At 40.0% G+C, this 133,717-nt stretch overlaps 10 protein-coding genes across 13 annotated transcripts; 4 read left to right on the top strand and 6 right to left on the bottom strand.

Moving 5' to 3' along the window:
* The first annotated feature begins 213 nt into the window (after positions 1-213).
* Positions 214-10,964, top strand: man2c1 (mannosidase, alpha, class 2C, member 1). The gene is made up of 26 exons (XM_085165673.1): positions 214-2,082; positions 2,589-2,714; positions 2,799-2,922; positions 3,010-3,080; positions 3,178-3,355; positions 3,444-3,633; positions 5,362-5,468; positions 5,562-5,672; positions 5,753-5,845; positions 5,955-6,071; positions 6,155-6,250; positions 6,341-6,486; positions 6,827-6,950; positions 7,407-7,528; positions 7,615-7,700; positions 7,982-8,128; positions 8,218-8,297; positions 8,379-8,473; positions 8,551-8,655; positions 8,754-8,910; positions 9,002-9,145; positions 9,269-9,378; positions 9,470-9,549; positions 9,653-9,795; positions 9,906-10,009; positions 10,089-10,964. The coding sequence occupies exons 1-26, from the start codon at positions 1,982-1,984 to the stop codon at positions 10,198-10,200; spliced, it is 3,069 nt and encodes a 1,022-aa protein (XP_085021799.1). The 5' UTR covers positions 214-1,981; the 3' UTR covers positions 10,201-10,964.
* Positions 10,411-15,002, bottom strand: neil1 (nei-like DNA glycosylase 1). Its single transcript, XM_085165682.1, is given in 11 exon segments — positions 10,411-10,535; positions 10,620-10,647; positions 10,649-10,822; positions 11,255-11,325; positions 11,411-11,438; positions 11,521-11,642; positions 11,716-11,809; positions 12,877-12,982; positions 13,462-13,581; positions 13,669-14,153; positions 14,543-15,002. Coding segments are annotated over 10 exon segments (1,233 nt in total). The 5' UTR covers positions 14,124-14,153; positions 14,543-15,002; the 3' UTR covers positions 10,411-10,500.
* Positions 15,003-15,102: 100 nt separating this feature from the next.
* On the bottom strand, positions 15,103-20,039 carry commd4 (COMM domain containing 4). The gene is made up of 8 exons (XM_085165684.1): positions 19,918-20,039; positions 19,590-19,661; positions 19,420-19,485; positions 19,283-19,322; positions 17,065-17,184; positions 15,843-15,923; positions 15,561-15,737; positions 15,103-15,466 (listed from the first exon to the last, which is right to left on the bottom strand). The coding sequence occupies exons 1-8, from the start codon at positions 19,918-19,920 to the stop codon at positions 15,426-15,428; spliced, it is 600 nt and encodes a 199-aa protein (XP_085021810.1). The 5' UTR covers positions 19,921-20,039; the 3' UTR covers positions 15,103-15,425.
* Positions 20,040-31,628: 11,589 nt separating this feature from the next.
* On the top strand, positions 31,629-42,208 carry sema7a (semaphorin 7A (JohnMiltonHagen blood group)). Its single transcript, XM_085165679.1, has 14 exons — positions 31,629-32,208; positions 32,397-32,536; positions 33,142-33,183; positions 33,268-33,363; positions 33,645-33,747; positions 33,880-33,990; positions 34,219-34,361; positions 35,670-35,848; positions 36,145-36,253; positions 36,772-36,955; positions 38,833-38,945; positions 39,284-39,429; positions 39,621-39,679; positions 39,794-42,208. Exons 1-14 carry the CDS (start codon positions 32,088-32,090, stop codon positions 40,195-40,197), a joined length of 1,950 nt encoding a protein of 649 aa, XP_085021805.1. The 5' UTR covers positions 31,629-32,087; the 3' UTR covers positions 40,198-42,208.
* A 7,555-nt stretch (positions 42,209-49,763) lies between these two features.
* Positions 49,764-53,958, top strand: islr2 (immunoglobulin superfamily containing leucine-rich repeat 2). Its single transcript, XM_085165674.1, has 2 exons — positions 49,764-49,995; positions 50,591-53,958. Exon 2 carries the CDS (start codon positions 50,600-50,602, stop codon positions 52,733-52,735), a length of 2,136 nt encoding a protein of 711 aa, XP_085021800.1. The 5' UTR covers positions 49,764-49,995; positions 50,591-50,599; the 3' UTR covers positions 52,736-53,958.
* A 919-nt stretch (positions 53,959-54,877) lies between these two features.
* On the bottom strand, positions 54,878-118,663 carry stra6 (signaling receptor and transporter of retinol STRA6). Of its 3 annotated transcripts, XM_085165676.1 has the most exons (19): positions 118,541-118,663; positions 118,344-118,440; positions 66,277-66,657; positions 65,093-65,159; positions 64,242-64,324; positions 63,446-63,579; positions 62,867-63,033; positions 61,924-62,049; positions 61,194-61,264; positions 60,601-60,680; positions 60,301-60,362; positions 59,868-60,030; positions 59,622-59,697; positions 59,101-59,234; positions 58,242-58,359; positions 57,859-57,960; positions 57,603-57,766; positions 56,898-57,035; positions 54,878-55,811 (listed from the first exon to the last, which is right to left on the bottom strand). In XM_085165676.1, exons 3-19 carry the CDS (start codon positions 66,327-66,329, stop codon positions 55,573-55,575), a joined length of 1,977 nt encoding a protein of 658 aa, XP_085021802.1. In that variant the 5' UTR covers positions 66,330-66,657; positions 118,344-118,440; positions 118,541-118,663; the 3' UTR covers positions 54,878-55,572. The 3 variants fall into 3 exon arrangements, with proteins under 3 accessions (XP_085021802.1, XP_085021803.1, XP_085021801.1); XM_085165677.1 differs by lacking the exons at positions 118,344-118,440; positions 118,541-118,663 and adding an exon at positions 69,776-69,910; XM_085165675.1 differs by lacking the exons at positions 118,344-118,440; positions 118,541-118,663 and having other exon boundaries at positions 66,277-66,739.
* ccdc33 (coiled-coil domain containing 33) lies at positions 108,592-121,652 on the top strand. The gene is made up of 11 exons (XM_085165685.1): positions 108,592-110,486; positions 115,702-115,907; positions 116,007-116,070; positions 118,964-119,159; positions 120,364-120,452; positions 120,555-120,686; positions 120,800-120,890; positions 120,974-121,092; positions 121,192-121,257; positions 121,345-121,461; positions 121,545-121,652. Exons 1-11 carry the CDS (start codon positions 110,436-110,438, stop codon positions 121,614-121,616), a joined length of 1,203 nt encoding a protein of 400 aa, XP_085021811.1. The 5' UTR covers positions 108,592-110,435; the 3' UTR covers positions 121,617-121,652.
* A 79-nt stretch (positions 121,653-121,731) lies between these two features.
* cyp11a1.2 (cytochrome P450 family 11 subfamily A member 1, tandem duplicate 2) lies at positions 121,732-124,518 on the bottom strand. The gene is made up of 9 exons (XM_085165680.1): positions 124,250-124,518; positions 123,955-124,110; positions 123,629-123,828; positions 123,317-123,520; positions 123,051-123,211; positions 122,802-122,968; positions 122,588-122,666; positions 122,284-122,475; positions 121,732-122,197 (listed from the first exon to the last, which is right to left on the bottom strand). Exons 1-9 carry the CDS (start codon positions 124,516-124,518, stop codon positions 122,075-122,077), a joined length of 1,551 nt encoding a protein of 516 aa, XP_085021806.1. The 3' UTR covers positions 121,732-122,074.
* A 419-nt stretch (positions 124,519-124,937) lies between these two features.
* Positions 124,938-127,760, bottom strand: stoml1 (stomatin (EPB72)-like 1). Its single transcript, XM_085165683.1, has 7 exons — positions 127,430-127,760; positions 126,945-127,051; positions 126,715-126,864; positions 125,805-126,008; positions 125,516-125,723; positions 125,240-125,440; positions 124,938-125,143 (listed from the first exon to the last, which is right to left on the bottom strand). The coding sequence occupies exons 1-7, from the start codon at positions 127,569-127,571 to the stop codon at positions 124,938-124,940; spliced, it is 1,218 nt and encodes a 405-aa protein (XP_085021809.1). The 5' UTR covers positions 127,572-127,760.
* Positions 127,761-128,367: 607 nt separating this feature from the next.
* Positions 128,368-133,236, bottom strand: LOC146515473 (photoreceptor-specific nuclear receptor-like). Of its 2 annotated transcripts, XM_085168211.1 has the most exons (9): positions 131,516-133,236; positions 131,305-131,397; positions 130,892-131,036; positions 130,685-130,788; positions 130,308-130,571; positions 129,963-130,147; positions 129,600-129,840; positions 129,411-129,516; positions 128,369-129,280 (listed from the first exon to the last, which is right to left on the bottom strand). In XM_085168211.1, the coding sequence occupies exons 2-9, from the start codon at positions 131,390-131,392 to the stop codon at positions 129,148-129,150; spliced, it is 1,266 nt and encodes a 421-aa protein (XP_085024337.1). In that variant the 5' UTR covers positions 131,393-131,397; positions 131,516-133,236; the 3' UTR covers positions 128,369-129,147. The 2 variants fall into 2 exon arrangements, with proteins under 2 accessions (XP_085024336.1, XP_085024337.1); XM_085168210.1 differs by lacking the exon at positions 131,516-133,236 and having other exon boundaries at positions 128,368-129,280; positions 131,305-131,504.
* Positions 133,237-133,717: the final 481 nt, after the last annotated feature.

Below are 133,717 nucleotides of genomic sequence, written 5' to 3'. Positions count from 1 at the left end.
CAAATTACATCCTGGAAGGGATTGAAAGGTGTTTAACGTTACATCTTTGTCTAAATGCTCCCCCCATCATTCCTTACACCTCACTGGTAACTATAACTGTTTCTTTAAAGCACAGTATCACCTGTTGTTGTTTTTAGAGCTGCTGCTGAACGAGACAAAGGCATGCATGTTGGATACAATACTGGAGACAAGGACGAGTATGGCTCAAGAGTATAACTCCTTGTTCTGAATCACACTTCAAAGGAGCTCAGAAACTTCAACATCCTTGAGACTTTTGTCCCTTTGCATCACTCACTTTATTTATTTTTTTGCCCCATGGGTCACTTTGGAGATTTATAAAGGCATGCAAGGTTTAATCACATCACATGATAAAGTTTGCATGTGGCTCTAGGGTTTTGGGAAGTACTTTTTTCTCTCAAGCCACAATCTGGAGTCCTTTTGCTGTGTTGTGGCAGGCAGAAGATGGTAGGCCTTCATGCTGGATGTTTTAAACTGCATGCAAGAGGAACAGCTGTCCTCTTTAATTCCACTTTATTTATCTGACGTGATGTGGTGTGTTTCCTAAGGAGAGCTTCACACAGAGTCTACCAGGCAAGAGCCAAGAGCTGAACTGGTGAAAATCTCAGGTCAAGTCAGATCATGGCACCCATTCCCTAGGGCTTGGTGAAAAGCCCAACCACAGTTCAAACAATAGGGGGATAGGATTTGACAGACATCTCTGATGATAGGATGGCCCTAGAGGGATGGGCTATACCACAATTCCAACAACCCTGTACTTACAGTTGCTTTATGGATTTCATAATAAAAGGGTGCTTAGCTTCATTCAAACACAGCTTCTTCATTGTGAAAAATGTTGAGGAAAAAAAGGCTTTTGTGTTTCCAGCCACTCGTGGGCTGACCCCTAACCCTCTGTCCGGCAGTCGGATCACAAGACTAACTCCCCAGCACTCCTGATAGCTTCTTAGTTGGCCTGTAGGCTGTACAGTTAACCACAGGACTGCTGGAAAGTTAACAAGTTATCCTCATCAGGTTTCCCTTAGCCTTTCTTCATGCCATTATTTTGTATAATTTGAGATGAGTTATTGCTTTGTTAGTTTTAAGGACGTAGTCAGTTCCATCTTCCTGCAGTAGTAATGACCACGTGGAGCTGTTAATGCCTGGTTAAAGCGTGTTTGTCTGGTGAAAGCTGTAATGTGTGGAGGTGATGGATGAACTGGAAATCATATCAGAATAATGGACTGGACCAAGCCTTTGTGTGAAAACTGTGGTCCCCCAAATCAAGCTATGAAATGAGCATTCTGGAGAATTGCTACAACCCCCTGTGCATTAACATACTTATTGCATAGAAGGTGACACATACTATAAAGCAAATAAGTACATTTTAGAATGTTTAGACTGATTAAAAAACCCGTGTAAATGAGAAGTACAATATTAAAGCAAAATAAGCATGAGGTGATTCGTTTTGTCACAATAAAATGCTCCCTCAGTGTGCCAGATCTTTAACACATTAACATATTTTTTCTTGTAATTGTTACTCATTTATTTATTTTGTCTGCTCATTACATTTTATTCTTGTTATACTGTTTTGTTTCGTTTGGGATTTAAAAAAAATAAATGCACCATTACATGTGTCAAGATGCATTGGCAGATGGTATGTCTGTCATAGTGAGCGATACAGTTTTTTGTGTACAACAGATGCAGACAAAACTCATCATTAAAAATGTTCAAATACAATCTGTCTTACATTTTTGAGTCAATCTGCCTTTCGTGATTTCTTAAAGAATAAAACGTGTTCGTTGTTGCCAGGATTTTTCTTTTTGGACAATAGTGACATCTAGCGGGTAATTTCTTCAAGTGCAATAATAAAACCTTATTACTTCCGGGGTCTCGTGTGAAGAATTGAGCTATTTTTTCACATCAAGTCTAGCTCTTCTCGGTGCTGCAGCTGCAAGTCTGCGAGCGTTTGGTTGCTTTTGTCGTCATGTATCGCCTGCCTGTGCTGAAGAACAGGCGCACTCTCCTCGAGAGAGCAGAGAAATTCATCTCGGATATTTACTTCACTGACTGCAATCTGAGAGGCCGGTAAGGTTTCTTTCATTCAGCTGGAGAATCCGAATTTAACGATGTAGTACAGCGGAGATAAAGTTGTTGCTTTCTGTTACCTTATACGTCAGCGTGAGTCTCCGTGACTGCAAAATACTACGAGGGAAAAATGCAATTTATTTAGCCCATTGCATTTATACAGAGAGTTGTTTTCTTAATAACTGTGGAAAGCATGTATGCAATACATATTGCAGGCAACATTGCGTTAAGTGTCCCAGTAGTTATGATGCATTAGAGTACAACCTCCTTTAAGTGAAATGCACTTTTTTCACTTTTCTCTATTATAAAAATTCAAAATGTGACTTTACCACAAAAAAGGCTGCTGTAGTTTAACTGATATTTTCATCAGTCACACAGCCAGTATGAAAGGACTTTCTGATTTTAGAGTCTCAGTATGAAGGTATTTTAAAGCTTCAACGTGGAAATGGAGATTATGATTTATGATTATGGATTTCTATGAATTTTAAATGGTTTGGTCTTCCCAGGCTTTATGGAGACTCTTGCCCCCTGGTATCACTTGCCTGTTTCCTCACCCCTAAGCGGATCACGTTCACAGAAGCTTCCAAACAGATCTTTGACCCATGTAAAGTTGGCGATACCTTTGGACCAACGTAAGCAAGATTAACAGATTTTTTATCACTCATTTATTATTCCCTCTGATCTTGGCACTAATTCAAGTATGATGATTGTTGAAGGTGGTGGACTTGCTGGTTTAAAGTCACTCTGAAAATCCCAGAGTCCTGGAGAGGAAAAGCGGTTCATCTTCTGTGGGAAAGTGATGGAGAAGCAATGGTTTGGAGAGACGAGCAGCCTGTTCAGGTAACGCAGCGGCAGATTTATTTAAAGGCAAAAGTGCAGAAATATTCTGCTTAACCTCCATTTTATCCATGCTGTTTGTATTTGTAGGGCCTGACTAAAGAGGGTGAAAAGACGAGCTACATCCTCTCGGAGTGTCTGCAGGATGAGGAGCCGCACAGGTGAGTTGATCTGATCTTATTTTTGCTGAATCAGCAGCAACCACATCTTTTAGACAGCTTTAACCCCAAATTTACGCATGTCTGCGTCTCTGTTTAGTCTCACCCTGTATGTGGAAATGGCCTGCAACGGGCTTTTTGGAGCTGGTCAGGGCTCTCAGATTGCACCTCCAGATCCAAACCGGAAGTTTTCTGTACAGAGAGCTGAGCTAGTTGTATTCAACGGGGATGTAAGAGAGCTGCTGACAGACTTTGAGATGCTTGTTGACATTGTAAAGGTACTATCAACCAAAAATAGTGCATGATGATACATTACTTAAAAAAACATTGTAAGCCAAACATGACATTCTGTACTCTTCTTCACAGGAGCTTGGAGAGGAAGAGCAGCGAGGCTACCAGGCGCTCTTCACTGTCAATGAGATGGTGAACCTCTGTGACCCCTCTGACCCCAGTTCTTTTGCTAAAGTACATAGTCTGGCAGGCACCTTCTTCAACCAGCGGAATGGAGAAAGCCAGCATACTGTCCATGCAATGGGTCACTGCCACATAGACTCGGGTAATGTTTTTATTTTAGGTTTGATTAAGTCCCAGTTGAGTCCACCTGGCCAGACAAAGTGCCGCTCTTTTCCCAAAGATGACCAGTTCCACCGCAGTCCAAAATGCAATGAAAATTGTAGGGTGAGCTTTGCCAAAGTAACAAACAAAACAATCCAGACTATGAGAAGAAAGAATTCAGGGGGGGTTGCAGCAATTCAGAAACTAGGGCTCTATTCCACAAAGCAGGTTTAACTAACAACTCGACGTAAGATGAGGGAAACTCAGGTTTTCTTTTCCAGAAAGAGAGGTCATTTCAACAATGAGTCAGTTACCAAGGTAACAGACTCAGAACCAGCTGACCCGGCTGGCTGACACTGATTCATTTCGTCATTCATGGTGCCAAACTGTGTAGCGGAGTGAATTAAACTGTAGAAGTTTACATTTTTACAAACACCTAAATGCTATTTCGTATACTTAACCATAGTGATTTTAAAGTCATTCAGTCTTCAGTATATGAGGTCGGATAGCTAATTATGTCACAGATTTATAATCAGCTCAGAATAAAATCTGTGTGTCTATGAGTCTAACTCTGTGGACATTAATGGTGTCAGATTGTCAGTCTCCTTGTACCGCAGACATTTACTGTATGTTACTGTAGCAGTCACAGTTTAACAATGATGTGCATAAAGCTTTAGAGGCACAACACACTGGTCAGTGACCAGTCATTTGTCGTGTTTGTAATCAGTCGCACTGACTGAAAATATGTATGACCGCTGGAATTTTAGAGATGATGTGAACATTTGATTGAAGATGAGCAATGCAGCCTGCAGAGAGTTTGATTGCACTCTGAGGATTTCATGTTGAAATTTTCTCACATGTTGAGATTCAGACATTAAATGGTGTTAACATTTTGAAAGGTATGGTGTCTGAAATTTAAGCCTTCAGGTGATTCCCAGGATTCATCTGAAGGTATCATTGGCTCTGTAACGGCTCTGAATCAGGCCTAGATCCACTTCGGCTCCGGTCATTTCCCAACTCATCTTGCCTGGAAATGTTATGGCTCACTATACTTTAACGTGGATGGAAAATGTCAATGCCACTTACAACATGCTGCTTAAAATGTGATGGCCGGTGTTGATGTGGATCTGCTGTAATAAAACAGTCAAAATACTGTTTAAATGTAGATAAAAACAGAATTCAATGGTTCGCAAATCTTGTAAACCTGTATTTTATTAATGACCTTTATAGTAGCAGCATGTCTCGAATAAATTAGGACTGGGGCCAGGAAAAGGCTGGAAAAGTAAGCGGTACTAAAAAGAAACGCCACGGTCTTGTTAGGAGCAAGTAAATATGGAAGAGGAAATTATTGTTTATCTGCTGATCTGGCTGCTTGTGAATAAGGAAGCAGCTGAAAAAATCTATGTAATCAGTTTTTTTGGCCAGTTATCAGTTGTCCTCTGAAACTCAGCACACTGGGGAAACTCACAAAGACAGGGTGAACAGCACCACCTTCGGGTAGAGACGGAGAATACCCACAGTCTGACCACATTTACAAATTATAATCCAGGTGGATAACAAGCATTTATACAACATCAGTAACAGTACTGTGAAATCGATGAAAAAAATGTAAGAAATAGATTTCCATAGGTAGTATAGATTTTGTATTATTTTTCAATATACAAAATGTGAAAATCTAATAGTCAGTTAAGTTCAAATGCTAACAATAATTATGATTCTTTACCCATAGCCTGGCTGTGGCCCTATGAGGAGACCATTAGAAAATGTGGCCGAAGTTGGGTGACAGTGATTCGTTTAATGGAGAAGAACCCAGAGTTCGTCTTTACCTGCTCTCAGGTAATTTCACACTAACATAGCTTTACATGTCTCGTAACGCTTCTGAATATCTGAGCAGTCCCCTCCAGTTTTGACTGTTTTGTTTTTGTGCAGGCCCAGCAGTTCCAGTGGGTAAAGAGCTGGTACCCTGGACTCTTCTCCTCAATTCAGCACTATGTGAAGAAAGGACAGTTCATTCCAGTTGGAGGCACGTGGGTGGAAATGGTAAACTTCATCTTAAAAGTAAAGGCAATACTATATATCATGTAAACTGCCTTGATGTATTTGACATATTTGCCTGTTAGGATGGAAATCTGCCTTCGGGTGAGTCCATGGTCCGGCAGTTCCTGGAGGGCCAGCGTTTCTTTAACAAAGAGTTTGGGAGGTATTGCAAAGAGGTATGAACTCATAAGAGTTAACCTTTCTGGCAGTTATCAGCTACATTTCTTGAGGCTTTTTGATTTTGTTTTGATTTGATTTAATGTGAATTTTTTTAATGTCCCACAGTTCTGGCTTCCTGATACGTTTGGCTACTCTGCTCAGCTTCCGCAAATAATGCAGGGCTGTGGCATTTCCAACTTTTTGACCCAGAAGCTAAGCTGGAATTTGGTCAACACCTTTCCTGTAAGTGCACGTCTCCCACAGTGCACGTCTGTAAAAACAGTTGAAGGTTTTCGTTTTTCAGTCTTTATTTCTCTTTCTCAAAGCACAACACGTTTTTCTGGGAAGGCCTGGATGGCTCGACAGTTTTAACTCACTTCCCACCTGGAAATTCCTACGAAATGAAAGGCAAGGTCGAAGATGTAAGTTAGATTAAAGTATCCAAAACACGGTGAATGCTGAGTCTGTTCTCATAAAAGATTTAATTCAGTGGGATCTTTCTCTGCCCACAGCTGGTAAAAACTCTGAAAAATAACAAAGACAAGGGCAGAGCCAATCACAGCGCAGCACTCTTTGGTTTTGGCGACGGTGGGGGCGGACCCACACAGCTCATGCTAGACAGACTGCACCTTGTTCAGGACACAAATGGGCTTCCTAAGTCAGTTCCTTTCTCTTACATTAACGTGTTAATCATTAATAACAATGACCAAGGCCCAGAAATGATCCAGAAACACTTCTCTTGATTGATTTAGTCATGACTCTTCGTTTGTCATTTCCAGGAGTTTTTAAAGGGAAGGGTGTGTAAATCAGGCTGATTCAAGCTTGTTTAAGTAAAAAAAAAAAAGGATGAGTTATGTCTAGCTATGTCATTGTGTTATTTTTACAAAATAGTACAGTAGATTAAATTTCAATAGAGTCATTGAGTCATTCAGTATTTGCGTCATAATAACTAACAAAGGTTTAACCAGAGATGTCATAGCTCGTGCTCATCTCTCCAGAGTCCAGATGTCCACTCCTGATGAGCTTTTCACTCGGCTGCAGGCTGACTCAGCTCTGCTGTGCACGTGGGCGGGGGAGCTCTTTCTGGAGCTACACAATGGAACATACACCACACAGGCACAGGTAGAATAATAGTTATAGTCGTCATTATATAGTCCACAACTTGTTCATCTGTGTGGAAAAAAAAACAGATGGAAAACAGAGAGTGACCACAGTAATACTATTTTTAATAAAAAAAATTATATGTATATATATTTTCTTACAGTAGGTTTACATATGATAGCGGCTTTGACAATTAGGTAGACTGTGTGGGATGTTGCTTAGCTCACTATACAGTCATGATTGTTTAATATATTTATAAGGAATAGTTAATTATTATGATAGAGAAGCTAGATAAGATACACAAGAGTATATAAAGGGATTTAAGAACTATTACCTGTAGAACAGAACATAATCCTGCTTAGTACAGTGATTCATGCAAAGTTTATACCTTACATCTATAAAATTATGCTTCAATTCAAAAATATTTCATGTGTTTGATTGCTGTATGTCATTTTAATTGCCTGCCTTTTTTTTAAGATAAAAAGAGGAAACCGCCAGTGTGAGACGCTGCTTCATGATATTGAGATAGCCAGCAGCTTGGCGCTGTACCGCAACAACACGTTTCCATACCCTGCTGAGAAACTGCAAGAGCTCTGGAGGTTCAAACACAATCTTTATCGGACTAAACACTGTGAGTCTTTGTGTCTGCAGGTTGAAAATTGTGTTGTTAATTTCCCCTTTGCAGGCTGCTTCTACTGAACCAGTTTCACGACGTGATTCCTGGCAGCTGTATAGAGATGGTGGTGGAGGATGCTCTGAAATATTATGAAGGTGAGTTTTTACAGCTTTTAATTGCAGCTTAAATCAGCGCAGTGCTTATTTACCGTTTCCAGAAAGTTTTCAATGTTAACTATTTAATTAGCATAATATGTTGGGAAATTTCTAATTTGAGCTATTTGTATTTATTAGAGCTTTTGTAACTTTGTAATATATTGTAATATTTAATTTCGTTTAGGTAGTTACTGTTCTTACTGACCTGGAGCGCTGTGCCCCCATCATTTCCTCTGGGATTAATAAAGTATTCACATTCTGATTCACACATCCTGTCTCAGATATCCGCAGTGGGGGTGCTGCACTTCTGCGTGACGCATGTGAAGCCCTGGTGGCAAAAGGCAGCTCCATGGCCGTGTTCAATTCTCTGCCTTGGGAACGTCTTGAAGTTGTCCAGATTCAAGAGGGAGCTGAAAAAAGTGGTCTAGGTTTGTTGTGTATTTCCAGTATATCTATATTGTGCTCCTCACACAATAAACTTCATATCTGACATTCACTGTTATGTGTGGCACTATAGCTCTGGTGAGAGCTTCCAGCATCGGTGTGTCTCCCGTGAAAGACACACCGCCAGTGACTCCGGTTTCTGTCACCGTTCAGGTGTGTGCTACATATAGAAAGATGATTGCATAAATTTAATCTATTTTGCCATTTGATTTAGTTAACTGTGTGAAATTGTAGGCTGATGGCACAGTCGTCATGGAGAATGGTCTTTTAAAGACAGCCATAAACAGAGATGGCACTTTGGCATCGCTGTGTTTGATCAGCGCAAACAGGTAAGACGTGTAAAAGGTGCATATTGTCTACTACTGCACTTGCAACAGTGAGTTTCTCACCACTGTGTTGATTTCAGGGAAAGCTTTTCTGATGGTTGCCTTGGGAACCAGTTTGTCATGTTTGATGATGTCCCTCTGTACTGGGACGCATGGGATGTAATGGACTACCATCTCCAGACAAGGTTTCAGCCATTGCTGTCAAATGCATTTAAGTTCAAATATTTCAGTACTGTTCAGTATATCAGTATCATAAAACTAACAGAAAAAACAAACTTAATAGGAAACCAGTGGCAGAGGTGGTGCAGCCAGTTCATGTGGTGTCACCAGGCGGACTGCGGGGCAGTGTCAGCTTCACCCTGAGGATCAGTGATAAGAGCACAATCACACAGGAGATTATCATGGATGCCATGTGTCCTTACATCAAGTTCAGCACAGAAGTAGGCTGTAATGTTTCGGAAATGTGGCATTAAGGCATGTAAGATTTATTTTTCAGCATACCAAAAAACATGATGCGTCTTCCAATTTCAGGTTCAGTGGGCAGAATCTCACAAGTTTCTCAAGGTTGAATTTCCTGTGCGAGTTCGCAGCCCCAATGCTACCTACGAGATCCAGTTTGGCCACTTGCAGAGACCCACTCATCGCAACACTTCGTGGGACTGGGCTAAATTTGAGGTACGACACTGTAAAGCTGTGTTCACCTTAAAATTCACAGATTTTCACTGTTATGTCACACTTCACTGCTGTAACAAAAGTGTTACTCGTGGATGTCATTGTGTCATCCGTTTCCTTTCTCAGGTTTGGGGCCACAAATGGGCCGACTTGTCAGAACACAATTTTGGAGTCTCACTGCTGAACGACTGCAAATACGGCTACTCTGTGCACAAGAACACAATGACTCTTTCCCTGTGAGGTTCCCATTGTTCATTTACAACACTCCTACAAGCAGTACAATTCAGGCATACAACATTTTAACTCCTGCATCTCACTTTATCTCAGACTGAGAGCACCCAAGGCCCCAGATGCCACTGCTGACATGGGGATTCATCACTTCACATATGCAATCATGCCACACACAAGTAAGTTATACTGTTTTTGTTTTCCTTTTGATGTGATCTTGGAAATAAAGCTTAAACCCAGTACGTTTGGTTATTTGTGTCCAATATTGTGCTGTTTGTATAGGATCCTTCCAAGAAGCCTCTGTCATCCAGTGTGCCTACAACCTCAATTTCCCTCTGAGGTTAATCCAGTGCAGCCCTGACACTGTGCCCTGGAGTGCCTTTTCTGTGACCTCTCAAGCTGTCGTACTGGAGACAATAAAGCAGGTATCAAAGTGAACAATCAGATCTGTATCGTCTTGCATGGGAACTTTAGACTGCCCTTCCTGAAAACAATGAGCTCATTTTATTCGCTTTTTAATCATTTACCACAACAGGCTGAGGACAGAGGTGGGGTGCTCGTAGTCCGCCTTTACGAGTCGCATGGGAGCAGCGTGACTGCAACTCTGAGAACCGCACTTCCAGTCAGGGAAGCTTGGGTGTAAGTGTTTCTATTTTAGTTTGGTGGTTTTTCTTTTTCCTGTGTTGTATGAGTAAAGCTTTGTCTTTTCCTCTTTTAGCTGTGACCTCCTGGAGAAGCAAGACCCCAACCAGCCAGTACCGGTTACATCAGAAGGAATCACTCTGGACTTCAACCCCTTTCAGATTGTCTCACTATTGCTGATCATGTGATAACATGTGGGATTTCATTAAGCCTTACGGAAATGGAATACGGATTAACACTTAGACATTACATGAAAGCTAAAGATTACATTGAATTGGCTGCTGTTTTACTAACAGTTTACGAGGACACTTCATGTGATTGGTACTGTTTATACGCCGTTTAAAAGTAATTTGATTTGATTATTTTGTATCAAATTAATAAACAATTTGTACAACAAGTTTTGAAGAAACTTTTTATTAATAAAAAAGGATTTTTAATAGTATAAAATCATAAGTGTCCAAAGTGGGGGTGCCTCTTCTTTTACCATCCTACCTGGTCGTTCTCATGGTTCGTCTCTGTGACCCTGCAACAAGGACAGCTATGAGATAAATCAGTTTTCATTCCTCCCCACTAAATAAAATATTTTCATTTTTACTCATGGCCGCACCTGCAGTCACTCCCACACTACTCTTTCTACGTCTTTCTCCTACGTGCATTTGACCTTGTTTCACGCTGGGGTGTATTTACTTCATGCGTCTCGCCAGGTTTCCTTCTCTTTGATTCAGCTTCCTCTAGACGTGCATCCTTTTCTTTCTTTGGCGTTTTCATCCCACCTTCCTGTTTGATCCTTGTTTTCCTTTCTCTGGCCCCCTGGTGAGATAAAACTGATGTTGGATACACACGACTGTGCAAATGTCTTGAGCTACCCCTTGTTTCTATTTTTTTATTTATTTTTTGCTAGGGAAATGGGTGCAGCGATTTACTGAGATGTACAAACATAAGGCAAAAATGGAGTTTGTACAATTTGTTTGAGTGTAAAAGTGAATATTTGGTATGACCGCCTTTTATTCTTCAACAGAGCCTGAACTCTCTTAGGCAAGCTTTCTTGTTGTTTCTTTAAGAAGTCTTCAGGAATAGTTCTTCAGACTTCCTGAAGAACATTCAAAGCTCTTCTTTGGATGTTTACTGTTGTTTGGGCTTGCTTTTAGCAAGCAAGTTAGAAAGAAAAAAATGAGGGTTGGCTCAAGACTCTTGCACAGTAACATGGAGCTCACTGTTGGTCAAAAGACAGTTCATGCTCACCTTTTTCTTGTTTGTGTAATCATGGTCATCATCTTTCTTTGCCCACTTTTTTGCCTTGGGTGACTTTGAATCTTAAAAAATAAATAAATAAAAGTTAGTTAATGGACATTCTCGTGTACATTTCACCTGAAGTGCTAAACTTCTTGAGAACATTACCTTTTGGTGCCATGGGCCCTGGATCCCCCTAAAATTATAAAGGTAGACACATAATTGTGTGATAAATAAAATCATCTGGCTTTGTTATGTTGCATTTCCTTTAAACTCACTCTGAACCATATCGTTCTCCCATTATGGTCCCGGAGTGTTTTCATCCCGTCCACATAGTAGCACTGCAGCCATGCCTCAAAGTCAGAGAAGTCCCGACTGGCTGGATCATATCCTTTCCCACCTAAAAACCACGAGTTGTTAAACACTGCGTTCATCTCATGAGCGACTCATACTGTAAACACTTGACTACCCACCAAGGTTCACCACTTCTAGAGGAACTGTATGACAAAGTCTGAGCAAGTCATCCATCTGGTGTTTCATCAGTTTATTTTTTGTTCTTACAGATGTCTTCTGAGAAGAATCAAACAAAGACACTGTGAAAAAGAGACTTGGTTTTATGGCGTTATTTTTGTCCCTCTATTCTGAGTGCACGGAAACAATTTTGCAAGTGCAAATGTTGCATTTTGAGGAGAAAATTATTTTGAGGGAAGAAAATTCATTGCTGTGTAAAAGAAATGCATTTCATTGTTTGCTATTATTCATATACACACACACACACACACACACACACAATAACAGCCCTTCTCACCCAGTTGTTGGCATTTGCTCCGGCTCAGATCTCTGCTCTGTGTGCTGACAGACATCTGCAGACCTGCTCTCAGTGTGTTGCTCCCTCCACACTCAACTCTTTCTCTACACCATTATAAATGTACCACAGAACCAACCAATCACAGACTTGGATGCAGAAATTCTGAATGGAGACCAAAATAGCCAATCAGCTCGCTAGCTACTGCATTCCGGAAACACTGTCCAAAGTGTAGCTAAACTCATTTTTGGTTAGTATGTTTAATTATATTATTTTAAAATATAATATAAAGACCATTTTTGTTTTTAATCTAGTTTAAACCAAACCACACTGGGTTTAGCTACACTTTGGACAGTGTTTCTGGAATGCAGTAGCTAGCGAGCTGATTGGAGACCAAAACAGCCTATCAGAATTTTTGCATCCAAGTCTGTGATTGGTTGATTTTGTGGCACATATATAAAGTGTAGAGAAAGAGTTGAGCATACAGGAGAGCAGAGATGTTGAGAGTGGGAGCGACACACTGAGAGCAGGTCTGCAGATGTCTGTCAGCACACAGAGCAGAGATCTGAGCAAGAGCAAATGCCAACAACTGGGCAACAGGGCTGTTATTGTGTGTGTGTATATGGATAATAGCAAACACTGAAATACATTTCTTTCACGCAGCAATGAATTTTCTTCGCTCAAATTAAACTTTTCTTTGCTCAAAATAATTTTCTCCTCAAAATGCAACATTTGTACTTGCAACATTTTTTTTATGTGAGCTCAGAATAGAGTCACAAAAATAACGCCATAGGGTTTGGGAAAGTTATGTAAAAATCACTTTTTTCACCTTCGCGTCTGACTCATTTTTCACAGGATTCTCATTTTGACATGAATCGTCCGGCCCAAGACCTTCCAGCACAGTTTTGGCAGCCACAAAGGGAGGGATGTTAGACCTAGAAAAAAAAAAGGAAAAGAACAGTACTGAAGGTCTTTTCTTTTAGGAAACAAAAACACTCTTGTTAGCTCTCTGATTCAACAAAACCTTGTGTAGTTAAGCCACTCATATCACTATTACTGTTTCTACCTTCAGTCATCACTAATGAAACAATCCATTTGCCATAGTTAAGGTCTTCAATTATCTGTATAATGGGTATTAGTAAAATTAAAATGTTTCAAAAATCCTGTATGATTTTTTTTTATGTATGTTTACACAATAATCACCTGCTATCAGTCAGAATAAAAATGGTAGAGCAGAGTAAATCTTTCGAGGGGTAGAGATATGCACCTTACTTCAGATTTGGTGATAAGATAACAATTTACCGGTCGAGTGCAAAGATCTTGCTGTACATCCTCATAAGGTGCTACTGTCTAATTAGGTCAGTATGAGTGCGGCCCTCATGCTAATCTATGTAATGTTGTCTTTGCGCATCACCTGAAAAGGATCTCAGCCCTCAGGTAGTTTCCAATACCGTTGAAGTACTTCTGATTGAGCAGGACTTCACAGATGGGTCTGTCAAAGGCTCGGTCAGACACGTGTGACACAACATTCTCCCTGAAAATGTTTTTTTACTGATCAGTGTGGCCGTGCTACTGTATTTTGTTGAGGCAGAAGACGCAAGTGACACTCGGCATCACTAACCTGAATTTTTTGTACTCAAACATAACGCAGGGACCTCTGCCAGGCTGCCAGGTCCCGTTAGGCTCCCAGCTCCCAAACCTGCGTGGATCCACAAAGCTAAGTACTCTGCAGGGCTTCTCTTTGGAATAAAAACGCAGGTGGGCATGTTTGGGCAGCTCATCCTCGCTGGTGAAGCGGAAATAGCCTGACATCCCAAAGCGAAAGACTACGTCCATGGGATGTTCCACTTGTCCTGCTTTCACTTGCTGTTTTGGTTCATCTGTCTTTATGGGCGTCAGCGTGAGCTTCACTTCCTTCCCTCTGGAAGCAGCTGTGATGCGATAGGCCTCAGAGGTGAAGGGCACATCAGGGTTCTTGCTGACCTCTGACTTTATGACGGGACCACTGAACAGCACTCCTTCACACATTCTGTTCACATACAGGCTGGCCAGGTGGAGCTCTGGTCCCTCAGGCATTTTGGCTGAACAAATAAGGCTGGGCTGAAACTTCCAGAAATAAAACTTGTCATCAAATATTGGGTCAAAGCTTATGTCAAAAAACGTCACTTCCAGGCTTATAACATTACTTCCACATAACGCATGTTTCAGAACCCTGTGTCCTCTATAGAGTGCAGGAGTATGCGTAAAACCTTCTCACTTGCAATCATGACTGTAAATGTTTACATACAGCTTTGGGGTCAAAAAAAAAAAAAATAACACAATGCACATCTAAAAAATCTCAAAGCTTTAACATTAAACTTCAAACCTGTGGTTCTCCTGAATATGCTCTTAATCCAATCACAGCAAAATACTGCTCTGTGTATTTGCATAAACCAAAACATGTTGTCAATAATGGCAATGCTGCATCTTTATCAAGTTACAAGTACATAACTCACCGAAACCAGGAAACGGAGCTCGGCGTTAAGTGCACTCAGCTTGTAGCGTTTACCGTCTGCACGGCAGCGGCTGCTGATATAAATTTACAGAGGATATGTCTTTGTGCTGAAACACCGTGCAGGTTAAAATTTGACCGATGCTTTTATCGCACGCGTAACCAGCAGTGTTACAAAACAAGTTGTACACTCACCACGCGCCAGTCATTAAAATGTCGCGAGACCTGCACAACTGTGACAAAACCCACAATTTCTCGTTTATTTTTGGTCTAATGTGTACGTGTGTTTGTTTGGTTTTCATTCTTAGCTGTTATTGTTCACTTAAAACGGCTAAAATAAATAAATCCCTAGCAAATAAACCGATGCATGATGGGAATTGTAGGCGCTGCAGAAACCAGGAAGTGATTTCCAACTTTTTTTAAATGTCTAATATCTTTGATCACATTGTTAAATTGGCTGTAATCAACATGATTTACGGTGGCGTTATATATTAAATAAATCATATGTGTCACAAGTATCTTATGGATTCGGTGTTATTGTACCTTCATTATAATCAATCCAGATACGTTTTACCTTGTTTTTATTTATAAGCATACAGAGGTAAAACACAAATAATTAACATAATTAAATGTGTTGAGTGATACAAGCAACATCTTTTTTAAACAATGATCATTATTTTTTACTTCAGTAACAAATATCACACAATCTGGACACATTTCTACTAATTTTTACTAAAATGGTAGAAAAATACAACTAAATATCAGTTGAGAGACACAAGGAATTACATTTTTTAGGAAGAATACATAACACTGTACAACTTGTAAGTATGGCACTTTAGGCAGTTAATCATCATTATCATCGGTTTTCAGAAAGTGACGTCTGTTGTTCATTGTAGTGAGTTCATTAGAACCTGGGCTTGTTTGAGCTCTGAAAAAGTACAGAGACAAAAAATAACATTACAGGTCTGGCAAATTAAAAGACAAAAAAAAAAGGAAAGTATTTTAAAAGAAGCTGAACTCACCAGCAAGCAACACTCTGAACTTGTCAGCAGAAACAGACACCACAGTTGTCTCTGGGGCACCTGATTCTGCTCCTTGCCTCTGCAGTTTAAGTTGAATTGTTGGTTGATTCACCTCCCTCAGTTCACTGGAGCTCAAAGTGTAGTCCACTCGCCAAGAAACAGAGTCCAGTCGACCCACTGATCACAAAGCAGAATGATGTCAGTGCTCAGTCATCAACTTCCCAGCAGCAGCCACCATTAATTTTCTCTTCTTTCTTGAATAGGAAAGGCGGAAACACTTACATCTCAGGCTTGTCTCTCTTAATTTCTCCCGCAGTGCAACGTGCTTGTCTTCGTAAGACTTGCACAGCCCTGTAGTGTGCTCTAAAGAAATATTGAGTAGAAAAAAATAATTTGAGTGTTTCAGCTGACGATTAGCTGAAGAACTAATTATTGTTACAAAGTCCTTAGAAGTATTTAATATTTATCAAATAAAATAAACCTTTTACTATTTCTGAAACATAACATACAATCCCAAAATCTCAGGCAGAAAGCCATCTGTCATTTTTATTTATAATGTAACAAACAAAAATCATGGTGAAACTTTGGGCTTCTTATTTTCCAAAGGGTGGACTGATGTGGCACAGATGGCCTTCCTGACTGTGGTTTATGCAGGGAGGGACCGCTGGAAGCGTGCTAGCTTGTGTCTCCACTCATCCTCAAAAGGGGGATTGTCCATGTGTAAGGCAAATGTGTTAACACCACTTTTATAGAGTTGTTGATACAGCAATGCACCACCCAGTCTGTAAATCAGCATTGCCTTTGTTGTCCATGATGTACTGCTTTTTTCTTTTATTGTCAATCCACATTCATAGAATGTAGTTAAAAAGGAAAGAACCAACACAACAGGCCATGAATAGGAAACAATAGAACAGAATAACTTTACTGTCCATGTTAGTGGAAAACTGTCTTTGGTTCACCAAGTCAAAAATCAATTCACAATATGAAAAACAATGATAATAATCAGCATGCATTCATACACATGCATACGTTAAAAAAAATTAATTACAGAAATACATTACAGCTTCTCATTTTTCAGTATACCAGTTTCACTTGGCAAAAATTATCCCATACACACCCATTTAATAGCTATAATATCCTCTAACATCATCCTGAGGACATTTGTTAAAGAACACAATAAATGATTTTGAACTAATGCAATACAGGAGTTTCTAAAAATCCTTCCTCTATTATACTTCTGTGCTCATACTCTAGAAATAAAATATTAAAATCCTGTAACATAAACTCTCCATTTAGCTGCTCTTGTTCCACATTATCCCCATGTGAGACATTTCCACAGGATATTAGATGTTAGATTAAACTAGTCACTTGTGTTTCTGTTAAAACGCTTGGCTGTCCTTGCTCTTGGCAAAGATTCAGGCATGAGAACAGATCGGTGCATATCAAGTTGTAGACTGTACATTTATTTTTATACCAATCTTTGGACACAAACACACGGACTTACCTTTAGGCAGACCAAGCTGTTGTAGCTCACTGGATAGAGATTCACTGTCAACGTCATGCTTCGCTGCACTGGAGAAAATAAAGCTGAGCACTGCCACACTAGCTTTGATGTCTCCGCTCTCTGCAAAATGGTTTATTGACACAAAACAGCTTATCTGACAGAAATTGTAAAAAAAAACAAAAAACAAAATTTAAGTTGAACATTGTTAAAGACTTATGTGTAAGGCAAATTAGATAGACCAGGAATGCCGCACAACTTAGTCCATTTACAATGTGTAATCACTAATTTCTGTTCTTCCATAAAAAAAGAATTTTAATGCTGCTCCCCTAAAGCCAATTCTTGTGCACTTATGAACCCCTTTGAGTGCTCTTGCTATGTTTTAATGACTTTCATGAAGTCCTGTTCTAACAACTCACCTGTCTGGCCACTCATTCATGATAAACTACCAAGTGGCACGGTGAGAAAACAGACTTTTGTGTCAAACCGACCCATTTGTTATCATCAAGATCATCACTTGTCATGCGATCTGGGTCTCTGGCTACTACCATGTGTCTAATCAGCGGTGTCAACAGGAAAAACATGCAGGCTCCAAGCTCAAAGGTCACACGTCAAGTCAGGAGCACAAACAACAGAATGAATGAGAATGAGGCCTGGCCACTGAATTCAACCCCTAAAGGTTTAAACTGTTAAGACACTATTCTACTGTAATGTTCTCAGGGCCCAGAAGAAGAAAACTCACCACAAATGATGTGAACTCAGGATTGTGCTATCATGCCTTTTGGCAACTACTAACAACACTATGAAAGCTCAGGACTTGATTTCCACACCAGCAAGATCAGCTTCAGGCCAGCAACCAGATTTGTTTGTTTTTTGTAGCTTTGTCCTCTTCTCTAATATGAAATTAAGGTTTAAGAAGATATTCAATATTTTAATATGCTGGACTTTGCTGCTTTTTTAGACACTGTTAGAAGCTGCACATCACTACTTCCAGAGAAATTAACCTGAAGAGGACAATGTTCACATTTAAATGAGGTAGGATTACTGCTTTTTAACAGGCATAGTCACAAAAACCTTTTTATCAAGGACCAAGCAGCCAAAGACTTAGAGCCACATGTGTAATTTACAAAATCTGGGTTACAATATCTCCCCCAAAAAGATTCAAAATAATATCAAAAATACACATTCATGGAAATAAGCTTGTACGGGCAGGGTGTGGTTTGTGACAGTTGCAGGGTAGGGGTGATGCAGCAACATCAGGGGGCAGTGCCACAGGCTGGCTGGCAGTGATCACCTAATTAGGTCTCTCCTGTATTTTATGCGTTAGCATCTTGGGAGGGTGTGTGGAGAGAGGAGTCTGAGTTAGTAGCTAGACCTGTCCAGGGAAGCTCAAACAATAGCTATAGGTCAAGATTGCTTTCCACAAACAATGGTTTATTGCACAAATACTGTGTCTGCTGTGTCGTTTTGGAGTTGCTTTAACACTATTTTAAGAAATAAGTGGGCTCATAAAAAAGTCAACTTAATGAAACGCTAGTTTCATTATTTTGTTAAATAGTGTTTAACAAAATAATAGAACTCAACAAGCTAACTGATTCAAATGAGAGACACCTCAACCTACATAGTAACTGCAGAGGCCATTTGGTTGGCCTCTGCAATCAAACCAGCTCCACCCTCAGCCATCATTCCCCCCTAACTACCACAACAGTTAAATGTTGCGTCATTAACAAAAATAAATAAATAAATAAATAATTTCCATCTCAAATCATCAAATATATGTAACATTTTGTAACATCGATCATGCCAGATTTGCCTAAAAATGTTGTGATCCATAGTTTGGAGATTTTATATACATATCTTTTTTATATATTTTCATACTTTAAGTACATATTTTCACATTTTAAGTACATTGTCTCACATAGTAATTGCACATATTTACAGTTAATACATAAATATAAATAATAATAATAATAACAATAATAAATAAAGTGAACAAATACTTGTATTCCCCCAGGGAGGGTTACTGGTCAGTTAGGACAGGCAGATGTTATGATTGATCAAATGCACGAAGATCAAATATTATAGAAATATAAAGTTGGAACTTCTAGAATCTTGAATCTAAATAGAAAGAGCCAGTCATATGTCTGCAGGCATAAATGTTAAGCGCCTTGAAATGTAATTGTTGCATCTCTCTCAGAGAAACAACACAAGAGACACTTACCAAACTTTGCATCTGCAGTAAGCTTTCCGACTTTTTCATACTGTAAATGAAGCGAGAGAGAAGACACCACAGATGTGTGTGTGTTTCAAAACTACAGTCTACATATGATGAGCCTGTAGAAATGTCCAACAACTTACATCAATGCCCTCTCCAAGCAAATCCTTCAGCACTTGAGCACAAAGTAGCTTCATCTTGACACTTGACTGTTATATTAATGGAATAGAAAATATACTCGTTATAAAAAAAAAATAAGATCAATAAACTGGTGCCAGTAACAACTTTATTTCTTATGGTTTCTTTTACTCACAATTTTTGCTAACGTGCTGATTTCGGCAAGTACCCAATCTGGGCAGTCCAAGTCTCCACAGAAACGGAACCGCTAGGACAAAGAGGGTCACTCATAAGTTCATACACTGTGCAAAAATTACAGTATTTACAGTCACAGAAGGCTCAAAAAATGGGCTACTGGCTTAGCCTGCTTGCTAACTAGCAGCAGCACTAAGGGTCGACGCCTTTGAGGTAAATTATCCGTCAATGCGTTTATACATAAAGCGACTATATAATCCGACAATTTCACAGAATTATCAATGAATTAGACCGCATTAAATAATGAGATAAAGAGCGAACGAGCTTACCATGGTTGTTGAAGAAGGAAGACAACCGGAAGACGAGTTTTTTTCTTTGCATCTAATTGGACGATGTCTTAGGTCACGTGACGGCCTGGCTGCAGCACCCTTGTTCCTCCTTTTTTTGCAGGTTGTTCTCACTCTCCCATTCTCTCTCTTTCAGAGTTAGACAGTTTAGTGTGGGTTAGATGTAAGGTCCGTATTTATTTTTTCATTTAACCAGATACCACAGTATTTCTGATTTCGCGCCATTACCCCGATTCATAGCGGAAGCCGGTTTTTTACTTCCGCTTGCGCTGTTATTGACAGTTGTGGGGTTACACCTTGACTGTTGATAAAGATTTCTCTCACTGCAGTTTCTTTTACCTGGAGTAAATGGCAACACATCGAAGGTGGATACACAGTAGAGATGTTTTAAAAAGAAGCGAGGACAGTTCAGTTGCAGTGCCTCACCCGTCACTTCTCACGGAGTGGGTAGATGACATGAAACTATGGCCCGATGTTAGCTACATCGACATTATTAATTACCTTGTATTTTCCGAAGGCGTTGATGGCGAGGAATTACGTAATTACAAGAGCACCGAGGCGTATAATTACCTGCACAGCAACAAAATTGATAAAGTACTGCTCAACAAACAAGGCGACTTTATTTTTCTTAAAGCAGCTGTAGAGCCGAGCCAGAGTATTAATCAAGCGAAACACTTAGCATGGGTAATGCTAAGAGAAAGTGGAGTAGTGGAGACAGTCGGCTGTTCCTGTATCGCCGGATTAGGAAGATCATGTAGTCATGCGGCTGCTATTCTGTGGAAGGTATATCACTTATCTGGATATCACAATGTTTAAATCACTGAAACAGAAACACTGGACTGGTCAAAGGCTGTGATTAAGGAGTCACGCTACTGCCATCTAGCCAAGTATTACGTGGAGCACTGTTTACATGTGAAAGCCACTCGTTAACTTTGTGTGGGCTGTATGCTGTACAATCACATGAAGATAAAATATAAAAAAATAAATAAAAGACTGCACATTAAGGGCAAATTTACAGGACAAGAAAAACTATAGTTATAAGAAGTGACACAGGGTAGTATAATACACGTTTGTTTATATATATGTATATTTGTACACACACACTACTTTGAAAAAAATTAGACTGTGGATGTATATTTCTGCATCAAAAAGTAACTGACTATTAATATGAAATGGATAATATGGGTGACTTTGCCAGTGTTTATATCTGTTTTGGATAGGATTCAGGTGTATTGACCCAGGGTCATATCTATAACATGCAGGACACCGACCGTGTACTGCTTTTGTTAGTGTAAACTTCCTCATTATGTTAAATCTAGAGTATTGACAGAAAAAACTATTAATGTTTGTTACAGGTGCAGAATGCTGCGATCAGTGGAAAGACAGGGCTTGCGTGTACAGACGAGCAGCACAGGTGGAATGCAGGGACAGCAAAGAACCTTGAACCTAAACGTCTAAGCCAGATAAACTTCAGACATCATAGGGCAGAGCAGCAGTACGATGTGAACTCCCGGACTGCAGTGACACAATCTCTCCCTAACACACCATATCACCTTACACACCAAGACTTTATTGACAGTGTTAGCAAAGCACCAGTGAAGCCACTTTTCCTCCTCAAGAACACATTAATTGGAAAGTGTTACAATGCCTCGCCATCTGCAGGTCCTCACCGCAACAGTAAAGTTGATGAGCAATTTTTTCAGCCACACCAAGCACACAGTTACAAACTAAGCTGTAATCCATGCAGGGCATTCTACCAGGCATACATTCAAGTTTCTGAAGAGCAAGCAGAACAATTACAAGAAGAAACAAAAGAGCAAAGTGCATCTGATTTGTGGCACAACTGCAGGAAAATCAGACTTACAGCAAGCTCCGCTAAAAAAGTTCCAGTACGTGCCACCACAAAAAATGATAAATTTTTATCTGAGCACATGTACCCTTCCTTTCGTGGGAATTATGCAACAAACCATGGTAAAGAAAATGAAGTTAGAGCTTGTCATCAGCTGAAAGAACAGGGTATGAACATCCTTCACATGGGTAGTGTTATCAGCATCCAGGAGCCATGGCTCTCTGCGAGTCCTGACGGGGTCATTGACTCAGATGTGCTTCTAGAAATAAAATGTCCTGTGCCGACTTATCCTTCACTCATGGAGCAGCTTACCCAGAAATGCAGCGATATCAAACTGGTAGATGGCGAACTGCAGCTGCAGAAAACTGGCAGCAGAGGCTATTACATGCAAGTCCAACTTACAATGTTTTGCACAGGGCTCAAGACTGCCACACTTGTGATCTGGACACCTACTGAGCATGTTTCATTTACAGTGCAATATGATGAAGCATTTGTAAAGGAACAAGTAAAGCGCTTGAGAGGGTTTTACTTCTCATATTTCTTACCTCGACTTGTAGAGGAGTATGCAGCAGGACGGTTTCAGTTAAATGAGAGATACTTGAAGATAATGAGCAAGGTTTAATGCTTGTTACAACTATAAATGGGACAGTCAGACACCAACATGTCTGCAGAGTTTGGTCTCTGTCTTGTGAATGAAAGGACACATTCAATATGAAATCTGTTAAATATTTCAATACAACTAAAATGTACATAGTTGTAACATATGGTGGGAAATGAATGACAAACTGACAACATTAAATGCTGTGAATAGTTCTGTATTTCTGTAATCTTCCAACACAAAAAAATGTCAAGAATGCACAACTAATTATTGTAGATTTGAGAAAAACATCTTTTTTTTTCATTTAAGAAATTTATCACATTGTGGTTGAATAAAAAGTGATAATTGTTCAATTGATTGCAATTGTTATATATATATATATATATATATATATATATATACATACATACATACACACACATACATATGTACTGTATCACATAACCTTTCTTCTAGAACAGAAGATAAAAAAGGGAGACCTGGAATTATTTACTCTCTACATATATGTACATCAAATTTTAACTTTAAAATAATTACATTACACTACACAACTTTATGTTCTGAGTAACCATCTTAATATCCCAGAGTCCACAATTGTTCATAACATACACATTTATTGTGTGTCACGAATGAGATCCTCTCTTAAGTTCACTAGAGCAGCACATATTCTCAGTATCTTGTCTACTTTAGGAGCCATGCTTATAGGAACAATTTGTGAAAGTATTTTGTAGACTTTCAAGCGTCTGATTGCTCTTTCAACATGGATTCTTACATTTGCAATCCGACGTGTGTATGTTACCTGTTCCTCAGTTAGCTGTCTACGTTTTTTTGTGAAAGCGGGTATTACTAATCTAACTTTTCTCTCAAAGAGTAAGTCTTTAATTGTAAAACCTCTATCTGCCATGACTTCATCACCAGGTTTTAGGTATGTTAATATTCCAGAGTCCATTGTGATAAATTTGTCACTACATCGGCCGCCATATGCCGCAGACACAAACATGATTAGTCCACATGGTGCAACAGCAACCAAATATTTGACTGTGTTGTGTGAATAATAATGGCTGTATGATTCCCCTCTTGAGCCCAGATTTCTGGGTTTCTGTAAAAGGGTCTCACTGCAGTCTATAATGCATGTAGTATTTGGAAAGTTCTTCTTGAAGGCTTCAGGCATAGTTGCTTGAATAGTTTCTTTTGGCAGCCATGGAATTAATGGTCGGAGAACTTCCTCCAGCTTGTCTAACCAGTGTGAGATGATCTTGCTGGCCATGCTTTGTGATATATGAAACTGGCGGCTTAGGTCACCCATTACTCGGTTACTCTTTAATTTCATAAGTGTCATAAGGACTTGATCTCGGACAGGCATGGTAAATTCATTGTTGTCATATCCTTCCAGTGTCGACACAAGTGTGTTAAATGTTTCTAAGGCTATCCCAGTGTACAGCAAAGCGTCTGCATCATTTTGAAGAATGAAATATGCAACTTCATCACACTGAGTCATCTTATCCTGCACATCTTTTCTGCGAGACCTGTTGCAGTATTGATGGTCTTGTTGCGAAGGATCCTCCCACTGTGTGTGGACTGAGTGCAGATGTGGCTCAGGGGGTTGTGTGGAGATGCTGGCCTGGTCTAATTCCACTGAACATAACACTGTGGAGTCTGAATAAGACAAAAATATGATCAGATGTACAGTCAAACTGTTAGCATAAGAGAAACTGTAAAGTGTCACTTAGCTTATTATATTTTTTGAGTGAAATTTCTCATTCTACATTTTTTCACACAAATGCAAAATCATAAATGTCAACATAAAATGTTCCTAAGTCCCCTAAAAATTTGTCACAATTTTATTCCATTACTGTGATTAGATTTTATTTTTCATTCTAAAAAAAAGTCACCAATGTTGGTATTTTTGCAAAGGTTGCTTTTAACGTTTTTACTTGAGTTTTCTCGACTTGAAAAAACATGTTCTTTATAAACACAAACCTAAGACTTTTACAGCCCTTGGAGCTAATCTTTTGGCAGCATGCGGCTGGTGTTAATTACTAACCACGGGTGTAAACTTTCGTTAAAATTGAGACTTGGCTGCTAATAACCAGCTAGTGCTGATACTAACTCCATTCACCATAGGCTATTATTTAGTAAAAGTAATTGCGTGATTAAAATGCGAAACGGTGGCAAACCACATTTACACTTTCACTTACCGGGTACAGATTCTGTGTTTTTGTTCGTATTACTGGAAGCTGTCACACTCAAAGTGGTCCGAGTGAGCTTTCTTCTTTTCTTCGGTGGGGGTCGGTCATAGCCAAGATAAAGCTCCGGGTCGGGGTGTAGCTCTGTGGGCTTTTTATCGATAAAATGAAAGGAGCAAACATAAACTCTCTTTGGAGGGTGTTTGAGTCTTAAAGCTGCCAGCCACGCTAGTTTCCGATCCTCCTTCCGCGGCATAGAGTGCAGTGCGTAGGGCGGTGGGCACGGACAGGCCTTTCTAAGTTGCTCATGTTCAAGGCAAAATGTTTCTAATGCGTTTTTCAGTTTTCTTGAATTATTGTGGCAGCCGACGACAGCACACGTTGAACCCGAGCTCATCTTCGAACAGGTAAAGCCACTTATTACCGCACAAAGTAACTAATTTTGTTGTTAGCAACGACTGAACGCTGGGTCTCGCTTTGAGTAACCGGAAGTATAAAACCGGACAACGGAAGTAGTGGTCTGTCATGGCAGCCTACGTACGCTCTTACAGAAACCTGTGGATATCATAAAGTACACGGAGGTGACGCTTATGCACGTGAGTGCGAATGGTAGAGCACGTAAGCATGCACAGTTAACATAAATTAGTCAGCTATAACTGATCACATATTCAGATATTACCAGCGGCGTATTTAGAGGGGTGGCATCATTTTGCATATGACGGTGCTGTTTATTGAGATAAGATAGCATTAACAGTTTGAAGATGGAATGAAGGTGAGTGTCATTATCACTCTGTGTGCCACGCCTCCAAATCACATGACCAGCATGTGATTAAGCTGACATAGCAACAAGCTGCACCCACGTTGATTCTGTATTTCAGCTTGTGTTGAGTGGACTTCAAGGTTTTAAAATTTTAATGACAGTTCAGTAAATTCGGAGTCATGATATCTATCTATCATTATCTATATATCTATACACATGTATACATACATATACGTACATATACATATATGTACGTATATGTATGTATAGGTACGTAGACAGACAGATAGATAGACAGATATGTCGTTTGTATTTATTTATTATGGAGGTTGTACATTACAGAAAATCAAAATGTATAGTGTAACTGAAAAGTTTAATTATGTGGGCAACAGAAAATAATTAACTTACAGACTATATTTATATGAAACATGTTTATACTTACTGCATTTGAATCAATTTAACCATATGTAACACCTGCACATGTGTTTAAAAAAGGCTTTGATCATGCCACCCTCATAAAGATATGATGCACACCTTCATGTTCATACCTGTCTGAACATCTTCATCAGCACAGTTCTTCTCCCTGGACAATTTCTCTGTCTTTCTTTTTCGTTCCAAGTTCATTAACCTCACAGCCTCATGGAAAAAGCTTGTTGTACAGGTGTGAGGCTACGCAGCCTTCTTTGGGGGGCAGATTAAACCACTCTTTGCAGCACTTTCTTATTGGCTTACGCAGTTTCTAATCATAGAGGAGTTTAGGATGCTTTCGACCACACAATGCGACAAAGAAAGTAGAGCTGCACCGATGACATCCTGCTTCAGCCTCATAAAAACAGCATTAAGCTGAGCTTAATAATATTGTCTGTATTTGTGAGTAATTGTTGGACATATGCGTACACAGGTAGTTGACTGTGGTCACCAACTCCACAGCTTCTGCTCTAAGGAGGGAATGAGGCATGTGAACCCCTCCTAAAATTTACCACCATCTCTTTTGTCTTCACCCCACTGATCGAGAACAAGTTCTTCCACTTCTCTCCTTTAGATAGACTCTGTACAGTACTTTGTTTTTGTTACTATTATCCATGATATAAATATTCTTTCTGTGAAAACTGTGTGTGTTTCGGTTCCGTGTCCTGTTCTGTTTGTATATGTGGTTTTTTGCTGCTGTTGCAGCCAAATTTCCCCTTGTGGGACAATTAAAGGACTATTCTATTCTATTCTATTCTATACTTGTTGGAGATAAGATAAGCAGCAGCTGTGTCATCTGCAAACCTCCTGAAATTAGAAATATCCTGTCTCAGAGTGATGCTGAAAAACTAGTTCACGCATTTATTACTTCTAGGCTGGACTACTGTAATTCATTATTATCAGGAAGTCCTAAAAACCGATGAATTCACAATCCTGCTCCTCACATAAGGTCTTAAATAATCAGGCCCCATCTTATCTTAATGACCTTGTAGTACCATATCACCCCATTAGAGCACTTTGCTCTCGCACTGCAGGCTTACTTGTTGTTCCTAGAGTATTTGAAAGCAGAATGGGAATCAGAGCTTTCAGTTTTCAGGCCCCTCTTCTGTGGAATCAGTCTTCCGTTTGGATTCATGAGACAGTCACTATCTCTACTTTTAAGATTAGGCTTAAAACTTTCCTTTTTGCTAAAGCGTATAGTTAGGGCTGGATCAGGTGACCCTGAATCCTCCCTTAGTTATGCTGCAATAGGCATAGGCTGCTGGGGGACTCCCATGATGCATTGAGTTTTTCCTTTTCCGTCACCTTCCTCACTCACTATGTGTTAACAGACCTCTCTGCATTGAATCATACTTGTTATTAATCTCTGTCTCTCTTCCACAGCATGTCTTTATCCTGTCTTCCCTCTCTCACCCCAACCGATCGCAGCAGATGGCCCCGCCCCTCCCTGAGCCTGGTTCTGCCGGAGGTTTCTTCCTGTTAAAAGGGAGTTTTTCCTTCCCACTGTCGCCAAAGTGCTTGCTCATAGGGGGTCATATGATTGTTGTTTTTTTCCTCTGTATGTATTATTGTAGGGTCTACTTTACAATATAAAGTGCATTGAGGCAACTGTTGTTGTGATTTGGCACTATATAAATAAAATTGAATTGAACTGAATTGATATGACTGTCCAGATACTTAGCCAGTGCTGAGTATGATGGTGGAGGACAAAGAACCATACATGTTTGCAGACTCTGGCCCGCCTGTCAAGAAGTCTAGAACCCAGTTTTGCATTGATTTTCTCAACCCCGACAATAACATTTATTAGCTAGTGTCTGTGAAATTATGATATGCTACTGTTATAACCCCAACTCTTTGATCTTTGGGCTGGAGGAAGAACAACACTCGGTGTTTAATGCTCAATCAACAATCACTTTATCAATACAATTCTTATAATTCCATACAAACACTTTAAGCATTACAGACGTCCGTACAGGAGACGTGCCCGGGAGGGTGTCCGGCAAAATCTCGAAGTGTCTAGACGCTTCTCACATTCTTATAGCTTCAGCCCCCCTCCAAACTAAGCATTCACATTCTTCCTCTCTCTCAGTGAGCCTAAGTTACAACCTTGGATTCCTGTGCAGTATGTTTTGTTCTTTCTAATCAGACAAATAAGGCCATGAGTAAATGAGTTAGAGCAGGGTTAATAACAGCTGATAGTGCATCAGAAAAAACTCTTTGTGTACTCATACTGTTGTGGATCCACAGTAATGTCAACCGAATCCTTAATGTGGGATAAAATCAGCCATTCTTGGTAATGCCCTTCACAGCTGAGTCTTCAAGCACAGGGGAAATAATGGACCTCTTACAAACAGGCAACACAGCTTGGGAAAGAGAGATGTCAACGTATAGTGAGTTCCCCAACACAATCTCTTAGAACCGGTTCCATGATGTTCTCTCATACAATGTGAGAATGTAATCAAACTGCTTGTCAGAGGGTAACATTTATGTATAGGGAGAGTGTGACTTTTATATGACTTTTAGGACACTTGAGCCTAACATTAGCTTGCATAATGTTAGCTTATAACCAGCTGTTGTTGTGGTTTAGCCAGCTGATTGTCAGCTGTCCGTAGATGGGAGGATCACATGTCTAATCTGCTGACAATAAGTAATTACGGCAATATCTGGAAAAATTAGCATATCTATGCACATTGTCTTGTGTTAGAGCCATGATGTCAGTTCATCAGATGAATCTTGAGTTGAAAAAGCAGTGGTGAAGGAGAAAGATGAAGAGGAGCAGGAGAAACAGATAATAAAAAAGAAGATGGCTTTACCGCATTGAAGGGCCAATGGACGGGGCTTATTGTAAAATTCCAGGGGTGTCCAACTCCAGGCCTCAAGGGTCAGCGTCCTGCAGGTTTTAGATGTGTCCTTGATCCAACACAGCTGATTTAAATGGCCAAATTACCTCCTCAACATGTCTTGAAGTTCTTCAGAGGCCTGGTAATGAACTAATCATTTGATTCAGGTGTGTTTACCCAGTGTGATATCTAAAGCCTGCAGGACACCGGCCTTGAGGCCTGGAGTTGGACACCCCTGCATTACATGCTGATAGCATCTGCCCCACCCAATTCCAAACATGAACACTTCTAACAGAACACAGCAGAGCCACATTTAGCACAAAATGTTTTCTCAGTGCCAAATTCAGCACACATTTGCAGTAAATTGTGCATTCAAAATCCAAGTAAATCCATTTTCTTAATGTTTCATTTAAATACTTTAAACCAAAACTCCCCGGTCACACAATGATTCATGACAGTTTTTATGGTCTTGTTTTTAAAAATAAAATACAAATCACTAGACCTCAGCCGCCTCATAGGTAGTCATGACCATACGTCTGTTAAAAAGTATGAAAAACTATGCGGAACGTTCCAGTGTCATGTGCTGTGACGCAAAGAAGACGGCAAATATATCATTTATGAGACACAAACATACCTTACAACCTGTATTTTTTTACTTTATTTTTTATGTAATACAGTAAAAAAAAATGTTTTATTAAGTTAGATTTGAGTAACTTATTTATATGGTATAGCAGGGTATCGGCCTAAGGGATATTGAAGTGACCTGCGTGATGATCGGTAATTAAAGGTGCTGAACCTGTAGAGGTGCAATCATCAGAGGTTATCCAGTAGAAACAGGAGGATTGACAGTAAATCCAGTTCAGTAACATTTATTGGTTTACCATTCTTTTATTTTAATCAGACACTCCTTCTTGAGTGTATGCAGGTCTCTATGGGCTGTGTGGTTCCTCTTAAAGAAATATTATTAAAGAAATATTATAAATGTAAGAGATTATCAATAAAGAACAGGTTTGTTGCTTTGGAAGGTGTATATGTGTTTGCTTTTGATGTGTTGCACACATGGGACCAACTAAAGAAATGTGTGACAGTTCCTTAATGGCTTATAGCAACAATTATGTGGATTATCCAGACTGCAATGAACAACAGGAAAAAGGTAACTACATTCGGCAAGCATGACCAGTTTATATCACACAGACTCCAGCATTTGTGGACAACCTCTACAGAGCTAAGAGGACTTCAGCTAAATATTTACATAGTCATGGATGCACACAATAAGCAGCAGTAAAACAAAAGAGAAAAATGTTCAGGGTGTAACTGAAATGTGAATATTACTGAAATGTGGAAGGTTTTCCCAGTGCCCTCGTTGTGATCTCTGTGTGGTTTGTCCACCTGATTAAAAACTGACCTTCGTTGCAGAAAGGGACATAAATGTTGTTGCTTGTTAAGCTCAATGCTCTGTGTAATCTCTAACTCCTCTTTCTGTGCATATGAACATAATAAAACTATGAGTGAGTTGGTGACATTTTGAACATAGGGCTTTATTGTGAGACACCCTTCAGGGAACAACAAGTTAGATTTACAATTTCAGACAAATAAGATTGTTTGGAAAATTTAAAAAAGGACGTGTTTGTATGCAATAAAGCATCTTGTTTGTGTTCCGGTACAGAAAAAAAGCCACAAAGCTAGAACGAAAAAAACCTGCAGCTTCAAGTTGTTATGTTGGAAAAAGACACATGGTCATCTTAAAAAGCAAATATAGAAATACCACAGCTGGAAAACCTGCCTCACACTTAAACACACGATTCTTTAAACAGCTTTTAGGGCACATTAAATACAAAAATAACTATTTAGGGTACTTCCATGTTTCACTGTATATAAAAATTAATCTCTGTTTTTTACTGGAATAAACAGGCTAATCCAAAATAACCTCATGCTGCTGTGCCCTTTCTCCTGTTTCAAAGGATATGCCAGATGTAACCTTTGTTTTTCTTGATATTTCTCTACATTGTTTCTTATTTTTACACTTTAAAAAACTCTAAAAGGATATTTTGCTTTCCCCTTTGCATTTCCAAGTTAATTGCTGGTTTTTAGTCTGTGGAACTAGTGAGAGTAAACCCACCCAGAGACTCCAAGAGGACCACCTAATTAAAATGTATGGGGTAATTCTGCAGAGATGGTGGTAGAGGTGTAGTTTGCAAAGGCAGAAAAAACTTTTTAAAATGTCTAAAAACTGCACATCAACCAATCAGTTTCGTTATAAAACCTCATTGCTTACCATGCACTGCACTATCTACTACCTCTGTTGGTCCCAGCAAGTATTTGATTTAACATTAAAATATAAGGAGTAGTGGAGAGTGTGTTCTCCTACTGCCTGGGTGTTTGGTACGCAGAGGCCACTACTGCTTACAGGAAGCCTGCACAGAGGGTAGTCAACACCACCCCCAAAAAATATTGACTGCCCTCTGCGACCCCTATAGGCCATTATCATTTCCACCTGTCTCAGAAAAAACAGAACCATCACCCTGCATACCACCTGGGTGACCCGCTGCCCTCTGGTCACCGCCTCAGGTCACTCAGATTCCACACCTCCAGACTGACTAACAGCTTTTCCCGGTGGGCCATTGTGACTGTAAACAAAACAGATGGTTTGAGCATCTGACAAGGGACAAAGATGACTCCTGGGCGCCTCCTTGGTGAGGTGTTCCATATTATGTCTCTCGGCTGGCCTGGGAACGCATTGGTGTTCTGTTTGTGGCAATTTTTCTCCTTTCTCCATAAAAAAGAAGTTGTTAACATATCTCACACCTTGATCTCGTGAGAACGCCATTAGACCCGCGTAGCTGACTGTGCTTCAAAGCAGGGGAGCTGCTTGCAGGTAAACTACCTGAGCAGCATTTACAATGCCACAGACCTTTAATTCTCGTAGAAACTTCATTCAAACGTGATATAAATAATTAACTTTTGCTGATAGATTTTTTCCTCGACATTATTTATCTTGTAACGAGGAAGAAGGTTCATTTAAAACAATGGACCTAAAGGGTGTCCAGAATTTCGGTGTCCAGTAAAGTCGGTTTACGAAAGGATTTAATAGTGAAGCAGTCGGTGTTAAAAGGATTACAGTCAGTCTGATCTTGCGGTATAAGGCTATCCGAAGTCCAATCGACTTTTTTTTCGGGCTACAGGCTCAGCCCAGTGCAATAAATAACGTCATCTATACGAGGTTTTTAATATGATAGGTGACGCAAACCCCACGAATAAAGAATAAATGTTTATATTAAATTGACACAAGAAACAATCCATATCTTTTTAAGACTTGTGTTTTATATAAGGCAGCATGAACAGCATGCCACGCCCACGAGGTTTTTTATAGTCAAGAGGATGGAGCGAGTCGAGCAGATTGCTTTTGAGGGTGCAAAGGGATTGTAGTGCAGCTCAGCAGCTAAGGCGCAACATGAAGCGTTTTCTTTTCTCTTTATTTTGGCTTGTCGGGGGTTTACAGCCAGCTCTTTCTGCTGGTTTGAAGGATACACCGACTCTCGGGTCCAAAAATACTCCTCGACTTCTGAGCAAAGGTAGGTTGCGTTAACATCGACAGATTGGCAGTATTACATTTCGAAAGCTGTAGTGTTTGTTTCCTATTCACTTTAGTCAAAAACACTGCAAGGACAAATCCGATTCATCTTCTCATGTTTTGATGTAAGTGCAGAATGCGGTAATTCCTGATTAAAGCATTATTATGAGATGCTTTTTCACCCTGCAGATATTCTGAGCGTTGGGCTTGAATACCAAATTAATCAGAACTACAGTGTGTTGTTCTATGAGGAGGGCTCAGATGAACTGTACCTGGGAGGCAATGATTTTATATTGAAACTCAATGTGGACGACTTCCACGTCATAGAGGTGGGTTGGAACAACATATTGTAAACTAACGATGGTCTTTATTTATGTTTTCTTATTATGTTGTTGGTGGTGTTTCTTTTTCCCCCCAATTCCTGTGGGGTTAAGCAGTAGAGCTGCTGTAGTTTTACAGCTAGAGCCATTAAACCCAACAGATGGTTGTGACAGTCCTAATAAGCGTCTGTCTGCCATACAAGACCTTGTACTGTAGCCTCAAAGTGCTCATTAAGAGGTCCAGGTGCTGAGCTCATGGCACAGACAGATTCATTAAGAATAGAATATGTAATAAACCAGAAATTTCAGTATGACTTTTTTTTTTTTTATCTTAATGTTAAATTTTTAATAAGTAAATGATTCTTGACCATAAGAGAAGAAATGGGTCTTATCATTGATATCACTAATGGATGTCGTGCTGTGGGAAGAGGAGCTGAAGGGAATCAAGAAGACATTTGAATTAAGGGAACTGGTTTTAGTCTATCCTTTTATTAATCTATCAGACAGCTATTTCTGCTGTAATTAGTTTCTTAGTGATTGTTTCAGATGCTTCTTATGTTTTTGAAATGTTGCTAAAGTTATGGCTAATCTGTCTACAATCAATGTGTTGACAGAAATTTCATCTGAATGCAACGGGGCAAGAGGAATGCCAAGAGGTCGGTGATTACAGAATGATCAGAGATGTGCTAATAAATGCATTGTGAAAATGTTTGCATAACAAAGTTCTCTCTGTGTCATAGGACCCCTGTGAAAATGTTATCACTGTCATTGAGAAGTTTCAGAACAACCTGTTTGTCTGCGGGACGAACGGACAGAAACCAGAGTGCTGGCAACTTGTGAGTGATTCTAAAAAGTGTTAAATGTGTTAAACCGTAGACGAAAAGTGTGTGACTTTCTGCACTTCTGTGACAAGTTAATGGAAACTAAACTAGTTACAAGAAGCAGCAGAGAAAAGACAATTAAGGAGTGGGGCTCTGGTGCTTCTTGTTAAACTTTAATTGGGTGCCATCATCTATAATTTAATGAAGGTGCTGGGTGTCTGGTGTTTTGTGGTTTCCTGTCACAGTTCTCTTGAAGTAATGTCACTGTGTTCTGTTGACTCTCTGTGACCCTGCAGCGCCCTTCAGTGAACAATCGGTCTCTTGAAATATTCGACAGTCGTGACGGGACAGGAATCTCTCCATTTATCTACACACAGAACTCCCTATCGCTCACAGTAGGTATGTTACGCGCCGCTTTTGTAGTTACCATGTTTTCAAGGTTTTAATTATCAGTGTGCAGATTAATGTAACTGATTATTCAAAAATTCAACATTTTTGCCCCTTTCAATTTGGTGTATTGGCTATTTTTAGAAGGGGATCTGTATGCAGCAGCACCTTTGGATGCTGATGGAAGTACATTGCAGTTCAGAAGACAAGCTGGCCGCAGGACTAATGTCTGGATGTATGACAGCTGGGTCTCAGGTAAATAAATACCTGCTCTTATTTTATAATAGAGGAAAACTACTGTAATTTAATACATTGGTGTCGTATAATCAGAATATGTTTGACTTAAAAGTTTGTCTTTGTCCTCACCCTATTGTAGGGTAATTATGCTTTGATTCAAGTTTGATGTGGCAGGCTTTCTGGTTTTTTTTTCAGTTCGTGCTACACTGTAAACATTTTTTTTTTTTTTATATCATGTTTTCACAGAGCCCACGTTCGTCTCTGCGTCATGGGTGCAGCGGAAGGACGACCCAGACAATGAGAAAATTTATGTCTTTTTCCGTGAGAAGAACTCAGACCACAACCGAGAGGCTGACCCACTGATATCTAGGGTTGCCAGAGTTTGTAAGGTATGGTGAAAAAAGCTGAGCTAACATCAATGAAACTCAACTTTGCGTACAGATAAATTCTCTAAAAAAATCTTCATCTCACTTTCAAGAATTAGGAACAATCAAAAGTCTTGCTGTGACTACATAAGCAAACCTTTTTCAAGCATTTTGGAAGGTGGATTGTGCCCGCTCATTCTGGGACCCTTTGTGCCCAGTCCTCATAGGATGGACCACACCCACCTTTGAACTTGGCACTCAGTCTAATTTGATCTACAACTGGATAAAGTTTTGCGAATGCGTTTGGCATGAGTACAAGGCTCGGCCATTGACAGAGTATGTCCAACACCAAAGTACTTGAAGCAAATTTGAAGTGGGTTTCAGTTTCAGTTCACTTGCCACACAGTTGGAAAATGTTGTAATAATGTTGTAAACTTTAGAACAACAATATTCATAATGAATGGCAAAATGTGATCATGCCCATTAAAATAAAGGAGAGGCATTATTGGCTCAGAATGTTTGAGAGGGTGTGGTAATAGCACAGCACAGGAAAGGTTGTGTCAGTCAATTCAGTCTGAGGTTGAACAAATACTTTTTGACACATCAACAGTACAGTTAAAATGACACAGCTAAAAAACACAAAACCTGTGAGATGAGCTTAAAAACTCAGCTTCATGTCTTGCAACTTTAGTGATGAATGAAAAGAGAACAACTTGAAACAAGTCGATACTTAAATGTAATATCCACTTGATATCTTATTTTATGTTACCACCGTCTGCTGTACTGAATCTAAATTAAAGGCAGCGATTGTGAATAATTCTAATATTACTTTGTGATGGTTTGCCATGTTTCTTTTACCGTAATAATCTGCATAATTTTCCATAAAGAAGAAACAAGATACTAAAGTCTGTCAGATTAGAGGTGCTTGATGTTGATGTTAGGCTTTATGTTTTTATGGAAGCAGTAGTTATGCTCACCCAGTATTTCCTCTTATATCAGGATGTTGCATTAGTCATGTTAGTTTAAAACCATCACAAGAAAATATTGATTTGCACAACCAAGCAAAAGCAAACAAACCTTTGACCCACCACCAATACCAAAAAATTGGACTTCATCTACTTTACATGAACCAGCCCGAAAAGCTTTCATTTTGCTAAAATGTTGTTTTCGGCATCCTCGCTTGACATCTGTGCAAAACGAGACTTGTCCTAAAAGTGTTCAGGTGTTCTCGTTTCACATTTCTTATGCAGCTCAATGTAATGGCAGCTGTATCGAATAACCTTCAGCCGAAGCAGGATTAATGAGTTTCCTCCTGTCGGTATCATATTTCAGGTGGATGAAGGTGGATCAAAACGATTCTTCCAGAACATGTGGACATCTTTTCTCAAGGCTCGTCTTGTGTGTGGAATTCCAAAGGAGTCGCTGTATTTTAACCGCCTCCAAGATGTTTATGTGATGCACGCAGACAACTGGCAAGACACCAGGGTCTATGCCCTCTTCACGAGCAACTGGTTAGATGCTTCATTTTTAATATCTAAGCAACATGTAAACATGACAGTGACACCACAATCAAAAGCAAAACATTAAGATGGGCAGTATTGCTTTAGCAACATGACTTTCCATTCCTTGTATCCTAGGACTGTAGCTCCAAAAACACATGATGTTAGACTGTTGGTCAACTGTTTGTCCTCATTTTCAAGGGTGTTGCCCTTCTTCCACTCCCATGAGCTGAGGCAATAACAATTCACAGATGATTTAAACCTATGATGAACGCTCTGGCAATCTTTCTTTCTTATATCTCCTCTAGGAATTCTACAGCAGTCTGCATCTATACCATAAAAATGATTGAAAATATATTTGAGAACTCCAAATTCAAGGGCTACAACGACAACGTTCCCACGCCAAGGCCAGGAACGGTAAGAACTTTATTATGTTGCTATGTTACTTTACAGAAACAGAATTTACAGACAACTTCCTCTAATTCTTTTATTTTTACATTTCTATTTTCGTTTTACTCACATGCAGTCTAAGCAGTTTATTCTATATCATGTGCATGAGTACGACCTGTGGTTTAAAAAAAAAAAAAAAAAGACATGGAAACAGCTGTGTGCATGGACTGTTTCATCACATTCATTGTTTCCATCATAGAGACTGTGTTTATTTATTTGACATCCACTGAGATTAAATGGAACAAATGAAGGCCCTTTATATTTGCAGTTTCCCCTCATTGTGGCACAACCATAATGCAAGTTTCAAAAAGGGGCTGACACCGATCGCGGTCCTTTCTCTGTTCATGTTGCTATATTTTGTAAATAAAACCACCCCTGTAATTTACGATGTGGAAAAGTTTGTCTGTGCTTTGTTTTTGGACAATTCAGACTATTTTTTTTGCCTTTCATCCAGTATACAGACTATTTTTGCATTTATTTTTCAGTGTTCCACGAACAGCAAGTCTTTGCCACGTCACACAGTCAATATTGTGAAGGATCACTCAGAAATGGCCGACTGGGTTGACTCAGATCCTTTTTATATAAGCACCAACAACTACACCAAGATAGTCGTGGACAGAGTTCAGGCTGCAGACCAAAGATTTTATAACATTCTGCTTCTAGCTACTGGTATGTCATTGTTCAACAGCACAGGGTCCTTGGGATCTTGTTTTGTCATTAGTGCCTTCGCTGCCTTTCAATTGTCTTACATTTTAAGAATGCATTGTCTGTAATATCTGTTAGGAACAATAAGCTAAAAATACCTAGCCAGTAGGGGTGCAACGATACACAAAATTCACGGTTCGGTTCGGTTCGATACTTTGGTGTCACGGTTCGATATTTTTTCGATACAAAAAAAATGTTCATGCCTTTTTATTAATTTGTCATTTATTAAATTTTCACGACACATTCTGCACCACATCTCTGTGCGTTCATCATTTGTTTGAAGCCAGCTCACCTCCTGCAACCACTTTTCCGAGAATACGCGCTTCTTTTGTGGTTCGGACTCCTGACATTTCTTTGGAGGTGGAGGAACATCACAGTAATTGCTTAAAGGAGCTTCTTTGACATCTTTAAGAGTTCTAAACAAATGTCTGTCCTCCTCCAGAAAATCTTATGTACGCAAACACACGTTGCAACTTCTTATCTTGTGCACGTTTTTTATTTTGACAGCGAATGCGCACCTGCGGACCACTTATGTGCAGCCCTGGTTATTTAGCTCGTCATATTGCAGCCACAGAAATTCTTTTGTCCATGAAACCATAAAGCTGCACTTTCTTTTTGTCTTATAGTCTGATTTGTCATAACTTTTGCGTTTTGTCACTTCTTCACCCTGACCTGTCTTATTTGGCTCAGCAGAACTAAAATATATATCCTGCTGCTTTTACACACGCACTAACATAACGCTCAGCGATTCTCTGCGCGATCAACCTCTCACATGTTTAAGCTGCGGGAGATTTCACTTGTCATGTTTGCATAGTAAGCTAACGATTGATAAGACGATGTCAGAGGAATTGGTGCGCAAATTATCATCACTCACCAATCAGTACTGTCGCTCTCTATACACAGTTCACGCGATTGCAAAGTGAAAGCAGAAAACAAGCGCAAATTCAAACGTGATTTCAGTATGTCACATATTGACAGTGGCCGATGCCAATGACATAATTACCCAGCTACATTTCCGAAAGAATGCAAAAGCATTGACATATATTTTTCCTTCCTACGATAGGCCGACGGGCAGGGCAGAGATAGATTTTGGTAGCCCGACTGGAAAAAAGCCCCAGGACGTCGGGCTAGCGATTTTGCGAGCCCTGTATCTGATTGAGGAATCACTCATCTTTGGAAAAGAGAGTTTATTATGGAGAAATGTCTCTTTCCAAAATAAAAGCTATACTATACGCTTCTTCTGGGCTTCCCACTAGTGCTGTCAGCGTTAATCTGAAATTACATTAATGTCACAACACGGCAAATCTCCGTTAACGAGCTACCGCGGATCGCCTCAAGAGTGGGGCTGGAAGACGTCAACACATTAACGAGCTAACTGCGCTAACACACTAGTTCCCACCAATTGAGCATTGCTGGCACATCCAACATACTGTTTTACTTTTGTCCATGACACGCTTACCTTCAGGGTCATACGTCACATGAAAACCAAAATAGTTCCAAACGCCAGATGTGAATGAGGGTGGAGGAGGTTCAATTTGCCATGTTGCAACTAGCCTAGCTTCTGTCTCTAGCTTGCCCTGCGCTCAGTGAATCTGTGTTCGACTACTCCGCCTAGGCTGCACTGTCGAGCGCAGATCCACTGAGCGCTCAACACAGACAGCATCGTCAGAAGGAAAGTTGATAAAATAAATTAAAAATGTTGTATCGTTCGATACATATGCGTACCGAACCGAAAGCACTGTATCGAACGGTTCGATATCGATACGAGTATCGTTGCACCCCTACTAGCCAGATATGTCACTTGCAAAAAATAACACAATATCAAATTCCTGTTCCAACAGATTCCGGGAAGATCCATAAAGTCTTGGAGTCTGGGTCAGAACCTTTTATCATATCTGAAACGCAGCTCTCCAACTCTTCAATCATACAGTCAATGAAGCTTGACTCTAAAAAGGTAGGGTTCATTTAAAATGCCATACTAAGTGCAGAGCACTGTGCTTTGCCGTTCTGGCATCAGTGTTTCTCTCAGCTGCTGTCAGCGCCCACCTTCAGTGAAACACGATGTTGCTATTTCTTTTTGCAGAGCGTCGCATTTTATCTGTCGGGTCATTGCTTTTGTGCTTCACATGCAGCTATTTTCAGCTGACAAACACCTCGTGTGCATTAGTTGTCTAGCGCCAGGAAAAGCCACGTCTATCAATAAGCAGGCTATAGAGTCTACAATTTCACCAAAAAGAAAATCTTTTCATCCGGGTTTAAAGTAAATTTCGATTTTTGTCTTCCTTTGCTCAGAAAACATTAATTGTGGGGTCTGCTGAGAGAATAACTGCAGTGAACCTTCAGAGTTGTCAGGAGTACAGCAAGTCTTGCGAAGAATGTGTTCTGGCCCGGGATCCATACTGTGCCTGGACTAACGATGGATGCACCTCGACTGTCCCGTAAGTGCGAGCAGCAGTCTTACCAAGACCCTCTGGCACATTTTATTATTATGTTTTGCACAATACCTGAAACTGCTGTAGAAATGAATCCTTTGCATATTCTTTATCAGAATTGAATTGACAGATAATCAAAGAGCAAAAAATCTTGCAAAAACATCACTCACTGAAACGTGTTTTATTCGTCTTTGCAGCGGGAGCATTCAGAATATCGTGGATGGGAAAACAAACGTATGCAATTTAACAGTTAAAGGTAGCTAATGATGAGACGTTTATTCATCTTGCTGTAGATTCCAGGAACAAATTTAGTCTGATCTCTCTGATCGCTCTCTTTCCCTTTTTTCCCCCTTTCTTTCTTTTTTCCAAGAGCTAAGAAACCGGACCAAACGTGAGATACCTCCACTATCATCAGTGCATTTGAGGACAGTTCATTCAGTCCCCCAGGGTGCGCCTTTCTATCTGTCCTGTCCTATAGACTCCTACCACGCTGAGTATACATGGGAGCAAAAAGGCCAAAAGAGTCCTTGTTTGCAGATGCTTACCAACTGTCTGCACCTCATTCCTTCCATGTCACAGGAGAAGTATGGCACGTACAGATGTATTTCAGAAGAGAAAGACTACATCAAAGTGGTGGGAACATACGAGCTCATAGAGAACCAAGACCCAAAAAAGTGCTCAAAAAGCAATACACCTGACAACTGGAACGCTGCACCAGCTCTTATTCCAGAGATGACATGGATCACGCTGCTTGTAGCAATAACTTCTTTTTGAACGGACTCTCTGTTACTCACTACTTTTAATTTGCAGTGTCAAAATGTCAGGCCCTCTGTACTCATGCAGCACTAACGGAAATCCATGTCAAGCCTTTAGCGGAACCTAACACAGAAACATTTCTGCTGTGAAAAAAAGTTTATTGTTTCAAAGAGGGGCTTGAACAGGAAGGGGAAAGACAAAAGAAAGCAGTACAACCGGTCAGCAGTGCACAGCTTGAATGGTCTCTAATGGTGATTGAAAACATCGCAGCATCTTACATAAAACACTTTAGCTGAGTACCTTTCTTCCTTTTAACACAATCAAGGAAATGGAAGGCACAGAAAGTAATCAGAGGTAATTCCTCCATACATGAATGTATATCTCAAGTCAACAACACTATTAAACTATGAGCGTAAGTGGGAAGGCTTCCAGTCAAAGGGCCACAGACAATATTTAAACAGTAAGTCTGCTTAATTGTAAGTCTTATACAAACTGAAGGGAAGAGAGCTCGTTCCACTTTGGTCCATATAGAACCAAAAAAATGTAAATTATCTGTTTTGACATTGCACTGCTGACCAGATAATTTAGAAATGCGTCTCCACCTTCTTTTTGCCTAGCCGTCTCAGTGCTCAGAAAGGTATCTTAAAAATGTACAATGAAAATATTTGGCTTTGTATATTGGGAAATGGCTTCTCTCAGTATTTAAAAGCAGTTATGTCAAAACATGCAAAAAGTTGGCCTATTTGTAAATGGACTTGTTCTTATATAGCGCTTTTCTACTCTGTCTGAGCACTCAAAGCACTTTATACAACTAATTCAGTCACCCAATCACACCCATTCACACAAGCACTTTTTTCTGACCTAAGTGCTAAGTAGTCTACCATTCATACACATTCACACTCTGATGGCTGCATCGGAGAGCAACGTAGGGTTAGTATCTTGCCCAAGGATATTTGGCATGCAGACTGGAGCAGCCTGGGATCGAACCACCGACCTTCTGGTTAGTGGCTGACCTGCTCTGCCACCTGAGCTACAGCCACCCCAAAGTGGCTATTGTTATCATTTCTAACACGTACCCAATTTCAGTGAGTATGTGTTTTCCTGACGCTGCGCAGAGTAGGGATAGTGAAGGTGGATGAGTTGGCATTGCTCATCCACAGCAGGGATAATGCATAAAAGAGGAGAAGAAGCAAGTGCAGGTAGTGTGGAGTGGATGGAAACAATTGTCGGGGTGATTTGTGACAGAAGGATAACAGCGAGAGTGAAAGGGAAGGTTTACAAGATGGCAGTGAGACCTGTTATGATGTGCGTTTTGAACACGGCGGCAGTGACAAAAAAGACAGGAGGCCGAGCTGGAGGTGGTATAGATTTTGTTTTGTTGGGATTAGAAATGAGTCGACGGCTGAGACGGTTTGGGGAAGTGCAGAGGAGGCGTATTATTATTATTATTATTATTATTATTATTATTATTATTATACTGGAAAGTATGTTAAAGATGGAGTACCTCCATAAGAAAAAAATATCTTATTTTTGTACACATTTTGTGTCCCTTCAGTTTGACAGTATTATAGCACTGATAGCACTTTTCTTTTTTCTTTTTTTTCATGACCTATACTATAATACAAATAAAATAGTGCACATAATATTGTTAAAATGAATTATTGCAATCACCTTGTAGAGAAAACCTCTAAAGAACACAGAGTTGGCCTCAGTAGCCTGAGATGGAGTCAGATTCCTTACCTGAATTATTGCTTTAGTCCTTTGATAAAGAGTGTTATAGAGCAATAATGTAGCTAATAAACCACTTAAAACTTTATTTACACCAGAATGTAGTAAGCTGTGCCTTGTGTTGCTTTAATTCTATGGATTTAACATAATGTCTCTTTATAGCTTGTGTCATCATGTTGCCTTACACACATGTATTTTGGTACAGCATTAAATTATTTAATCCTGAATGTTAAAAAAATGTATTTATATGAAAAGTATTATTTATTTCATTATTCACAAAATATTTAAAGAGATAAGAAAACTTGCTAATGTCTTGTAATGATTTCTTCATCATAAAAAAAAGAGTGTGACAATTTACTGTTCACAAGGAGTCATCCTATTAGGTAAGATCTTATTATTTAATCTTAGCAGGCTGTGTTTTAATCAGTCAGAGTACTCAGTAAATAACTTTCAGCATGACAAGAGGGCAGATGACAAAGCAAGGATCTTGAGCTTAAGCTCTTTTACCTAGATCTAGTCTCAGCGTTCTTAATGACGGCACAGAGTACATCCTGCTTATGTAAAGAGATTTTTTTTTTTTTTTCGGGGGGTGGCACTACAGTGTATGTGCATAGACAAAAACAAGAAATGGAAAGGAATTTGGGTGGAGTCTCATACGATACGGCTGTAAGATTTTATTTCAGATTAACTAATTGAAGTCCAGAAACTCCATGGAAACCTTGTGTTGTTTATGCTTCTCTCATCCTGTCTCCAAATATGAGATAACACAGCATCCATTATCCATTATGGTGTAACACTTGACTCTGAACTTGGCTCTCACAGTGGTGGTCTCAGTCTTTTGGCCACACTCTGTTGACCAAACCCTGTTGTTGCAGTTTCATTCTAGGAAAATACGCTCTTTCAGCCACTGACACACTATGTTGTTGTGGGCTCTGATTTACAGCCACATGGTTTTAACTGTTTTGATCTGCAGAGTCTACACAAATATTTAACACTGTAGAAGGAGATGGTACTTTCCGCTGTTTATGGTTCATATGTTGTTCTGTCTGTCTTAGACTACTATAATTATAATGAAGCTTACTAAATCTGTGGCTTAAGACAGAATTTACACAATCCCTGATCTAACAACTAGGTTTGTCCTTTGGTAAACCATCTGCATGCGCTCATGTTTTGTTTATGTCTGGGTTCTTTTCTGAGTCACTCCTCATCAAGTTGTAGAAATGTGTCAAGTGGTGTTATAGAGGACTTACAGCTAAGCATCACTGATAGGCTTTACTTTAGGACTATGTTAAGAAACACTTACGGTATCACAACACTAAGCTGGTGCTGCATTGGTGTCTGAGGTTACAGATATGGTGACTGACAAACATGTTTTTGGTTTCTGTTCTGTGTTGATAAGAGTAAATCTTCATTCAGGACCCCAAGTTTTCCTGTCCTTCTTCTCACAGGAAGACTTCAGGAAGGAAATTATTGGAAAACAAACACAAATTGCGATTAAGGAAATTCTTAGAAGTGAAAGCAAATGTTAGAAATGTAGCTTTTCACATGTGCGTCATGTTGTTTAAAGTTTCTGAGAACGCACAATAGTTTGCGTGACATGAATTTACAACGCCTGTCTGTAACTGCAATCCGTTGCCAGCAGACGTCGCTGTTATCCAACAGACCTGACATCGGTTCACGCTTCAACGCCTACCCTGAACTGAACACAAATCCATGGCTAACCTGACCCTACAAGCCAAGGCTTAGAATAATACTCGCATGCCCATTTCACCCTGAAAGTGATTATCTCAGTTAGAGTGTAGTGTATGGGAATTCCAAGGTCCCCGGGGAGTCGACATTACTCAGAATAGCGTGAATTCCTTGGGTAACAAATGAAATGCGACATGCATCTGGTGTGATAGGCCTTGGAGGGTGATTCAGTGCAATCCTCCAAGGTATGCATGTGCACTAAAAGTATCAGAAAGGTATGGTTTGTGATTTTGTCACTTCTGACTTGTTTGCACTTGCTGTAGTAGGTGCTGGTGTGTTACATGAAAATTCAAACGTTCTCTTCTGGTCTGTGAGTCACGACAGATGATTCCGTGATAACTTGGATGTGGCGGTTTCCCTTTGAAGTAGAAAACAAAACAACCTAAAAAAAAAAAGCAGGAAAAAAATAAACAACAAAGTACCAGATGAGCCATTGCTTGATTTTATTTGTACAGTACTTCCTCAGGAATCCTAAACCTGTAGCTGCTTGAGCTGTGGGGTACTTGAATGTTTTGGTAATTACTCGACATGTGTGTTTATGTATAAGAGAAGGCATATTCATGCTGTGACTGATTTGAATTGTTCTTTATTTTTCTTTTGAAATTCCAGTCAAGTGCAGACTATTATCCATTTATGTTTTAAGTGTTTGTACTTTTATTGAATTTCATTAAAAAAAAAAAAAGCTTTTAATTTAATTTTTTTTAATTTTTTGTTCTTCAGGGTTTGTTTGTATTTTTGTTTTTTAAAAATATACTGTCCTATCGATTTTAAACCCTAGTCCTTCTGTCATCTTCAGGGCAGAAGGACTAGGGTACATTACTTCAGGGTAGTAAGGTTTATGGTGATACCTGGGAACATCTGTGTGTCCTCTTGTTTCCTAACTTAATCCCTAGTAGGACAAGTAGATGGGTTTATTTATTTATATATATAATTTAAAAAGTTGTTTGTAGCTGTGCTTGTACTGGACATTTTCCACTGCTGTGTTGAATTAAATCTTAAAATAAATCACTTAGAATGATCACTCCTCTCCAGGGCCACATTAGGATTTATGACACTGAGTTAAATCACGTTGTTTTCAAAGCTTTTTGTTTGAGAAGTCTCAACACAGCGTTGTGAAGTTTCTAAATAAACATACTCTGGACGACGTTTTAAAATGATCTGAAAGGCTGTACATATTTACAGTGTGCACACGTTTGGGAATACTTTTGGGGATGTACTCCATTAGGTGTGAAACAAAATGTGGTGTGAAGAGAGGGAGCAGAAGCAGGTTCAGAGCAAAGAGCTGGTGAGATTTTAACAGTTAAAGTAAATGTTTAAAGCATTTAAAAAGACATCTGGAAAATAAAAAGAAGATAGAAATCTAGATGGTTTACCGCAGGGGCTTGAATCACGAATACAACAGGAAATTGTACGGCAGCCGAGCAGGCAGCCAAGAAGGAGGAAAAGGAAGAGAGAGAGTTAGTTTTGTATCAGAATCTATTTTACTTTCTGACACAAAACAAAACCTAAAATTTAAAAAAAAAAAGTAAATTGATACCCAAAAGACAAGTTATATTGAGACTTGACAATTAAACAAATCGTGACAGGGTCGAGGGAAGAATATAAATCTCCTGGTGATTACCTGGATAAGAAAATGAACACTACCCAGACCTGTTTTTTAAAAAGAGGTTTTGGGGAATTTAAACTCTTTGTGGTGATTAGCACTTCTGCCTCATAGCAGTACAGGCTGAGCTTTTCCTGTGAAGTTTGTGCGAGTTGTCTTTTGCCCGTTGCTGCTTCTTTTCACAGTCCAAAGACATGCATAGTTGGACTAATTGATGATTCTAAATTGGCCATAGGTGTGTTGAGGGGGTACTCTGCCTCCTTAGATAAGCTCCAGTTTGCAATATATGGACAGTGATACAGTTTCTGTAATTTTGCTTTTGTCCACCATGGCAGTGGAATTTAAATCAACCAAGCAAGATGTGATTGAAGTGCAGACGTTCAGGTTGAGTTTGTGGGTTTAACAAAAGCCTATTACAAGAACTGTTTAGGAATCCTAACCATTTCTGTACACAGACCTCCTTACCATTGTTTTTTCATATTCATATTCTTCTTATTGTTAAATACATTTTTAGTATGTGTTTGCAATCTGTGTATTAGACCAGAGGTGTCAAAATCATTTTACATGGCAGGCCACATACAGACAAGTGAAACTCCCCATTCTGTCAGTGTAAAGAAGTTAGATGTTTAACGCAAGGGTGTAGATTTGGTTGTGGCATTGGTGGGGATGGATGATTCAACCATCGACCCCTGCCCCGTTTCTAATTTTTTCCTTTTTGTTTTTGCTTCTTGATAAAAAAAGGAGAAATATACTTGCCTACATATGCTATTCTACATGCTTTTAAACCGTTTAAAATTACAATTCATAGTTTTATACGTGAATTATATAATGTTAAATTACTATTAAACAAATGACTTTAGGCTTTAGTTTACTTCAGCCATATTCCATATAAATCAGGTATCATACAAAAGTAAAAATAGCTTCAAATACAGTCATGACAATAAAAGAATATGACTTTAAGGACTTAACATTACTTCAGTTATAGTACACCAACATCTCTGACACATTAGCACTAAGGGAACACTGAATGATCTGGTGGTTTTTGTCCATAAAACTACTCATCTAAGATTACCACAAAGTAAAAGATCTCTCAGCAACATTATGCAACATTATAGGCACTACTGCCCTCTATCAGATCAGTGAGCTGGGATGTTTTATTCTAAACATGAACTACTGTTACAGCAACAGACATGGACTACTGGTGCCCCACACAACAAACACATGCCTGCTCCTCTCGTTAGCTGAAATGAACTGCTGGCATATTTGTTTTACATCTATACTGTCCAGTGTCTCCTGGTGGACATGGCATCACAGGTTACATACAATTTTAGACTGATGTGGACCAAGCCTAGCACCTACTTGCCAACCTTGAGACCTCAGAATTAGGGACACATTCAAATGGGCTGGGGGGATATACATGTACATATATATACAAAAAACTTGAATCTTACAGTGTTTATTTATCGGATAAAATAAGTTAAATGTCACCGTTATTATTGTCCGGCCGGAAACAGGCCGGGGGTGTCCAAATTCAGAGGCTGCGTCCACCTGAGAACCCGGCCTTTGTGGTCTAAGTGGTCCGGGTCCTCCGAAAGCCGGGTAGACCGGAAATGGGCGACTGTGAAATTGGACGGTCTAGCCTTCAGAATTACGTCACCTGCCGTCTGCTCCTGTCTAAAATATAACCGGACGCTGGCGTAGATGGTCGAATAAACTGCTGTTTTCACACAGCAGTTTATTCAGCTGTGTGAGAACCCCAGAGGAATCCTCCCGAGGGATTAATAAAGTTTTATTTAATCTAATTTAATCTAATAACTTTAATCTCATCCAAAACGATTTACTCACCAACAAATAAAACACAACTAAAGCACTGAAAAAGACCAAACAATAACATGTTTAAGTTATTTGACGTTTACACAGCTACATTCTCGCCTGAAAATGTGTTAAAAGTTTATTTTGCGACCCAGAAAGAGTAATAAGAGGAATATTAAAACTAAGTAGCTGCAGTAATAGTAGCCATTATTGGAAACTGGAATTGGCTGGGCCAGTCCGAGATATGGTTTTCAGTTTTGTTGTCCAGGTGGAAAATAGGGAGAAACTGGGGGGAGAATGGTCGCCCCGGGAGATTTTCGGGAGGGGCACTGAAATTCGGGATTACCCGGAAAAATCGGGAGTGTTGGCATGTATGGCCTAGCATAGCCTGTAACGATATTGTGACGGACACATTATATGAGTGAACTTGACTTTAAGTGACTTACAGGTTTCTTTGAAAAACAATTTCTTATATCCAGGTTCTTCCTTTGCGCTGCCGTCCTCCTGTCCTCCTCGCAGCGCAGGTTTGCCGCTGCTGAAACTAAACAGAGCTCCCTGAAAGGCTCAGCCAATCACATTGGCCATATTTGTCACATGACGTGGGGACTCCAGTAGAGAACGTAATTTAACTCTTTCTGCTCCGCTCGCTGAATGAGACCCTGACAGATCGTTTTTTTTTTTCTTACTATCGGGTTTGTTTTTCTTTACTCGAAGAGATCAAATTATTGGTGGGGACAATTCAATAATCGCTGGATATTGGTGGGGACATGTCCCTTCCGTCCATGCCAAATCTACGCCCTTGGTTTAACGGTTTTTCTATATGATGAAGAAAAAGCCTCTGTGATAAAGAAAGACATCTGTCAGAAAGACACTTCCAACTTAAATTGTAAGAAATAAAGTTGCAGAAAAGGTTCTGGTAGCTCATTCACCAGAACTGTGGTTGTAAACAAAAAAGGGGAAAAAAAACACAAAACAAAACAAGAGAAAAAACAAAAGTTTTTAGAAAATAAAACAGAGATTTTATTAGAGACACGGCTAAGACTTTGGCCAACACAATAATTTGTGAAAGTTGAATTTTTCCCGTATAGCAAAAATTAGGGGACGTAACTTGTCTCTAAGCACACACAGCTGTAAGGAGCTATGCAGGAAGTGCGATTTTATCGTAGTGGAAGCAATACACCGAAGGTAAGACAAATTCATGACAGTGAATTGTGAATTTTTGTCGGAAAGTGACGAAAGCTGTCGTTTAAGCTGTTTGGTGGCTGTTGGAATGGTTTAGGCTTTAAGCTGAGATTCTGACGTTTGTGTAGATACCACACATTTCCAAACTTATATAAAGAGATCTGGCGATACATCCTGTTAGATATTTTCCTTTTCGCCTCGGGTACCGGGGTCGTTAGAGTTCAACAAGGTAATTGTTTATTGCTTAATTACTTTCCTTAGTATGAATGGTCAAAAGTGAGGCTTTTATAATTATGAAAAGCTGTAAAACTTATGAAAATACAGTTAATAGTCCGAAAATTTCTGCGTGCACTTGTTTGTGGTGATTAAACAAGAGAAGAATTATTAATGGTTTCAAGCGCACATTCTCATGTGAGACTCATTAGACACTCTGACACTGAGCCACGGCTCTGTGCTACATGCACACGTTTCTGCGTCTCTGTTATTCAAAGACACTTTCTATATGTATAATTTATTTTATGTAACATTCACTACTAAACTGTAACATTAAGGACAAGGAAGCGATTTCTTTTATTCAGTGTTATCATAAAAGCTTTATTTTTATGAATTTGCTATTACTAGGGAGAACAAACACGAGGTTTAAAGCCTGGATTACTTTGAAATCCTCCACAATAAAAAAAATGGCTGAAAATAAAAAGGGGCATTGCTTTATTTACGTCTGACACCTCTGAAGTCCACCAGAAGATGGCGGCATCTGAGCAGGAAACCCTTCTCCTTAAACGCAACCACCAATTTGCAAGACTCAAACGCTTATAATGATTATATAATGCAATGTTTATTTACACAGCGATAGGCTGAAAGTCACTGGTGCACAGAAGCCTTTTAAATAAGACACGAGACTAGCTGCCAAACAAAATAAAATGTGCACGAATTTGGCTTTTTTGTTTTACGAAAATTAAGAGTAATTCATTTGAGATTTAGCCGAAATTTGTTGCGTTAAATCAGATATATTTATTAAAAACAAAAAGTTAAAGCAGGTTTCACGATGCGGTGCAGCTGCAGTCTAACACCCTCAAATGATCCGGGTATCCTGTGGCTCTACGCAGAGCCTGTCCATACACTGGACTCCTCAGAATTCACCTTCTCTCCAGCCTTATTTGTTATTGTTATTAAAGATAATACTAGATAATATAAGTGCCTTTGCAGGTTTTTCCTAATCACAAGAACACTTTAAATGTTTCACTTCGTGTGCAAACTGTTACTTTTGTGTTTACCTGTGTTCTTTAGTTAAAGACAAAGGGTTGAAGGTGAAGCGAATGAGGTCAAAGATGGGCTGAGATCGGAGTAATAAATTAAACATCGGATCCTAAATTATGGATTTTCTTGGAGGGCGGAGGACCCCTCCAAGAGCAGCTTCTGTGTCTTTAATAGACAAGGAGAGGGGCTGGGAGAGGCTGCGCGTTCACGTTCATTTTCTCGCGCCGCAGCGGCGGGGACGCGCAGAGGCTCCCACACTCGCCGGAGAGGAAGAAAAAAGCGCCGTCGGACCGCAACAGCGACTCACCGGGAGAAAAATGATCCCTCCACCGTCCTTCATCTGCGCTCAGGTCTGCACAAAGCATGTGAAAGGATCCGAAACCTCCGAGGACTCGACTTTTCTCAAACATTAAACTTGTTTCAAGTGGACTGTAAACTCCGAGGGTGATTTATAAGATACGGGAATTGAAGTTAACATTGGACAGGTAAGATGACGGAAAAATAAGCTAATGCGGGAGTTACTGCATGAAATTAGAGAGAGACGGAGCAGCCAGCATCCGGATCAAAACTTTAAAACAAATACAAAAATGTCTAGAAATCAACCCGCGGATTTCATTCTGTGTCTGTGTCACAAAGGCGTTTGTGTACGAATGCAAAAGCTTTAATAATCCGCAAATTGATCGGGAAAATTCTGATTTGAGCATTAAGTGCTTTTGGGAGTGAAACCTTCTCGAATAACTAAAAGAAAAACCATTAACGAGAGCCCGTTTCATCACCACGGACAGCGCCAGTTTACCCGGACCTGCCTGTGCAGACGCGCTCAGAGGGGGGCATCTGAAATCAAATATGGCACACAACTTATGTGCATATGTGCGCTTGTTCTTCAAATATTGTTGTTCTGTGTAGCGAAGAAAGCAAAAGGAAACTGTTTTTAAGGCATTCAGAGAAACACATTTTAATCTATATGAGATAAAAAGCATCCGCAGTACATTTCCGTCGGTGTGATTGCTCTAATGGATAATGGATAATGCTCTTATTAATGTCTGATCGTAGCTAATGTCTGCTAATTGATGCTTGCAGGTGCAGAAAATGGCAAGAAGGTTCTTACAGCTCCTTGCCTTGTGGACTGTTATGACTGGCATTGTGCAGACCTGTCCAGAGCAGTGCAGCTGCCAGGATAAATTTTCCCATCAGTTTGCTGACTGTGCTTACAAAGACCTGCTGGAGGTCCCTGTTGGTCTCCCTTCCAATGTTACCACCGTGAGCCTTTCTGCCAATAAAATCCAAATCCTGAAAAGCAAAAGCTTTGTTAATATCACTCAGGCCACCTCTCTGTGGCTCGCCCACAATGAAATAGTCACCATAGAGAGAGGCACCTTGGCCCCTTTGGTTCAGCTACGCAACTTTGACATCAGCCACAACAAAATTGTGAACTTTCCATGGGAAGATCTGCGTGGTCTCACAGCCCTGCAGCTTCTCAAAATGAACAACAATGAAATGGTGAACCTCCCAAAGGATGCCTTTTCCACGCTCAAAGACCTGAGGTCACTTCGAATTAACAACAACAGGTTTACCACCATTGTCGAGGGGACTTTCAGCGCCCTCACCGCTATGTCTCACCTGCAGATCTTTAGCAATCCCTTCAGTTGCTCCTGCCGTCTGCAGTGGCTGAGGGACTGGATCACGACAACTAAAATTTCTGTCCCCGAGCCAAATTCAATTGTGTGCGAGGCCCCTGAACATCTGAAGGGTACGATGGTTTCAAGCGTTCCTAAACTGGACTGTGAGCCCCCTGCTGTCACTATAACATACCAGCCAAACATAGAAAACACAGATCTGTATGAAGGTATTATGGTGATCTTAAATTGTGAGACAAAAGGAAGCCCCAAGCCACAGATCACCTGGGAGCTGACTGCAGGAAATCAAAATTATCTTTTCCCCTTGCCCTCCACTGGAGAAATAAACGATGTGCCAATTAATGATAAAACAACCAGCAATCGATTTCTTGTTTTTAGAAATGGAACTCTCATCATCCCCCGTGTGAGTAAAAAGGAAGATGGGAATTACAGCTGCTTTGCGGTGAACGAGTTGGGTAAAGCAGAGAGCAGCGTTAAAGTGGCTCTGGCAGGCACCCAAAAGGAAGCCAGCAACACAGTCATCGATTCAACAGTGGACAAGAGCCGTCCGTCTGGTAAAAAACCTGCAGACCCCAAGCCCTCCAAAAATAATGTGGTCAACTGGACAAAGCTTGATGAGAAGACAAAGGAAAGTCCCGAAACAGCAAAAGACAAACACGATGAAACAGAGCAGACCGGTGTTGTTCCTAAGACACACACCTTCACAGGCAAGTGCGGTGTTAGAGAAAGCAGTGAATACATCTCCAACCATGCCTTCAACATGAGCCTGGAAGACCTGAAGCAGTACACCTTTGACTTTGGTGTTATTGCATTGGAAGTGTCAGAGACGGAGGCCAAAGTGCAGCTGAATCCACTGCAGCTTGCCAAAAGCAAATCTAATCTTCATCTAAGTCAAACTGAAAACCAGGAAACAGTGAATAAGGAACCTTTGGGTCTGTACCAGTCCTCATCTAGCAAGACCACTCTGGACATGCTCTACCTCTGTGTAAATACAGGAAACGGACACTCCATGGTTCAGTGGTCCAATATAGAGGAGGGAATTAATTCCTACCGCTTCCATAATTTACAGCCTGGCACCAATTACACACTTTGTCTTACCTATGGGGGGAAGGACTGCCAAGTCCAAGTAGTCTTCACAACTAGAAAGAAGATCCCCTCCCTGCTCATAATTGTGGTTGTCAGCATTTTCCTATTGGGTCTGGCCACTGTCCCCTTGCTGGGAGCCACCTGCTGTCATTTGCTATACAAATATCAAGGAAAAACCTACAAGCTGATCATGAAAGCTCAGAATCCAGATCAGATGGAGAAGCAAATGACAAAAGATTTTGATCACAGGCCATCTTTCGTGGAGTCAGAGAAAACCAGCGAGTTAGGCGAGGGGGAGGGGGAGGTTGACGGAGAGGAACAAGAAGGAGAGGAAGAGGCTGAGGGGAGCGTGGTGACCGAGTCCATCCCCGGATCATCATCCAAGACCAACCAGGAGGAGTTTGAAGTTGGCTCGGAGTACAGTGACAGGTTACCGCTGGGAGCAGAGGCCGTCAACATCTCCGAGGAAATCAACGGCAACTACAAGCAGCCAAGCCGCTGAGCTCCGCTGACGTCTGCGAGTATATTGTAAAATATTTTGCTTTCAAGTAGCCTATATTCAAGCAGGTAACACACACATCATTACTTCACGTGAAAAAAACGATGCCGTGTGATTTTTGTCTTTAAAAAAAAGGGATCATTAACTTTTTTACCTCAATACTCCTTCAATCACCGCGATTGTGAATGAATTCATGTGACATTTGTAGTTTCCGTAAGGTTAAAACGAGTAACTCACGTTTACAAACCGAGCACAGATTTATATCTTTTATCAGACCTCAAAACCGACGGGAAAGCACCAACGTTTACCCCATCTGTGGGACGTACGCGAACGGGCATATGGGAGCAAATTTCGCGAAGGCGAGACTTGGAGAGGTGTGCGTAATTCGAGGCAGCAAAAAAAAAAAAAAGGAGAAAAAAAGTGCACAAAATTTTACCCACCGTTTCGCTGCGTTTTAAACAAGCAAAAACAACAAAAACCACAATTTTCTATGAAGTCATTGTAAATAAACTGACATCAGGGACAAGATTCTCTCACTGAGCCGCGTGTGTCTGTGCAAGGCTGTTAAAAACTCATAACGGCCATTTAACATCTTCTCAGGTGTCGGCACTCTGGCTCCACTCGACTTGTCCACGAAACTAGAGAAAGATTGGGATTAATGTGTTTGATGAAATGATATTTGCGCTTGGCGCTGTTGCACCTGACAGCGCGCACAGCGGCGCCCTGCGCGCTGTCCTGTGCGTCCAAAAACGGGAAACTGAGCTTTCAGAGGTGACGATGTGCTTGACGGGAAATTCCAGGTTATTTACCAACAACATGTTGTTCCACGTGTAACGTAAGGCTTTAAAAATGTGCGACTTTAACCTCTTAATCGACGGGTGCTTGCTGTACTCTCGCTTTTTACGGTGAACGTGTCCATGGCATGTCACTCCTTGTGCGGTTTTCTAATAGTGTAGTCTATATAGGACTTTTAGATGTGACTGTCTACTTGTGATGTAAAGCCACGTGAATTTTCTTTATTTTTTTTTTTAAATCAATTTTCCAATGAAGTCCTAACAAATGGGCGCAGTGAGCGTCTGTCGGCTTCACTGTCTTGTAATTTGATATGTAAAGTGAGATTTTTTGTGAACTATGTTGTAAAACAAAACAAAAAAACGTGACCTTTTAAGATTTTTTGATATAATTTTATGTAAGTGGAATTAATAAAACATGTGAAACTATACAAATTGGTGGATTTTTCTGGATTTAACTATCATTCCGATTTTTTTAAACAACAACAAAAGCAAACAAACAAACAAACAAAGAATCCCCGTATCATTTCGAATAATTATGTTCCAAATGATTATTTCGATTACGAAAAATAATCATTTTTTCTTTAAAAATGTAAGATATTCTCCTTCCTTTTTTGGAAAGTGATTATTATGGCATGGCTTTTTCTATTTTCTTTAAAAAAAAAAAGAGGGGATTAAAAACAGAGAAGCCTGAACACTGCTGCGTTTTGGAGCTCCGATCAGTCACAAAGCCTCCCTTTGTCTATATTTTTCGCTTATGGTTCAGTTCAGGTCTCTTCTTTCGGCAGAAAATTATCACACTACACAAGTGGATTTAAATTAATATCTTATATAAAAATATGAAATGATAATAGGAGAATGTTTATCAAAACACTTAAGCAGTTACCAGAGTCTTAGAATTACGGTTCAACAATTTTACTTGCAGCAAGGACTCCTACAGAGTACAGCAATGTACAGAGGAGGACTAAAGCCTACAGTGTCTAGGCTTCATTTATAGTATACAGGGTTCATCCTGAGTTTTACGAGCACTTACATCTATGGAAATTCCCATGAAGACATGCTGAGACCGGTGGTCTTATTTCTGCTACAGCAGCTGTTCGGCTTCCGGTTAGTTTGAGGGTCAGTCTCCTTTTCAAAAGCCCCTTTCCCGTTGCAAGTGCACTCATGCATATATTAGTTGAGCAATAGCTTAACAAAATTTCCTATCAGAGTGATTAAAAAAAAAACAGGAGAAAACTGTATTTTTCATTTTATTTTTACAGTTATCAGGGAAAAAAACAATCGGATGTGTATATTTTCATTTAAAAGTTGGCAGGCTTAAATGCGCAGACAAATGGTGAAATATCACGCAACATTTGAAACAAGAAGACGTTTATTTGACATGAACTGGAAATACTGGAAACAGTAAGATGTTTTTGACTTAAAAGTCTACAAATTAAAACAGAATAAATATACAGTTTATTACACAGGTTAATATCAGTCACACAATGTGTGTAGCCTAAAGATGGGGGAAAAAGAGAATTTATTGGCCACAGTATGACAATGGTTCATTATTTATATTCATAAATAGTCAGATGTTCTGTCTTTCTGCCCTTCTCTGTCACTCTATATATGAACTCCCATTCAAAGAGATGATTCATTGGCTTGTGCATCCATGTTTTTAGTTGGATGACCATCATTTTACATTATCTGCATTGAATGCTGAAAATAATACATGATTAAAGGCTATTAGTGCAAATGAGTTCTATCCCAAAATAAGCACATACATGTTTAGAAAATTATTTTTTTTAAGTGTGTTTACTAGGTGATCAGTGCCACACAAGCATTCCCATCAGACTGGAGACTGAGGTCCTCACAGACAGGAGAACATGAAAAGCACAGGAGGGACTCCAAATCTCCAGACGTTTAGGAAAGACTTGGTGAATACCTTTACACTAGGCACTGAGCTATAATGCACGTATTTCACCAAATGCAGACAAAATAGTAAAAACGCAGACCCAAACCGGAAGAGACTCTGCAGCCAGTACATAATCAGTATCGCATTCTTGATTAGTTGCTGGCAGCGGCTTCTGCCTCCTTGGTCGTAGCCTCCTTTTTGCTCTCCTCCCTGGTGCTGCGGTTCAGGCTTCCATTCAGAAAGCTGTCTGTGGTCTGACGCTGGAAGTGCTTCCTGGTGCCCACAAGGGAGGGGTTGTTGACCAGGGTGTAGAGGAGCTGCCAGTGCCTGCGGGCTCTCTTGGCAATGGACACTTTATTCTGCTTCTTATCCTGCTGGACGAGCTGGATCCCTGAGGACGTTCAGACATCATGATTGCACCAAAAGGTATGACATCTATAAGTCCTATGTAATAACATCTAAGGGTAACCCTTTTTCTATTTTAAACTGAAATTGGAAAAGGGTGATTTGTGGGCCTCCCAAAAGACACCCTATATACAGCAGATAGAGTAATAATAGAAAGCAATCATATTTTAATCCTCTAAGCATGGTGGGAGCATACTGGGCTTTCCATTAACACGCTGAAAGGCAAAGCCCCTTGGGCTGAATGAATATGTAACAGGCAATTAGCGTAGCTCATCTGTGTAATCAGCTACTGGAGAAGTAATCACTGTAATACAATAGATTATTCCAGATAATACATTGTTTTCTAGATGCAAACAAGCAACATCTCCATGGCACGTTTCTAATTGGACTCAGCTGTGTCTAAATTCCACAACAACCGCTGAATCCTGGCAGATTTTCTTGTTAATTTGTCAGTGTAATGCATGTCCTGCTGTCATGATACGTGAGCGACCATCAGTCTCTTCCTTTGTGTGTCAGTGGCATTGCTGCAGATCTGCGGTCCACCCTAAAGCACCCGTTCACACTTTGGATTAACGCAAGTTGTTAATATAAAAGATACAATATAGCACCTATATTACAGGATTCAGAGTCATAACGACAGTTTATTCGTTTATGACTGATATGATTAGGACAGGCAGCCGGACTCCAAGCTATTCTGCTCTGAGACTCAATTTGCTCTTAGCATATTAAATCAGAGCTGCCTTCATTTTCACTGTATGTGCAGCAAAGTCAGATGATCTGATTATGTGTTACAGTGACCTGCTATTAAATTCTAAACACCCCAGAGAAATTAAAGATGCTACAGCACTTTTAATACAAGTATTAAGCTGATTTTGAGCTTTAAGAATAATCTGGAGAAAATGTCTTAATGTCATGAAACAACTGAAACAATGAGCTGATCCTATTAACAATAGGTGTGTGCAATGGTCACTCTTCTGTGCCATTAAAAAACCCCAAAAAACACCACAATGTGCTTTTTTTGTCCACACATGGAGAACAGTCTGTGGTGTGGATTGAGTTTTGTGCTACAGACCTTCTTCAGCATCTCGTGACCTCTGTCCAGCTTTGGTTTCCTGGCCCACAGACTGCAGCAGCATCCCACAGAAGGCCTTCATCACAGGGTGAGACTGGCTCACCTCGATCTTCAGATAATGAGCATAGCAGCGGTAGGCTGCAGGCAGACGTAGGGAGGGGTGAATCATTCTGACTGGGCAAAAGCAATAGACACACAGGACTGCGCCCCATGTTGGCTTTGAGGCAATCACACATAATGACCATACAATCACACTTTTTCTCTCTCTTTTTTTAACCACCTGCTTTTTTCTGACAGCAAATCTGCAGACATTTCCATGCAATTAGAGTCCCTGCCCTGCACGGAATACAGATATCATATGAGCTGCAGTGAGCTGGCAGGAGGGTAAAGTGGGCAGGATGCAAATTTCTAACCTCTAAGTGGGCTCAGAAGAAGTGCTTTTTCTCATAGAAAATTGCTTCCACAAACATAAAAGCGTGTTGCTATTACCTATTAATATGTTAACGTCCTGTTTCTGAGTCCAAAGAGAAAAAAATGGGAACTATTAAATATTTATTAGCCCTCTCTAAGCAATAGATTGATGCTAAAAAAGTGCCAATAATTGATAAAGAAAGTGTTTTTTAGCCAAGCTACAATCCTTCTAATAATGACAGCATGTTCACTATTACAGAAATAACCTGCATACACGTCAGTTATCTCGCTCACCTGGGTCAAAAGCCTCCACATTGCGGTTAAGAAGACTGATATCCATACGTCCCATGTGGACAATGTTGAACAGGGCTGTGATGATCATGCGCCAGATTCCCAGTATCACCCCGATCAAAACGTTAACAGGAAACATCAGGTATGTCAGCAGGAACAGATTACCCCTGTGAGATAAATTAGAATGCATCAAATCAAAATCAGGCAGTAAAATTATGTAAGTACAGGAAAATGTACGGTAGAAAATGCAGTTAATCACCTGTTGTCCAGATCTCGTGTGCCTCCTGTCTTTTTGATGAAGCAAAACCTGGCGGTGATGTGTTGAATCAACACAACCAGGAGAAGCATGAGCCAGAAAGGCCTGAAAAGGTGAAACCCACATAGAAGGAGCAGTGATTAAAGCGCAAAAAACATTTGTAGCTGGCAGGAAGTTGTACAACATACACAGAGAATGTTGTTGATTGAAAAACGCTCCAGGTGTCAAATTTCAAACCTAGCAGCACCACTGCACAGATACTCTCAGGTCTGGATTTACGACAACTTGTGTTTGTATCTTTTTTTATTTTTTTATTTTTACAAGGTCACAACCTTAAAATAAGCTAAAACTGAAAACTGAGAGACACCAAGACTTATATCACTCACCACATGCTCCACAGGACCTGAAAGAGAATCAGATTCTGTCTGTGGAGGACAGGTATGATAACAAGGAAGACTGCAATCAGAAGGCAGAGGAAGAACACCATGGTCTGGATGATCATGCCTGCGGGGGAGAGATCAGAGCTTTACAGTCTTAGCACTTAGACACTATCCAGCATCCAACGGATCTACAGTGGTCACCCCACTGTAGAAGGCTCGAATACTCTGATATGTCTCTGCCCGAGCTGGTCGATTGAAAGAATTGCTTTTAGGCAATATTTAAGGAGCATGAACAGAAATAATACAAATATCTAACAGAATTTGGAAACTGGATATACAAGAATTGGTAGCGAGCACAGTTATGTCAAAAACAGAATGTAAAGATGTTGTTAAAAATTGCTGAGGTTTGTGTTTGGAGTGAAAAAGGATGATCGGGACTTGGAAAAAATAAATTATAGGCACAGGTAAGGTTGGAGAGTTCACAGAAAAGTGAAAGAGGTTTGGGGAGTTGATGTGGATGTGTGTGGTGGAGAGATACTGAGTATACTGAGAAGGATTGTGAAAATGAGCAGCAAAGGAAGAGGAAAAGGGAAAGGCTAAAGGAGCAGTTAATGTATGTGGCGAGAGAGGACATCCAGGGCATTTCTGTGATGAACAGATGAAGAACAGATGATCAGTGATCTACTGTGCTGACCCCTAATTAGAACAATCAACAGAAAACTAAGAGCGGGCATGCTGAACTCTTCCCTGAATATGGATTTACATACAGAAAATTCATCAAAGTTTTGTCTCTAACTTGTTTTATTTAAAGTAGAAACAATATATAGAAAATCTAAATAATAACAATCTTTCAGAGTAACTGTACCAATGCAGATGTGAGCTGCTGTAAAGCTGGTGTATCCCATCCAGCAGACGAGTGCAGGCCGGGAAGCTCTGATATTTCTCTGGCAGTTGTAAACATTATAGCTATCGCCTCTGTACAGCCCTTTCAGATTTGACCTACGGAAGGTAAAACACAATTAAAACAATGCGACACTATGGGATACATAAACTAGTTCAGCCCCAACTGTATAAATCACATAGTAAATTGAAGAAGCAATTTAGCAAGGGATAGACTGAATACTCAATTCAATACTTGACTCGGAAATCCATTTATTTTAATGCGATGCCATTTCTGGTAATGGCACAGTATTTCATTTTTCTTCTTAATAGCCATTTTCAATTGCAGCAGCAGTTAACACAGACTAAATGCTTCCCTGTCTGCACGATTAGTACTCTATTATGTTATAATAACCATGGCATTATAATGAAGTAGCCAGAATGCAAAGGAAATTCACTGCAAAACAACAACAAAAAAGGGAAAAAGTGCAATCACAGGCACCCTACCGATGCAGAACCATAGATCGCATGAGCATAGCCAGGTTGACCAAACCAGACAGGGTCATTGCTGAAATATAACACACTGCAGAAACATTGGCACATGACATTCAGGTTTTTTAATGTGGAACGATGTCAATCTTGAACAGTAAAATTGTACAAAATAAATGCATCAAAAATAAAGGGCATAGCGTTATGTACATGTGCATCTCTCATATTTCTAAACGGCTTCTCTTGTTGTCTTGTGTCACTTACCCTCTACACACCACATGTAATAAACCACTATCCGAACCACTTCATGTTTGTCTGGAGACAGCATGATTCTGAAACCAGCTAAAAGGTTTGCAACATCTTCATTGACTCCCAAACGAGCAGTCTGGAGAGACGGCACGACTGCTGAGATCAGCAGAAGACCCATCTAAGAGGGGAAAAAAGGACATTCATTAATAGCCAGTGAAGCTACTCTTGAATGCTAATGCAATAACTTTTATGGATGTGGAAATAAAATGAAACACATCATGATAATATTCGGAGCTTGGCTGAAGTTCTTGAGTTAGGATAAGACCGTTTGAGAGATTCTGTTCTCTTTCTACACCATGCCATGCAATTATGTCTCTCCTTGTGTGTTTTGTTAACATTTATGAAATATACAGGGATTATTGCGTTTAATAGTAGCTGTGGTAGTTACCTGATACAGGGTTATGAAAGACACAACACCAGATATAGCCAGCTTCAGCGGAAAACGGAAAGCTGCATGAAAACAGTAAAGGTGTAGAAATATTAAATTAACAGGATTACATATTGCTTTTCCAAATCAGATATAAGCATATTTGTACTGCACACATTGTGTATTCATGCAGTTGCTTCACATGACCACCTTCTGTATAAATGACCAATTCAATAATTATTCCAAGAAGAGTTTGGCCAGTTTTAACAACTAATATGTGCATGACATGGTATTAAGCAGGTCCCAGACAAATATATTTACCATCCTCTGGTGTGTAGATGTAAGATTTCACAGCATCGGTTATTCTTTGGGGGAGTTTGGGCTTGTCTGTGCTCGACGTGCTGAAGCGAAAGGTGAAAAAAAATGAAAGTTAAATTAAAAATTTAAATTGTAAACAGCATTTTAAACCTCAGGGAACTCATGGGGTAAGGCAATATATATATGAATGAATGAACCAACTTTAAACACATCCTTTTTCAAATCTATTTCTACTTAGGTTAATACTTTGCGCTCTTTGTTGCAGTACCACTGCTGCCAGCGGCACTGGTACACTGTACAAAGTGGATGGAATAATGAAGGCCTTCATCACACCTCTACCTAAATTCTTCAGCTTCAGGTCAGATCAATAGCTCGATGGTTAAAACTTGGACACAACGGTGCAAAAAAAAACATGTTTGTTCTAAAATCCTTAAAATGGTCAGTTCTTGAAAACCACTACTGTTATTTTGCTGAGCCTCTCTCTGCTATGCTGAAACAAACTGTTTACTTCACTACATTCGAACTGTAGGAACACAGAGATGGCTATGTAACAGCACAGCAAATCAATGTTTTTGATAAGAGGCAACAATTCTCACCTGATTTTGGTAGACTTTTTCTTATTGAGCATTTTCTTGACATAGTCTCTATAGTAGCTGCTGCTCAGATCCTAAAAGAAGAGCAATCATATAAGTAACCAAATTTGGGGAGACATAAATTATTGAGTCAGGCTTTAATGTACATAAACACCTTTGGACATCTGTGTCTTTAAGTTCTATCTACATGTAAATGTATTTGTTAAAGTATGAAAAAAAAAAGCCTCCTTGCAATAAGGTTCATGGTGCCGGACATCGGGGGTGTGACTCATACACCGGCCGATCCCGACATCCAGTTTTGTCACACCATGCCAAGATTAGCATCAAATAAACACAGCATTGTGTCTCCTCATTGCAAAAACAAGGTAACCTTTTCATAAACCGATCAAGAACATAACGCAAACCAATTACGTCAAATCTACTTAAAATGATTAGGTCACAGATGTGCCGTGTCGGACTTCACGTTTCCCCTCAGCCTAGACTTTATAAGCATAATAAGCCTGTAGATTACAAGGCAGCTTATACAGGCTTCCCATGTCTACAGATTGAAAGGAAATGTGAGTCTCAGTAAGAGTTTTTTGTTAAAGGTCAGGTTCACACAAATGTAGACTATTAATACATACAATTGTTTCAAGTATGTTATGCAAGAAGCCCAAACAATTAGTGACATAAGAGCTGTTCAACAAAAATGACTCAATGAAGTCAGAAAAACTGCTCCCAGATCAATACTCACCTCTGTAGCATTGTTCTTTTCAGTGCCCTTTAAGCCCTTGAACAGAAGAAGGGGATACTGAAAGCTAAGGAATGCCAAGCAAGCAATCTGGGGCAGGCTGGAGAAAAGAGAGTAGTGTTTGTGTATCTGCAAAGAGGTAAAAAAGAAAAAGATTTTAAATCACTTAGAGACTTGATTTGGGAGTTTGGGGATTAAGCGCTGGGAATACATTTTGCAAAAATAGCTTTTCATGTTTCTTGTGGTGAAAGTCTGTACTTTGGCCAAATCAATTCTCACCTGCCACACAAACATCTGAAACCTCCACTGACCGCACATCTCGTGTCTAACTTGACAACTGAAATGTATTTTGAAAAGTAGCAGGCTATGAACTAAATGTGGATAGATTTTCTTACTAAATATGTAATTCTGTGCAATTTACTCTATTGTTTTTTATGTGATTTAGCTCGAAACCTCATTAATATATTTTTTAAAGACAGCCATCACACACAGTGTACTCTGGATGTGACATATTACTGAGACACACTAAAGTGATTAAGTGTGACAAAGCCTCTTGATTAAGACCAGCGGACTGTGGAACTAATTGTTTTGAGTCACAGGCATTCATAGGTCTGAAAACCTTAACAACTTGGACGTGGCACAAGATTTGGGATTGGGTAAGCTTTTAAAAATCCCAACCTTGTATCCATGGATCTATCTCAAATCCCCAATATTCATCTATTGAAATCCCATCTTTTGTAGATACTACAGACCAGCTTTGTTTGGTAGTCGGTGTGTTTCCAGACAAGAACAAACCAGCTTTGTTTTTGAAATGACCCTTTATATTGAGACAGATGACAGACAACAAAGAAAGTGACTCAATCCTGGAGCAGATTCACTGTAACAAAATAAACCACTTATAAATGAACTGGAGCTAATTATGACAATGAAAGTGATCTGTGCTTACCACTGGTGTTTTTGGGCAGTCAATTATCTGCCAGACCAGAACACCAAAGTGTGTCCAAGACAAGAGGCTACCGAGTACATAGCCAACTTTATTATGTAAAGTGCCACATGCCAGGAGAGGGTAGTATAGTGCGGGGTAAAAGAAGACTCCCAGAATCACCCAGTTCTCTGCAAATACAACAGAAATGTGAGAAGACCAAGTTTGAAGGAGTTACAACTCTTATTGTACCATACCACAGACCAAAACTCTTGCTGAAACTATAGTTGATTTAGGCTGCATTTCTTACTCTGCTGAACCCTCTACTGTTTAGGGATTGTGTAACGTTGCAGGGGACCAGCTGCCTGCTGTCCTTTGTTATGTAATTTCAGACACAAAGCTTCTTGCCAAGCTTACAATCAAACTCCAGAGTTTAAAATAACATAGGAGCAAAATAATCCAGTTATATAAGGCAGACATTTAACACTATTTTTGTGTATGGAGACACGTCTACCTATTGGTTTTAACTGCTAAGATAACTCACAAAGTTATGGGACAAGCAAATGTTAAAATTGTTTGCTGGAATGATCAAGACGACCTCACGTTTGTTAGCGGTGTCTGTTGTGAAGGGGAGAGGGTTTGGCGATATGAGCAGGCCCCACAGTTTGCACAAGAGCACTCCAAACACAGCCACTGCCAAGCCCTTGTGCTGCGTATGGTCCAGGAAGTTCACCGGACTGTGAATAAAGCAGAAGGTATTTAGAGCTCACTTGACATCCTCCTCACATTTGGATAAAACAGTTACTGATCAAGTGAGAAATGATGAAACTTAAAAGGAACATTTTTAAGTTTTCACTAGAAAACTTTAAAAAAATGCCAGCTCAGTTAGAGAAGATAGAGACAGAGAATTTTCTCATTCATGTAGCATGAAAATAAGGCTTTGATTTTTAAAGTTTTAACCTAAAGTTTCAAACGGATCACTTGAATGTTCTCACCTGAATCCAGTTCAGGTTTTTGCCATAGTTTTAGTCACTGACCAATGAACAGCAGAAATGGGGGATAATTGAATGTCATCTTGACTTGAGATTTAATTAATAAATAAAGTGACAAACAAACTAAACCATGTTTCCAATTGATTTAAGGTCTTACCCAAAGCCAATAAACACAATTAGCACCTGCTACATTTAAAACTCACCTCAAATGCCAAATTATCCCTACAATAGATTCTGCTATAGCTTCTGCACATAAAGCTTCATGTCACTGTTAAATAGATGGAAGCCAGTAGACAGGTAGACTGAAAATCTGGGTGAGAGTAATAGTAGGGTACAGGGCGCATCTGTAAAAACTGGATTTTCAATTTCACCTGTGAAACTGTAAGATAAAGTAAAGGGAGGCTCACCTGAGTAAACCTGGGAGTCCTTTCTGTCTGTCGCCGACCTTCATGCGCCTTGCCAACACTGCCAGAATCAGCATGACAACAAGCTAAAAGGAGAATAGACCTCAGTTAGCCCACCATAGCTCACTACAGCCCACTATGCAGCTTATGCTTCACTCTGCATCAGGCTAAAAAAAAAAAAAAGGGAAAAATGATGGGGTGTCTGTGATACAAAAGGCCAAACACCAGCGTCTGACTAATGCTCCCCAAGAATGTTGCTTGAATGAAGTTCAATGACCTGTCATGACCTGAGACACATTTAGAAAGCAGAAATGGGGGGAAAAAAAGCTAGACTATAAGTCTGGACCAACTACAAAGACCATCCATAATCAGTTAATGAAGGAACTTCATCATGAAAACACAAATGTACTTATCATTAAACCTAAAATGGCAAATCTGTGTTCAGTGATTATACAAATGTTTTGTAATGTAGTGCTTAACAACTTCTAAATTTGAAAAATTATATCTCAGTTTAGTCAGAATGTGGGCTACAAATAGCTTTCTTTTTATTATTCCTGTAAGTGCAGCGTTTAATAAGCAGCAAAACATTAGGCAAAAACAATTTTCTAATATGGATCACGCTTGTGATCACATAACAGGATTATTTGTTCCTGGGATCATTGCCAAAGGGTTCGCAAAACTTCATTCAAACCAACATTTTTGTACATTTTTAAAACTTGAATGCAATTAGAAACGAAAGAAACGCAAACCTTGATGTCTCAGTGTGGCACATCATTACACGCCTGACAACAGGATGTAATATACAGGACAGTTTAATGTGGTGTCATATTAATCCAAGAAGACTGCGGACTTACAGATATCACAGTGATGCATATATGATAGAGCCTGTCGTCAGCAGTAGGGTCACAGGGAGGGATTACTCTAAAACAAATGGAGCAAAACAGTCACGTGAGTAAAATATAACTGAAGGCTTTTGAGTCACTGCGCTGACCTTCAGTATACCTCATTAACCTTTTCACACTTTCCCTATCAGAGCCATTTGTGGTTGGAAACTCTGCAGCTGAAATCCCGCAGCAGAGATTTGCATGTTAAACGGATTGGTGTCGGCGTGACAGGGAAACAACAAATGCCTATGTTCATGTTCCTGTGCTCTAGAAGAGCAGGAATGCCTGGTCATGGGGTTGTAATTACAATTCAGAGAAGGCCTCACACATCAACCACTTACTTTATCATCTGTGAGCATAAAGATGGCAGCTTCCAGAATAGATGTTTCAATATTTCATACCTTTCTAAACAATCTGTGAATTCCTAACTTGCTATTTTATAACAATGTGAAAAAATCTAATTATAGCCAGCTCTCAGTGGTGCTTCATAAACTGACAGGGAGCTATATTAGCTACAACTCAATACAGTATTATTTTTTTACAACAGCAAAATGGCTTTTTAGCTAAACATGGCAGCTTCTTCCACCATACTTCATTCGTGTTGTTCATCTGGAGGCATCATTTCTTTTATTAACTACCCCGTACCAATGAAAACATAATGGATTTTAACAACATAGAAAAGCAATTTGGACAAAAGGAGCTAAGAGGAAAAAGCTTCACTGTGGGATACGTCATGGATCTTTAAGCGGTATCATATAAAGTGCAACTTGGTAACATTTTGGGCGTGAAATATACGTACAGACAAATGTTTAAAAAGTAACTTTTTTCCAATAAGTTCCACAGGCATTTCAAGGACAACCTACAACCTCAAAAGATGAAAAGGATACAGCCTCGACATGATAAATAATAAGAACTGAAAGAAGACCACACACTGACGCTGGCGCTAGCACTGCAGAAGTGTGCCAAGTGTCACCTAATATCTCGATGAGAGGAGAATCTCACAGAGACATTGTTCACCCTCAGAGAAAGTTTTAAGAACTACTAATAAACATCAAACAAAGTGCAGACTAATTTTAAGCAAAGATTTAAAAGCATTAAAAGTAAAATAGCATTAACTTGAAAGAATTCAACTTAAATCTTAAGACTTTACTTACTCTGGTTCAATTTTGGATGGGAGTGGATCCAATTCTGGGTAGTCATAGTCCATTGCGACTTCTCTTTATCAAAAGAGTCCCACGTCTTACAAAAGATCTGGAGTTCTTTTAACCACAAAGTGGCACACAGCTGTGATCACCTTGTCTCCAAGGCAAAAGTGTCTTCCAAATCCCACGCTGGACTCAGTTGCTGCTGCAAGTGTCCTTGTTTCCCTGTGTTTGGTCTACTTGCACTCAGACTCTGCTACCCTCCTTCACTGCATTCAGGTGACCTGGTCCCACTGTGGAGCTGAGAGTAATGTGACAGGTCCTGGCTGCAGCGCGTTGCCTCTACCTTCCAAAGGCCCTATTTCAGCTCAGGGTTACCACCGCACCAAGAGCCTGGGGAAGAGAGCGAGAGGGGGGCAGGGTGTGAAAGAAGGGAAAAATGTGGAGATCTGGGTAGCCAATCTGTAAGGCCACCTGTGGCTTACAGGGATTACATCTACTTTTGGAGTTGTGTTATTGGACCTGTGGCCGGTGGCTGCAGTGGTCAGGTGTGCAGAGTTATAAAACTCCAGCTGGGACTATGTGGGTAGCTGGGAGCTATGAGCCTTTTCTATCAGAGCAATCAGAGTTCCACGTTGATAACATGGAAATTCAGGTGTTTTTCCTTTCAGTCATGGTTCAGGTGCATTTGCTAAAGGTTACCCAAACTAAATCCAGGAAACCCACCATTGCAACATGGAACAAGCAAAGCAGAATGGAAGGGTTTCACATACAGTCACTAAGGTGTATCCTCACATCACCTCGCATAACTCTACACCTTCAGCATGATAAGGATCAAGGAGGGGTTGATTTACCTCAGTTCTTTGTCTTCTGCACAAAATTTAAGATAGCATGTCCTAGTACATATTTATGTGACGACAAGTTTCTTAACCAGATATGTGCATCTTTAGCCTCCATACTGATATCAAGTTATTTTAAAATATTTGAAAGTTATGTCCAAACAGTGCTGCAAGTCGTCCTGATAAGGATCACAAAACATAATGAGAAAGGAGGAAATGTGTTTATGAAAGTATATATGTGATGGTGAATGAGTTACTGTCATCTGAGCTTTTTTAACATACCAATGGTGTCTTTGACAGATGAATAATATACAAAAAAGGGTTTATTGTATGGATGTACAATGGACAGTAAAGTTCAGATTATAAATATTAATTGCCTTTCACATATCTTTAAATTCAGTTACCACTGCACATAGTTAAATTATCACATTATTAATATTTTTTTTAAAAGATCATTTGATAGAGGTTCGGGAAAAATGAATTTCTTTCTGACTGACTTTCATTTCTCCTTCTTCCCCTTATTCCTAAATAACTGAATACCTGATGTGTTGGGCAAACAGAAACCATCACTGATGCTTTTAATAATTTATTATCCAATAGCTGTAAGTTATTTGTCAAGCAGGGATGTCGGGCAATTTGCTGTTTCAGTCTTTTCATATGTGATGAGTTCCTTCTTTTCTTTTTGGTTTTCCATTATAAACTGAAACTCTTGGATGGGTCAAGTGATACAAAAATAAGTAGAAGTTATTGCATTGGTTGCTTTTGCACATTTCCTTCAAGTTTAGAACATGTGGCTGATCGGTCTTTTAAAAAATGAGAACAAATAAATCAAGAATGAATATAGTCTATGGTTGAAGGCCTAAAATAATAATATTTATTGGTTTATACCTTTGTTTTTGTCTGTTTCACATGACCTAGTTCAACCCATGGAAGCAGGTTGCCATGACTCCCTAATCAAGACAATTCTTCTGTAAACATTAAATCCAGGTACAAAGCAGGTTTACTCAAAATATCAAAATGTGGCTATGCTATGACAGGTGACCACAACAACACAGGTTCAGGTGGTGTTGCTGTACTTCAGTAGAAGCAGTATACTCAACAATAATCACAGCAGTCTCTCTTATTTGTCATTAATTTCAATAAGGAATGTAGAATATCAACAGAAGCTTAATCTCTCTGAAGTTAGGCTCATCCTTGCTCCCATCTAATTAACCTTATTAACTAGATGTTGGCTACATGGCTACCTTAAGTATGACAAAAGCATAGGAATGTGTGACAGAGGTCAGCGTTACAACTCCTGTTAATTTCCTTTTGTGTAACAAGTTGAATAATAATTTAAAAAAAAAACAGAAACACTTGAAATTGTATATCTATGTTGCCCCACATACACAAAAGATCCTACTGTATGTATTCTGTGCAGCATGTCTGCAGAAATCTCTTCCAGCATTCAGCTGCAGCTGGCTGAGACTAAGTCAGTTCTGCAACATTGCTTCCATGTCTCATTATTCCAAGATTAAAGGCACACAACCTTAAAACTCAACAAAATTTCCCCCCTAACACCCTTAAGAAAACATGGTTTCTCAAGCTTAGTAAGCCACCAAATCAAATGTGCTCCCAAAGAAAAACTAGCCCGACAAATAAAGGGGTCAGTGAACAAAGAATGCTTTGAACAGTTACATCACAGAGAGGCAGTTTGATTGAGCCAGACAGTTCACTTGTATCAGGTTTAGGAAGTCAGCTCTAAATCCTTTTTGGAAGAAACTATGTTAAGCATGAGTGTTTAAAATAAACACAATTGAAATACTGATTAACTAATCCCTTCTTAACAATGTAAACACCGACATCATAAAGACAGACAAGGCAGGCATTCACAAACTAGTTAGATCTGGGAAAGCAGACATTGAAAAGATGTTAGCACAATCACTCACTGCACCAAAATTTTATATATATATTTTATTTTATTTTTTTGTGGTGACTCCACCTTTATTGCATCTTAAATTACCTGCTAAATGTGGAGAAGGTGATTTTCATAACTCTTTATAATCAAACACTCCACACACCTTTTATGTTTTTCATTTTTCGCAGTTCAAACCAAAATGTAGTTGCAAATCAGATCAGTTTCCCACAGATGAACATGACTGTCGTGTTTTGTGTGAAAGACAGCTGCAGGGATCAGGTTAGATTCGGTTTCCTGCAAACATCACTGAGAAATTTCATGCCTTTGAAGTGGAGTTTGATCTTGCAAACAAAGGCACTTTCAGCTTGAGAGCGACAGCAGGTAACTCAACCACCTGTGCCACTGTCCCGCATGTGCAATGGACTAATCTAACCTTGCTTGTGTTTTGTGCAGTTAAACCTGCACCTTCTAGGGTGATTAGAAGAGCAATAACGTGAGTGTATTTTACACCATCTGCAGTGGCAACTTAATTTCATTATCTATAAAATTGCTAGCTACTTAACGACCACATGTGGGTGTGCTGCAGCACCAGATAAGCATGGAAAATCATCAATTGCTTAAAATCTACCCGTTTCCAATATTGCCAAGAGCACGAAATCAGGCACATTTAAACAAGGTTGCATCACCTTGACCTATAGGCAGCTTCAGTAAAACACCACTCTGGACTAGCTCACAAAGTTCACCAAAACTATGGAACCTGTAATTAGTACCTTACCTTTTGCTGACCTGGTGCTGTCTTTAGAGAAGGGACTGAGGCTTCATGCACCCCTTGGAGAAGTTCACTAATTACAGAAACATAACTCTCAAGTGCAACTACTTTTTTTCTGAACAGCTCTTGCAGTGTAAAGTGGGGACTTTGTACTCTCTATCTTGTTGTCATGAAAGCATCATAAAAGTGCTGCTCCATGCAAAGAGAGAAAAAAACTGTTGTGAAACATAAAGAAATGATTAATGTGGCCAAGTTCAAGTTTTAGTGTGTAGGTATAGATGCATATTTCCATTAATACAGTTACAGGCAATTGGTGCTAAAACGTTTGTCACATGGGTGTGCCTATAGATTGGAATCAATATTTAAAGTGATACATTATTAGTTTACTGCCATTATTTAGCCTTATTGGTGCTTTTAGCCTACTTACTGACCTTTGGTGACATCCTGCTGGGGATTTTTTCACTATTGACATATCAGGTCAAAGAGGGAATTGTTCCTGTCATAGATGTGTCAGACTGGGGAAACATCTGTCACAATGCACAGGAGGTCCATTCCCATCCACTGTGTCATCCCATGACTGTGAATTTCACATGATTTATTTAGTTTTTGCCCAAACTGTGCAACCCAGGAAGAGACGTCCTTCAGATTGAAGACGAGTCAGCGGACAGTGTACGATTCAATTTTTTTTTATTGATGTTTTTCTCTACTAATTGAGGCTCTGTTTTTTTTTCACCCACGTAAAAGCATCATAGATGGGGATGCACTCCTGGGCAAAATTATCAACTTAGTTCTTTCCCTGGAGACAAAGTGATCTACTAAGAGCAGCTGGTGTATAGTGAGTATATTAAGTTAGGTGCTTTGTGAAGGTCATTATTAACTCCTTTTTCATGGAGGAGAGTACATTGTTATTCCTGGAGAAGAGGAGTTATGCCTACACTAACCTCGGGATTTTGATAACACTCACAACATACCTCACTTTCTATTTTTTCACACCAGGGAGCAGTAAAATTCATGTCTGCAGTCTCTTAGGGTAAAACAAATGCTATTCTTCCCTTGTCTAGTTTTGTGATACTGGAGTAGAAATCTCAAGTGCAACTTTAAGAGCCCAGAGTTGCTCTTCTACATACACATCACAGACGACCTTCCTCTGGCCTTTCCATACAAGTGAATACATCCTCCTAATACTGTTGAGCAAGCTCTTGAGGAAGCACAGTAATCGCATCATGAGGATGAGCTTGGTATCATAATTATTAACTTGCTGACTTCAGGTTTCTTCTGAAAAAAACCTGTAGTTGAAGTAATGAGTAAGCAGTCATCCTGTTCTCATTCAAAAACAGTAAATAATAAGAAGTCAATCTGAATTTGGCTGGTATGTTTTACTCCATTGAAGTAAGTGGAGTAATTTCTCGGAGTAAGTGGCGCTGGAGGTTGTTTGAGGCCTTCCAAAACTGTTTAGTTTCAATTTGAAATAGCTTAGTTGAAAGTAACTCAATACAACTTAATCTTCCCTAAAATATCTGTGGGGGGGGGGGGGGGGGGGGGGGTTCTCTTCTTTATTACACTGATGTGCAAAAGTCTTGAGCCACCCTACATTTCTTCATATTTTGCTTCCGAGGAGCTGGAGTTTTTCACAATTTAAGTTTCAAAGTAAAAGTTGTCCAGGCTTTCTGACGCCTCTTAAACTTTTTCTTTGTATATCAACAGCTTTTTCACTCATTTTTAGTCGAGTCTTTGTACCTGACCATCTTCAGAGTAATTTGTTTTTCTTTGTTTGTTAAGACACTTAACACTGACTGTTCAAGTATACAACGGCATACTGGTTCATGGGATGAACTGGTATTGTGTCTATACATAATAAACATTTGGGCACTTTGTTACTTGCAGCATGTCACAAGAACACATTGTTCTAATTTCTTTAGTTAATCTAATCTATGAAAAAGGCAATAAATAAATTAAAAACACAGTTTGACAGACATAAAATAGTATTTTTGCACCAACAATGTGACCTCCCAGATAGCTATTAGTTGGCGTATCTCAGCATGCTATCCAGTGTGTCCTTAAAACATTTGAGGAAACTGGACAAGTGGAGGACAACTGGTGAAGAGGCAAGCCTAAAAAACTATCTAGAGTAAATAAATATGATCTAAAAGTTGTGTTTGTAAAAAAAAAAAAGGGTAAAAAAAAAAAAACAGCAAAGACCTGAGCCCTTCAGTTGATCCATGTACTATTCCCTGAAAGATAGCTGTCAAAGAGCCATTATGCCAAACTACACAAGAACTGGACTGAAAATCTTACTGCATGAAAAAAATCCAAATTTGAAATTTTCTGTTCATTTCATTGTCAGTATGTACAGAGGATGTCAGGAGAGACAACAGTGAGTGTCAACAGCCATCTGTAAAACATGGTGGAGGCTTTGTCAAGATTTGGGGCCGCATTTCAGTCAATGGTGTTGAGATCTTGTCAAACTTGGAATTACAGATGCAGAAAAAGTACCATCAGACTATTCCTAAAGACTACTCAAAGAAATGGCAAGAAAGCTTGCCTTGCCGAGAGTTAAGGCTGTGTTGAAAAATAAAGGTGGTCATAACAAATATGGACGCTTGTTAGTATTATACAAAATCTGTTTCACCAAATCACTGCACCTACTTCCTGTTGTCCTAGCAACATATGAAAAAATACAGGTTGGCTCAGGGTTACTCCGCAATACTGTATGTGTGCCATAAATATAAAAATGTTATTGTTGGCAAAATCAATTCATATTGAGTAAACTGAGTAATATTAAGAAATATTGCCTCTGTGTTAAATCATGGCTAGTGAAACCTCACGGGTACATGAGGCTAATTACTGGGGATATTTTTCTTCCGCTCAGTCTGCCTCACTGCCTCTGTCATAATCAATGAGCCTTGTAACAGTCAATTAGGACATAATTGGATTTGTGCGTGTTCAAGGCGGGAAAAGAAATGTACATTTGAGGAGACATGAAAGAACTGCTTATCTCTGTTGACAGCTGCAATGTAGCTGAATTGGGTTGGCCAATTGTAAATTTCTGAAAAATTAAGTCAGCGTAAGCATATTTCAACACGTCCCCTCCCACTCTATCCTCACATCCCTTTTATTTGGCTTGGCTCAAACAACTTGGATTTACATCAAAATGCTTGAATTTAGCCACATAGGCTACATACAGATTCAGTTAGTTAGACTCATGTTCACACTGATGTATACACAAGGAAGTTTAATATGATGATCAAAAGACTGAAGTCATTTACTCAGTTTAGAATTAGTAAAATGCATTATTTAGGGTGACTCTGATTTTTGAATTCTTCTCACATCTGTTTTCACTGATGCATACAAATGAAGATACATGTCTTTTTATCTTAAGTAATTCCTCAAATATTGTATAATTAATGTTTGAGACGATTTATAGTTTGGAGGAGTCAATGTGAAATTCATATTCCACTCCGCAAGCTGTTAAGCTAGGCTACCTAGTTTTCGTATGGCATTGGACAATAGTTAGCCTAGCTTGGTAACTTTAGAATAATTCCTAGGATGTATTCTACTAACAACTGGATATGGGACTTCAAAGCATCACCCATTCACTTGATGTACATAGCCACGCATGTATGTTGCCATACCAACTTCACCTTGTTCTTTTTAGGATAAGAATTTTAATTATAAACCCCAATGGTAATTTTTTTGAGGATTCTGCTATAATGATAATACAGCATATTATATAATAATATAATAGTTATAGAGAAAGTCCTTATTAATCTGGGAGTAATCTGGTCATCACCTGAGGAGAAATATTTCCCATTTCTCGAATTGCCACCTTCTCATGGTGGAGGGGTTTGTGCGTTCCCAAGAACTATGTTGTTGGGGGCAACTTGTCCCTGGTAGGGTCTCTCATGCAGGGGTGGATCTAGAAAAATTTTCTTAGGGTAGCATGGAAATCAGATGGGATAGCAAAATCTGTCATGGCGGCTGTGTGGCTGGCAGAGCTAAGACCCAAATGCAGGACTCGGAAACACAAGGATTAAACTAAAAATTGGCTTAATTAAAATGAAATACAAAAACGAAATACAAAATAACATGAATATCAAAACTAGGAAAAATACCTTACATAAAACAGTGATGATTTTGATTTTATGTACAGTATAACCTATAATAAATACACATGTAGTCCATTAAGTATAAAACCTAGGAAGCTACACAACAAAAACTTTTATTTCTAACTTAAACTTAAGTTAGAAATAAAAGTCTAACTTAAGTTTAACACTCTTTTTATTAGAAATAATCCAATTGTTAATTGCTTAAATTTACACAAAATGTCAGAAATCTGCACTGTCATGAACAAATGGATGTATTTTTCACCAGAAATTTAATTTACATGATTTACTGGGTTATTAACCCTTTAAGACCTACCATAGCACCAAGTCCGCCAGAGTTATCTTTATACTCTTACATGCTGTAGTGCCATTTTTGGGAGCATTTCAAGTTGCTATACATCAATATAACCGTTATAGCCCAAATTTTGATAATATGTATGCGTTAAGTCTATAATAACTACATAAATTGCAAAAAAAGAGCAATAAACTACAAAAAATTGAAAATTGTTTTTGTTCATTTTTTTACATATATTTCTAATTAGAGAAATTTAAGAGGTTTGTCCCTCAGAACTGTAAATACAAAAAAGTTGCATAAAATAGTTTCTAACAACAGGAAATTTATTTTGAGTGCCTTCATAGTTTTATTTTTGAGATACGCCAATTTTTATCTACTGGTGGAAAAACAAAAATAAATATTATAATGCAAATTTGCAAAAAAAATAAAAAATAGCATGTGCATCAAAATAAACTATTTTCAGCAGTGCAATTTGAGTTCTAAGCATTCCAGAAACTATTCAGAAAAGCATGAAGTCAAACATGACTTTTAAAAACACCATTACAGGCTTATAAGGCCCCGAAGGTTAAAAAAAAAACAAAGACATTTTCTGCGAAAATGACGTCACTTTCGGTTTCGGCCAGGTAATGGTGGACAGGCGTAGTTCGCGCTGACGTCTATTCCAACGTAGGAAGTGTTATGAACAGCTGATCTGATCGGCAAAGCGTGTTTCTGGAATATTATGTTTTTGTTGCTGCAAGTGCTTTTAATGCTGTATTTGCAAAGCTATATGTGGAAGGAAACCATGACTTAGGACAAGTTGATGGCATAAGACATAAGTACAACTCCTCCGGTTTCATGTGCAAAAGAATGATTGTGCTAGCTCACGTGGTTCCGGTTCTACAGGGATTTAAAAATAGTTACGCAAAACGGAACGTGCCCGCTCCAACTGGTTTTAAATGTTTAACACTGAACTTCATTCCATTTCCAGAGTGTAACAATAACCATTTGTGTTAAAATCTGAGATGCCCATAGTGGTGTTTTAAAATGTGCTCTGGCACAACCATAGGCGTTGGTTTTAGAATCTATATTCAATGTTAATTGTAGCTAGACTCAATGTGTTAATGCTAACTTACTTTAATAAAGAACATTTTCATATGCAAAACTAGGGTGGCACTACAGGGATGGCATGCCACCCCATGCCACCACAGTAGAGCCGCCCCTGCTATAATGGAAAATTGGTTCCTGTGTGAGGGGTCAGACCTATAGCGATTCAGATACCCCTATGCAGAATAATAAATTAAGGATCCAGTGCACCCTTCCTTGGTTACCGAGCTCATACCCTGCAGCCAGGCCCGGGTAGAGGCCGAGCCTTAGCCCCCAGTTATTTTATTATTATGAGCTAAAGAGACTCGGGGACTGAGAGCAGTTGAGGTGAGCATTGGTGGTTGAAAAAGGCTGAAACAAAGAAAAACAAATTGTCACATTGTCAGAAAATTCTGCTTTGATAATGCTATAATTATGACCAAACAAAGCAAAACAACAATCAAGAATATCCATGTTGCATTAATGATTTACTAAAATATAATTGTACTTTGAGTTAAGCTTTGACAGTGGCGATCAGTGAGATTCGATTTTCTTTTTTAGTTTTTTTAGTTTTTAGCCACGTAATAGATTTTAATAGTCCCGTTTTACTGTAGATGAGCTTCCATATTGCCAGGTAATGTACCTTCAACCATCATTAGGAAAGAAAAAAAGGCAACTTTAACCATAGAGGTTTTTTCTGTTATGATATATCGCTGTGATTATGGTAGTCTGGAAGGTGAAAGATTTATTTCCACTTTTATGAGCGCTGCGAATGTGACGCTTTATCTAAGCAGCCTGTGACAAGTACAAATCTTCTTGATAGTTATTAAAGTGGTCATGATCACTTTGGTTTGCAGCGCTCGGTCTGTCACGCTCCTGCTGCGATTGCCTGACAAGCACCGTGAATTTATGGGAGGGACGCAGGGTCGTGTCTGAGCGACCGCGTAATAATCTTCTTTATATAACCATTTGGAGGACACCTTGGCAAACACTCAAGAATTTGATTTGAGTTTTACAATCTGTTTATCTTAAATGACAGCTTACAGTAGATGTTTAAATACCATTATGAGATCACAGTTGTGCATGTATCCACTTAAATTGACTTACCAGTATATTAAGTACACCATTACTATGTGTGTATGCACTGATTGGCCGGAATTTTGTGTGTGTGTGTGTGTGTGTGTGTGTGTGTGTGTGTGTGTGTGTGTGTGTGTGTGTGTGTGTGTGTGTGAGAGAGAGAGAGAGAGAGAGAGAGAGAGAGAGGGATTTGATGTCTGTTTTAGTTGGGGTGTTATGCATGTCAGTGTGATAGATGATGTCCTTGCCCTGGCCTCTGTTTTGTCATTCTGTGTGTGTGTGTGGGTTGTTGTTGGGTGGTCTCTGTAAGCATTAATTTACAGGCTTTGCTGATGTGCTTCTGTGGGTCCTGTGAGCAGTGGATTATTGGCGTCTTATTGTATTTCAGATGTTGCAATCTTAACTTATGACCATTAAAACTGCTGGGTGGGAGAGTTCAGTCTTATCATATTTTCATAACCTTTTTTCCTGGAATCAGAAGCTCTTTTTTTACATTTTCATTTTATTTCGGCGAAAGGTCAATCAAGCTTTCTTGAGAAAACAGAATGTCCCATACAACAAAAACAAAACTGGCGACCGCGTCACAATTTGTAGCTACAGGAGACATACAACAAATATGGATCATCTACAAAGGCAGCAGAGTCTCGAGCTGATAGATTATTTGCATTTCTCACATCTCAGTGGTTTGTTAGTGAAATGAAAAATAGAAAAATCACCCCAGCCTGCCCAGCATAATTGCTATCAAAATGAGACGTTTGCCAAATTCACCCAAAAGAATTAATCGAGGCAGAGAAGGATCGAGTCTCTCCACACACAGTGTGGGTGAGTGTGTGCGTGTTTCAGTTTACAGATGCATACTCTGTTTTGATTTGTTGTTTAGATGAATTTTGTAGCGCATAAACTGGGCTGTTGGCTTGCTTCTGACTTAAATAGAAATGGAAATGGGAACCATCTGGGCTTTTTTGTTTCTTTTAGAAACATTTGAACCAGCTGGATTTTTTAATTCACAGTATTTCACGTGTTTTCACAACTAAAATGGAGCTTGTGGATCTAATGTCTGGATGTGTTGCAATGCCTTTCAGCACAACATCATTTGTCCCACAGGGACTGCCTCTGACCACTTTTCATAAGAGAGGAAGCCTCCTGGCCTGTAAAGCGTTAGATTTTTCTGATGAATAATGTATTCATAGTCTGCAGACGCATCTCGGTGTGTTCAGAGAGGCTTGACTTTCACATGTCTCTGCTGGAATGAGGCTGAATCCAGAGCTTGTCTCAGCTATCGGCAGATGTGGGGAATATCCTCCCATGCACAAAGAGGAGAGAAAGAATTTGATGCAATGTTTGGGTATTTCTCAGGTCATATATTGGCTTTGGGGCTTTAGAAGGTGACTGCATGAACACCGATCCATTTTGGCCACACAGGTTAACGTGCTGCTCGTTTCCATCACAAAAACCATCCTGAGAATGGATTTTGTGAATTTGCATTAATGGGACCAGTATGCTGAAATTATAAAGGATGCACGGGGTTACTAAAACATGCAAAGTATGATGCAACAAAATATCCTACTTACAAATACGTTTTAGTTTCATGAGTTTTACTGGGTCACAGAAATGCTATAACAATTTTTAGGACATATTTTACCTTTTTGTATATGATTCCTTTATTTGTTAATTCACTGTTATTATACAGGAGATAAATTCTAATTAGAAAAACGTGGATACAACTGTGTTTCCAAGTCAAGCAGCAAAATAATTGTGAGATGTTAATATCTTATCTCCGCAGCATCATATGATTTATTTATTTTTTTCTTGCAGCATGAATGAAATTTAATCAGGGAGTCATCATCATTCCTTCAATAGCAATTATTATTGAGCCTGAGACTACTGGATTACAGCTTCAGAGAATCAATACTGAGGATCACGTTGCTTTCACTGGGTTATAAAAGTAATAACGTCTAGTTTCCTTTCACTGATGTAAGTTAGTTCTTATCAGTTTTGCTTTCCATCCAGCCTGTCAGTGGAAAGATTTTGATGTGAAGTGATTGTTATTTGAGGAAAAATATATAAAGGTCAAAAAGAGAAAAGCAGGATGCTGCACTTAAATCGCTGCACTGCAGTTTGATTTAATAGCAGATAATATTTCAAACAGTACAATTGTGACCTCTGTGCTGTCAGCTGGCTGCTGTGGTTGTTTTTCAAGGCTTAGGAGAGGTCAGGGTGATGATTTGATAATGTTACTTTAGCACAAATGGTCAGACGACCGGGAATCTGGCTGTTGTCAGAAGCTGCCGGTAAATCCACTTCAGACTGCAGTGCCATCACACAGCATGTGTCCCCTGCAAAGATCAGACAGGCCGGACTCCATTTGAGAAAGATTCCTCTCCACATGTCACAGAAGGAGGAATCCTAACATTCATAAATAAGGTTTTGGTAAACACAGTCTGACACAAGAGAAGAGCTTGTGTAATTCATTATTCACAATGCTGTTTGATGTGAATGCTTGAGCACTGCTGCAGTTCTTTGAGATCTGAAAACCATCTGTGACTAAATGGATGAGGTGGGAAAAGGTGGCGCTTCCTAAAGACAGTTTATTGTTAAAGCAGCAGTTTTGCAACATTCTGCTACAGTGTTCGTATGCTAAATGTGCTGTTCAGTATTTGCTATATTTGAAAAAAGAAGAATTCTGCCATCTTTTTTCAGCAGTGTGTGGGGTGGGGTTTTTTGCTCTTGGTGGGGTTGTGGTATTATGTTACGCCATTTGTGATTCTGATTTCCCTGATGTATTATCACCAGTGGTTTTGCTATTCACCTCCTCTCATGGTGACATCATGGTATTGATTCCCTGTATGACTGTCACGGGGAACTGAATCATGTTTCCCGGAGATTTTTGGCTATAGGCCATTAAGGAAACCCCAGTGGGTCCCATACATGCAGGGTAGAATACATCACACCTCTTCTGGTTTGTCACCATTTTCAATACTGGCTTCTAAAATCCCCTTCGAACAGGTTTTATAAACCACTTTTAATAACATCACAGTCCTTACCTTCCTCAGTGGGATGCTTGAAGTGTGATTGGACGATAGTAAGACCCCTTCTTGAGCTCGCGGAGTCACGCAGCTCTCTTTCACGTGACCTAGACCTTAATTAGCATGGCAACAGATTGTCATTTGCATGTACGTGCCCCGGTGAGTAGATGGGAGGCGAGGTACATGTGGGGGAAGGATAGCGGCACTTCAGGGCCAGTTTGCTTAACAGACCCTGAAGGTACACTCATTTCTCAATTTGTTTTTGTAACTTATAAGACTACATGAAATTATCCTGAAAGACTGGAGCATTTTTGTGTAGTTAGATGCAATTAAAGTACTGTTATTTATATTTTAGAATTCGAGAGGTTTTCTTTTCACTCCATTAACATTTACTTTGCCATTTAGCCGCGTGTCACATGAACAACAGGAAAGGGAACGCCACAAAGCGTCATTATTTTTCAAACTGGGCCCTGTACTCCTGACAAAAGATGTACTTCAAACCTGCTGGGAATTTCTGACTCTGGAGAGCAGAGCTGCACAGCGCTGCAAGACTCCTTTCATTTAGCAGGCAGCGGGATTTATACATTGTATGCCTTTGGCTGTTTGCTTTAATGTAAAAGTGCCTCGTGTGCTGCAGAGACACAGCTTTGTTCTTACTTTGATACAACAGCAATTCAGTGGTCCTAGGTTGTAATTTTTTTTTTTTTTCAATTCTGGGAGTGACTCATAAAATGTAAGACAAGTCATACTTTATAGCTTTGCCTTTACTCGTGTTTTTAAGTAAGCATCTTATAGTATTATAGTGTCTTTAATTCATCAGATTATGTCCTCTTTTTGTGAGAATGATGCTTTATCTTGTTCCAATCTCCTTTAGATGTGGCAAAAACATTCAAAATTCTCTTTTATAATTTGTTATGGTGGTTGTCATTTATAGACACGCTACTGGCCAGTTTAATATCACACATCATTGCTCATGCTGTCAGTGGCTGCTAACTACGCCCATTCAAATATTCTCCGCAGTGATTTGCATCTGGGCTCCAGACACTGATCAATGCACCATGGCTCTATTGTTCACACAAGTGTTGGCTGGGTGTAGCTGTAGCAATCAGATGCCTTATCTCACATTAGACAGATTTCTCTGGTGAAACCCCAGCCATGGAAAATAAAAGGAAAATAGCTCCGTTCCAGTTCTCCGTAATGACCGTTCGCCTGCACTGTGGTGCCACGTTGATTGACAGGTAGAATCCCCGAAAGCTTCTTCTGACATGTTATTGCTCTGGGTCAGGAGCAAGCAAACAGGATTTAGCCCCCAGATTCCCCTGTATCTACTCTTTTCTGCCTTTCCGCCCTTATTTCAGAGTCCACTATCTTTCTGCCTCCTTATAAAATTTTAGTCCCTGTGCTGAATTATTGACTTGTCTCCAGTCCTGTGAGACTAAGCTGGCGGTGTGTTGTTGTCTGACAGCAGGAGAGCCTTTATTTCTGTTAAAGCTCAAAAAAGTAAATCCGAGGAGATGGTAAGGCTACAGTTCATGCACAATGCATGCGGCATTTTCATGCACTCATTTAACAAATATTACCATAAAGATACCTTCAGTCTTATGTAACCTCACCTTTTTACTTTTTGTAACTATGAGATATCAGGTGTTTTTTGGGAGCAAAGTCTGAATGAGGTCTTTTCTGTTCTGATCCTTGGTACCTGATCGATTGGCTTGTTTGTGTTTTAAAAAGTCTACTTTTGCATGGATTGCAGATTTTTACAATTATCAGTTCAGATAAAGTGTTGTGAAATATTTCTTGCATATGTGCAGTTAGGTAAACAGCTGAGATAGTCATGCTACCTTGGAGGACACCTGAAACCTGAGAAATGCACAAAAGCCAAAACCAGAGTATTTGTCCTTTTCTAGAAAGTGTGTATGTGTACATGTTTAGACCTCTTTGTGAGGACAGAAAATTGGCATGTCACTATACTTGTGGGGACCAATAGTTACTTATGGGGACAAAATGCCCACCCCCATGAGTTTGAAGGCATTTTTAAGGCTCAAAATGCGGTTTTAGTATCAGGGTTACAGTTCGGTCATGGTTAGAATTAGTCATTCTTTTTCGATAGTTAGGGTAAGCGGCTAGGCAAAGCATTATGTCAATTAGAAGTCCTAACTAAGATATGAAAACGAGTGTGTGTGTGGTGTTTCAGTTTACAGACGTATACTCTATTTTGATTTATTGTTAACATTTGTAGTACATATAATAGGCTGTTGGCTTGTCTCTGAGATAAGTGCAAATGGAAATAGGTACTATCCAGCCTTTTTCCAGGAACATTTGATCTAGCTGAATTCTTCTAATTTGCAGTATTTAATGTATTTCTGAGTCCATCCATCCATCCATCCATTCGCTTCCGCTTATCCTTTACAGGGTCGCGGGGGGCGCTGGAGCCTATCCCAGCTGTCATAGGGCGAGAGGCGGGGTACACCCTGGACAGGTCGCCAGTCTGTCGCAGGGCCAACACACAGGGACAGACAACCATTCGCGCTCACATTCACTCGCACATTCATACCTAGTGACAATTTGGATTTTCCAATTAACCTATCCCCACAAGCTGCATGTCTTTGGACGGTGGGAGGAAGCCGGAGTACCCGGAGAGAACCCACGCAAACACGGGGAGAACATGCAAACTCCACACAGAAAGACCCCGGCCTGATGTTGGAATTGAACTCAGGACCTTCTTGCTGTGCGGAAACAGTGCTAACCACCGTGCCACCGTGCTGCCCGTATTTCTGAGTCGACCAACAAAATAAAAGTGAGATGTCTCCCTTGCATCAAATGATTCTTTTACTTTCTTGCAGCATAATTGAAATTTAAAAGAATGATCTGAGTCATCATTACTTCTTTTATAGCAGGTATTATCAAGCCTGAGACTACTGGATTACAGCTGTAGAGAATCAATACTGAGAATCGTGTTGGTGTGTGTGTTCACTTATTTATGCATCTGGGTACTGCAGTTTTTAGCAAATGTTCAAACAAGAGGACACGTGTGGATTTCATGCAGTAGTCTGTATAACATTAGAACAGTGTGGGGCACATAGGATGGAACAAAAGATATAAATGCATGTATGAGAGCCACGCCCTTCTGTATGTATTTGGGAAACTCTGACTAGACAAGCAGAATAAGCTTTACATATGATGACATCGTCTTTCTGAATTCTGATCTGATCTGCTGTTTTGGCTGATATTCTGTTAACTCTAAAAGCTAATGGGGTGTTCTCGGAAGCAGCTTTAGTGACGGGTTGGTTTTCGTCTTATCTGTTTAAACTCAGTAACCTGAGACTGTGCCTGGAAACCACAGGTTATGCAGGGGAATGTTGATTCATATGGCACTGAAGAAGACATTGCTGCTGAAGATGAATGCTGCTTCATTGTGCTGGAGTAATTATTCCCGTAACAAGTGTGACATTTCCCCCCATGCTTTGACCACAGCTTTGAGCAGTATTGTTTGGCTCAAGGTTACCATCTGATGTGACTTTAAATGGGCTCGAAGCCCTGCTATGAAAAGCTGCTGCTGCTGCACGTGTGTTGTGAAATTACCTGTTGCTTAGGAACCAGTGTGACTTCGTGCATGATCAAGACTTTACCAAGGTCTCTGAACGACAGAATTTTTCAGCAGAATTTTCTGTTCAACTTTAAAAACAAACTATCTTCTCATCCTACTGAGGACATACCCTTTCCTAACTGCCTCTAACACATTATATCTGTTGTTGTACTAACATGAACAGAATTGTGAAAGATAATTTCATATTCAGTGTTCTAGGTGTTACTCATTCACTCCTTAGCATACTGTTTTACATTTACATTTCGACGGTTCAAAGGGATGTGTAAAAACATCTTTTTTTGGATGCAGAGGTTTTGGTAAAAGACGCCCACGTGTTCATCCCGGGCCTAGAGGTTGTCATTAACACAATGCATAGTGATTAAATCTTCCCACGCTAATCATTTGCATCCCGGCTATTGCAAATGGTGTGAGCGTCACATCTGAAACCTTACATGAGAACATATGATAAACAGCATGTGCAACATCTGGGAGTAAATTATGATTTTTTTTTTTTTTTAAATTTTATGAACATTCCAGTTTTTATTTGTTTAATTTCTTTAGTTAAAGGCACTGAAGCAGATCATGAACATCATTATTATCATTTTAGTAATAGTAGTAATAATAATATTATTAATATCCAGGAGAAACAAATTGATACAAAAGAACTGCATTTAAAATGTTATTATTTACAGTAATAAATTTCTGCTATTACATATTATGTATATTGTTATTACATTATTGCAAATAAACATCATATTTTTCTGACTTTTTCAAACAATTTAAGGTTAAAATTGAAGTACATTCAATGCACTTATCAGCTGAGCGTGTTTCATAAAAGGGTAGCCAGTCAAAAATAGTTTACTTTGCAGTCCCGCAGTGTCCATATCAGATGCAATTATACAGGTGTTTCTTGAGATTAACAATAGAAAGAAGAGTGAAATGTTTTAATGTAAGAGCTACAATATAATGCAGATATAGTTCTAAGAGAGTTGTGTGGGTGGCTTCTAAAAGCAGCTAATCAATGTCCTGTAATTGCTCGCGAGCAGCAAGGAGAAAAAAAAATCCTTGATTAGTGAATACCAGTGAAGTAAAGCCATGGACACCGTCCCAGCCTCTCTCCCTGATTTGCACTCCCGCTGTGAGGGGGAACGGTCGAATGAAATCTGCAGATGCAGCCACCATCAGTGGGGGCAGCATCAGAAGAACAGCAGCAGCACTTCAAATGAAATAGGCATAGCAGTCATAAATTTTTCATCTACAACCAGCTTTGAGGCAGGAGAGGGGGCAGGCCTGGCAGGCTCCAATTCAAGGCTTCTAACAACAAACCAAGGCTTTCAGAAACAAAAGGTAGCTGGGGGAAGGGCACTTGAAATGAGAAACAACAACAATCCTTTGTTTACAACAGATGAACAAAGAGCGGTAAATAATAAAAGTCAATGTTTAGCTGCCATAACCGAGAAAATCTGCCAAGCAAGCGTGGCAGAAATCACGACAGCAATCAAACAGATGAAGGCAGAGCTGCATTTGTGATAACTGTTAGTCACAATTATGGCTGGCACAGCGGCGAACTTGAATGGGTTACTAAAGTGCAATTTATTTTTCATTTGTTTCATCATTCATTTATTTATCTTATGATTTATTGCTTTACTTCCCTCATGTGTTCATCATTTTGTGCCTTACAGTGCAAATGAATCCATAAAACCTTCAGTACCTACAGTACATTAGCCGTTATATGCTTTTGTATAACAAATGGAGGAAGCAGAACATAGTTTGTTTTATACTCTTGGAGTAATTGTCTTTGAAATCTGCTTTTAAATGTTGAAAGCATCAATATCTTTATCTCAGGCATGACAAAAATAAATGCACAGGGACTAAAGCCACTTATCTATTTTTAGCACTGTTGTTTTTAGTTAAAATTGTAAATAATAAATCTCAATTACAACATGCTGTAGTTAAAATATGGCAAGTTCTGTTTTTAATTCAGAAATTTTAAAAGAAACATTCTAGTCCTTTGTATAAAATAAACGGCACTCTTTATCTGCGAGGTGGATCATCCATGACCGCCCTCCCCATCCAATAAGCAGACAGTGAAGCTCTGCAGAACGACTGCAAATTTAATGACTGAGTTTCTCAGCACTGCAGAGTCCTCTGGGTGCAGCGGCTGTCTGGATGCTAATGCAGCCTGACATCTCCATCCTTGTTTAAACAGACCATCGTATACTGAATGGGATACTAAAACAACAAATTAAAGTCAACTTTAATGCGAAAAATCATCTAGACATTATACTACACGGCTCTTTCAGTATACTTCGGTCCCGGTCTGGTCTGATTTGATCCTGAAAATATTATATAGGCAGTTTGCAGACGACGACTTCACTGTGCTCTTTTAAGCACAACACAAAGCTCATTTTAACTCTTTCACTTTTGAATAGCATTCAGTGTATACATCTTTTGGACTGCCGAGACAATTTAGCCCAGTTTGATGCTCCTTGGGCTACGTGCTACATATACAGTATAGCAGTATATTATTCTCACAGTTGAGAGCCATGGCGGTAGATGCATTTACATATATTCTGCTTAAAGGTTTAGATGCATGACTTCAAACTGGTAATGTTATATCACCTCTAAATCACAGGCAAAAGCCAAATCATGTGCAGTAACCTCTTCTTGATTGGCACTTGTGCTGGAAATAAATGATTTGAGGAAAAGGTTTAATACTAGCTATGACAGTTAAACAAACACTTAAGTGACCATTTTTTCTGTAGATAATGAAAGGCTTGAATTTGCTAAGGGAGGACGGAAATATGTATGTAGGACCAAGTCTAGATCCAGCAGTGGCATTCTAGGCTATGCATTTGTTCATGAGATTATGGCCAGCGTGGTGTCACAAGGGCAGTCAGGCCACGAGCTGGTATGACTGGAGGCAGGTGGCACGTTTCTTATATCCGTGCTAAGAGGGATTAGGCCTCTGAAGAGAGAAGGAGCAAGCCTGTTTGTGAGAATGGAGAGCTGTTCGTGCGATTAGCCAGGCATTTTGAGCTGCATTTCTAGTTTCTGTGGACGTGTTTAACAACGTCTTATGAAAGATAACAGGGTCATTTCAAGGTCACAAAGGTCAGTTGCATAATTTTCTGTCTGGGGGGAAAAAATCACTTCTTTAAAAAATGTATAATAGAACAGTGCCAGTAAATTCTGTCTCCTTAGCATACGGAATATGTTTCTTCTTGCTTCTGTTCATTTATGGAAAAAGTGAAGCAAATGAATCCTGTAGGTGGAGGACTCAGGATGTGACCTGTTCCACCCTTCCATCCCACACACCATCCTGGGAGAGGCCCACTATGGAGCTGCAGGCCTACAGGGAGCATGAGAAGCCAAAGAGCACAACACCACCAAATAGGATAAATCTATTGGGTAATGTCGTGTGGGCTTGGCTTTAGATTGTACACTAGAGTACAAAGAGCTAAGAACACAGATTGCAATCTGTCTGGGTCAGATTAAACTGACTTTTAAGTAAACACCATTTAAATTTAAATGTGTGGCATGCTATACATTCTCCGGCATTCTTACTCAGGTAGGCTGTGGCATTTAAATTATAGTTGGTAGTAAGAAACCCAAAGTGTGGCAAGAAACAGTTACACCATACAACACCACCTTTATACCAGGCAGAATGGTTTAGTGCTTTCATATCGTTTACACCAAATTTTGTGTGTTACACAAGAAACCAAGACTCAACAGACCAGACATCATCTTCTGCTCAACGTTAGTGAGTCTGTGTGAACTGTGTCCTGTTCTTAGCTAAAAGGAGTGGCAACCGGTACATACTTATTATTTGAGTTACTGTTGCCTTCCTATCAGCTCGAAGCCTTCTGGCCATTCCCCTTTGACGTCTGACATCAACAAGGTATTGTTCCCCATAGAACTGCTTCTCACTGGATATTTTTCTTTTTTTGGCCTATTCTCTTTAAACTCTGAAGATGGTTGTGTAGAAAAATCCCAGCAGATCAGCAGTTTCTGAAATATTCAGACCATTCCATGCTCAAAGTCACTTAAATCCCATTTCTTTCCCATTCTGATGTGTCGTCTTGACCATGTCTACATTCCTAACTGTGTTTAATTGCTGCCATGTGACTGGCTGAATTCATATTTGCATTAGTGACCAATTAAACATGTTTATCTGGTGGCTGTAAATGCTGTGTGTTGCAATTTTGGGAAACCTACCTGTTGCAAAGTGCATAGTCTTGGACTATAAGGCGCACTGCATTACAAGGCGAGATTAAGTGAAACAAAACCTGACTGATAGCTTTGAGTTTGAAATCCGCTTCGTAAGCATGTCTCTTAACAGGTGCCATTTTGGGGCCCTTATACACACAGAATAATATTGTGTTGAAGCACAGTACATATCACTCCGCGAGGCTCCTGACTATGGTAACTGTAATGCTCTGACAATCCATCAAGCGGTGCGGCCCCGTAGCTTACCAAAGTCATACTAACACATTTTGACAGATTGTTGAGTGCCGTGTAGCACATAAAATCGGTTCAAGGTCAGTAAGCACAACCAGAATCAATACATAAGGCGCGCTGTTGATTTTTGAGAAAATTAAAGGATTTGAAGTAGTCCGAAAAATACGGTAGGTAAAGGACCGATACATCGTGATGGACACAATCTTTAACTGAGTGGTTTACTGAGATTATAGCAAATGTACAGGTGCTAAAGCTCCCACCTGTTTGCAGAGCACTGGCCAGCTAATGCCCATACTACTTCATGCTCAGGCATTTATATATGATGTGTTGCGTAGAGCTATTTTTCCCTTTTACCCACAAACACTGACTCACATTGAAAAGCAGAGATCTAAGCTGTTTAAATTTTGTCTTTAGGAAATGCACTGACTGGAATCAGACTCATGTGTCCTGAAGTCTCTCTGCCACTGAGGAAAATTATTCATTTTAGGGTTGTAAAATTGCGCTTATTCGTGTAAAAGCCATAAAAATTTGCAACATTAGGTTCTTTATACAATTTTCTACCAAAATTTCCCATAATTAAATTATTTTTTATTATTTTTAAATCAACCTGCTTAGAAAAATACATAACTGCTGCTGACAATTGTCAAGCATGGGTCTTCTCTTTTATGGAGCATGGTTTCTGACTGTCAAGTGACAGTTATAATTATACATGAGACAAAATAGTGCTGTTATTGAGTGTGAAGTGATAGCAGTGAATGTGGAGAGAATATTGATGTTCCAGCAGTTCCTGAAACCCCTTTTCCTTTGTTCAAGTCCCTCCTTTATTTGCCTATGGCTGCCCCCTCCCCTTTGCGGCGAAGCAAGCTCATTGGAGGACAGCAAAGTCACAGGTTGGCGATCATTACCACCGCGTGATAGATTCTAACTGTTGCTAAGGTGTTTTGAATGGTTAGTTGACCATTATACTAGTCCATTTGCTCTCCATCTTCACCTGCTGAATGCTCGATGACGGCATGGGATGTGTTAAAAGTGTGAAATCTCAGCATTACTCAGTTTCTCATCAGTGAACCAGACAGTCTTCGCTGTCACTGTCTGGGGTGTTGATGGTTTCAGGCAACATTTGTTGCTGAGATTTGACCCGCATTGTGTTGGATTCCTTTATATTGAATGCCTGTTAAATCCTCTGCCAAGAGAAATTTGGCAAAGATTCATGCTGTCTGCAGATAGGCCTCTTTAGAAACGGAGCTTTAAAAAAAATGCAGGTTCACCCTCAGTTCAGAGCTCATGTAGAGGAAAATCTATTTCAGTACTGCAGACTGAGCAGATCACTCAAGGCAGGAGTCAAAGGAGCTTTCTTTAAACGCAGTTATGTCTTCATGCAGTAACTAAAATATTGTATTTATTAAAGTCAAATTGTAAATTTTCTTATATAATTTGAATTTATTACATATCCCTGTCCATGTCTATGTAAACTGTAGTTAAATTAATGTTTTGTTTTTTCCACAATTCAAAAACGCCTCTGTGAGAATATCATTTTTTGTTGAAAATAAATCTTACCATAAAAAAGTGTTCAGTTATGTCACAAATGAGAGTTAAACAACTATAGAATTATAGAAGCATGCATCTAATTTTAAATATATCTATATTTTTGCAGTGATGATGGAAGATGGCAGTTTCATTCCTTCCATCATTAACACCCCTACAGCTTTTTCACCTACTGCTTGGAGCTGATCCAGGTGAGTTCACCCATTCAAAGTCAGTGTTAACATACCAAAATGGCAAAAAGGAAGAAAACGAGAGTTTAGTGCATTACTGCACGGCTCAGAAGGTGACAATGTTTTTGCATCCCTTTTGTCACCCCGTTGCCCCTCCGACTGCCAGCTGATTTGTATGACAGGCCCTTACACTCGAACGCCATCAGCACTTTTCTCCCGCTACACTCACTACCTGTCTGCTCTACTACCCCCCTTCTGAAACTCTAGTTTAAATTTAGGCTCACCTCAGACCACACACCATCATTATGTCTGACTGCAGAGAGGAGATGAGAGCCGTTGGCCCTGTCTGTGATTCTGGGGGAGCTCATCATGCCGGTTTCGCGGTGCAGCATCAGGCAGAGCTGCGCGGGACTGTTGGTATTGAGCAGGGAGGAGCGCCCCGGGCGAAATCCATCAAAAAGGAGCTGTTTGCACTGTGGGAATAGACATGAATAATCCATGCTTTCTTTACCATTTCCTCAGTAACTGTGTGTATCCCATTACATTCTCAGTTGCCTTTTCTTCAAATAGCCTACCATTGTGTTTGTATTAGCGTTTTTAGTGAATAGTGATATTTTTTAAATATGAAGAATTTATCCACATATTTTTTGGGGGCAGCTGACTTAAGTATATGACAGGGGGGGGAAAGGAAAGAAAAAACAGTTTTATCATACTGATATCAAGAAGTCATCAGGCTTAACAAAAAGAAATGATTTGGGAATATATAAAACATCTAAAAACTGAAGCAAGTGTCACTAAAAGTATCAATAATTTCATCTTTAAATAACAACTTTCAATTTTTTGTTTTTATAAGCACGCTTTCATCATTTACATGTCAATAAAGTGTTATTTAAGTGTTATTATGGTGCTATTAAGGTTTGAATGAAGCGCCACATTTTTGTGTTATGTTAAATAACTCTCAGGTTCTTTATGTGTTGTGTGATCAGGACTTTTGTTGTTTTGATCTTGGAACATATTTACTATAAAAGTATTAACATAAAAATACTGTATTATTTTATTTATATATATTATTTTTATTGTATAGGTGCACTTCCTTTTATAATGGTAACATGGAAATCCACACAATTTAAAATAAGTTACAGAAATTATCCCATAGCTTCTTTCTTCTTCTTTTTTTATTCGCAATTCTATATTGTGGTAATATAAACAAACCAAGATAGCAATACTGATGTTTAATTTGTCTTCCCCTGTGGAATAAACATGATGAGTTAACAGACTCACCAGGTTTCAGGTTAAAATAGAAAAGCTAAAGCTGATGAACATGCTGTGCAAAGAACAGAATTTATGGGTGGATCAGGCTTTGGGGGCTCTCTAGTTTTCAGATTTTTACAATGGTCATAAACATTGATTTGTGCAGCATTATTAACGGAGGGCACTCTTGAGACCTCTGAACCATAATTACTGTTTTTTCAGGGTTTTTTAATCCTTCAACGGCAGACGTTAGCCCTGTACTATTTCTCAATGCTATTTCTTCCTAGATGAGTTATGTAGTGAATGCTTCCTGTAAGGAGAGCTCATTCTTGGATTATAATTTAACAGACTACTGCCTCACTGTGGCAGTAACTGTGGCAGTAATACTGCGGTGCTCAAGTGCCATACTGTGCTTGTTTCCTTCCTTTTTACCACTTTCCACCTAAGGTCTTTAGTGTTCAGTCACTGATTTTTGCAGCCGCCTCGTCCCTCCTTCTCTGTGTTTGAGGTGAGCACACCTTTCTCCATCCAAAATGACGTATCTATTAGTAGATAAATGGATAAATCCCCTGGCGGTGATGAATATCCAGTGAGATGTGAGGAAGAGTTTATGGGTTCTGGACCTGAGCAGTTATATTGTCGGCAAATCATTTTGCTTTAATTAGATCTTAGAATATCTGATAAGATACCTCATGCCAGTTTTACTTTGTCACAGTTCTGTGCAAGCGAGATGAAAAAGATAAAAATGCAATCAAGCAAACTGAGAATTTGATTTTAAGTGAATAATTCAATTGATCTTCAGCCCACCTGGTGGTATTGCATTGCATGGGCTTAAATATCGGCATGTGATACTGCATAACTTAAACGTGCCAGTAGGGATGGGCTATGTTTATAGATAAGGATTTGTGGTGTGTGTCAGTCAGGTTTCAGAGTTCATCACAGCACAGAAACAGCTTTAGTGAAGGTTACAAATGATCTTCTTATGGCCTCTGACAGTGGACTCATCTCTGTGCTTGTCCTTCTTGACCTTAGTGCAGCATTCGATACTGTTGACCATAATATCCTATTAGAGCGATTAGAACATGCTGTAGGTATTACAGGTATTGCACTGCAGTGGTTTGTATCATATCTATCTAATAGACTCCAATTTGTGCATGTAAATGGAGAGTCCTCTTCACACACTGAGGTTAATTATGGAGTTCCACAGGGTTCAGTGCTAGGACCAATTCTGTTTACATTATACATGCTTCCCCTAGGCAGCATCATTAGAAGACATAGCATACATTTTCACTGCTATGCAGATGACACCCAGCTCTATCTGTCCATGAAGCCAGATAACACACACCAATTAGTTAAACTGCAGGAATGTCTTAAAGACATAAAGACTTGGATGGCCACTAACTTTCTGCTTCTTAACTCAGATAAAACTGAGGTCATTGTACTCGGCGCTGAAAAGCTTAGAAATATGGTATCTAACCAGATTCTTACTCTGGATGGCATTACCTTGGCCTCCAGTAACACTGTGAGGAACCTTGGAGTCATTTTTGACCAGGATATGTCCTTCAACGCACATATTAAACAAATATGTAAGACTGCGTTCTTCCATTTGCGCAACATCTCTAAAATTAGAAATATCCTGTCTCAGAGTGACGCTGAAAAACTAGTTCATGCATTTATTACTTCCAGGCTGGACTACTGCAATTCATTATTATCAGGATGTCCAAAAAACTCACTGAAAAGCCTTCAGTTAATCCAAAATGCTGCAGCAAGAGTACTGACAGGGACTAGAAAGAGAGAGCATATTTCTCCTGTTTTGGCTTCCCTTCATTGGCTTCCTGTTAAATCCAGAATTGAATTCAAAATCCTGCTCCTCACATACAAGGTCTTAAATAATCAGGCCCCATCTTATCTTAATGACCTTGTAGTACCATATCACCCTATTAGAGCACTTCGCTCTCGCTCTGCAGGCCTACTTGTTGTTCCTAGAGTATTTAAAAGTAGAATGGGAGGGAGAGCCTTCAGTTTTCAGGCCCCTCTTCTGTGGAACCAGCTTCCAGTTTGGATTCGGGAGACAGACACTATCTCTACTTTTAAGATTAGGCTTAAAACTTTCCTTTTTGCTAAAGCATATAGTTAGGGCTGGACCAGGTGACCCTGAATCCTCCCTTAGTTATGCTGCAATAGATGTAGGCTGCCGGGGGATTCCCATGATGCATTGAGTTTTTCCTTTCTAGTCACCTTTCTCACTCACTATGTGTTAACAGACCTCTCTGTATTGAATCGTATCTGTTATTAATCTCTGTCTCTCTTCCACAGCATGTCTTTTATCCTGTCTTCCTTCTCTCACCCCAACCGGTCGCAGCAGATGGCCGCCCCTCCCTGAGCCTGGTTCTGCCGGAGGTTTCTTCCTGTTAAAAGGGAGTTTTTCCTTCCCACTGTCGCCAAAGTGCTTGCTCATAGGGGGTCATATGATTGTTGGGCTTTTCTCTGTATCTATGAAGCGCCTTGAGGCGACATTTGTTGTGATTTGGCGCTATATAAATAAAATTGAATTGAATTGAATTGTCCTCTCTACCTCCATCTCTTTTCTAGCCATCTCAATAAATCAGCCTTGCTTTTAGGCAGTTCTGCTGGCGAAAGAAAATCCCAATGCAGACCTCTCTGCAGTATGTCATCTGCACACCACCTGCACATATTGTCTTTGACGGCCACTCAAACAGGTCAGGCAGGAAAAATATCCCACTCCTTTTATTCTGCCTCCATGAGCAGCATAATCAATATGCTCTGGCTGTATCGTGCAGCTGGTGGGCAAGGCTAGTTGCTTCTTTGAGTGAGGGCAAATGCACACCAGCATGGCACATCTTGCAAAGCACTAACCTCAGGGCCATGACATCAATTAAGAAAGACAAGCCTCCTGTGCATCCGGTGCATTTGTGAAGCAAATGGGCATGAATACCTAGTGAAAGGAAAGGCCGTCATCAATGGGGTCTCTGCTGAGATGATATTGTGTCACCAATGCCCATCTGCTGAGACAGTTGTCCTAATGTTTTTAAGAGATTTGGGGAAGCAGGCTTATCTGTTTCCTTGCAGAAACTCATATGAGAATACTAATGTGTCATTTAGACTCCCAGTTAACATAGAATAAAAACTGAGGGAATGGGGGAGATGATTACAGTCGTGTGAAAAATTAAGAACAGTCAGGTCTTCATTAATTACACTTGATTAATTGATCATCAGCAAACATGAGCGCATGTATAAAAGCGGATGTTTTGGCACTGTGCTTGCCTAGAGCATTCAGGTGTGTGTTAATACAATGTCTCTATCTTCCCAGCGGATGGGTGTCCTAGCAAATTCATGTCAAGGTCAGACCATGCAAAGCTTAGAGAAACTGCAAAAAGATTCTCACCGGCTACAGGCTTCAGTTTGTTAAGTCTTAAACTTTGCCAAAGTACAATTACAAAAAGACCAAACAAGTACCACTTGTTTAGAAGCATTGCCAGGGTATTGTATTTGTAGTTGTACAAACAATAACATTTTGGATGGACAGATAAAATTTTGGATCTATGAGACCAAAGTGGAAATAATATGGGTGGCCACAGGACCTGGATACCTTACAGTCATTGAATTGACTATGAGCTCCTCTGTAGACCAAACATTTCTACAGTTAAATCTCACTACTAAAGTTTGGCTCACATTGGGTCATCCAACAAGGTAATGATGCAAAGTAGAGTACAATTAGAGTACATTTTTAATATTTTTTAACACAAAAAAATGTGTCAGTTAGTGAGCTTTAGACAGACTTTTTTTCACAAGCCATCGCAAGCTGAGATTTCTTTAAGTTTAAGTTCAAATTACATGGTAAGGTATGATTTTTAGAGTCCTGTTTTGAGCTTTTTTCAAACTGGTTAACACACACAGGTCTGGCTTGTCTGAACAAATTAGAGCCTTTCTGTTTCAGTCTCTGCTTCATCTACCAATCCTTTAATAACAGTAGAGCTGCTGCCCAGGTGCAAATCGTGCAACTCGATGTTTTATTTATTTTGCTTTCACAAATTGATTTGCTAGCTGAGTGTCAGAGCCTAATCTGTAGCAGCGATGCTGGTCGACACCCACATCATGTTTTCATTTATGCCTTGCAAGGGAGGGGTCACCATTACGCATTCATTTTATTCTGGACGACAGAGAGAGCAATTCTCTATTTCCACAGAAACTATGTTTCTGTCACTCAATTTCCCAAATATGGCATATTGGTAATGGTGACTCATAATTTTTTTTGTATTAAAATATGTATGAATCAGTAAGGAACAAAGTCAAATTTTGGCTTACATACATACATATATATATATATATATATATATATATATAGAGAGAGAGAGAGAGAGAGAATATATATATATGTATATATGTATGTATGTATAGATAGATAGATAGATACATATATATACATATTTATTTTTATTTTTATTTTTTTCAGTTTTATATATGTTATGATGGTTTTCACCTCAGCAAGCAGCAAGGCTGGCTGTGACTGCAGTGTATTTTCCACTGCCTTGTTTCCACCCTTCATGCCTCACTGCACAGGGTTGACTTTGACGTCAGGTATGCATGTTCTGTTTTAAGTCCATTTTATTTTGGTTTCCCTCTGAAATACATCCAGAAAGATAGCAAGATGATGTGTGTGGTGCAAAAGCCTCAAGAGCAAATGAAGAGCTCTGCATTTCTCTTGATGGTTGTAACTGAGCGATGATGGGCAGGGCATGGCTGCCGTCCCAGCGTCATGGCAGGGAACTGGAGTCTGGAGAACCGGCATGTCTTCCTCTCTTCTCTCAGAGAGCTCTGTTTGTTGCTTGCTTTCACCGTCTGTCACGCCGCAGAGCGCCATGGCTACACACTCTCTTTTCATACATTTTTCCATCCTGCCCATCACGGCATATTTCACTCTCACATACTCGACACCTCAAAGAGGAAACATGTCATCCTCCTCTCCACACATAGTGCTAAAAGGCCCCAGTGTCCCCTGCGGGAACTCTGCTCTTCCTCTGCTGATCGATCTGCTGAACCCTCGCCTTCATTCATCTACCTATCAATCCGTCTTCCTGTCTTTATGCCTTGCCATTTGTCTCCAGTCTTTATTTGCTCACAGAGAATCTCTCAATAGTTTTTGTTAATAATCAATATGGTGTGTTCTTCTCTGTTTAGAATATAAATTATGAATATTAATGCTTTTAATATAGATGCTGGACATCCTGTGCCCAGTGTGGACTCATTGCTCACAATGAGTGGAATCCCTCTAGCAGACCTGCTTGCAATGTAGGCTGTATGTATGTTTGAATTTTGCCTTTTCTTGCAGTTCTCTTCCTTAGATTGCTTTTTTTCCTGTCTACATTCAACCCCCACATGAGTTATATTGATTGTTCCAGTGCACTAATTATCCTTCTTGGCCTTGGATATCTGTGTGAACTACAGTCAATACTTTTATTGTCATGTCTGGATGAAAAAAAACTGTCTGATTACAGAATTAAGAGCATATTTTGGTTCTCATATTTTATAAAAGTGTTTCCTTCCTAAATGTCTCTGCAGTCACTTCCTGTGCCATACAATAAGGTCTTGACTTGGCTTGTCAACACCACTGTGTGGGTGAAGGCACTGTTTTCACATGCATCCATGCATACATTATTATAATATATATATATTCTGTGTGTGTGTGTGTGTGTGTGTGTGTGTGTGTGTGTGTGTGTGTGTGTGTGTGTGTGTGTGTGTGTGTGTGTGTGTGTGTGTGTGTGTGTGGACAAGCCTTGTGGGCAAAGGTACAGGTTGGTACATCCTGCTCTGCCACCATCTGTGCTCAGGCAGGGATCAGGCCACTTCTTACAGGCACATACTATTTCCATATAGCCACACAGATCTGCTTTTATTTGTTTAATGTTTCTAGCATCAAAAATAAATAAATAAACAAACATTTTTGCTTGATTTTATTGGCGATGTAAAGCCTGTTGGTTGTGGTTGCAGCTTGGTATTGGAGCAATTACTGGTCCTATTTTGCCCCTGTTTGAGCTTGTGATTGCACATACAGCACGTTATCAGAATTTACCTGTCAAGCTATGACGACTGTGACGTCACCTGTTGGTTTTTCTGAAATTTCCAAGCCTTGAGCTGAGCATTTTGACTGCTGCTATCTTTTTGTCAATTGGGGCAGGTGGGCGTGTTTAATATTATCATAAAATCTCTACACAACTAAATGCACCACTATAAAACTACAGTGCACTGGTTCTCAAATGGATCCCTCGACCTTATGTTTAATTATACATGTACTGATTCTAAATTACAATTCCAGATATGTCCTCACAGTGAATGTATATTCATGATTAAAATTTCAGGTGCATCTGTAATTGCCAGGCATAATGATGGTGGATTGGGAATCAATAAGTGCTGGAGCCAGTGTCACTTGTGACCTTTGTGTGTGCTGACAGGAGCCTCATCCAATGACATTTTAAGCCCAAAGGTCCCCATGGATAAGTGCTCATCGGGCGGTGTGTAAATGACACTCTTGGCAACCTCTGTGTGTTACTAAACAGTGCTCAGCCGCCTGACAGAGCATTTGAATGCAGAGAGGCAGACGTGTGTGTTGATGTGAGCTGCACCCAAAATATCACTTTAAATGTTAAGTCTACATCCTCCCTAATAAAATGTTGAAAGTTTTTTTTTTCTGTCACGCATATCTGTGTGTTTTTGAAAATGGCCCAGACAAAATTATTTATACCTATTTTAAAAGTTGTGATATATAAATAGGATGATTTCACCTAGACCTGAGTTGCATGCTAATTGGTACCTCTGACAGAATGTCCTTGGGACAGATGAAGCAAATGCTTTTTGGAGCTTTTTGGAAAGACATATCAGTGCTATGAGGTTAGTTTTATCACACAGAAAAAATTAAATTCCCTTGAAAGACTTGATTATCACAGGACAGTATATATCTCAGCTGCACAGAAAGCACTTGATTTTGGTGGTATAGCCACCTGGCAGAACATATAAAACCCTCTTTTCAGTCATTCATAGAGTGCTGAAACATTAACACCAAAAATGTTAAACGAATTAAACTATTTTTGGGGAAAACTGTTAAATAAATTATAATTATGAGTGCATCCTTCATTTTCTGGTGGAAAATAATAACATAGGGACCGGCTGGAGAAAGGTACAGAGATCGTGGACATCAATAATTCCTTTATTCAGCAACAAAGATGAGATTTATAAACCCAGATGAGCTCAAACATCTGTCTGCCTGGGGCACATTGTGACCTCGGTAGCCTTTCTCCCACCAATCCAACGGAGTCCCTTTGCCCAACCTTTTTGGCACTGCCGCCTTTCCTCACCTGCGAGGCACCCTCCTTGTTTCAGTACTCTCTCTCGCCGAGACTGAGGCTTAAACATGCTCAGTATATGAGGAAGTACACCCTAGCGTCAATACCATCTGCCAGCTCCCCTCAGGGCTCCAGCCAGGTGCTGGGCATGCTCTCACCCCAGCTATGCCACAACAGCACTGCCTGCTGGGATAAGCCTGCCTGTGCCAACTGTTGATCATCATGCCCTCTCATTCTCGTCCAGAGATTCCCTATTAACACAAGGAAAAGCTGTGCTTAGTATACTACGTCCACAGTAGACCAAAAAAATGTGTTTTTTAATTTTTGATGAAAGCAGACAATTTCCTGAAGCCATGCTTCAATCATTGTTGTATGTTGCTGCACTCCTCCCCTGTGTTTACTGTTGGTCTCCCAGGTTGTTCCCCTCGAGAGGCAGCGTGGAAGCACAGCTTTCATTTTCTGGAACAAGACTGCGCTGCCATGTTTAGCTGTGCGTCTGCTCTGATGCTGTACTGCTAAATTAATCACTGTTAACACGGTGACTAAAAGCAAATGCGCATAAGAAGAGAAGGTGAAACAACATGGCGCTTAATTGAGAGCATTTGTGCAGTTTTGGTGATGCTAATTCTTCAAGCGCAGCTGCTGTTTGCCACATTAGAAACAAGGTTGAACAGTGGAAGAAGGTGGAGAAGTTCAGCCTAAGAGCGAGTGAGGAGGTAAACTGGATTTTTAAAACCCAAAGCCTTACTACCCTTCATTTGATGGTGCAGTTGTTGTTTAGCCAGGCATTATTTAAAAGGCACGACCATTATTTTTAATAAACTGCAAAAACCATGTTTTTAGCCACAACTAGCCAAAACATTGTTTTCTTTCTTTCTTTTTAAATTACATATATATATGTAGTGAACAGCAGTAAGCATTGTAACTCTTGCATGAATCAGAATCTTGTACACAGCCAGCATACACTGTCATAAGTCACGTCCACACACTTGCAGTCACAGGCCTTCCTTCTTAGCTCTATTACTAAAAAAAATAAAAAACAGATGCATGCCACTTGCCTTGAGAGGGTACTAAACATATTTTATTGCTCTTTAATAATTGCCTTTTCAACATTGTTATCTTAATGCACCCACTTTTACAGGATCTAAGGGAAAAAAACATTTACTAGCTCTCAGGAGCAGAGTGGCAATCTTGAATGTGATGTGTCTCACCACCTATGTGCTCGGTCTGCCTTTAGCCTGCTGTTTGGCTCCTTTATGAGACCTGATTCATTGGTAAGCTGCAGCAGTATTATATTAATAGATCTCTATTGAACCAGAATGGCTCTCTTGTGTGCTACACTCATAAGTTTTATGTTCCTGGACAATAACCTGTAAAAAAATATATTCTCCTGACTGCAAATAACTGTAGATGTGTGCAGGATTTATTACAATCAGAAGTGCTTGTTTTTACATTTCAAAATAAATTTCAAAACCTTGTGCTCAAGGTCAGAATGTACAACTGCATAGAGGAGGGGCTTATACATAATATATACAATATACTGTTAATTAGCACTAACAGGAAAGGATGCCCCCAGATTTCCCCTGATTTTGGTCTCATTTGCATAAATATAATGGGGCACAAGAGAGTGTAAAACCCGACGTCTGTCCTCCCCAAGGGGAGGAGGAGAGGTGTTAGTACGATCTGGGTGCACAAGTGATAATTGTTAGAGCTGTTATTCTGACGCTCAGACCATAAACTACGCAATGTGAACAAAGACTGGGTAATATCTTTGGTTAGTTATCTAGATTTCTTTCATATATGCACACTTATTTATATTCAGATTGGCAAATAGGCTGTTTCCGCTGCATTTATTGGGGAGAGTGGAAATAAGTATTTGTTTTAAAACAGGTACACTTCCACAATAAGTGTAATGCTAATCAAAATTAACTCTGATCAAATGCCATATCTTTGCGTATACATGTAAAAGGTTGTGACATAAGAATCTATCACTTGTTTTGCCTAAAACGAGGAATCATTACAAAAGAGTTGAATGATGGTGGGATATGGGGGGTTGGGGACTGATTTAAGGGAGTGGTGATACATTATTCACATGGGTGGGGGTACGGGGGGCCTTAAGTGCCAAATTAATTTGTTTTTTCTTTCCAGTTGGACGGCAGTATAAATGGGCGCTGTCAGTCGTGCAGTAAAGTGCTGCGCATTCATTTAGACAAGTGTTATTGCTGCACTGGAGCAATACGGTTTTAGCAAAGCAGGCCAGCCTGGTGGGTGGAAGCTGTGTAATTATCTTTGGTTCCTATGATGGCAATCATTGCTAAAACAGCCAAGTGGTCCCAGAGCACAGCAGGTGTGACTGTCACACTGCAGGTTGGTGAGACGGTCAGCAGATGTGAGTGCACATGAGCACCTTATTTGAAGACAGAGAAGACTACTGTCTACATTTGTCTTTGATGGCAATGGTACACTCATAATTATTTGTAAAAAAAAAAAAAAAAAGAAAAAAGAAAAAAAAAGAAAGACCGCTTCAAATAAAATCAGATTTATTATTTAGTGTTCAAAAAGTCACAAAAACGAAGTCTCCTAAGAGACCAGACATCATATATCACAAAGTGGATCCCATCTAATTACTCCTATACCCCCAGCAAAACCATATTTTAAGCTTGCCATCTTTCATGCCTCTGTATAATGATCTTAAAACATAGTTTCGAGCAGATTAATGTTGACAGATATGGTGCAGATTAAAGCGAGCCCAGCAGATGTTTCAATTTTTTTTCCTCTTTTAAAATTCTGCCATTACTACTAAGCAAGTCTGACAACGTGCAAATACAGAAACACAGACATCTGCTGCGTTTCAAAGGAACAGGGGAACGTAAAATGAATACTGATGTTGCTGGGCTGCATTTATCTGCCTGACATTCAAAAGCGCTAAATGCTCTGTTTGTTCTCTGTAGCACAGAAGAAACTTTGAAACGTGCCATACTTTCAGTGGTGTGGGTCAGACAGATGTTTGCCAAGAGATATGGATGTCATTGATGCTCTCACACAGCTTGGACTGTCAGAGATATTGAGACCAGTTTCCTATTCTGACTGCCTTGAGTTGGTTCAGCTACTATGGACAGTCAGTAACACGAGTGATTTTGACTGGTACTACACTATAAATGTAAAATATAGGAAATGGAGGTTGGACCTATAGACTTTAGCTTTTATAAATGGTGGACCAAGCCAGAGTGCATGCACTGCCCACTGGACTCCACATTTTGAAGCCTTTGCTCTAGCTTTATGGATATCGGCAAGTTAACGGCAGCAGTTTGGGCCAGTGGATGGACTTCTAATACATACACAAGGGCTAATAAGTGCTAAGTAACATACAAACATTTTTCTATCATTGTCACTCACAAAAACTGGATATGCATCTTTGTCACAATTGCATGTTTCAGATCATCACACAAATTTTAATATTAGACAAAGATGTTAGCAAGATGTAAATGAATTTTGTCTTGGGGATAATGAAGGTGCTTTTTGGCAAAGGTGAGACGAGCTTTTGTGTTCTTTTTGTAGTCGTTTTTTCCTTGGAACTCTCCCATGGATGCCATTTTTGCCCAGTCTGTTTCTTATTCTTAAATCATCAGCTCTGACCTTAACTGAGAGAAGTGAGGCCTGCAGTTCTTTAGATTTTGTTCTAGGTTAACTTTGTTTTAGCTCTTTTACCGTACTTCACTTTTTGTCAGACAGGTTGTATTTAAGTAATTCTTTGATTCAACAGGTCTCTCAGTTATCAGGCCTGGGTGTGTCTATTAAAACTGAGATCAGCTTTCCAGAAAATTTGGTTAGACACAGTTAATTCATGATTTAACATGATTGAACATCGCTTTTTCACACAGAGCCAGGCGGGTTTGGATAGCCTTTTTTCCCCTAAACTAAATCATCATTTAAAAACTACGCTTTGTATTTATTCAGGTACATTTTGTCTAATATTTAACTTATTCAATTGTTTCAAATACACAAAACAAACAAAAGAACTCAGGAGTGGGGAAATATACACTTTTTCACAGTACTGTTGTACAATTAAAGACACAGCTCCTCACTACTCCAAAAGGCACCAACACAGTCAAGAGGTCTAGTTCAGTTGTATCCCTAATAATGCGTTGTTTTAAGCCTTAATTAGCTTTGGGAGCCTGCCTCAAGTGGTCATTCAGGGAATGGCAATTTTTGGCATGTTCTGTTGGCTTCGTTTTTCAGCCCTGAAGGTTAGCACTTGGTTGTTCCTGATCAGTCTGCTCTCCAAATACTCACCAGCACAATGAACAGCAAAAGAAGGGTACACTTTGCTTCACTTTGCTTAAAATCTTTTTTTTCCTCACTCCAGCCCAAGTCAGAAAAAAATCTGTCCCTCCTCATATTTGTAAAGACACTGTTTGAGATGATCAACACTCACTCAGCTGACTAATGAGGTGGATTCAGCATGGGCAAAGGTCTTGGTTGAATGTCTTTGTTAGACAGGCCTGCAGCCCCATTTCTTTTCCTTTTTTTTTTTTTTTTGCAGGCAGTTCCCAGGGGAGGCCTTGCAGACTGCCTAATTGAATCAAGTACATATGGTGCCTCCCCCTTTGCAGCTCGGCCCCTCCCTGAATGAGATGAGCGAGGAGGAGAGCTTCAGCTTTGATGCTTTTGTTCTTCTCAACATCATGGACGGCTCTGGGGGGCTTCACTGCAACTAGTTGACTGGTGGATGGAGAGGCACACCATCACTACAGAATCATGAATTCACTCTCCCTAAAATCCTGAAGCTGAAAATTGGTGTTTTAGACTGTACGACACTATACATTTCTAGTCTAGCTTTGGACAGAAAGAGCTGACCCAATCAGAGAGATCCAAATATTCAACAGCCTATTTAATCTGTATGTGATGCAACCACATTATCACTCATGTGCCAGTGGGCAGGTGGCTTAGACAGGCAAAATAAACAACTGCCGATAAGACAAAGACAGCGCTGTGTGACTGTGCATAACTTCCTGCCTTCCCTTGTATTTCAACAGCGACTGTTTCTGTTCTTCTTCAAACATGCCCAGGCATGGACTTACATATCCTCAGTGTTCATCACAGTTCAGCTCCCTCAATTCAGAAGGACAGATTGGAGCTGTGCTTCCAGAAGACGTCTGCTCATTAGATAGCCTCCAGATGCCAGGTTAATGAAGGATCCATTTGTGAGCCGGCATTTAAATTGCAAGACTCAGAACAGAGTATGTCCACGGTCCTGTCTCGTGAAGCACGAAGCCTCTTCCTGCTGGCCGAGTGAAATTCCATCAATGTCATGTGATATATTTATTTATAAAATATAAACATATATTATTTATATAAATATAAACATATCTCTTATACTCTGGCTGAAACTTTAAACTTTGATCTTGTAATGTTTTTAAAAGGGTGTTTAATACAGGGCATAACAATTCAGATATAAACTCTTTCATAATACTGCTGCATGAGTTTGTCATATTTTAGCTTCTCCATTTGGCAATTGTAATAATGGTATAAAGTGTAGATCTTTGAGTGGTCGCCTAATAAAAGCATTTAGTATATTTCCTGGTTTGCTGTTGCAAAAAAAATGTATCACCGTCATAAATTTTGAGCCTCCTTTTAGCAATGGTGCAGTTCATATTGAAAGGAAAAATAAATACTCGCACTGGGTAAAAATAAGACACACAGATATTTTACTAGGCTCCCTGTCCAGCCAGTAACTCACTGATTAAGTCCTGCCTGGAAAGCACTACTCAAATGAACTTGGGTCAGCTATGTTCTAAGAGGCTAAAATGTAATTGAGGGGAACAGCTGGATTAGTCCTGGCAATGTATATCCGCTCCTAATGATATTAGATAGTAGTCTGGAGAATACCTTCCAGCACACAGCTCTCATTTTGATGAGCCACAGGAAGACTGAACTGAGATATTTTCAATCTCAGATGAGGCTGGCGCTGGCTGTTAGGCTACCACGTTTTTCATTTCAAGCATATCAAGGTTACACAATCTCTGCACACTGTTATGAAATTGTTCTTTCCTAATCATGTTTGGATTCTTTAAATTATATGTATAATAACTTTATTTCCAGGAGTAACACATACATTGACTGTGTGCTGGGTTGAATATACTGAACTGTCACATTTTCTCAGGCAGGAGCACCACGCCCAGCCCAGCTGTCTGCAAGTCCTGCAGCTAGGGTATCAGCATTTTGTGTTGGATGTATCTGATTAACATTAAGGTTCTACATACAACACTGTGGTCAAGTTACTAATTTAATGTCCATCACATGCATTCTTTATTGCTGGTACACTTCTAATCGTGGTGTTTTAAACTCCACATTGATTGCAAATCTACATGGGTTTTCAAAAGTCTTTTGACTGCAACTGATCAATATCCACTCTGAGTACAAATTTCAAATTCATCAGGCCTCCTTATATGGTATTGATTTTTGTGCAATGGCTCTGAAAAGAATCGGATTACTTTCCCCCCCATCAGTCAGAACAAACAGAAGCCTGATATGCAGTCTGGTAGAGCTGCTGTGCTTTTGTACCTCTGCTTTTAATCTTTGTGCCATTTGAGGTAAATGAGCAAACACAGACAAGATGGAGACATGTTTTTTTTTCCATTTTAAATTATTATTATTTGCCAGTAATTCTCCCCTATTGCTGACTTTCCCATTCATTTGCACACTTTTCTATTCACTATCTTCACTGCAATTATTTTGATGATGACAGTAAGCGTGGGTGACATGTTTTATGTATTTTTTTTATTGGGCTGTGATAGTCCCCACAGGCTGGACCCTGGGTTCATACATGTAGCATAATGCATGCAGTCCTCCTCCTGCAGAGCTGCAGTGTACAGTAATTTCTGAGCACCATGCCGCCGGGCACTCTTGTGGTTTGAGAGCATCGCAGGCAGAATTGACGGGAAGTGTGGAACGAGTCCTGAATAGTAATGGCTTTACGGACAATTCTCAGACATTGCAGTTTAGACACAGCAGTGTAAGCGTCCTATTGAAGAGGCAGTCTCTCACTACTCTCTCACAGAGGTTGCTGTAGTTGGTCAGCTGACAGGAGCTGAAGTGGGGTCACAGTGACATCTAGTGGCTTTTTGATGAGGCCAGAAAGATGCCTGGTGCCTTTGTGCTGTGCTAATTTGTTTTTCTGTCGTGTGACAATTCTGTGCTGTGTTTCCAGCTTAATTTTTTAGAGAAAAAAATATTTTTCAGTCACTTCAAATCAGCCTTGTAAACACTGTGTTTTTGTTTGTTTGTTTTTTTTACAGAGAGCACATTTATTATGATTATCTGCACAACCTTGACTGTCTGGTATGTTTTTGTGGGTGTGTGTGTGTGGGGGGGGGGGGTCCCCTCAAATGCTTTTGTGATACTCTGTTTCTGTGCTTTGTCTGCATTGGTATGCAAGCACAGAGATTCCTTCCTTTTAACAGACAAAATGAAGGTGTGATGTAATCGATGAGACCGGCTTTTATGTGCAGGTCAAAACAGATGTGATACAAGCTGGCCTTGACAGACAAAAGCTGAAGCTGCGGAGCAAAGGAGGCATGTGTGGGAGGGCTGCTCATGAATGTGGGTGGTTCAGTCTGACTCTATATAAGAGCCGAGTGCTTTAAAGACCTTGAACACCGAAGGCCACTGCAGGCCGAGTTTCTAATGATAGCTATCGGGATGCCGCAAGCATTTGCTTACTGCTTGGAGTGAACAAGACTATACTGAAAGCCCTTTAACCTGTGCTGTGCTTCCAATTTTTAAAAACAATTATTTGACGTAATGATTTACAGTTTAACGTACCTCACATAATTTCGTGCTCTGACCTAACTCACAGTGATTGTAGTTTTTGCAGACAGCGGAGTCGTTAAGACAACGCTTGCCAGTCTTATTTATTGCTAATTCCCCAGCTGTTTACCTCAGTCTCCTGTTATTCTCTGATAAGGGCGGAGTGGGGATGCAGGGAGCTCGGCGGCTTCTGTCTGGCATGCAGGTTGGACTGGACTATTCTGTTTGAAGTGCCCGTATCTATATGCCACAGCTGGAGTAGAGTGTGTTGAGTAGATTTACAGCTATTCTCATATTCCCACCGCAGCTAAATGTGTAACCTCACAATCGCCTCTGAATACAGACTTGCTACTGCTACAGGCTTCACAATGAAGCTGTTTCTGGCAGTGTCAGCTATTGTCTACCTTGTCTTGTATCAGCTCAGCTCCAACTAATGGACTATCATCATCCCATCTACGCTGTGCTGTCCATCAGGAGTTCTTTCTGAATAGCCTGGTCTGCTCATTAAAGATCGGATCTGTCCTGCACAGAAAAGGGTTGAGGGGTTAATGTCTCTATTCTGTGTTGTTATCTGATTTTAGAACCATAAACGGTGCACACAGAGCACAGAATATCTCATGAGTCCCCCATGCCTTTGCTCTCCTTGGTTAGTATGAAGCTAATGTAGGTCTTAACCTGCTGATGGACCCCTAGCTAATGCCATTAAGTCCTTTACACATGATAAATGGTCTTTTCTGTGGTTGCGTAGATACAGTGACTGATGACTGGATACCAAACAGCACTCTAAATGTCTTTCTTCTCGGCAGTAATGTACAGACTTGAATGGGAACAACTTATGTGGTTATCATTTGGGTCCATTGACCTTGTCTTTCATTGCACTTACTCTACCACCTTGTTCTCTCATGGGGATGCAGGTCAGCGACTTCCCTCCAGATATTCATCTCCTGACAGGATCTGGGCCGGAGCTTGATGTTTCCTTCTTAGCTGGTAATTGCATCAGTTGACTGGCTGACCTCAATCTCATGATTTTTGGGAAGAGGTGTGTGACTCGGTGTTGACATAATTGCATGATTTGCCTTCTCATTAAATAAATTCAAGGAACAGTTCTGCCAAAAACAGGCACGCCTAGTTCCCTTTCAGTTTCCATTCCCCTTTCCACAGCGTTAGACAGGATGCGGCGTGCTTTAAATTTTAAACAAAGATTTTGTTTGTTTAGGTCTTTCTACCCACATGTTTTCCTACTACTAGTTGGAATTTATTTTATTTATTTATTTATTTATTATTTTTTAGCCAAATCTACAAGTCTACAATCTATAGATTTAATCCCCAATACTGAAACACTATGCAAGTTTACGCACATCTCCTCTTCTTTCGCTCCTCAGGGGCCCCTTTTGGGTGCAAAAGCTAGCATTAGCATTTTGATGTTTCTTTGAACTATTCAACAGCGAGCTGCCTTCAGTAAATGTCAAACGTTGTGTTAGTCATTAAGCTTCAGTTGTATAGCATTTTTGAAAAGGTCATGCGGAACCAGTGGGGAAAAAACTAGTCATGGATACTTGCTGTGCTGTAGCTGACTACCAACTTGTTCGGGTAAGGTTTTAGGGCTCGATTGGATCATTTTATTCTCCCCTGAGCATAAATCATATTTTGTGTTTGGTGAGGATTAAATAAAACTTATAGGGAAAATGAATTGGTTGTACAGCAATATATGGAATTCAGTGTTTCCCATTTGTTTTGTGTGCCTTCAAATATTAAATACATTTAAAAATCACTTTGTGTATTACTCTAATGATCCAAGTGATGAATCTTTTAGTGTGCTTTTCTTTATTTTTTTATATTACTACAACGATTATATTAAATATTAAACATGGGAAAGTTTCAAATAGTAAAGTGACCTTAACAATAAGTCCACCTTAAGTATTATAATTACATTTACATGTTTGTTTCTTTTCTGTTTGATAACATACTACTTTCTTTGCTGCATACATTTTAGACAGAACGGCCTACTATCTACTATAACATACATATATAAAACTACACATTATACTGTAGTACTGTAGTATAGTTCGTCCTATTGTTTGTGTGTAAATTAAAGAAGTTGAAACCACAATAGTCAATACAATTTATTCAATATTCAATATATGGATATATTAATACATGGAAGCCATATTTACTCATTTTTAAATTCCTTTTTTATTTATTTAATTTATTATTTTTGACACACTCATCACCACCACAATTCATTATACCAAAAGTCAATTTTGCCTTTATATTTATACCTCCTTAATTTATGGAGTGCTGCAGTTTGACTGCAGTGTATCCTTAATTGACAGGAGTTGATTTACAGATAATCCTTGGCTTTGCTTTCGCTGTGAACCTCACAGGGAGTGGCAGTGGCTGTCAGCCACGCATGCCCTTGAATCAGACCTGCACACTGTCCTTGACACACACCCCACTCTCCATCCCTCTTGCGACTCTCTCCATTTTGCCATATTTTATAAATCTTTATAAGCACATAACCAGCTCACCGCAGATGTGATTTTATTTTGCTGACAGGGCACAGATATGATTGCATGCAGGGCGAAATGTAATTCTCTTAGAAATTGAATTGAATTTTTTTCTTCTGCAAGACAATCAAGTGTTACCTGATCTAGTATTACTGTGTTATTGCTAATAGAAGCTAAATGCAGATCAGTTGTTACAATGTTGATTTCATTGTAATTTTTCACAGATAAAATATCTCGTATGTATGAGATCATTGTTACAGCTACGTAATAAATTGTGGTTGTCTCCAGATTTCTTTTGGTTAAATTTTAAAACGGCCCTAACGTTGATGAGGATGCGCTTTCTGAGTTACCTTTTGGCTCAGCGCTACATTGAAATACATTTATTGTTTTTTGTGTTAATTTTGCAGATAAGCGATACACACTGTAAGAAGTCTGTAAAAATACCTTCTGTATTTCTTTTATATATGTTATTTTCATGTTTTTTTAATCACACATTGAATTTTACCATTTAGAGAAGTACCCATAAACTTTTGCTTAAAAAAAAACCATTTCAACTTTTTTTTTTCAGTGTAATCCATGAAAATGTACCATTATAGCATTCGTGTAGCATTTTGTATTTCATTTCTGGTTTATAACTTATAAAGCCTTTAAATGTGTCATTCCTACACATATTGGCCAAAGATTTATAATACCTAGTATGTGTTCGAAGCTGGGTGTCTATCAGTACTCAGATATCCTTTAGGTGGAAACGGAGAAGGATACATGAACTATAGTGTTTTAAACTGTAGAACATTTAATAACATTAGAATTGTTTCTATGTTAGTATTTCTTCTCTTTTTACTCAAGCTGAAGAGCCTGAGTAACACCAATGCACCCTGTCCTTTAAATTTCCTTCTTTCATTTCTACTTTAGTTCTCCAACACCTTTTTTTGCCTCTGTGTCCATTAACACATTGTAAGTATTTCCGCTTGGCCTGTCATGGTGACACGGGAAAAGCTGCAAAAAGATTGTAACTTAGGTAACAGGGACAACGGAAGGTGTTGAAGTCCGCTGTGGAAAACGAGGGAAAAAGAGGAAAAGCTAGGTTAGATGAAGGGTTGACAAGAAAAATAAAAGGTGGTGGATGGCAAATTTGGAATGGGGAGGTAGAAAAGGCTCCTGGGAACTGGCTGCCTGGCAGGCTAATTGAAGCTCTGCGTGGCAGCAGATTCAGAGCTGTCACTCCCATGAAGAGCACATTGGCTACATTTTGCAGGCTATGTCCTGAATTCTGATGATGTTAGAGATAGCCCAGAGTGAAAAACCAACACTGTGTCACTCAGACCCCCACCCCCATCCCCACCACCCACACAGCAGAGCACAGCGTAGCGCAGCACACATCCCCCCAAAACATAGCTCTCCACAGATTATATGTAACACGGTCAGAAGCATTCTGAACACGAGCTGTGTCTACAAAGTGCAACATGTGAATATAAATGATTTAGTTGTAGGGATTTTCTAAATTTGTCGAGCAATCTCATACATGATAATGTGATATTAGACTCCGCTGGAAGGCTTTTCACTTCTGCAGGTTTTCCCTTGCTGGATTAGAAGAGATTACGTCTTCTAGCAGAGCACATAGCCAGAAGCACCCAGTGAATTATTCAACACAAATTTAGCCTAATATTTATCTAATAACTAAACAGAGTAGAGCTTTTTTTCATAGTAAGCTACATGTTGTTATTAGGTTGGCTGTTATTTTCCTCATACTGACATGTTTGACTTTTTCAGCATATGGTATTGCACCAGTTGTCAACTGAAGTGCAGTGTGATATCCCTATGGAAACAACGCAATTTCTACAATATGACAGAGAATGAGAATGAGCGCTCTACGGTGTTTAGCTTAATGATAATTCTTCATAATTTCCTCCAAACACTTCATGCACATAGGAAACCTTTAGTTACTTGAGGCATATAAATTCATGCTGTTGGATTAGGTTAATTTATAACAAGGTAATAACAGCACCACATTTTCATCAGTGGTGATTTAACTCCAGCATTAGGGCATTCTGTAGTTTTAAGGTACAGTATAGATACACCAAACCCCTTTTCAGGCTAATATATTATTGAATAAAAAGTACTGCTACATTTACATGTGCACTAGTTTTATATTGCTGCTGCCAAAAGCTTGGTACATGAATACATTGTTTGTGTGAGTCTCTCAAGCCACAGTGAATTAATGAGAAGAACTGAAGCCTCAACACTCTTTTTCTGTGAGTTCTGCTGAAACATGATATTACAGCATTTTGTACATAGTGGGAATTCACTGCCTGTGAAGTCGCTAAGGTTTGTGTTGTGGTTACAAGCTGATTGATGTCAAAGCTCCAGCTTTCCCATTCACCACCAGTTAAAGGACTCTGACATTTTGTGTTGGATGAAGGCTTCAAAAAAGACAAAATCCCTCAGCACACCTGCAGCTGTGCAGGTAGGTTCTGACACTGTGGAGGTATTTGCGTTAGTGGGCAAGTCAGTGGAAAGATAATGAATAATCACTCTATTTAATGCCATTTTTTTGAATTTGCGCTGCCAGGCAACTGTCGTCATTGAAAGTGTACACTGTGTATGCAATGCTCACACTTAAAGGACTTCAGGGCTATTGACAGAGAGCTCTCTAGTTATGGAGTGGGTAGTGTATGCCTACTGATGTAACAGCATTTATATTCAAGTGATGAGGAGGTAGAATGGCCTCGCTCACAGTGCAGTGAGAAAGGTCATAGATACAATGTATTTTGATAAAAGCTTTCAGTGTATGTAAAAATGTTAGATAACATTAAATCTACCATTGTGGAAGTCATTTAGTCCTCCCATATTGTCACGGGAAGTTGTTCAGCATTTTCCATCGTACAGATAACAATGACCATTTGGCATCCCTTTGTGTTTTTTCAAAAACTAGCTCTACATCTTTAGAGTTGATATCGCTGTTGTCTTTGTAATAATAGTAGTAACAGTTTTTACTTCATTTAAAATTTTTACCTTTAAATGTTTACATTTCTATTTGACCAATGCGATATCTAGGAAGTAGAGAACGTGTTTTGGGGGGGGAAACTTTTCTCACTGACACAAACTACTGACTAGATTTGATGAAGGTGACCATGATGATGGTGGTGAACAATGGGTTTTTGTTTTGCAGAACTTCTGTTAGACCAGTTATGAGCATAATATTATTTTCAATATCACAAATTTCTTATTTTGACACTTAGGAGGAATTCTGCTCCATTTAAAAAATAATAATAATAAATTACAGTCAAGACCAATCATAGATGGAGAGCCTATGAACCTTGTTATATGCTTGTCAGTAGTAGACTCCTGAACCACGTCATTAAGTCATCAGTAACTCTAGTTAGCTTTATTCGCAAGGTGCCCTCAGTACAAATAAGCACAATCAGGATGATAAACAATAGTAATTGCCATATTACATTATAAATGTATCAATAGGTCAACACCACAATCACTGCCTAGAGGTCCAGTTTGTCTATCCATCCATTCCTTCACTCATCCACTAATTCATTAATTTTTCGATTATCTTTTCCGGGTTGTGGGAGGAGCAGTCTAAGCAGAGAATCTCTCCAGCATGCTGAGTCTGCTCTGGGACAACTTTTACATTCAAGCAGGCACCCAGGAGGCTACTAGTCAGAAGACTGAGCCAAATCATCTGGCTCCTTTTCTAAGCCCTTCCTAGATTTTTGAGATCCTCAGGGAGAGCCCAGATATTCTTAGGAGAAAGCTCATTCTCACAGCCTTTACCCATGAGCTCATTCTTTTGGACCATGCCATCCTTAGAATGCAAAGTTCTGCCAGTGGTGAGAGGTGGGGCTCTGCCAAACATGGCTCTCCACCAGATGCAAATACAACGCACACACACACACACTAAAGGCACATTCCTCTGTACGGCGTCCTCCCCAGGCAATTGATCCAACAACTCAGTTCCTCCCTTCATTAGGTTGTCCACCCTGCCATAAATGATGCAGTGACAAAGTTGATCATTGACTTACGATCAAGGGTTTCCCAATGCCAAGTCCACAAAACCCTTACAAGCAGTCTGTGACTAATACTTCAGTGACTCATATAAGAAAAAGTTCAGTCATAGACATTATGGTGACATTACTCATTGTTTACTGAAGCCATGTTTTAAAGTCTCAAGTTGAACATTTTTGCCATCACCATGTTGGTGTTCTGATACTGAACAAGACTAGCAAGAGGTGGATCTGATAAAGAAACCAAGGACACCACAACTGAGTAAAAACCTTTAACTGACAGGTCATTAGCCAGTGAGCATAATCCTCCTTTTTCTGACTCACAGAATGCCCACAATTTACAAAATAGACCTGAAACTACGGATTTAAAGTCTTTAAGATGTGTGAATCGCTACCTTATCGTGGTGGAGGGGTTCGTGTGTCCCAGGGATCCCAGGGGCTATGTTGTCCGGGGGCTTTTTCCCCCTGGCAGGGTCTCCAATGGCAAATTGGTCCTGGGTGAGGGACCAGACAAAGAGCAATTCAGAAGACCCTAATGAGGAAAACATCAATGGAACAGTTTACCCTGCCCGGGATAGGGTTACCGGGGCCTCACCCTGGAGCCAGGCCCGGGAAAGGTGCCCAAGGGCAAGCATCTGGTGGTCGGGCCTTAGTCTGTGGGGTCCGGCCGGGCACAGCCCGAAAAGGGGACATGGGCCCATCCTCCCGCAGGCCCACCACCTGCAGGAGGTGCCGTAGGGGTTGGGTGCATTCTGTGCCGGGTGGCAGCCAGGAGCGGAGGCCCTGGCGGACTGATCCCCGGCTACCAAGACAGGCAATTGGGACATGGAATGTCACCTCTCTGGTGGGGAAGGAGCCTGAGTTAGTGCGTGAGGTTGAGAGGTACTAGCTAGATATAGTCGGGCTCACCTCTACGCATGGCTTGGGCTCTGGAACCAGTCTCCTGGAGAGGGGCTGGACTCTGTCTCAGTAAGGAGTTTCCCCTGGTGAGAGGCAACGGGCTGGGGTGGGTATTCTAATATCCCCTCAGCTTACTGCCTGTACGTTGGGGTTCTTCCTGGTGGATGAGAGGGTTTGTTCCCTGCGCCTTAGGGTCGGGGAACGGGTCCTGACTGTCATCTGTGCTTATACACACCGAGTGGCAGTTCAGAGTACCCAGCCTTCTTAGAGTTCCTGGGTGGGGTGCTGGAGGGTGCTCCACCTGGAGACTCTGTTGTCCTACTGAGAGACTTCAATGCTCACATGGGTAACGACAGCAAGACCTGGAGGGGTGTGATTGGGAGGAACGACCTCCCTGATCTGAACCCAAGGGTGTTTTTTTTAATTAGACTTCTGTGCAAATCACAGTTTGGCCATAACAAACACCTTGTTCAAACATAAGAGTGTCCATAAGTTCACGTGGCACCAGGAAGCTCTAGGCCGCAGGTCGATGATCGATTTTGTAATCGTATCACCAGACCTGCGACCATATGTTTTGGACACTCGGGTAAAAAGAGGGGCTGAGCTGTCAACTGATCACCACCTGGTGGTGAGTTGGATCAGGTGGCGGGGGAGGACGCTGGACAGACCCGGTGCACCTAAACGAGGGTGTGCTGGGAATGCCTAGCAGAGGCCCCAGTCCGTGAGATCTTCAATGCACACCTCCGGCAGAGCTTCAACAGCATTCCGAGGGAGACTGGAGACATTAAGTCTGAATGGACCATGTTCAGCTTCTCCTGCTGCTGCATTGAGCTGCGGCCACAAGGTGGTTGGTGCCTGTCGTGGTGGTAACCCCCAAACCAAATGGTGGACACCAGAGGTAAAGGGAGCCACCAGGCTGAAGAAGGAGTCCTATTGGGCTTGGTTAGCCTCTGGGACTTTGGAGGCAGCTGACAGGTACCGACAGGCCAAGCGGAATGTGGGTCGGGCAGTGGCTGAAGCAAAAACTCGGGTGTGGGAGGAGTTCGGAGAGGCCATGGAAAAAGACTTTCGGACTGCCTTGAAGAGATTCTGACAAACCGTCAGGTGTCTCAGGAGGGGAAACCGGTGCTCTACCTGCACTGTGTATATTGCTGTTGGAGCGCTGCTGAATTTGACTGAGACAATTGTCTGGCGGTGGAAGGAATACTTCAAGGACCTCCTTAATTCCACTGACATGTCTTCCGAGGAGGAAGCAGAGTCTGGGGATGAGGGGGATGACCCGCCAATTTCTGGGGGAGGAGGTAACAGGCAGTTAAACAACTCCTTGGTGGCAGAGCCCCTGGTGTGGATGAGGTCCGCCTCGAGTTCCTGAAGGCTCTGGACGTTGTACAGCTGTCCTGGTTGAAAAACCTCTACAATGTTGCGTGGAGATCAGGGGCAGTACCCCTGGGCTGGCAGACAAGACTGGCAGAAAAATGGGTGGTCCCCATTTTTAAGAAGTGGGACCGGAGGGTGTGTTCCAACTACAGGGGGATCACACTCCTCAGCCTCCCTGGGAAAGTCTATGCCAGGGTGCTGGAAATGAGAGTTCATCCGCTAGTCCGCTAGACTATGGTTCTCAGCCGGAAAAGGGTGGAGTGCCCACTCTGGGTCGGGGATGAGTTCCTGCCCCAAGTGGAGGAGTTTAAGTGTCTTGGGTCTTGTTCGTGAGTGATGGGAGAAGGGAGCCGGAGATCGACAGACAGCTTGGTGCTGCGGCTGCAGTGATGCGCACCCTGCAACGATCCGCCATGGTGAAGAGAGAGCTGAGCGTAAAAGCGAAGCTCTCAATTTACCGGTCGATCTACGTCCCTACCCTCACCTATGGCCACAAGCTGTGGGTAGTGACCGAAAGAACGAGATCGCGGATACAAGCAGCGGAAATGAGTTTCCTCTGAAGGGTGGCTGGCCTCTCCCTTAGAGATAGGGTGAGAAGTTCAGCCACCTGGGAGGGGCAAGGATGCCTCCTGGGCGCCTCCTGGGTGAGGTTTTCCGGGCATGTCCCATCGGGAGGAGGCCCCGGGGCAGACCCAGGACACGCTGGAGAGATTATATCTCTCGGCTGGCCTGGAAACGCCTTGGTGTTCCCCCGGATAAGCTAGAGGAGGTGGCTGGGGAGAGAAAGGTCTGGGCTTCTCTGCTTAAGCTGCTGCCCCCGCGACCTGGCCCCGGATAAAGTGGAAGAAGATGGATGGATGGATGGATGGACTACTGATTTAAAGTCTTTAAGATGTGTTTTGACACCAAAGGATTTGATTTAAAAAAAAAAGAATGTGGGTTTGAGTGGGTTTGAGGCACTTAAACTTCAGCTACTTTTATCTTTTACAGGGGGTGAAGCCAAGTAAACTAGCTGCCTAGTTAGCATGTGTCATGCAGACTGGACTTATAAGCACTGATATGATTAGTGGACAAAGAATAATTAGAAAATCATTTTTGTCCAAAGCTCTACATTTTCATCATAGGAGTTGCTTTTAGAGCCAACCTGGAGTGGCCAATCAAGCAAGTACATATTTTGGGAATTTCAGGTTGGCTTATCATTTATTCTGAATAAGTTATGACGCATAATTTGTATGTTTCTGGGACAGTAAATGAAGTTAAAAGAGCCCATTAGCATTTTAAGTGATGCTTGTTTGATATTCATACAGATTTTAACAACATTTGTTTCTGAAACAGCTTTGAGCAAGTTTGGAAATCATTTGTGACAATCAAACACTATGTGCTCTACAGTTTCAGAGGGGAAAATACAATCTCCCATCTCATGATGCCCTGGCACAGATCCTACCAGATAATCAGCTGCTCCTCAGCAGAGCGAAGACTGAGCTTCCAGGCACTGCCCAGCTAGACCAGAATACTAAAGCTGAGAGGGCAGACTCTACCGAGAACAACAAACCTAACATAAACAGCACGTATCAAGTTCCTCATCCACACATGCGGTACGGTGCAAAAATATATGAGAAACAGATTTATTTGATTTATTTCGAAAGTAAATGAAAGACTTAAATTTAGACTACAATTGTGTTCTCATGCTTTAGGCCCCCTCCGCATGACTTTGAGGATGATCCCCACGTAGCAGAGATCTCTGACCTCCAAACAAAGGTGAATAGGCATGACCAATATCTTAACTGTTCAATCAATCAGTGAGGCAATCCTATGTCATATTTAGTTAGCGAACAGTGACACAGAGAGGCCAGTGAAATGAGAAGATGATGAAGCAAACAGTCACAGTTTGGAGATAAAATGAATACATTAACATTTCTCCTTGACTGTTATTGCACTGAAGGAGGATTAAGCTGATGAGGCTTAAAGTGTTCCAATAACATTTTCTTTTCGAATATCTTGCCATTTTCTCCTGTTTTATTTACAGCCAGACTATTATGTCTGCACACTGCCTTAAATTGTCTGTGGGTGTATATGCTTAATTTATCAACGAGTATCAACTGGCCTTTTTTCATTACAAAAGTGCATATTTAAAGTTCAATAGACAATGATTATTAATACTTTACATGCAAAATAATGTGGTTAATAAAATGCAGCCAAATGTGAAATCCTCATGTTTCAGTCGAGCTGTCATACATCTGTCCTGAAGTGACTTTATGCATGACATCAAACCTGTTTAATGGCTTTATATCATACAGAATAGAAGGGACCCAGCCAAAGACAGAGATTCCCTTTTATTTTCAATACATAAAAGGACTTTCCAGACTCATCACGGGGAGCTCTCCTTCACATCACTGCTTTGGGCCCCCAGCAGAGACGACATCTCATCTACAGTCATGATTGTCACCTCGTCCCTGCCCTTTCAATTAGATGCTCAATTTCACCCCTTGTGTCCCATGGGAGACACAACAACACCATCCAAGATTGGAATCCCCTAATAGTCACCCCCCCCCCCCCCCCCCGCTCATACATACAGCTGGACCTGCCTCTTGTCTCCATTCAATTCTGGCTATTCAACTTGATAGAAGAGCATGTGACAGAACAATGGGTCCTACACGCTGCTAGACAACATCCAGGGGCCTTGTACAAAGAAATGCTTTGATAAAAAAGCTAAGCTCCCAGACTCATTTTGTCAGCCTTTAAAGAAACAAATTTCTTTAAAGAATTTCCCAGAAATATATATTTTTTTGCTCGCTTCTACAGAAATTCAGCTTTCAGAGAGGAACGTGTGTGCATGCACAACTAGACGACTAAGATTTGTGCAAAATCCCCGGTTAAATTTCCCCTAACAAAACACCTTTACAGGATGGAGTGGTATGCCCTTATGAATTTGAGGAGCCAGAGTTATGAATACATTATACCAAACCTTAACCAATCAATTAGAGGAACATCCAAGTCAATGGATCACATTCATTTATGGCTTGCAGTAATACCCCGTGTCTCATGCTACATGCATATCTGAAAACCAGTTATCCTATTTAAAACCAGTTCAAGCCTGTTCATACCTTTTGCTGCTATAATTGTTTGTGTGTCTATGGTAATACATCCTGTATTACTCTCTTAAGGCATGGGATTGAGGAGACATCTAGTGGTGGCGCTCGCTCATAACCACCTAATATCAAATTGTTTCAACAGGCCAGTGAATTTATTGTTGACACCAGTCAGTGCATGGCAGTAAAATGCCATTATAAGCACTAAAAAGAATGGCATTTATTGCTCTGACAGGCACTAATAAGGTTCAATGCAAGTAGTAGTAGACCAGTAGGACACAAACAGTGAAAGAGAATTTTTAAAAAAATAACTATTTTCTGTTACCTACATTGTAGAGGCTAACTTTGCCTCCACACCTAAACAGGAAAACGAGTAAGTCATTGGTTACAGTGGGATTCAGCAGGTGGGGGGAATCCTAAGATCTCTGTAGTGGCTCAGTGGGAATAAGAATTAAAACTCATAATAATTAATGTGAGCGTCAGTAGATTTTCTTAGTGTACAGGCTGTGATCAGCTGACCTGCTGCTCTTTGTGGATTTACACAACTGAATTCAACAAGATGTCAGCAGTTTCACAAGCTACCATGGGTTATGTCCATCCCCTGACACTATTCTTTATACTAGACAGCATATAGTTCGTATAAAGTTAGGATTCGGTTAATTAATCTAAGCATCATCAGTTTAAATGCAAATTCATCTCTGATGCATTTGATGTAACCTAATTCTAACCATAAGAACCACAGCCACTTTGGCAAAATACCCCAAATATTCATGCAACATTTGAATGGCACAAAGTTAGTATAGCTTAGTTTGTTTCACAAAAATGAAAACACATAATCTAACAAAACACCTCATGCACAAATCCAATATGTGATTAAAAAATTAAGACATTGCATATAAGCTTTAAATTTGCAGTTCATCAGAGTCACTGAGCACTCCTTACCTTTAAATACAACCTATCTTCTTCCTCTCACGTCCTGTCTGTCTTCCTCCATCTTTCTCCATCTCCTATTGAATTTATTGCGCACTCTTTTCTCTCCCTAGGAAATCCAGACCTTTAGCTAGCGACACACTGTGCGACAAACTGCACACAAACAGTTTGTGTGTTTTTGCTGATAGAAACGTTTAATTTGGATTTACCTGCCACTTAACAAAACGTTACTTCCGTTATGCTCGCTCCTCTTCTGTGGCGCTAGCTTGATTCTGAAGTACCGCAAACACAAATTGCGGACACCTGCACTCCTTCCGGCCCACCTATAAGCTATAAATGAACCTTTGAACCGAAAGTAACGAGACTGTTTTGCATATGTAAGGAGTAGAAAATACGCATATTTGTATAAAAATGTAGGTAGTAAAAGTAAAAAGTTGTCTGAAAAATAAATAATCAAATAAAGTACAGATACCTGACAATTCTACTATTTGTAGTATTTGTACTTGGTTACTTCTTAAGTACTCTACTTAAGTACAGTAACAAAGTATTTGTACTTCATTACTTCTCACCTCTGCTTTTAAGCCACTGAAAATGTTCTAATGTGAGACTTACAGGCACTCTTTCACCATCAGGAGATTGAAAACTATCGCTCAGCAATGTCTAGGATGGCAGAAGACATAATAACACTTAGGACACAGGTGCTGTCTTTGGAGGCAGAAAACAGTCAGCTCCGCAGTGATCTGTCTCTGCAGCAGGACCTTGGACGAGATCTTCTGGCCGACACTGACATTGATGTCATGACCAAGGCTGAAATTGCTGACCGAATAGGTACAAAAGTAATATATCACCCTAACTTCACTCTCTGGTAGCTTACTTGTGGTTCACGGGGGCATTTAAAGTTTATGTTTTAAAAGTAAAATGGGAGCCAGAGCCTTCAGCTTTCAGGCCCCTCTTCTGTGGAACCAGCTCCCAGTTTGAACTCAAGAGATATACACCCTCTCTACTTTTAAGATTAGATTTACAGCTTTCCATTTCACTTATATAGCTTATAAGTCTATAGCTTATAGCTGGGGCTGGATCAGGTGACCCTGAACTCTCCCTTAGTTATGCTGCAATATGCCTAGGCTGCTGGGGGCTTCCCGTGATGCCGTGAGTGTTTCTTCTTCACTCACTGGGTGTTTATACATCACTCTGCATTTCATCATTAGTTATTTCCCCTGTCATCATTTCTCCTTCCCAGTGTTGCCCATTACTTCTTCATAGGGGGTTTGTCTGATTGTTGGGATTTTCTCTGCGTTATTGCAGGGTCTTCGCCTTACAATACAAAGTCCCTTGAGGATGTTGTTGTTGTGATTTGACACTTAAATAAATTTAACATTTAAGTTTTACTCAGCTTTATATTATCCACACACCATCATTTAGTCTCAGAGCAAAATTTTAAACTCCTAAGAAGTTAAGAGCAAATAAAGGACTAGGTGCTGATCCACTAAAGTCAGATAATTTACCACCCTGCTGGCTCTCTCTCAGTGCCGTAACGGACTTAAGGTCATTTCCTTGGCAGATGAAGTTGTGACATCGAAGGCTGCTCAGCATGCGTTAATCCTTGTGAGTGTCCATTCCCAGGCAGACTGTCATTTTGTGATAAGGAAGCTTATTTAGGCCATGGACCACGATAAGCTCCGTGTGTACTACAACCCTTATCTCCTGAAGGACAGTTTGTGGCCCTCGGTGAAAGGACGTTCCAGAAGGTCTCTTTGCTAACATCAAAAGCAAAAGGATAGGATTTAACTCCCATCCCTCCGAAAGATCCATTCAAATTCAAAAGTATATTGATGGATCTTTTGATTATTATTGGTCCAAAGCACATGGCATAAAACTGACATGTTATTGAAACTAGTGTAAAATTCGAACTGATTACTTAGATATGCTCAGCGATCGAGTTTTTAAGTGAATGTACAAAAAACACATTCCCTGTAAATAAGAGATGACAGACAGTTTCTGCAGTTCTGATGATTGTTCTGCTCTTTTTAAGCCACTCTAAAATTCAAGCTCGCCAGTGAGGTGAGCAAGGCCGCCACACAAAGGGACCGCATACAACATCTGCAGAACGAGCTCATCCGGGTTAGAAAACACACCACACACATTATGAATATTTTTTAAAACACGTCTCAGGAAAGTGTCTTTCCATTGATTATATAACTCGTATTGGTTTTATTTGTGCAGAAAAATGATAGTGAGCAGGAGCTATTAAAGCTCTGCAGAGTCCTCCAGCAGGAGCAGAAGGATCTGCAGCATCACCAGAGTCACTTGGCAAAGATGGCAACTTTAGAGGCCACAGTGAAACAGCAGGAAGAGGTGAACAGTCTGTTACTAATCTAATTTCATGATAGTGAATATGCTTCTCATGTGACTAGCAGCTTATAATTTGCATGAGGGGATATTTATGTTTGTGCCATCCTTATTTTTAGGTCATAGAAAAAATGGAGAAAGCATTAGATGGAAAGCTCAGAGACAAGAATATTCATCGTGGTGACAAAAGGCTGATGCTAATGGAAAGAGGTAAGTGCACCCAGTGGGAACAATTATGGTCACAAAAGCACTGACACTGACTGGAGTGTCTGATCTCTTTTCATGCTGAGAAGATGGCTTTAAAAAGAAGGAAATGAAATCAGCCTTGGCAGCAAGGAACGGCCCTCTCAGAAAAGAGCTGGAAAGGATTCACCGGCTGCCTGCACCACTCAAAACACAGCAGTCAGACCAGGTACTTCTTAAACTTCTTAAATATTGCAAATGACTATGATAGTATCCAAATTTTCCCTCGCAACTCCTAAAAGTGACACTTTTTTTTTTTACACTCAAGGAGGAATGGAGTTTACGACATAAATTGGAGAGGGCTGAAGCACGAATCCAAACACTGGAAGCTCAGGTTAAGAAAATATAAATAAGATATACTTGGTCTAATTATTTATTTCCTTATAAATATATATATATATATTCTTTTGCATCTTTAAAGCTGGAGGAGAACGCTAAAGTATGGGGGAGAGAGAAGCAAGAAATGCTGACCAAACTGAGCGAGCACAGGCACGGCTTCATCCGAACATCCACAGCAATCCTTCAAAATGTTCCTTCGGTCAGTCAGGCCTCACTCTTCTCCATATAATTATGGTATGAAGGGATTTAATATTCTCAAATACTGCATGTTACTTCCTACAGCTCCTTATACCAGCAAAGAGGACAGCAGAAGCAAAACCTGTAAAAAGACCTGCAAATGAATTGAACTGTTGATGGGACACACAGAGTCTGTGACTTAAAATTTAGATCTAATTCAAATGTGATGATTTAATCTGAAAAAGTGTGTTTAAAATGTAAACCATAGACAATTACATATAAAAACAGATACTTTGTATCAGTTGTATTTTTTTATTCATCATTGGTACATAAGTGAACATTTTTTGCCAAGTACAGGTGAAATAAATTTGCACAATGCATTCCTGATTTTTAGTATATTTCACACACAGAGTACATGTCCCTTAGTAATCACATTTTTCACTAAGCAATCTACAATATGTACCATTACTTTGTTGTCTAGCTATAGAAATACTGAAGTAAAAACTTTAGCTTATTCCTTCCTTCCTGTGTTTTTCTTGCTCTCCCTACAACTCTAAGGTTGGAAGATTTTCATTTGTTGTTCATATTGTGGAGTTTTGTGAAGCCGTTTACAGTTAATTTCATCAAACACGATGTTACTGACTTGCTTGTAGAGGTTTCAGAGTCAATATTATGGGCTTGTCTGGCAAGAGAATTAGCTCAAAGGTGCTCTGTACTTCCACGTGTCGCTGTTTCTCCACTCTGAAGTTCTCGAGAATCTGCAAAGGTAACGCAGACAGTTTGTATGATGTCAGTGTGCCACATATATATGGAAATACTGCTGATTATTTTCTTTATATCTTACGTGGATAAGAAAGAGTTGCATCTCTGATTCGGCTATTCTTCGTCCTAAACACTGACGGGGCCCAAAGCCGAAGCCCAGACTTCTGAAGTAGTGGGTCTCGGTCCTCAGCCAGCGAGAGGGCTGATACTGCTCCGGACGAGAAAACACCTTGGGGTCTCTTCCCATAGCATACAGCCCTAATTGGACCAGAGTCTGAATACACATACAGACATATACAGACACAACAACATGCATGACAGTTTGTATGAAAATGGTCAAATACTCAAATATAAATACATCATTTATATGTTTTTGTGCCTCCTACCCCAGCTGGGATGTGATAGTTTTGAATTATTATGTCTTCTGCTATGTATCTTTGCAAGTTCACTGCCACCGGATGCAACCTGAGACACAGAAAGAAAACCACTTTTATAAAAGAAACACAAACTAATGAACTAAGAGAATTGCAAAAGTTAATTCTGATAAAGTGTATCTTTTCTGGTCTTATCTTAAATGTCTTGAACAAGTGTTTCAGTCACCTGAGTGTTTCCTTCAGAGCACCTTTGACCAAAGGGATCCGCTTCAGCATCTCCAGCAAGTCTCCCTGACTTTCAGCCCGAGCTGCAGCCACCTCTGCCCTGAGCTCCTCCTGGAGGTTGGGGTGCCTGGCTAATTCATACAACGTCCACTGAAGCGTTATAGAAGTCTGTAACACAACCAGAAGCAGCCTTAAAAATCTGGATAACAGTCACACAGTTCCTCATACTTTAATTTTTTTTTCTCCTTACTGTATCTACTCCACCCGCCATCAGTTCAGTGACACTGGCTTTGATGTCTTCAATGGACAGCTTGTCCAGCATGAGCAGGCTTGCCAGGACTCCTGGGTATTTCTTTGGAGTGTCTGCATCCTGACGCAGCTTCTTGTAGATGTTCTGGATACAGCGGTCCGCTGATGCAACGAAAGGACAGAAATGAAACAAGAAATTGCACCACAGTAAAAGCAAAAACTGTATTTTGAAATTTCAGAATTAAATTTTCAACCTATGTGTCCCACCGTGGTTGAATATGCCATCCCAGGCCTCCACGTGGTCCCGCCACACCTTTGATCCAGTCTGCTTCAAGAGAGCAGGAGGTATGTACAGCATGGGCGAGGTAGTCTTGAACATAAGGGTGATGCAGTCAATGAAATGCTGAGCTTCTGGGTCAATGTAGTCCAGCATCAAACCCAGACGCTCACCATACAGCACTGAGCTCACTGCTATATTGGACAAAACAAACATGAGATAGAAACAAGTGATGTGTGATTGAGTTTAAAAAAAGGCAGGCATAATTAGAATTGAATATTTTAAATAAATGTTATTCTTACATTCTAATGCATATTTAAAGAGTTCTTGAGAGAGGTCAGTGGTCCACTTGTTCTGGCCAGTTCGCTTGATCTTTTTGTGAACTCTGGCCACAAAATCCTGGCCCACTTCATCCAGCAAAGGCACAAAATTTTCCAGCATCTTCAAGGAAATCACCTCCTTGTTGAGAATCACACGGTTTGATCGCCAGTCTTCTCCATTCCTGTGTGACAATCAGATTTTAAATTAAAAGTATTTAGCTAACACTGGTAATGCTTACTGGAGAGACTGGTTTTGTCAAAGTATCTGAATAGTGGAAAAGTTGGAAGAGGACAGTAACAGGACGTACTTAAGAAGAACTCCATATTTGCGATTTCTGTAATCTCTGTATGATGTCCATGCTTCAACCTTCAGCCTTTTAGGATAATGGCCCTCTGCTTTGAAGAGGATGGCAGCATCCTCGGGGTTGATGATATTTACACTTTCATAATAACCTATTTTTTCTCTGCCATACAGAAAACAAGAAAAGAAATTGTGAGATGAACATTTGACCTTGGAAATTGTAGGTTACAGGTTTGGGTCAGTCATGTGCAGTAATTTTTTCATTTTATGTAGAACGAAGAAAACAGCCTGGACTCCTTTACCTGTAAATGGGTCCAAAAGTGTTGAAGTTCTGCAACATGAGGCGGTGAAGATTTCTGAAGCCATCCAACTTCCAGAAATTGTACAAGTTAGCCCAGCCATTCTTCCACAGTCCGGGAACTTCATTGAAAGGCCGGACGATGCTGCTTTCCGAGTATGCCTGTCTGATCATCGGCGTGCTGCTGCTGCAGCGCACACCTGATGCTGTAAGCTCCTCTGCCCAGCACAGCGGCAGCGTCACAGGGCTACGCCAAACACTCCACTTGGCCATCTGAACAACAAAAAATGCTCACTCTGCTCCACCTTCAGCAGCTACTCTGGCTCTGCCAAGGACATCTGGTGCAAAAAAAGGGAGGCGAGAGGCTGGTCTGTAGAGTCGGCCCACCTTTCTGCCCTGATCAAGGCTTTCTAGTTGAATCTCACAGAATAGACCAAAGAACGGCATGTGTGATTATGACAGAGCTCTGCCGCATTACTGAAGCTTTTATCTAGTTTCACAGCTCTTTTTATAATCATGTTTCAAACAGTGTTGCATAAAATAACCCTCAGAAAGCACGTTATCTTTGTAAACAAGCATTTACTTTGAATTTGTGAGAAATTATAAGAATATTACAGAAATTCAGTCACAGCATACACGAAAAACACAGTTTATAGTTAAAATTAAAGATTTAATAAATTAATTAAAATGTACTATAGCTGATGTTTCTTGAGTAGCTTTATGAGTTCTTCCAGCTTCATGGCTGTTTTAATGTCTCCCTGGACTTTAAGTCTGCCACTTGTAAAAGCAGCTATTGGTCGTAGTTCACCCTGAAACATGTCCAGAAGGTCACGGTCACTCATATTCAGGGTTACATCTGGTTCTCGACACAAGGACCCTTCCCCAGCTGCACCTCTACCTAAAGTACAAAGAGAAATAGACAGATTTCATTTTTTATGTTTTCGTACACACATTTAGCGCCAAGTAAAAATTCCATAATCATGACATTTATCACCTTGGCTCAGATCCACATAGTAACGGTGCTGTTGTCCATCTCCTGAGCTGATTTCAAACTGATAACAGGCCCCAACCTGGCGGACCAAAGACTCAGAGAGGAGTAGCTTGACTTTGCTGAGCAGCTCTTCAACACAACCTGGTGTGGCAGTGACAGACTCAGCAGCACTGCTGAGCTCATCCGTAAATGCTACGCTGTCCTCTGAAGAAAGACGTAAAGATTACAGCACTAATTATGGAAAAGATGCAAGAAGATTTTTTAAGTGTTCTGTCTTACCCTGCTGAGGCCGTGATGTGGCACCGTGGCTCAGAAAGTGCATGGCCAACTGCTGAATGGGGCCAGTGAGGCCTTCAAGTCCAGGTGCAGAGGGCATAATCAGGGGGGCAGAGGGGCTGTCCTCTGGGGCTTTCAGAAGAGAACCAAGGGTAAGCTCTACTCTATCCACCTCCAGCCCCCAAGGACGAGTCATCTCGTTTATGTCCATCTGTAAACATGAAGCATGAATGTAAGCATGAACTGATACAGCAAAAAAAATCAGCACAGAGTAGCTAAAGCGTGTCCTCACCCCAAGATATTCCCCTAGTTTCACTCTCTCAGTTTGAATTTCCCTGACGGTCTTCTTGGCCAGGCTGTGGGTCAAAGCCTTCTGTGCCGTCATTCTGGTGGAAGCATTCAGATCCTGGACTGACACCACTGACAAGACTGGGTTCCAGATCCTGAACTGGATGTCTGCTCCCACTGACAACACACCACCATCCCGAGTAGTCACCTATAACAGCACAGTGTACTGACAGCTGAACTTACATGAAGCCAAACTGGCAAACGAATTAGTACATAAGCATCTCCTCTTAAGTAAATAACATTCACAGCTCCTAAGAGGAATGGTTTTGCAAAAATCTGAAGCTCAATTGAATATAAATTGTGCCATCAACTTGAAGTTTGAATTTTTTTTGTCTTTTTTTTTTTTAAGTGTATTAAAGGTAAGAATGACAGGCTAAGCCATATGAGAAGGAAGAAATTATCTCCAGCACACACAAAATACATTTCATGGAACTGAAGTTACTGCTTTTAAAACATTTTTAAATGGTAAATGACGCGTATAAGACGTGTTTTACCAGTATTCAGAATTCAAAAGTGTTGTGTTACAGTGTGGCAAGAGTAGAAAAATCAGCTGATCTTATGCAATCAGAAACCAGGAAACAACGGCACACAGATCATGTATTTCATCCTATGCTGACCTCTCCTGTGGCTTAAGGATAAAAAGATATAATGTAACACTTCTTTAGCTATTAAATATCATGTAATGTACATGTATATGGGCAGACATACATGCCCATACATGTATATGGACAGAGGGGATCTCATCCAAAAGACTATTAAAACCATGTTTAACAAACATGCTGAAACATCTTTTTATTTATCTTTTTAAATGCCACAGGCCAGCTATACCAATAATAGCATGTCTGGCAGTTTACCTGGCAAGGGGGGATGTTGAAAGCACGGGTGCGCAGATCTACTTTCTGCCACTGATCAATGAGAGGCAGCACAAGGACGATACCGGGGCCCTTTGGAGGACATATTCGACCCAGACGAAACACTACTATCCTCTGGTAGTTTGGCACAGTCTGAATTTTAAAAAAAAAAGTCTATTAATTCTCAACAAGTGAGTGGAGATGCTATGGGTGCAATTTTAAGCCAAACTTACTTTCAGTACAAACCATCCCGTTATTGGAAAGGTTAAAAAGGTGCAGATGTAGACCAGGGAGATGACAACTAGGTTGCAGATCCACGACAACCATCCCTGGGAAGTGTCTAAAAGGGAAGAAACCCCAAGAAGGGGTTATTTTCATTACTGATGGTCAAGTTAAGTCACTCGCACCCAGAGCTATGCAGTGTACAAAGTGTACTAGTATGCTAAAGTATATGAAATATAGGAAAAAATGACTAAAGTATTGTGATAATGTCATATCGTGGGCTGTCTGGTGATTCCCACCTCTAATATATGAGACATTTCATTATATTCTTTGTGTATTTTGATATAACTTATGTTGACGACTTTTAAAAATCCTTTGCGGTTACGAAAAAGAGGCTAAGTGTCTGCCTTACTTTCTCTTTGAAGTGAATAACAATCGTAACCTAAAACCACAAATTATGTCCCCCTAAACCAGCTCGTGTTAACTAGTGTCCTACCTGTGAAGTCGTTTTCAGTAACATTGGGGATGTAGTCAAACGAAAGGCCTTTGTGGTAGTTGTTAGAGTCCACAAACAGACCAGGAGTCCTCGGAGTGCTGAAGTCCCTTTGAGGGAGCAGACGATACGAGTTTTTAAACATTCGTAATTTGAAATAATCGCTATCGCCTAATTAATGCACCTTCATACTGTTTATCGGGCACCGTGAAAATGTCAGCGCGCCAAAAACTTTGTTTTCACACACTTTTACGTTAGCTCACTATGCTGACGCACTCCCCTGTTTTTGTTTTGGTACGCCTCTGCTTCTTCCTCTTCTGCCACGGAGGCTGTCAAATAGCCTTTAGGCGCATTAGCGCCGTCCTCTGGATTGTGGCCGATAATCCCTAAAATAGGACGGGTTGTGCCAAAAAGTGATCATCTGTCAAAAACTAATTTCCAAAGATTCGATGTGTTTTTTATGTGTAATGTCTTTACTTATATTAGTAAATAGACTTGAGTGAACAGGATTTACAAAGGGATTATATATAACATTTAAAATGTACCTGTTTTAAACACCTGCACTCTAGACGCATTGAAGATGGAGGGCCACAAGTGAAAACATGTATTAAATAAAAACATTATTAAATAATTAATTAAATGTGTCATTAAAATTAGAAATTTAAATGAAATGAACTGATATTGAATCATTTAATGAGTATATATACATGTGCGTGTGTGTGTGTATATGTATATATATATATATATATATATATAGAGAGAGAGAGAGAGAGAGAGAGAGAGAGAGAGAGAGAGAGAGAGAGAGATGTTAATTAATTACTTAATGACTTAATGATGTGTTTATTTAATTCATTTTTTTAATTTTGCAGGTCTTCTGCAATTTGGGTCCCTCACATTCCAAGTTCATGTTCAAGTCACAGTTTTTTGTTTTGACCCCAAAGCCTATTTTTATGCACTATACATTTTCAAATGTTATCTCTTTTATTTTGAAGGTACTATGCACAATATTAACAATATTAATAGCACCTGTGGATATAATTATCTTTTACCCAGTATAAATATGGTTTTCTCTTTCTGTGTCATACTTTTAATATTTTTCAGACCATTGAGAACAACCTGATACATTTAATACAATTCAACAAAGAAAATGATGGTCACAAAACAGTTGGAAGATAAACCTATCAGAGCTCTTTGGTTTCTGTTTCAAACATGTGTTATACATGTTCTTCTCAAAAGATTAATATTTTTATACTGAATTCTATATTTTATAGTGTTTATTGCATTATTTATTTACTCTATTTGAATCAAATAGAAAAAAAATCCCAGAAATCATTATACTTGACAATACAACTTCATATTTATAGACATTTAAAACATTTAAAAACATGTTTGCTGGCTGTTATTTCGCTTGTTACTCAGTACACTGAATGATTAAGTCTAGCTGTAAGCTTCACAAGATGACTTTGTGGTTGTAGCTTAACAGAAAAATGTGCTTTAATAGAATGCCATAACCAGAAGTTGCCTTTGTCTTGAGGAAAAAAGCACAGTTTCACATAAATGTCTCTGATCCATTCATGACTGTGTTTTTCAAACAATAATATGTCAAAATATGTTTTGTCATAAAGGCTTTTTTGCATTAAACATGACAGAAGTCATCAGCAGAATGCATGAATTACACAGTCACACAGCTTGTTGCTTGCAGGAGGTTTTCCTCTGTATGCTTAGTTTTTGAACATGTCACACAGCAGCTTCTCCATGGGTGTGCTGCCAATAGTCCTCTGAAAGAACAGCTTAGCGATCTTCTCTGAATTCACAAAGCGGAGGGAAGGCAGCAGAAGAATTAATCTCCCAAACCTTGTTGGACAAAAACAAAAAGAGTACGAGCTTAATGTTTTTGTGGGGGGGGGGAGAGATTTGATGTTCTCCAGCTGTTATTATGTTTGAAGATTTTGTGGTATTTTGTTAGGAAAGAAAGTGCAGTTACCTGGCACCCTGGTTGGGATACACTGAATGGATGTGCTGACCCAGCAGCACCTGTGACTGGTCCTGCAGATTCTCCACCTGTTCTGGATCTTTAAGGTTGCGTACCTCTGCGTGGGAGATTCAAACAGCAGACATCGGTTTGGTGATCCAGAAATTAGTGACTACCATCGCTGCATCAGTGATTCCTTACCTGGCTTAAACAGCACAATGGCCTTCAGACAGGCAAATTCTGTCGGGTCAACAGTCAGGGCTTTAAAGCGACTAAAGACTTCTTCTAAGATCTGCAGGTCGGCAGTAAGAAGGCTGATATTGGCTTGCTGTGGGGTAGAAAGGTCTGGCAGAGACAAAAGAGGACAGCTGTCCATGGGCAGAGACCACTGGATGGCACACAGGAGGAACATCTCACTCCAAGCTTCTTCAAGAAGAATCACCTGAGGATTTCACAGAAATGTTGAGCATCTCATTAGTCTCACACACTATCCTTATATATAAAAAAAAAAAACATTTTAAGATGCAAATACACAAAGAAAAAATATCTGTCTACAGGCCTCACCTGGTCACGAAATGGCAAGTGAGCAAACACAGGCAGATTTTTTGCCCACTTGACTGACATGAAGAGGAGTCGTGCCGATGTCTCATACACATTCTCCGGACAGCTGGAGGTATAAGGGGACAAACGTCTGTCGAAGGGAGTGAGGTCCCTCTCTGAATTTGTTGTCACATCAATATTTTCCTCCACTGTGTAGCAGAAAAAGAGACATAGGCATTACAATCCAAATATCCCACACCGTAAAGTCAAATCAAAAAGTCTGTTTTCAAAATATTTTTACTCATTTCAAGACAAGTAGGTTTACACCTCTATCTTCCAAGTTATTTGACCTCTTTCATTTGATCTTACCGTCCTCAGGCTCCAGTTTTGCACAGGTCTCTGCAGTCAGCAGGCTGACCATAAAGCGGTGGTTGTTACTTATGTTGCTGCAAGGTTTTACTGTGGCAGAAATTGGAGCTGACGACGTGACCAAAGGCCTGGAGATGACTGCTGAGTAGGTGTCAGAGGGGCTGAGCGCTTGCGTGGTGACCAGGTGCTCCTTTTTGGTTTCGACATTTATAGAGTCCGGACTGACGTGAGCTGTGCTTCGAGGCTGTCGCTCATTCTGCACAGCTGCCACAACAAAGTGCAGGAAAAGCTACACCATCTCACAGCAAGGCTTTAGATATTTCATATCAATACGCACAGATAATATCTACAAGGTCTGCTTTTTCTGAGTTTCTCACCATCTTTGTTCATGCCAGCCTGGAGGCACTTCTTTAATCGACAAGCTTGGCACTGGTTTCGATGCGCTTTGTCAACAGGGCACCTGCCATTTCCAGCCTGACACCTATGAAATAAAGACACAGACGGAGTTCAAATGCACTTCATTAATTGTCATATGATTGTTTTCCTGTTATGTACAGCTGCCTTTCACAGAGCCACTTGCCCACCTATAGACGAGTCTTCTCCTCACACTGCGCTTGAAGAAGCCGCTGCAGCCGTTACAGGCAAAGATGCCATAGTGTTTGCCACTGCTTGAGTCAGAGCAAACTTTACAAAGCAGGCCTTGGCCAAACGATTTACGCAGACCTTTTTCTGTAGAGAATAGATAGTAGAAATGCTTTAAATCATTCCAGATTCTTTTGAGCACCAACGCTGTTTTAACTACAGACTGGTGTAAAATTAGCTCACTCTTTTACACATTTTGAGGTTTGTGTCAGATTCTGTGTGTAAATCTATGTATTTAAAACTTTGTGAGCATTAATTATGAGTCTAGTCTGCTGTGCTGAGAAGCCTTTAACAATCATCATCGAAGCTTTCTAAAATCTTGCACATTTGTAGTAATGTGTAAGTAACGGCTCACCTGCTTGAGCTCCGTCTGTGCTCTGTTGCGTGAAGTCCTTCAAGGTGTCCGATGAAAACATGTTCATGTTTGAAATCTGCTCCTCCATCGTTACTGAAAGACATATAAACATAAGATGACTTCCTGTTTTGCATGAACTGTTTTCTGTGATAAAGTACTGGCCACAATTTTCCCAAAAACATGCTCATCAAAAGTTTTTTCTTTACACTACCTCACAGAAAGCTTCTGGGAAGATCCTTAAAGAATAAGCCTTGTTGAGTGATCTGGATACAGTGCTGATGTTCTTGTACTGCTTAAATCTGATGAAGGTGGGGTCAAGGGAGATGCAACTCGCCGTCTTCTTTCTTTCTCTCTCTCCAGAATGAGTGTGAGAGCTTGAGTCGTCTGGAGGAAGACAAGGAGATTAGCACCAGGCGCTGTGTAAGCAAATGCTGATTTGTCATCCTCTTAATCTTTACCGTCTATAAGGGTAAATCAATCAGTCATACCACTTACAGGCACTAAGTATATTCATTCCTCTTTCCTTTCTCACTCCTTCTTTCTTTCCTTCTTCTCTTTCTGGTTATTTTGTTAGTTGTGGTTCTTAGAATATTTAAAAGTAGAATGGGAGGCCGAGTCTTTAGCTTTCAGGTCCCTCTCCTATGGAACCAGCTCCCAGTTTGAATTTGGGAGACAGTCACCCAAGATTAGGTTTAAAACATTCCTTTTTGACAAAGCATATAATTAGGGCTGGAACAGGTGATCCTGAATCCACTCTTAGTTATGCTGCAATAGGCCTAGGCTGCTGGGGATGTCCCATGATGCACTGAGTGTTTCTACACCGCTCGACATCTAATCATTAGTTATTATTTATTTCCAATTTAAAGTGCATTGAGGGGACTGCTCTTGTGATTTGGCACTATATAAAAAAACCTGAATTTTCTCCTAGATTGTTTTCTTCCTATCCTGTTTTGTTCTGTTCTGCTGTGAACGATGTTCCCACATTACTATAATCAGTCTATTTCTGTATCATGCCAAATGATATTACAAGGCAACTTTTTCTCCCTAAAAACATCAGTGTTGGTTTATTTGCTCATGTGTTCAGAGATGCAGTTTAGCCTCATGGCACTACAGTTCTGCGCTGCAAGGATTGTATGAATGTCACTGTAAGCATGATTTGCAGAAGAAATTTCCTGCTGGCAACAGCCAACAAGCAAACTATTATATTAGTGCTCAATCAGCAGCAGACTGTCTTCTCTTGCTTTGTTTTATACCAGAATTAAGATGTTCCTTCTGTGCCATATTGGCTCTGTCAATGACATTAACAACCTCAAGAGAAGATAGCCACCCCAAATTAGCAAAAGAGCTTAACCTTCAATGAAATGTGATCTCCTTCTGGGTGAGGGGTCACGAAAGAGCATAATGAGAAGAAAAAGAATTAGCACAAAGATTGAAAGAGCAGCAAAGGGTTGAACCTTAATTCCATTTTACTGCCATATGTTGGCTTTTCTCTGAAGCCCCCGTCTGCCTAATTGAGTGATGCAACTTATTTTTAAGAAAATTTGAACTAGATTAACTCAAATGAATCCTTTCTTGCCTTAAATGGCTTTACGGAAATTCTCATCTCTAAAGAAATCTAAAGAAATCTGCACACTATTTTCTGTATTGAATATTGCATATAGCTGACCACATATAACACCATAACAAAGACACTAATACTAATGATTCCTACAGTCTCCATAGACTGAATTATATCATGTCAGTCACTCTTGAATTTAAGAGACCAACATAGCATTGAAAACAGAGCTCTTTTTGTTGCCCTAAACTGGTGTATAAATGGATTAAGCAGTCTTCAAATTATTGCTGTGCACATGGGGCCACGTAAACCCAGAACCTATAACACTCACAGGTTTGACACGCTGTGGTAGCTTCTGAAATTATATGAAAAGACTAAATGATAATTACAAAACCTTTTGTCAGTTATGTTACCATCAGCTTACGAGAGAATGAATAACTATAGCAATCTGAGTATCAGCTATTCAGGTAGTCTCAAAAAGTAGAAATTTCTTCTGAAACTTTTTTTCTACAAAAGGCAAAAAAAAATTCTTAAAAAAAATATCTCAAACTGATTCTAACCAGAATAAAATCAGTGCACAAATGAGCAAGAGTACAAGTATATCAGAATCTTTAGTTTAAGCAACAGATGTCACAGCTGCCTGCCTCAAAAGGCTATGCAGAAAGAGTGGAGAGATTGTAAAGACTGAAAATGTAATGGCTTATGCTTGAGACTGGTCAATAAAAGTAATATTTTGCTGTAAGATGTGCAAAAGGATAAATTCGATTCAATTTTCGGTCCGATTTTATTTATATAGCACCAAATCAAAACAACAGTCACCTCAAGGTCCTTGATATTGTCAGGTAAAGACACTCCAAT

The sequence above is a fragment of the Neolamprologus multifasciatus genome, chromosome 7 (genome assembly GCF_963576455.1).
Source record: "Neolamprologus multifasciatus chromosome 7, fNeoMul1.2, whole genome shotgun sequence".
Taxonomy (NCBI): Eukaryota; Metazoa; Chordata; class Actinopteri; order Cichliformes; family Cichlidae; genus Neolamprologus; species Neolamprologus multifasciatus.
Note: the sequence above shows the minus strand (reverse complement) of the source record. Positions and strands in the feature narration are given on the sequence as shown.

Coding starts and splice junctions, on each gene's coding strand:
- man2c1 (XM_085165673.1), top strand. CDS start 1,982: ATGTATCGCCTGCCTGTGCTGAAGAACAGGCGCACTCTCCTCGAGAGA. Junction 7,529..7,614: donor AAACTGCAAGAGCTCTGGAG/GTTCAAACACAA, acceptor TCCCCTTTGCAG/GCTGCTTCTACTGAACCAGT. Junction 8,474..8,550: donor TGTTTGATCAGCGCAAACAG/GTAAGACGTGTA, acceptor TGTTGATTTCAG/GGAAAGCTTTTCTGATGGTT.
- commd4 (XM_085165684.1), bottom strand. Junction 17,185..19,282: donor TACTGCAGATGCAAAGTTTG/GTAAGTGTCTCT, acceptor ACCATTTTGCAG/AGAGCGGAGACATCAAAGCT. Junction 15,467..15,560: donor GTTCAGAGTGTTGCTTGCTG/GTGAGTTCAGCT, acceptor GTACTTTTTCAG/AGCTCAAACAAGCCCAGGTT.
- sema7a (XM_085165679.1), top strand. CDS start 32,088: ATGAAGCGTTTTCTTTTCTCTTTATTTTGGCTTGTCGGGGGTTTACAG. Junction 33,748..33,879: donor CTCCCTATCGCTCACAGTAG/GTATGTTACGCG, acceptor GGCTATTTTTAG/AAGGGGATCTGTATGCAGCA. Junction 39,430..39,620: donor GGATGCACCTCGACTGTCCC/GTAAGTGCGAGC, acceptor TCGTCTTTGCAG/CGGGAGCATTCAGAATATCG.
- islr2 (XM_085165674.1), top strand. CDS start 50,600: ATGGCAAGAAGGTTCTTACAGCTCCTTGCCTTGTGGACTGTTATGACT.
- stra6 (XM_085165676.1), bottom strand. CDS start 66,329: ATGGACTATGACTACCCAGAATTGGATCCACTCCCATCCAAAATTGAA. Junction 60,031..60,300: donor CTTTCATAACCCTGTATCAG/GTAACTACCACA, acceptor TTCCCCTCTTAG/ATGGGTCTTCTGCTGATCTC. Junction 57,767..57,858: donor ACACGAGATCTGGACAACAG/GTGATTAACTGC, acceptor TTTATCTCACAG/GGGTAATCTGTTCCTGCTGA.
- ccdc33 (XM_085165685.1), top strand. CDS start 110,436: ATGAAGGCTTCAAAAAAGACAAAATCCCTCAGCACACCTGCAGCTGTG. Junction 115,908..116,006: donor GTTCCTCATCCACACATGCG/GTACGGTGCAAA, acceptor CTCATGCTTTAG/GCCCCCTCCGCATGACTTTG. Junction 119,160..120,363: donor TGAAATTGCTGACCGAATAG/GTACAAAAGTAA, acceptor GCTCTTTTTAAG/CCACTCTAAAATTCAAGCTC.
- cyp11a1.2 (XM_085165680.1), bottom strand. CDS start 124,518: ATGGCCAAGTGGAGTGTTTGGCGTAGCCCTGTGACGCTGCCGCTGTGC. Junction 124,111..124,249: donor ACTTTTGGACCCATTTACAG/GTAAAGGAGTCC, acceptor TCTGTATGGCAG/AGAAAAAATAGGTTATTATG. Junction 122,198..122,283: donor TGCAACTCTTTCTTATCCAC/GTAAGATATAAA, acceptor TTACCTTTGCAG/ATTCTCGAGAACTTCAGAGT.
- stoml1 (XM_085165683.1), bottom strand. CDS start 127,571: ATGTTTAAAAACTCGTATCGTCTGCTCCCTCAAAGGGACTTCAGCACT. Junction 125,724..125,804: donor AACTAGGGGAATATCTTGGG/GTGAGGACACGC, acceptor TCATGTTTACAG/ATGGACATAAACGAGATGAC. Junction 125,144..125,239: donor CTATGTGGATCTGAGCCAAG/GTGATAAATGTC, acceptor TTTGTACTTTAG/GTAGAGGTGCAGCTGGGGAA.
- LOC146515473 (XM_085168210.1), bottom strand. CDS start 131,416: ATGTTTATATGTCTTTCAGTAACGATGGAGGAGCAGATTTCAAACATG. Junction 130,148..130,307: donor AAAACTGGAGCCTGAGGACG/GTAAGATCAAAT, acceptor TCTGCTACACAG/TGGAGGAAAATATTGATGTG. Junction 129,281..129,410: donor TATCCCAACCAGGGTGCCAG/GTAACTGCACTT, acceptor TTGTCCAACAAG/GTTTGGGAGATTAATTCTTC.